This window comes from Lepidochelys kempii, chromosome 11, assembly GCF_965140265.1.
Source record: "Lepidochelys kempii isolate rLepKem1 chromosome 11, rLepKem1.hap2, whole genome shotgun sequence".
Classification (NCBI taxonomy): Eukaryota; Metazoa; Chordata; order Testudines; family Cheloniidae; genus Lepidochelys; species Lepidochelys kempii.
Genome location: NC_133266.1, coordinates 79,928,554 through 80,069,958, shown reverse-complemented (window position 1 = coordinate 80,069,958; position 141,405 = coordinate 79,928,554). Strand labels below are relative to the sequence as shown.

Here is a 141,405-nt window from a genome sequence, read left to right as displayed (position 1 = left end):
CCGACGGAGAGGGCGGCCGCACGGACTCTGGCCGTTGGGCCACACAGCCCTGGATGGAGAGGACAGCCGCACGGACTCTGGTCGTTGGGCCACACAGCCCCGACGGAGAGGACGGCCGCACGGACTCTGGTCGTTGGGCCACACAGCCCCGACGGAGAGGGCGGCCGCACGGACTCTGGTTGTTGGGCCACACAGCCCCGACGGAGAGTATGGCCGCACGGACTCTGGCCGTTGGGCCACACAGCCCCGACGGAGAGGGCGGCCGCACGGACTCTGGCCGTTGGGCCACACAGCCCTGGATGGAGAGGACAGCCGCACGGACTCTGGTCGTTGGGCCACACAGCCCCGACGGAGAGGACGGCCGCACGGACTCTGGTTGTTGGGCCACACAGCCCTGGATGGAGAGGACAGCCGCACGGACTCTGGCCATTGGACCACACAGCCCCAGATGGAGAGGGCGGCCACACGGACTCTGGTCGTTGGGCCACACAGCCCCGACGGAGCGGGCGGCCGCACGGACTCTGGTCGTTGGGCCACACAGCCCCGACGGAGCGGGCGGCCGCACGGACTCTGGTCGTTGGGCCACACAGCCCCGACGGAGCGGGCGGCCGCACGGACTCTGGTCGTTGGGCCACACAGCCCCGACGGAGCGGGCGGCCGCACGGACTCTGGGCGTTGGGCCACACAGCCCTGAGTGGGAGGGCTGCCATTTTGGCTCTGGCCATAAGGCCAAACCACCCTGAGGCTAAGGACAGTTATTTAGTTTCACCCATGGGACCTCGCCCCTTCACCCCTAAGGCATCGCCCATCTGTCACCATAAGACCCACACCATGATATAAGACTTTCGGGATCAGGATGCAAATATGAGTAGAAGCAAGGAGTAGCATGTGACCTCTCTAAGAGCTCCTGCCACTCCTCTACCAATATGGGGATGTTTTATCTCCGTCCATGTGCCTCAGGAATGGATTTGACCAATGGGGGAAAGTTCTGGGGCAGAGTGACCCATCCGGAAGTGGGTCACGTGACCCCTCCGAGAACTCTTCCCAGTTGGGGTGAGCCTCAGCCCCTTAGGACCAGCCAGAGAGGGGATTTCACCAAATCAGGTAAGTGCTGTGGTGGGGTGACCTGCCCGCAAGAGGGGCCCATCACCGCTCCATGAAATCCCCCCACTGTCCTCTACTAATCGGTCAGGGTTTCACACACCCCATAGGCCATCCCAGAAGGGTAACGTACCGATCAGAATAGGCAGTGCCCGAAGGTCTAGGCCAGAAGCCGCCGATCTCTGGAGCTCCATGTTTGCGTGGCTGGCAGCATCCTCCTGGAAGTCTCAACACAACACTGCGTGGAAGAGCCCGTCTCGTTCCAAGGATGTCTTTTGCAGAAATCGTGGCCTAGGCCTTCGGGCTAAACCTGTTCTGGATTGGTACACGTTTACCTTCTGAGATGGCCTAAGGTGGGAGAGAAACCCTCGCCAATTGGTAAAGGGCGGTGTGAGGACTTTTTAGGGACCACAGGATCCTGTTGCGGGCAGCTCACTCCACTATGGCACTTCCCCTATTTGGTCAAATCCCCTCTCGGGGTGCTCCTACAGAGCTGACGTCCACTTCAGTTGTAGAGGACAGAGGGAGGAGTTCTCAGAGGGGAGACACAACCCCCTTCTGGATGGGTCACCCTGCCCCGCAACGTCCCCTGATTGGTCAAATGCATTCTCTGGGTGTGTAAAATGGTGTTTGCCCCTGCCAAATTTTCGTAAAAGAAGGGAAGAAAGGCATGTACGTTTTGTGTTATCTATTAGGTGGCCATCTTGGACTTGGCAAAAGAATCTGGTGACCTTTTGCCATTGGCTATATTCATTTGGGTTGGGAAGCACACTCCCACGCACGGATTGAATCCGCGTAGATAGGGTCTAACATCCAGGCAGAGACGACGCAAAGAGGGATAGGGAGGGTTTTTAGTTAGGTCTACTCACCCGGTCCTGTGTCCATCATCGAAGTCTGTCCCTGACGTCCAATGACAAGAGAGCAGAAGCTGTCCATCGCTCTCCCTGCAAGAGAAGGTAGAAAGCACATCAACATTTCCTCCTGGGTGTAATTGTTTGTGAGAGTGGAGCATTTCCAGAGTTAAAGTTTTGTTACTCCACCCCTTCTCTAGCCTATCCTAGTCCTTTCCCCCATCGTAAATAAAGTCTTGTTTGTGTGGTTACCACTCTGTGGCCTTATTTTCGTGTGCTAAGGCAAGCTCTGACAGATGGGATTACAGAGGGGACTATGTGGGAAGACTTTACTGTAAGATTCCCCGCATCTTCTGAATGGGGTTTGGGTTCTGCCCTCTTTAAAGGAAGGAAAAATCCTGACAGGTGATCCTAGGGGGCTGAAACCCACCGTGATGAGTTAGTAATCTGTCCTATTCACCACTCTAGGATGGAGTCTGGGATGCAGGCTCTGGGATGGAGTTTGGGTGCTGGGTGCAGGCTCCGGGCTGGGGCACAGGGTGGGGGTGCAGGATGGGTGGAGGGGTGCAGGCTCTGGAAGGGAGTTTGGGGATGGGAGGGGCTGCGGAGGGAGGGGCTGCAGGCTGTGGAACGGAGTTTGGTTGTAGGCTCTGGGCTGGGGGAAGGGGTGGGGGTGTAGGAGGGAGTTTGGGTGCAGGAGAGGGGGTGTGGGAAGAGGGTGGGGGTGCAGGCTCTGGGCTGGGGCAGGGAGAACCGCATTTTTCAAAAGAGCATTTTTCAGTTCCCCTCATAAAAGTGCAGCAGTGCAAGCTCTTGGCCGTGAAAGTGCAACTTACAAATGTAGATTTTTTGTTTTGTTCCAGAACTGCACCCAAAAGGAAAACAGTGTCAACGTTTCGCGCTTACAAGGCCACCGGACGTTGAGAAGAGGCGTTCGCATGGCACTTTTGCAGCCAGCATTGCATGGTAGTTATGTGCCAGGCATGCTAAACATTCGTATGCCCCTGCATGCTTTTGCCACCAGTCCAGAGGACATGCTTCCATGCTGATGATACTCGTTAAAAAAAAGTAATGTGTGAATTAAATCGGTGACTCAGCTCCTTGGGGGAGAATTGTCTTCTCCTGCTCTCTTTTACCTGTACTCTGCCACAGATTTCATCTCCTAGCCATCTCGGAGGATGACCCAACACGTGGTGTTCGTTTTAAGAACACTTTCACTGCAGATCTGACAAAAGGCGAAGAAGGACCAATGTGAGATTTCTAAAGACAGCCACAGGACTTGACCCAAGTGTTAACAGCCTGAAATTGGACTCCAAAATTTGAGCGGGATGAGGTGTGGCGCGTGCTTTCTGAAGTCTGAAAAGAGCAACACGCCAATGTGGAAACGACAAGAACCCAACCATCGAACAAGAAAATGAACCTTCCGCTGGTGACATCTCAATCTGTCCTCAACATGGACGCATGACCTCTGGAACGGTGCCTGAAACGCGAAGGGACGTATGATTCTTCAGCACATCTGGGCTCTCAATATCCTGCGATGCCAGCTACAACAGTGCCCTGTGAATGCCTGGTCTCCCTTTTAGGTGACCCTGTCAACGAGAAGTGGGCAACATTAGCTCCTGCAAATGTCAACAAACCCCTGTTTGTCTGAGCGATTGGCTGAACAAGCAGTAGGACTGAGAGGGCTTGTGGGCTTTCAAGTTTTCCATCGTTTTATTTTTGAATGCAGTTATTCTACTTCTGTTACGTGTGAAAAATGCAGATTTTTCTTCCCCATAATTACAGCACTTACTCCTAGACGACATTTGCTGACTGGCTTTAGCAAGAATCATGAAAAATGGGTCTTCACACATTTAGCACTGACTGTCAGCCCCTGCCATGTCGTGATGCCGTTCAAAGCACAAGACACTGTTTTGATGAAAGTATTTTAGCGCTTGTAGGCCCGGAATGTATTCAGCTGATTTTTAGAGCCCGTTAGACTTTTGGTACGTTTTTCAAAAGCATCTGTTTAAAATAATGTAGGTCTGGGATTGGGCACCTGACCACACAGATGGGGGCCTAGGGGGCTGTTCCAAACAGGTTAAGCACCAGGGGCTAGCTCCACAAAAATACTGAGCTGGGCTTGGCTGCTACTTTCACTTTAGCTCCCTAAATCTGACACTGAGATGCCGCCAATCCTCAACCCCCCCCCAGCTACAGCCTAAATGTAAGGGGACTGTTGCCCCCTTACTAACAGTCAGTGGGGGTGTTTTGGTTGGCTCGCTCCCAGTACTAAAAGGGGAAGGGTCGATGGGAAACCAGGACCCTGAGACTGATAGTCCCCAGGAACAATGGGGAGAGGCCAACGCTCCAGGTCAGCCTGAATGACAGGGCGAGAAGGCTAATGAGGGAGTCAGGAGACCAGGGGGGTCTCGTCCTCCGTGTGAGCTGGATTTGCCTGGGTCAGACAGACAGAGTGGGGCCGAGCTAAGGAGAAAGCAGGGGCCCGAGCTGAGCTGGGGAGCGGAGCTGTGCCGATCCAGAGGGACCAGTAAAGCAGCCCAGAGAGAGCAGACCTGTCGTGGGAGCAACCAGAGCCAGAGGGGCCAGAGAAGCAGCCCAGGGAGCTGGGGGCAGAGCAGCAGCCGTGCAGAGACCGAGTGGTGGGGCTGGGGCTGGGGCTGGAGCAGTCCGGAGCTGGGTGCGGTGAGCAGCTGGGGAGAGCGAGGGGGACCCTGGGCAGCGGGCCCCGCACAGGGAGACGCCTCAGCCAAGGGGCTCTGCAGGCCAGGCTTGGATCATAACCCCGACAGGGCGGGGGCCACACTGGGAAGAAGGGTCCTGCCACTTCGAGCCTGAGAGCGTGTGGCCACCACCAGAGCGAGTGTCCGACCAGCAGCATCCCCGCAGCACGGCCAGGGCCGGAGAAGGGGCCTGGGACTCACAAGGAGCAGACTGTGAACTGCCCTGACGTTCCAGAGACCCTGTTTGTGATGTTCCCTGCCACAGAGCGGGGTGATGTGTTTCCTTTCACCTTTCCCATTTTCCCTTATTCTTTTTTAAATTAATTGTTGATTAAATAACTTGCATTTGCTTTAAATTGTATGGAATGGTCAGTGGGTCAGAGAAATGCCCAGTGCAGAGAGAGTACCCCGGAGTGGGGACACCCGAGCCCCTGTCCGAGCTGACCACCGCAGGGTTGGGGGTCGAGCCCCCTAGGAATCCTGGGTCCAGCCTTCTCGGGGTTATGAGGACTCTGCCAGACAGGAGAGTGCAAGGGGAGTCCTCCAGGGCAGGGAGGCCACTGGGTAAAGGGAGTGGGAGCGAGGACTCAGATCCTTTCGCTAGCCCACTTCACCGGGGTCGTGCAGAAGCCAGGACAGTTCCCTACAAGAGCGGGACTATTCCCCCGCTTACAGGAAGAAGGAGGTGCCTGAAAGTAGGACCCACAAAACCCAGTGTGCGAGACATCTCCACACCGACGCCAACCAACGGGAAAGGCCGATGGAGGGGTGTGTCCTGAGCCCCCCCTGCCTCTCTGGATCTCAGGTTACGAGGTCTGGCTTGGAGAGAGGTACCTCCCCCGGCTCCCGCCCGCCCAGCTTTCCCCCACCCCCTGCCCTGCCCTGCCCCGGCCATACCTGGTTCCAGCCCAGCCCTGCCGCGGGGTGGGACCAATACTGCTGCCAAGGCTGCCCAGAGGGGGGTGCGGGCTCGGGGCAACCCCCACTCCTCCCCAGACCCCGCCCCGCTCCACCCCTTCCCCCAAGACCCTGCCTCCTTCCGCCCCTGAAGCAGCAAGATTAATCCCATACGTTGCATTGATTGTGACTTATTTGCCTGATTTGAAACGAGACCAAAAGGACCTGAGTCTCCTCGCTGTCGATAGCCCCCCGCTCGGCCAACCAGCCCTGAGACTCTGAGGGGCGGGCGGCTGAGAGGTCTCACCAGAGGTCCCACAGGACGGCCAGGTCACCATCAGAGCGGATCGCTCTCAGATCCAGACCCACCTCTTTGTGAGGACCTCCCGCGATGAGAGCAACCCCCCCTTGCCCACCCTCCACAGACACCCCTCCTTGGGAGAGAGAGGGAAACAGGAGAAAAAGAAGCAAGAGAAGAGGAGAAAGGAGGGAGGAAAGAGGAAAAGGGAAACCCAAAAGGATAAACCCCGAGGTCCCCAGTGATTCCAAGCGTCAAAGCGCTCGGTAGGAAATCACATTCTGCCCCCTTCAGCCAGTGTTTTCTGTGCCGAGAATTCTGCCTGCAGCAGGTGCATCAGACCCAACAGGTTCCAAACCTCTCGCAGCCTCCGACCTTGTCCAAGGGACGTTCGTTTTCTGGCACAACCAGGGGTCGGAAAGGAGAAAACTCCACAGAGGCTCCTCCTCATGCTACGACGTGAATCCTAATTCTCTCCCCGTCCTCGAGGGGAGACCGGGAGAAGGAGACGTGCGGCAGCAAAGCCGGGGGGGTCTCAGCGACTGCCCTGGCCCTGCCCCTCGGCCCTGCCCCGCTGATGTCGGGGTCTCTCTGTGAGGTCACCCCCTCCCCACCACCTTTGCCCAATGGGCGGAGGTCCTGCAAAAGGCCTTTGTGATGTCACTGCCCCCCCACCCCTCCCCTCCCAGCTGATGTCCTGCCCCTGCCCAGCCTCTTGGAGCTTGGAGTTGTTGCCCCCGGATCTCCGCACTCAATGACTGGTGAGTCGGGGGATGGAGCCGGCTATACAATAAACCACCAGTTTTTCATAAATTAGTCGACTTAAGGCCAGAAGGGACCATTGGAGCATCTAATATGATGCCCTGCATCTCCCAGCCCTCCCGTGTGTCACAAGAGCTGCTTTTTGATGAAAGCACTTTCCCGAAAGGCATCTAGTCTTCACTGGAAGACATCAAGAGATGGAGAATCCATCACTTCTCTTGCCAGTTTGTTCCAGTGATGAGTCGCCCTCCCTCTTACAAATCTCTGCCTTGTTCTAAGGAGAATTTTTCTGATTTCTGCTTCCAGCCATTGGTTCTTGTTCTGCCTTTCTTTGCAAGACTAAAGAGCCCTTTGAATACTTGGTGTTTTCTCTCAGCGAAGGCACTTGCAGGCTGCCATCAGCTCACCTCTCCATCTTTTTAAAAACTAAACAGACTGAGTTTTTCAATGCCTTCTTATAAGTCTTCTCCATCCCTCAAATATGGCTCTTTTCTGCACCCTCTCCAGTTTTTTTAACGTTATTTTTGAAATGTGGACACCAGAATGGGATGCAGTATTCCAGTGTCAGTCTCCCCACTGCTGAATCACCTCCCTTTCCATCCTCTCTTTATCTATCCATGGATGGCATCACGGACTCACAGGACTTGTGCTCTCTCTCAGCCTCGTACAGTCCTTGGCAGGAACCCCCTTCAGTGTGACAGCCCTTCTTGGAGATCCACTCTCTCAAGGGTTAAGCCGTAGGCCCTTCCGCCTCCTGGAACACCTCTTCTCTCAGGCTTGAGCATGCCTGTCTGCCGTGGGCCCCCTCAGGGAGTCCCCTCACTCTGGACCCCTGGGGCCTCTACTCCCAGAGGGAAGAAAGCAACCCCGATCCCGAGACTGCCGTGACTCTCAGACAGCGTAAAAGAGAGGGGTTTACTGAGCATCTGAACACAGCACAGGAAACTCTCAGGGCCTCAGGCCTAACCTCCCTCTGCACAGTCCATCTAGGTCTCTCCTGCACCCGTGTGGGCTCTGGCTGTTTTCTCTCCCCAGTCCAGAAGCCCCCTCCTTCCAGCTAAGCGTCCGATATCACCTTCCCACAAGCCTGTGTCCTTTGTCTTCTGTCCCAGGTGAACAGGCTGCCTGGGTCTCCTCTATCTCAGCCTCTCCTCTCCTCCCTCTTTTCTTTCCCCCTGGCTGGAAGCAGTCACCGGGTCTTCTCTCCTCAGCCCATTGTCCTACTACTGACCCGACCTGGCTGTGACTTCCAAGCTGGGCCTCCCGCTCACCAGTCGCTGGGGTATCCGTTCTCCAGGCCTTTGCCTGAGGGCCCAACTGACAGGAGAGATCACCGCTGGTCCTCTGTAACAACAAACTACCTCTCCCACCTCGTTAAACAAACAGCACCCAGGGAAACTGAGTCCCACACACAGCATGCAAACCACTGAAAAACCAAGAAAATCCCCCCGTCATCACCGATGGCTTTGGCCCTGTTCCCCACAGCATCGCACCGGGAGCGGATGTTGAGTGGCTTGCCCGGTATGACACCTAAATCCTTGACAGAGTCACGGCTTCCCGGAGTACAGTTCCCCCTCGGAGGCCTGCCTGCTCTGTCCTGCTGCCCCCTCCCACTGCGCCAAGAGGGGACCTGGTGACTGGAGCTGCTGTGGTTGTGTGAGAGCGCCGGGCTGAGAGACCAAAGGGCACCTCTGTTCTGGAACAGAGGGGTCTGGCCGGTAGGCGCAGTCGCCCCCGGTTTGGGGCACAGAAGGGGCTGCGGCTGGCAGCAGCTTGAAGCCCGTCCCCCAGCTGCGCTAGGCACTGTTTGAATGAGTGCAACGTCCGTGTTACATACGGGCTCCTGGGGCTCGGTGGGAAGCACTGAACTGCCTCAGAGTTCTCTGTTTGCAAGGTCGGTGCCAGGAGATTAGAGAGACAAGGCAGGGAGGGGATCTCTTTCATTCTCCAACTTCTGCTGGGGAGAGACAAGCCTTCGAGCTCCGCAGATCTCGTCCTCAGGCCCTGTCTCTCTCTGTTAGCCGACGGCCAAGGATGTTTGGTGAGGTGCCAGCTATGCCCGTTTATACCATCCGTGACTTTAACTGCTAGGACGCACTGTCCCTTCGCGGCGGGCAGCCCGGGCTAGGCTGACGGATGCCCCAAGGTCCTAACCACCCGTGACTTTAACTGCTAGAGCTCAGAGCTCCTTCGCAGCGGGCAGCCAGGATTGACTGACAGGTGCCCCAAGAGTTTGCCCCGTGGAGGCGGCACAACTCAACGCTAGGCTCTTAGTACTCTCACCTAATGGCCAGGCTTTAGAGCCAAAACGGCTGAGGTTCTTTAATTGTGTTGGCTGCTTTACAGTAAACCAGAGAAAACAAGTCAGGCTTATGCATAAATGGTTACCAAATTTATTAAGCTACATTCTAATCATGTGGTTACAAAATTGCTAGTGCCTACTTATTTAAATGTAGAGATGTTACACACACAAACAAGTTACAAAACTGAAGCCACAATCCCAAAGAAAGAAAACAAAGTATAGAGCTCTATTTCAAAATATGTGTACACTAAAGATAGGAGATCAGGTGTGGGTGCTTCTTACCCTCCTTGCATCTCTCGATTCCAGCGGTGCCAAGCCAGGATCGGTCACTCAATTCCGCGGAAAGATGAATAAGGGACAAGGCGTAGGGACCCTCTTAGCTGCAGAAGCCTTGGGAGGCTGTCACTTATCTGACCAGCAGATAGATAGTGAAAAGCACTCAAAAATCAGGGTGCTGTAGGTCCCCTACTTATACCTCTGTACTCCTTTATTCTCTTTCTCCTTTCTTATGCCAAATTGAGGCTGGTCTGTCGGGGTGACGCCAGCTTTCACAAGAGTAGTTTACACTTGCAAGGGAGAGAAACAATAAGTGTCGACTACTGGACATTTCTTTTATCAGGGTAAATATTTTCCCACCTAGGATGTTGGTGTGAGTGCATCACGCTATTTAGTAGGGGCTAAGAGCCATGTCTGTCACAGGGCCTCTGCCTACTGTGAGCTTAATCCTTGTATCTGTTCCCAGAGGCACATTGTAGCAGCACACCTGTGCTTTCACAGCTTCAAAGGCTGTGCTGGAATATATGTTAAGTGCCCTGTTCCGGCTTCCTCCTGTGTTTCCAGCAATGCTGGTCGGAGCAGGGGGGGGCTGGCTGTCTGGCTACACTCTCCCCAACAGAACCGGGTCCAATAAACCATATGACCTCCCCGGCCTGGTCTCTCGGTGTTTTCTGCTCCCACGGGCGTGGCTGGGAAGGGCCACAGGGCTCAGCAGGCTCAGGGAGAAACCTCAGCCCCACTGGAGACAGGAGGGGAGCAAACCTCACAATCCGTGTGGTCCCTGCAGGTCTGTGCAACTGCCCCCCACTCACTCAGTGGCAGTCTGTGGGGGAGGTCTAGGGTGGCCAGGTGTCCCGATTTTAGAGGGACAGTCCCGATTTTTGGGTCTTTTTCTTATATAGGCTCCGATTACCTCCCACCCCCGTCCCGATTTTTCACACTTGCTGTCTGGTCACCTGAGGGAGGTCTGGCAGCCCCCTCCCCAGCCACAGTCCATGCGTGCCCAGCAGTCCCTGTGAAAGCTCACCTTTTCCGGGTGTCTGTTTCACACCCTCTGCCAGAGACGTTCCCCATTTTTTCTCCAGTTCAGCTGGCAGCAGGTCTCGTGCGAGGGGCGGGGGAGAGCTGAGATTTCAGGCTGCCGTCTTATGGCGGTATTGCTGCGATTAACTGGCTGAATGTGCTAATTCTGAGGACGAAACGGGGAAAGGGGCAGAGATCGAGAGTCAGGGAGTGAAATGGAGAAAATACAGGAAGCATTTCGAGCAAGGGCAAAGTGCAATAACCAGAATCCAGAATATTCTCTGCACCCCTTGTCTAACTCTGGGCCTGATTCTCTTCCGCATTGACGGCCCTTTCCCTGTCTACGGCCGTGTCTGGAGGGCTTTATGCCCCTGTCCAGCCCCTTCACACTGCCAGGAAGGGAGAGGTGTTATGGAATCTTAGCCCAAAGAGGAACCAGGCCCTGTGTCACCTTCATCCTGGGTTTCAGATGACCCCGAGAAGTTGGGGGGCCACCGGGGCCTAGAGCATGGCCCTGCCAGAGCGGCCCCGCCCCCGGTCATCCTCTTCCCCCGAGGCCCCGTCCCCCCACTGTTCACTCCTCTGGCCCCCGAGGTCCCCCTACCTGCCCCTCGCTCCTCTCCGCCTCTTCCCCCAGGACTCCACTCACCCCCTGCTTGCTCCTCTCTGCCCCTTTCCCCGAAGGGGGGCTACCGGGGGGCCATGGGGCCAGGCACCCGTCCCTTTTCTCTGTCTCTGGTGAGCGGGGGGCAGGGGGGTCCTTGGGGAAGGAGGTGGAGCAGGACAGGAAGAGGCACGAGAAGACGGGGCCGCGGGGGAAAAGGCCGAGGGGGGTTGGGGTGCAGGTTTTGGGGGAGGAGGCGGAGGGGGGATGGGAAGAGGCAGAGCAAGAGCAGGGCATCGGGCTAAGAGGCAGAGGGGAGCGGGGTGCAGGCGGGGCCCCCACTTCTCTGGAGCTTCGCTTCCAGCACTCGAAAGATGACCATGGGCCCACGGGCCTCCAGATGGGAGACCCGCCCCACATCCCCAGTGTTTCCGCCCCGCATGGACGGCCTTTTGGGGGAGGCTCAGGCTCCCCTGGCCTCTGATACGGGCTGCCCATGCTCAGCTCCTTCCACGCTCTGGAGAGGAGCAGCACCCAGGGGTGGGGCTGAGCCGGGGGGCGCTGGGTGAGGGGCAGAGGCCTCGGGAGCTGAGACCGCAGGGACACAGCGTGAGGCACCATCCCAGGCATCCCCATGAAAGGAGCAGAACAGGGTTTACCTGGGGTAGGGAGTGTATGGAGAGCGTCTCAGGGCCGGTGGAGATGTATTGCCCTGGTGAGCAAGTGTGGCTAAAACACAGGCCTCGCTGTGAGCAGGATTTGAACCTGCACAGGGAAACCTGAATGGATTTCGAGTCCAACGCCTTAACCGCTCGGCCCTCACAGCTGTGAGTGACGTGGCCCCCAGTGGCAGTCTCTACTGGAGCGGCTGGAAGCCGACGGGAGGGAGCTCTCCACCCTCAACGAGCAGCCGTAGCCATGTTGGCAGGAGAAGCTCTCCCAGCACCATAGCACTGTCCACACCGGCGCTTAGGTCTGTGTAACTTGTGTCACTCGGGGGGTGGCTTATTCACACCCCTGAGCCACATAAGTTCTACCGACACAAGGGGGAGTGTAGACGCAGCCTTAGCAGAGACGCGATTAAGATCCACTTCCTGGACACTACAGTGCGAATAAACGATGGTCACATAAACACCACCCTATACTGGAAACCTACTGACCGCTATTCCTACCTGCATGCCTCCAGCTTTCACCCTGACCACACCACACGATCCATCGTCCACAGCCAAGCTCTGCGATACAACCGCATTTGCTCCAACCCCTCAGACAGAGACAAACACCAACAAGATCTCTATCAAGCCTTCTTACAACTACAATACCCACCTGCGGAAGTGAAGAAACAGATTGACAGAGCCAGAAGAGCACCCAAAAGTCACCTATTACAGGACAGGCCGAACAAAGAAAATAACAGAACGCCACCAGCCGTCACCTTCAGCCCCCAACTAAAACCCCTCCAATGCATTATTAAGGATCTACAACCTATCCTGAAGGATGACCCAACACTCTCACAAATCTTGGGAGACAGGCCAGTCCTTGCCTACAGACAGCCCCCCAACCTGAAGCAAATACTCACCAACAACCACATACCACACAACAGAACCACTAACCCAGGAACCTATCCTTGCAACAAAGCCCGTTGCCAACTGTGCCCACATATCTATTCAGGGGACACCATCCCAGGGCCTAATCACATCAGCCACACTATCAGAGGCTCCTTCACCTGCACATCCACCAATGTGATATATGCCATCATGTGCCAGCAAGGCCCCTCTGCCATGTACATTGGTCAAACTGGACAGCCTCTACATAAAAGAATAAATGGACACAAATCAGATGTCAAGAATTATAACATTCATAAACCAGTCAGAGAACACTTCAATCTCTCTGGTCACGCAATCACAGACATGAAGGTCGCTATCTTAAAACAAAAAAACTTCAAATCCAGACTCCAGCGAGAAACTGCTGAATTGGAATTCATTTGCAAATTGGATACTATTAATTTAGGCTTAAATAGAGACTGGGAGTGGCTAAGTCATTATGCAAGGTAGCCTATTTCCCCTAGTTTTTTCCTATCCCCCTCCCCCCCAGATGTTCTGGTTTAACTTGGATTTAAACTTGGAGAGTGGTCAGTTTGGATGAGCTATTACCAGCAGGAGAGTGAGTTTGTGCGTGTATGGGGGTGGGAGGGATGTGAGAAAACCTGGATTTGTGCTGGAAATGGCCCACCTTGATTATCATGCACATTGTAGGGAGAGTGGTCAGTTTGGATGAGCTATTACCAGCAGGAGAGTGAGTTTGTGTGTGTGGTTTTTGGGAGGGGGGGGAGGGGGTGAGAGAACCTGGATTTGTGCTGGAAATGGCCCAACTTGATGATCACTTTAGATAAGCTATTACCAGCAGGAGGGTGGGGTGGGAAGAGGTATTGTTTCATGATCTCTGTGTATATAATGTCTTCTGCAGTTTCCACGGTATGCATCCGATGAAGTGAGCTGTAGCTCACGAAAGCTCATCCTCAAATAAATTGGTTAGTCTCTAAGGTGCCACAAGTCCTCCTTTTCTTTTTGTGAATACAGACTAACACGGCTGCTACTCTGAAAACTGGAAAAAGTGTGACCTTAAGGGGTTGCCACACTAAAGAGCTCCTCCCAGGGACTGTTCAAGAGCACCAGACCTATGGCAGGGAAACAGCCTGGAGAATGGGATTTTCAAAAGGGCTGAAGCAGGTTAGGCAAGTCCATAGGAGTTAGGTGCTTTGGAGGTTCCCACCAGACACCTAAATACCATTGAAAGTGTGGCCCAAAGTGCTTAAACACTAGGACCCTGAGGCTCAGCTGGTGTCAGTCAGGGAGGCTGAGAATCCGTGATAACGTCTCCTGTTAACCAAGAGCACCCGCCCCTGCGCTCAGATAGCCAGGGAGAGAGCAGGAGACAGCACTGGGCGCACAGATTCATGATTATGAATTATCTGCTCTCCTGAAATCTTCCCCTTTGGGCTCTGCTCTGAGCAGCCAGGGAAGCTGGGACCCCAAGGGCTCTCCCAGGATCTGGGCCCCTCTGGGCTGGGCAGTCACAGTGCTCTGAATGAAGCTCTGATCCACGAGTAATAGGGGCACACAGGAACTGATAATAACCCAACCTGCTGGGCCAAATCCCTCCCCCTGCCCTGCTCAAATACAATGAGAGAAACCCCCAGCAGCGCCCCTTACCCAGGAATCCCGTCACAGCCTCCTGGAGATTGTTCTCTCGAGGGAAATCCCGGATTCTCTTTTCCAGCTCAGGGGACTCAGGCGCCGGATGCGGAGACATGACCTTCTCATCCCTGCAGAGACATGAGCGTGTTTATTCCTCCCCCTCCTTTGCTCTAAGTTCCTGCCCCCCAGAGCCAGATGGGGAGTGGGTGGCAGCTGGGCCACAGGCAGGGCTAACGGGGCCGTGACCTCTGCTGCCCAGGGAATTTACTGCCTGCACGATCTGCCGGGGCCGGCCTGGAGACTGGGGGCCTCTCTCCATCCAGAGAGAAAACCCAGCCCAGGCAGGGCCAGCTCCCCTCACACCTGGCCCAGCCCCACGTTCCCTACAAGGGCCTGGAGGGGCTTCTCCCAGGGATGAGAGAGGGGCTCATTCTCCAGGCCCAGCTTCTTCTCAGCTTCTCCTCTCAGCCTCCAAGGGGCCTGGTCACTCCCCGTGGGGTGGGGGTTCTGGGACCGGGACACTGCCCCACGAGGGCCTGGGCTGGGACACTCAGCTCTTTCCCCACAAGCCCTTGGGCCCCCCTCACACGGGACAGGCTTTGGGCCATGACAGAGCTGGGGCCAGGTCCCAGCTGGGCCCTCGGGGTGACAGGCTCTCAGCCCCATTAATGATCCCCCAAGCCAGCCTGGTCCCAGGGAGGGTTCTCCAGCCCAGAGCTGTGGGGCACTCCCCTTCCCAGGGTGGGTCACACAGACACAGCGGCAGCAGCCCCAGGGCTATGGGGATGGAGGGGGGCTGGATCCAGAGGGTGAGACCGTCCCACGGTCGGGATGCTGGGTCTGCTTCCTGGGCTCTGAGCCCTGGTCAACACTAGGACTTTAGGTCGAATTTAGCAGCTTTAAATCGATGTAAACCTGCACCTGTCCACACGATGAAGCCCTTTATTTCGACTTAAAGGGCTCTTAAAATTGATTTCCTTACTCCACCCCTGACAAGTGGATTAGCGCTTAAATCAGCCTTGCTGGGTTGAATTTGGGGTACTGTGGACACAATTCGAGGTATTGGCCTCCGGGAGCTATCCCAGAGTGCTCCATTGTGACTGCTCTGGACAGCACTCTCAACTCAGATGCATGATTGTTTGCTGTTGCTCTGACGGAGGGAGGGGCGACTGAGGACACGGCTTACAGGGTTGGCTTCAGGGAGCTAAAATCAACAAAGGGGGTGGCTTTACATGAAGGAGTATTTCAGGCAGGACTTCACGGAGGGTTCCAATAAGAAATGGTGCACCTAAGTTTATTGTTCTTATTGGAACAAGGAGGTTAGTCTGGCCTCTGATTGATACATGGCTAGATTTACCTTGCTGCACCTTCTCTGTGAGTGACTGCAGTGTGACCTAGAGGAATGAGTCCCCTAGACGGGGTGGGGGGGGTGTTTGCAAATGAGTATAAAACAAATCTGGTTTATTTCTTGTTTTGATCCACTCCATCTATCTTTTACATCTTTGGCTGACAGCAGATGGTGCAGAAGGACTGCATGCCATCCACTTCTCATGGCTGTTTGGCAGAAGATGGTACAATAGGACTGCATGCCATCCTCATCGCTTGCCTGCCCGGCAGAAGATGATGCAATAGGACTGCTAGCAATCCGTATCGCTTGCCTGCTCACCATAAGATGGTTCTATAGGACTGACTGCAGGACTAAAGAGAATGACCGGATCAAGTCACTCCAAATTTAGTCCCTGCGCCCATGTCTGCCCAGGCGCTCCTGATCGACCTCACACAGGCCACCAGGAGCACCTCGGACATGACGATGACGGCTACCAGTCCTATTGTACCGTCCACTGCCACAAGGCAATGGGTTGCTGCTGCTGTGTAGCAATGCAGTACCACGTCTGCCAGCACCCAGGAGACATAGGGTGACGGTGAGCTGAGCGGCTCCAGGCTTGCCGTGGTATGGCGTCTGCACAGGTAACTCATGAAAAAAGGCGCAAAACCATTGTCTGCCCTTCCTTTCACGGAGGGAGGAAGGGAGGGAACAGGCTGCTCCCCCAGTGGAGTGGAGACTCTGAAGGGCTGTGCTAGAGGGAGCAGAGCCCCGTTCACACCAGATGTTCCGCAGGGACGGGACGGCCGGGTCCTCTGTGCTGAGCCCAGGGCTGGAACAGCCTTTCACCAGCCTCCCCCACCTCCCCGACAGCCCAAACTCCTGTCTCTCTGCAGCCCTGGGCCCCTGGCCCTGCAGATGCCCCGGGCCGTGCGCCCTGCACTGAGTTACCCTGTCAGCCCGAGTGACTCAGGGGCCGTCCCCTCCCTGCACTGGGCTCTGGGTGCATCCGACACTGTCTCACCTGCAGCAATTCCAGCACCGGCTGCTGACGCTTCCCCTCCAGCTCCGTGATCAGGGCGCTGAGCCGGGAAATCTCCTCACCCAGGTGGGTGGCATTGTCCTCCCTCCACCTCCCAATCTCCTCGCCCAGCTCTCCCAGCCGGGCCAGGAGGAGGCGCTCCTGTTCGGCCAGAAACTGGTGCAGCCCCTCGCACTTGGACACCACCAGCGGCCGCTCCACTTCCGTCTGCCTCTGGGGTGCACAGAGAGACGCAGGGGCAGGGCAGGGACCCGGGGAGAGCGGGTGTCTTGGGAAATGGTACAAAGCCTTGTCCGGGCTCCCCAGAGCGTTTCATTCCATCTCTTTGCCAGAGTAACCGTGGCTACACGAGAGCTTTTGCTAGTATAAAAACGTGACCCAAAATCACCAGCCCCCAGCCCGTCCCCACCACTGTCCCAGCACCAGAGTGAAGTGCAGACCAGGCCGTGGCAAATGGTGCTTCCCAAACTGCCCAATGGCATCACTGGGACGTCTGACACTCGAACCCTGGGATCAGCAAAAGTCTCCCCCTGCTCTGCCCTGACCCCTGCCACATCTGTGCCTATTCAGTGTTTTACTGGCCTCTCCCTCCGCCCCCCCTTTCCCCCTCCCAGCGCGAGAGAGACAGAGCCAGAGGCTGCTCCCAGCTACCCTGGTGTAAACCCATTGACCCCAGTGGGAACTAACAGCAGGGTCCCAGAGGAGTCTGACCTGACCCCACTGACTTCGGTGGGCTCACTCCTGATGTACACCAGGTACCTGAGAGCAGAGTCTGCCCTGCACTGGTTAAAATGGCCCTGACCTGTCTCCCTGTAGCGACCCTGGAAACCCTTTAACCTTCTGAATGACCCAGACCCCAAGCAGCGCAGAGACCCCCTGCTGCTGTTGCTGACACCCCTGTGCAAAGTGGCCGGGCAGGGCAGGGCACCTACCAGGAGCCTCTCCCTCTCCTTGTCCCAGTCGGATTTCAGGCCCAGGAGCTCTTCTGTCTCCTCCCACAGATGCTGCAGGCGGGTCAGGATTTGCTCCTGCAAACAAACAATGGCTCTGGGGGCTGGTTTGGGGTCACTGGTTTGTGTCCAGCGATAACATCATCACTGAGCAGAGTGAGGCTGTGGGAGCAGGTCCCCCTTCTCCAACCCTCTGAAAAAGTGACCTCAGCTCCAAGGTAGCTCCCCGGCAGAGCTGCTGGGCCTGGCCCGCTCCGGCCCAGCACCATCATCTCCAGGCTGTTTTCCTGCCATAGGTCTGGTGCTCTTGAACAGTCCCTGGGAGGAGCTCTTTAGTGTGGTAACCCCCTTAAGGTCACACTTTTTCCAATGAGGAAAGTCACTTGGCTTCACCGCCTCCTGACTCTGAATCTCAGAGCCTTCAACACCCCTGCTTCACATCAGCAAGTCCACCTGAGTTGGACACCCAAGGGAGACTTGCAGGCCCCCAGGGAGCCATGTACCCCCACTTCCTTACCCTGGAGTGACTCTCAACCTGCACTGTAAAAGCAGGGGGGGTTATTACAGGGGCAGTCAACAGGCAGACCGTGGGCCAAGTCTGGACCACCAGCTGCTTTCCAGCAGATCCTGAAATCTTTTTATTATTTTATTATGATCAAGATTGTTATCATTTTTTATTATTTTCTCTGAAATCTGGACCTTGACTATGCCTTGACCAAGAAATTTGGACCTTTATAAAAAATAATTGACTCTCCCTGTTTTTTGACATGTCTGGAACACAACGCAGACAGTGCTTAGTGAAGACAGAGAAGGGAAAGGTCCATCTGGGTCAGTCCCAGAGCCCTCTGTCCCCTCTGTCGTCCGAGCCCACAAGCTCCTCTCCTGCCTCCAGCTGCCCACACTTAGAACCCCAGCCTAGTCCTTTGTCCTCCAGCTGGGCACACTTGGCTGGCTTCCCATGGAGGGTGGGCCGTCCATGGTCATTTATTGTTTGGTGCCAAATGTCCAGACAATTGGAATGGCCATTGTCTTCTGGGACACTCCATGGGCATGGGGCCCCAGGCAGCCAGCTGTCCCTAATGCCTGTATCTCTGGGTCTCTACAAGTAACACCTTTCCCCCCTCCCCTCACCTACTTAACCATGGGTAAGGCTAAGATTTTGTCAGGGATATTTTTAGTAAAAGTCACGGCAGGTCACGGGCAATAAAGAAAAATTCACAGAAGCCCGTGACCTGTCCACGGGGAGTTCAGCTGCGGGGTCCCCACACCGCTCACAGTGGCTGGGCAGCTGTGGGGGCTCGCTTGGAGCTACGAGCTGAAGTCACAGAGGTCTCTGGAAGTCACGGATTCCGTGACTTCTGCAACCTCTGTGAAAAACTCATAGCCTTAACCATGTGTAACCCATGCCTGCTTGGTGTGGCACTCTGTCCCCCTTCAGCAGCACCTAGACCAACTAAAGATGTGTGAACCTCCTACAGTCTTGGACAGGAGAACAGGTCTTTTAGCTCACGCAGTAGAGGCTCGTCCATTAAGCTCCACAGGTCCCCCTCTTTGATCCCAGCTGACGACAACGGGGGTCTGTGGGTGTTAAACATGCACCACATAGGGGACACTGAGGCACACACAATATTCATCCAAACTATTATGAAAAATTCCCACTGCACAACAATCCCATTATTACGCAGCTCCCTGGCTCTAACCCAGGGCTGGTCAGACACACGGGGGGGCTCTGTAGCTGCAGAGAAGCTGCCCCTGTAACTCCAACCATGCAGATAACTGTTCCCTACCCTGTGCTCCTGGGCAGCCTCCTCCATGGGAACCACCGTGCGAGTGCGGTGCGCCCAGGATCAGTCACACACCAAGCAAAGGGGGGTTTGATCCTCCTCGCAGGAGAGTTTCAGAGCCTCCTGGTGCCTGTCACCCACTCTCTGCCCCTCGGGCTCTGGCCCCGCCTGCAGCCTCAGGCATTTCACTAGCTCCGCCAGGTTCCCCAGCTGCCCGTGGGGACGCAGGTCTCTCTGCAGGGCGCTTTCTCTGCACTGGGGGCAGGAGAAGTTTGGCTCCGGCTCCCCCCAGCACTGGCTGAGGCAGGCCCGGCAGAAGTTCTGCCCACACTCAATGGTCACCGGGTCTGTGAAATACTCCAGGCAGATGGAGCAAGTCACTTCGTCCTGCAAGCTCCCAGCTAGGTCCCCGGCAGCCATGGTCCAGCTGCACTTTCCTGAGCAGAGGAACTAGCCAGCAGCCCTTGAAATCTTTTTTTTTGAGTCGATTGCACAACCAGGAGCCAATCACCCTCACCGGCGGGAAATTTAAACAAAACCAAAACCAAAGCAGAAGCCGCGCCCCCAGAAAAGTCCCCAAACAAGCAACCAGCTACTTAAAGAAATGAAGAGGTGATTTAATTACATACACAAAGAAGCCAACGCTGCTCCCCTGTTTCTACGTCCGAGGATCACATTAGCAATGGGAATCGGTGTTCAGCTCTTTGTCCTCTGTGACACGTAAATCCTTCTCCTAGTCACTGCTTTCCAGGCTACCGTTCCCGAGGCTCTAGGTGCGGCCACCCGTCTCCATTCCCAGCTATAGGGCCTCGCTTTTGGCTGCATTTGTTTTACTAATCCCAGTTTACCAAACTCTCCAGGCTGCTCCATACAACGGCCCCATCATCAGCATTATTTACCACTCCTCCAAGCTGTGTTAGCCACAGTGATTTTATACTTCCTTCCAGATCGTTAACTAAAAAGTTGAGACGTGAGGGGGCTACAGCCAATCCCTGTGGGGCCTCATTAACAGCTCCCCCATTCAGTGATGATGCCCCATTGACAGGTACAAGGTCAGACTTGGGGTCACAGAGCAGGGGGATTATTTTACTACTGTTTTATAATGCACCTCATTTATTTATTCACAGGCTCCACCCACAGTGTCTGTCTGTCACTGTTGTATCTGGGCCCTTCTGGGACAAGTCAAGTCTCATTTACACTGGATCCACTCCAAAGTGAATCCAGGCCATCCCTCCCAGCCTGCCCACGAATGCTGTCTGTGGAGATCTATCCCAGGAAACAGCCTCACTCAGCCATGCTAGGGCTGGTGCCCTGATTTCTTGCCTTCTGTGGAAACACTCCCAATGGCCTTTCCCCTCCCCCTTCCCGCACATGCTGCCCCAGGCTGGGCAGATCCCATCTGTCTAGGGTTTGCCCCGCTTCACCTGCCACCTTTCCACTCAGGGGACTCAGGGCACTTCAGTAATTCAACAAATGCCCTTGCTTTATTAGCACTGTGTCCAGGCCCTACTCAGGTATCAGGCCCCATTGTGCCAGGTGCTGCATACATACAGAACAAACAGACAGTCTCTGTCCCAAAGAGCTGCAATCTCCCTGCTTCCCTTCTCCCTGCAGGAAACCCTCTTTGCTACATCTTGGACCCGCTCCCACTGCTCTCTGGGTGATTGGCACTTTCACTAGCTCAGGGCCTTGGAACATTTTCTACGTGTTTCTGAGCCTCCGAACCATTTAATAAAATCACATCTCTGGGTGAGTTATGGCTTTGCTCCTCCCCCACCAAATGGGAGCATCCTGAATGCAGCCAAACAGCTGTTTTGTGGTGGGCAGAAGGCCCTGGAAGGGTGGGGGAGGAGTTGGTCAGCGGGAGATGCTCTGGGGGATGGCAGAGCTTGGCTGCCGGTGGGTGCAAAGCACCCACTAATTTTTCCCCATGGGTGCTCCAGCCCCGGGACACCCATGCAGTCAGCGCCGATGATGCCCTCCCCCAAATCAAAAGTCCTCGAGATTTTGGGTGCATCTCTCCATGTTGTAAATGTTACCAGCTCCTGTGTGTGCGTGTCTCTCTGGGTGGGGGGGGTCTGTGTGTGTTGATGCTTAAGTTGATTGTGAGGTCACGGATGCCAACAGCAAAGACTGTTTGGCCTCAGCATTCTTGCCCTGCCTTCAGTCTGCCAACTGCCTTGGTTGACAACGGCTGGTGACCCAAGGAGCTGCTGAGAGACGCGGACTATCCCTCTGTCAACAACTTCTTGCATCAGCTTTTTCCACAGGTTTTCGACAAAAGATGAGTTTTTACAGAAGGTAATTCCCAGATTCTTTTCCTGCTCCTTCGATGGCACATGATGGGTTGGTGCCTCCTTCCCCTCGGGCAGGGGTGGCCGACCTGGGGCTCCGGGGCCGCATGCGGCTCGTCAGAGGTTAATACGCGGCTCCTTGCACAGCGCTGACTCCGAGGCTGGAGATACAGATGCCAACTTTCCAATACGCTGTGGGGTGCTCACTGCTCAACCCCCTGCTCTGCCCCAGGTCCTGCCACCTCTCCACCCCTTCCCCCTAGTCTCCTGCCCCTTCCCCCAAGCCTGCCATGCCCTCGCTCCTGCCCCTTCCCCACCAGAGCCTCCTGCGCACTGCAGAACAGCCGATTGCGGCGGGCGGGAGGAGTGGGGAGGGAGGGGGAGGCGCTGACAGGGGGGGCTGCCGCTGGGCGGGAGGTGCTGGGGGCTGGAGGGGGTGGTGGATGGGGGGCTGCTGGCGTGTTACTGGGGCTCTTTGGCAATGTTCATTGGTCAATTCTGGCTCTTCTCAGGCTCAGCTTGCCCCCCCCCCGGTGCAGGGACGGGTGGGGGCCAGCGTTGCAACAGTCAGGTCTCAGCGTTCCGTTTTGATTTGAATGTGGGCATCTCTCCCTTCTCCGTCTGCTTCAGCCTGTCACGGTCTTTGGAGGCAGATTTCGATGCTTTTATCTTTCAGCAGACTAGCATGGGTGAATTTCCATGGCTATAACCTAAAGGGAAGATAAAAAACTGGTGTAGAATTTAGACTGATAGCTCCATCAATAGTATTTCCCTCGGAGTTGCCCCTAATGCACTCCTTGCCTTCAAGTAGTGAATAGAAACCATCTGTCTCATGTCATGATTGTCTAATGTATGTGTATTGAGACAAGATCGGTCTCAGAATTTACATGATTGAAAGGCACATAAATGAGCTCAAATATGCTGAAGAAATAAATCTGAAGCTATTGAAAGTGACCCAGCTCCACTCCCATCCCCTGGCTGCCATCTTGGTAGTTCTCTCAGAAATAATCTCATGGAGAGAGACTTCAAAACTCTCTACAAATTCTACTATTCCCCCATTGGGCTACATAAAATAGATGTGTTAAATCCCCCCTGCAATTCCTTTCCAGAAAAGGGGTTAAATAAACTGCAGCCTAAATTTGTCATGGGTCTCGCTGTGATTTCTTTGTCATTGTTTGGGTGGCCTATTGTTCTCATTGGACGTTATAAATCGTATGGGAAATTCTTCACTTAAAGTTTATTGGTTATTTTCCCCCTGCTAATACAGTCCAGATTTTGGAATAGTTGAGAATAAGTCAACATATTTGCAGCTGCTAATCCATCCTTCCAGACCCTCAAGCCTTCTAGATGACAATCCTTTGTTCCTTTTCCTGGCTTCTCTGGGAACAGAGGTGTCTTGGTTTTCGGCTTGGCCCTGTCTGTTCCCAGAGTCCCAACATTCTGTGCGCAAAGGAGTGGGGTTAATAATGAAGCATTTTTGCAACTAGGCCCCAGCAATGAGCAAAGAAAACAGAAATTGACCTTGGCTGTTTCCATGTCTGTCCATTGGCAGAGGGGGCGTGAGCTCCATGGGGTGAGAGTCAGGCTAGGAACTGGAGCCAGTGACTGGGCTAGGACGGGATTACAGATCTGGTGCGTGGAGGTTTCTTGTTATAGAGCAAAAGGGGAGAAGCTGTGATGTGCTGTGTTCAAGAAAGACTGTGACAAAGGTGGAACGGGGATCCTGGTGCCTCTCCCCAAGGAAACCTCAAAGCATCTCCTCTTGGACAGGAGCAGCAATTTTCATCCTAGCCGTTAAAGGCAACTTGAGGTTCATAAATTCACAGTTTCAAAGGCTCTAAGGCCAGCCCTGATCATCTAGTCTGACCTCCTGCATAACACAGGCCCTGGAACTTTCCCAGAAGAATTCCTCTTTCACCATGGTCCCAAGTGTCTTCACCTGGGGCTGGGTCTAATCATGCGGGTAGAGCTCAGCGATAGAGTGTTTGACTGCACATTAAGTGGTCCTTGGTTCAAATCGAAGTGCCCCCATTGAAGCCTTTGTTAATAAGGGGCAGCAAATTTCAAAGAAACAAAGGATTCAAAAATGAACTAGATAAATTCATGGAGGATCGGTCCATCAATCGCTGTTAGCCAAGATGGGAAGGGATGGTGTCCCTAGCCTCTGTTTGCCAGAAGCCAGGAGTGAGCAACAGGAATGGATCACTTGATGATTCTCTGTTCATTCCCTCTGGGGCACCTGGCACTGGCCACTGTCGAAAGACAGGATACAGGGCTAGATGGACATTTCGTTTGACCCAGTGTGGCCAGTCTTTTGTTGCTTATATTCTTTTGTTGTATGAACCACTCCTGACTATTAGAGGAGCAGATGGCTTCAAAAGACCACTCTCTTGGATCTGGGAATCCTGGGCAGACTAATTCCCTTCCTTTAGAGTAGGACAGAAAAACCCATTTCCTCCGTCTTTCTATTCCAGGCTTCGTTCCTTTTTTCAAAGACTCACCTCTCGGGAGCACAGAGAGAGCCATGTGCACACGGTGGTCGTCCAACCGGCAGCCATGGAGGCATGCTCTGCCATCAGCCAGCAAGAACAGGCCTTGCCAGAGAAGCCCACGAGAAGCAAATGCTCGTGGAAAATCCTATCAGGCATGAAAAGACTCTGTGTCTGTAGCCAGTCTGACAACTCGATGGCAGATAGCGACGAGGAGAGAACAGTTTCCTCTCCAAGAAGGTGGACGTGCTTTTCCCTGAAGAAGGAGAAGAAGAAGAAGAAAGCAGCCAAGAACCAGGTGGCGTCAGAGGAGGAGAAGCTGCAGGAGAAGCAAGACCAAGTTGAACTGGATCTTACAGGTGAGGATACAAACCACATGGTTAGCAAGGAGCATGTGAGGAATACTCTCACCAGTCAGTCTACAAGCCTTATGGAAGCGGGGGAACGGTCCCGCTATTGTGGGGAACTTCCCTGGCTTCTGCACTTCTCCGGTGAAATGGGCTAGAGGAAGGATCTGAGTCCTCGCTCCCACTTCCTTTCCCCAGAGGCCTCCCTGCCCTGGAGGACTCCCCTTCCACTCTCCTGTCTGGCAGAGTCCTCGTAACCCCAACAAGGCTGGGCCCAGGATTCCTGGGGGGCTCGACCCCCAACCTTGCTGTGGCAACCCAGGACAGGGGCTGGGGTGTCCTGACTCCGGGGTGCTCTCCCTGCACTGGGCGCTTCCCTGACCCACTGATCATTACATACGATTTAAAGCAAATACAGTTCATTTAATCAGCAATTAATTTAAAAAAGAATAAGGAAAAATGGGAAAGATGAAAGAAAACACATCACCCCGCTCTGTGGCAGGGAACGTCACAAACCATGTCTCTGGAACGTCAGGGCCGTTCACAGTTGGTTCCTTGTAGGTCCCAGGCCCCTTCTCCGGCCCTGGCTGTGCCGCAGGGATGCTGCGGGTCGGACGCTTGCTCTGGTGGTGACCACACCCCTCCGGGCTTTGGGGAGTGGGTCCCTCCTTCCTGCCGGGTTCAGATCCCCCTCCCAGTCTGGCCTGCAAGGACCTTCGGCTGGGGGTGTCTCTCTGCGCTGGGCCCTTTGCCAGGGTCCCCCCTTGGCTGGCCCCCATTGCTCTCCGCACCCAGCTCCAGCCCCAGCCCCAGCCCCACTGTTCGAGCTCCGGCTCCACCCTGCCTCAGCACGGATGCTGCTGCTCTGCCTCCAGCCCCCGGGGCTGCTTCTCCGGCCCCGCTGGCTCTGTGGCTGCAGCCCTGCTCCCAGCCCAGGGTCTGCTCTCCCTGGGCTGTCTCTCTGCCCCGCTGGCTGGCCCGCCTCTGCTCCCCAGCTCAGCTCGGGCCCCTGCTCTCTCCTTAGCTCGGCCCCACGCTGCCTGAGCCAGGCAATTCCAGCTCACGCGGAGGACGGGGACCTTTCTGACCCCCTGACTCCGTCATTAGCCTGCCCGCCCTGTCCATCAGGCTGACCTGGAGCGTTGGCCTCGCCCCATGGCCCCTGAGGACTGTCAGTATCAGAGTCCTGGTTTCCCATCCACCCTTCCCCTTCCTTTTGGGACTGGGACCTAGCCAACCAAAAACCCCACTGAGTTTGAGTAAGGGGCCAACAGTCCCCTTACACTTCCACATCAGGGCCGTTTCATGGGACAGTGATGGGTACCTCAGACTCTGGAATCCATTTAGTACCGGATCCTCTTGGAGAGGGTGGCAGAGGTCCATCGCTGAGGTGGGGAGAGCTGACAATGTCAGGTCACCCCCTCTTGGGTTCTGGCCCTGTGGGGTGGGGAGTACTAACATTACTCCAGGCTGTAAGGGGAACAGAGAGCCTGGACGTTGTAGGAAATCATTTCTTTTCTCCTGGATCGGGTCCCTTTCACCAGGAAAATGCTCCTGAGGTCTCAGCAGGTCACAGCTGGGAACCGTACCAGAGCTGAGTCATTGCTTCTTGGGGGGTTAAATACAAAATGAGGCCTGTTGCCCGTCACTGACGGGAAAAGTGGGCAAGGGGAGAGGAAGAGTAGAAAAGAAAAGAAACCGGCCCCGAGGTAAGAGGAACCCTTGTGTGGTAAAAGCCCCCGGCTAAGAGTCAGGAGATCGGAGTTCTCTGCTCAGCTCTGCCAACAACCTTCAGTCTCAGCGGGGGCAATTCGCTTCAGGGCTCTGTGCCCAGCTTCCACCCTCTGGAAACCAGGGAGAAGACATGGAAAAGCAAAATGTTAAGAATGTTTCTTTCTGCTGCAGGGACGAAGAAGGAGCCGTCGGAGCCGAAGGAGAAGTGGGAAAAAGGGAGCCCAGAAGAGCAGGAAGAAGAGCGCGCTCCCGTCTCCTCATTAACGAGCATCTCCCCTAGGACGATGGTAATGACGCTGTGTGGCTGTGCTCATGGAAAGCACCCCTTGCTGTGTGTGTTCATATCTCCCGGAGCTGGGATCTCTGACAGGAGAACGACCTGCCCCTTGCTCAGGGGGCTGAAAAGGAACACTCTTGAAGTGTGATCAACTCCAGCCAGTCTTTACGAGTTTCTCTGGGTTGTCGAAGGAGGCCCAGTTTGACAAGGGGGTTTAGGCACCTCAAGAAGTCCAGGGGTGCTTCGTGGGATTGGCAGACGTGCCTGGCTCAGGTGCCTGATTCTGAGGCTCTTCCCATGGCCCACAGGTACGGCTGAAAGTCAGACCAGGCCCATCCCTGCCCTTCTCGGGGTGACCCGCATATCTCCTGGCTGTGGGGTTCTGGCCCATCTCGTGGCACCAGGACCACTTTGAGACAGAACCGATGAGTCTGCTCTCCAGCCTGAGCTAACAGCCACATGGGTTTTTAAGAAACGGGCTCAGCCGGAGTCTCCAGGCTCCCTCGGCGCTGGCAGCCTCCCCCAGGGACAGACTGTTCCAGGGCAGCTGCCCGAGAGAAAAACTTAGTCCCCACAGGCTTTGTCCCTGTTCATTGCAGACCCTCGGGGAGCACCCTTCCTCAGACCCGCTCCACGCCCTGCTGATGACAGCCGTGCAGGGTCTGACAACACCCACCCTGCAGACATTTAGAGCCGCAGAGGAAGAGATGAGGGCCATCGTATCTCTCCACGGAGACAAGATGGAGAGAGTAAGAGACGCCCGCAGTGGGGCAGGGGGATGCTGGGCAGAGAGGGGGACGGGAGAATCGCCTCTCCTAGGAAACCGTTCCTGGGACACACTGGCATGGTACTTTGAAGGTTGGCTCAGCCCCTTGCCATTCAGCGCTTGGCCGCGGGGATCCGCGGCATCAGGTTTTGAAGTGTTCTCTGCCCGAAGGAGCTCTGACACTTCCCTGAGGACGCCCAGCCACACTGAAGGTGTGTGACAGCCCCAGCCCTGGCAAGGCAGCACTCACCTAGTCTGCTGACGAGCCTCCACATTAGGCTCCAGGAGCAGACATGGTTTCCTCAGACATGCTGCAGGGCCTTGTTTTCCAGCTGAAGGATCAGGAAGAATTTGGCTTTGCACGTCTCTCTCTGTCTCTCCCAAGCTCTGATCCCGTTTCCCACCCCGCTAGCAGAACAGGTCACCAGAATCCTCCACCCAGGGCTGTAACTCCTGCTCCTTGTTCGAGAGAGGCAAGAGCCATGACCAATTCCTCATGGAAGAGCCCTCGGGGGGGCCTTGTCCCTTTAGGGTCTGTCTAGCCTGTGCTGCAAACTCTGCAGCAGGAGCCTGAAAGCCTCCTGGCCCTATGGACTTGGGCTCCCAGGGCTGGCACTGTGGGACCAAAACAGGAATGCAGACTCTTCTGGGCGTGGGCTGGACCTTGATCTCTGAAGCCCAGGGAGGAGGGGAGCTTCAGAGCCTGGGCTCCAGCCCAAGTCACCACGTCTACACTGCTGTTCTTGGTGCCAGAGCCTGAGCCCGAGGGTAGAGAGCCGGCTTTAAGATTTGTTACGGCAGGTTTTACAATCCCGCAGCACAGAGGTTCTCCTTAGGGCTGGGGCCTGGAGCTGGCTCGCCCCATCCAACTAGCCCGGCCTGCCATCTCTAGGATGGGCTCTGGGGTCTGGAGCAGTGGTTCTCAGCCTGCGGCCCAATCAGCACAGAGCTGCGCCCCATGGGACATCCTCAGGGCCAAACAGGTAGGATTGGATGTGGCCCACAATGGAAACTAGGTTGAGACCCCTGGTCTGGAGGAACTGATTGTGCTAGAAAGAGCAACAGGAAGCTGCAGAGACTGAGGAAAGGCTCCTGCAGGGAAGCCTTTGAGAGCAGGGCTGAGAGCACTTTGCCATGGCAGAGAAGGCCCTGGGACATCAGGGGAGTTTCGGCTGTGCCCCCTGTTAGGTTTTGGGGAAGGCTTTTGTGTGTGTTTCTGAGCTTTAAGGTGCTAAACCAGACCTCAGGAAGACTGGGGTTCCTGGACTTGTCAAAGCCTCTTTCTTCAGATTAGGGAGGAGCCAAGATGGGAAACTGAGGTCAGAGGCGGCTTGCAGGGCTGCCAGGAGGGGTTCTCTGGGAGGAGGCCACTCTTTGATTAATCCATCCCTCAACTTCCTGGCATTCTTTCAGGTTGGAGACGTCGTGGGAGGGATCTTAATCTGGCTCGACAACGTGTGTGATCCCAGAGCCAGAAAAGCAGCGCTGAGGGCCACGGCCTTGCTGGCTCGCTCCCACCCCCAGGTCGTGGTTCTGACCTGTGTGGCTCACACGCTGTCATCGCACAGGTAGGAAGCTGCTCTGTTATCACCTCAGTCTGTTATTTCTCTTCCTGCTCCCACTGACAGGCCACAGGCCGGGAAGGGTCCGTGGGGCTCACACAGTTGGAGGGAGTTTCCTGCTGTGCGGAGAGCTGTCCATGCTTACAAAGAGGAGATGGCCAGGCCCAGCCGCTGAGGAGCCAACCCCTCCTCCTGCACTCCCCGGGATGGAGACGTGCCAGTTTTCTGGAGAATTCCAGCATTGTCCTGATTTCTATGGGTCACCCACTTCCTCTCAGATCCAGTACAGGGCCAATAAATGACTTTGGGGCTCACTCAACATCCCTCGCTCATGAAGTCTGGCTGCTCCTTAGTGCATGAGAGAAGGCAGAGACGGAAATGGCCCATGAGCCCCATCTGTCTATCCTCTGCAGACCAGGGCAGGATTGTTACCTGTCGTCAGATCCCTAGTTATTCCATGGCTGAGGAATAGGTCAAAAAATACACTCATTCTTCTGGAGCTGTGCAGCAGAGGTAAATCTCTGAAGACAGAAATTTCCAGGGCTTATTGTTGCAAAAAAGACAAAAAATCATCCACACATGACCAGAGCGTAAATGCAGTGCAGCCTGCCTGAGTCTGCAGACAGCCGGCAGTAATAGCTCTGAGAGGGGTGAGTGCCTCTTTTCATCTCAATATGGTGTAAACTCTGAGTCCTGCTGGTTAGTGCTGGTCACTTTGCAGAGTCATCCATCTGAGGTGTTGAGAACACAATCCCCATGTCCCGAGGGGCCGTGAAACCCAACTTGGACCCTAGCCAGAGGTCACAACTCCGGCTTTCCTCGGCATCTTCTGCAATGCTGTTCTGCACTGCCCAGAGACAAATCTGTGTCACATGGGAGAGCAAATTGAAGAGCAGCATGAAAGAAATTGAATTTCTTGCCGAGCCTCAGCCTCAGCGTTGAATAAATACAACATTCTCTGAAGGGACTTGCCCAGCCTCAGCCTCCCCACACCAATCGGTGTTTCCACTGAGAGATGCCTTTCCTGCCTACATTGCAAGCCTCTCCCTGGGGAGGGCGAGAGGTGGCCAGGCAGGGAAGGTCTGACTTCTGTTTCGGACTCTGCAGATGTGCCCTTGAGCTGTGGAAGGCCTTGGGTGAAGAACCCCAGCTCACCAGGGAGGTGCTGCGGCAGCTGCTGGACAAGCTCCAGCAGAGACGCCGGGAGGAGAAGAGCGGCTATGTGTCCCTGGCTGTAAGTGAGATTTGAGATGTCACTTTGCGAACGCACCACCGCAGGGAGGATGGTGCATCTTTGTGTGTGTGTGTCTGTGTGTGTGTCTGTGTGTGAGCTTCGCCCCTTCTGAGCTTCAGGCCACAGCTCCACTACACAGCTCAGCTGACCTAACCTCCCTCGGCTCACAGCCGCCACAGCAAGCCCATCCCTTGGGTGGGGCTGCACTTTGCTGCTTGTGTCAGCCAGGGCCGGCTCCGGGTGCCAGCAAAGGAAGCAGGGACCTGGGGCAGCCAATAGAAAGTTGGGGCGGCACGTCCGGGTCTTTGGCGGTAATTCGGCAGCGGGTCCTTCATTCCCTCTCTTCCTCTTCAGCGCCACTTCGGGGGCAGCTCAATCGGGTTTTTCTTTTCTTTCTCTTCTCCGCTTGGGGCCGCCAAAAAGCTGGAGCCAGCCCTGGTGCCAGCAGCACACGTCCTCACCAGAAGCGCTTGTCGCGATTCCTCGGTCAGGGTGGGGCATTGCGGGAAGGCTCCTGAGGGTCAGTTGACGTAAATGACGCAGTGTCCACGCTGACACTGCATCGACCGAACTGCATTGACTTGGACTCTCTGCCCCTTGTGGACGTGGAGTTATGAACTTGGCCCCCAGGGGCAGTTCTGCCAATGGGAAGGAAATTCCATAGTTAGGGTGTTGCTGGGTAAGTGGCCTTGTGTTGACCTAACTCTGTCGTGTAGATCAGACCTTCGTGTGTCCTGGCTACCTCCAATCAAACCAAAGAGGTGTAAATAAAGTTTCCCCCAGGTAAAAGTTACAGATCTTAAGTGGTTTCTCTGCTGGTACCCTGGCTCCGTCGTCTTCTGCTTTAGATGGCCCTTTAGTGAGCAGGTGCAGTTCGGGCGTCTATTGGAAGTATCCAGGTTTCTGGCTTTGTAAACTGTGGCTAGAAACCTTCCCAGCATGGGATCTTGAGATGTCCAGTACGTTGGACTGGGCCAGAAACACTGGGCCTATGAGAACGCATCTCCTCAGGATGATTTCAGCCCGTCCAGTCACGGCTGGAAAGCCAAAGCGCAGGGTCTGCACCATTAAGAGAAATAACGGGGAATAACGTCACCCAGACTCTTCTGATCTTTCCATAGGGTTCCATCCCGCTTCCGTTCCAGCAATGGGGGAAGGTTTAGGAGCTTCCAAATGTCTCCTCCCCTCTCAGGAGCCAATCCTCTTTTGTAACATGCTGGAGAGGAAATGAGACATGACAAAAGGACAGTCGCAAATGGCAATGGGGGCAGGGGGCAGATTGGGATAGTTGAGTGAAATTCTTTCGCCCCTCCAGGCCATGAAGACCATTTACGAGGTCCTTTTCCTATGGGGATACCGAGAAGCCATCCTGGAAATGTATCCCCAGCTGCTCATCCTCTGCATCAGGCAAGTGCAGTTTGTGATGGATCTGCGCTTGCCAGGGACCTACATGGCCAGCGAGACATCCAGCCCCGAGGAGGGATCCAGCTGCCTCAGTCTCCTAAGGTAATGACTGAAAGGAAAAGGAAGAACAGATTTGTTCTGCTAAACACCTGGGGTCTGTTCATGGCCATCGGTGGTTCGGGTGCTGTCGTTGGCCCAGGCTCAGTTGGGTGCAGCTCTCTCTTGAGGGAAAAGGGTTGAGAGCCGTGTGTTCTTGTGAGTCACACTCGCTCATCTGACGCCGTCCACAGGCCAGCTGCTTTCCCCACACACTCAGGCAGCAGCCATGTTTGTGCGTCCATCCACCTGTGCCACCCGCCAAAGGGTCAGTGCTTTCATCACTGTCTGCTGAGCAAATCTGGGGGCCTCCGTCCCCGAACGCAGACAGAGCCACACCGGGAGCACATGGGGCCAGGCCCTGCAGGATCTCAGCCTCACAGGCAGGCAGGAGGAAGAGGGACCAGTTCATCTGGTTCTGTGGGCACAGTGAGGGGCTTCCATCTACACGGGAAAACCAGAGCGCCGGAAGACACCTCAGGTGGTGTAAACTGACATCGCTTTGCTCGCTTACACCAACTAAGGACCCGACCCCACATGCCAGCTTGAGTCCTGTTACCTGTCACAGTAAAGAGTCAAGTATTCAGCCATAGGGAGTGATGACACCAATCATCTTAAGAAGCTACATTGTCACTAATTGGTTAGAAACTCAATGAAACTGCAGTGTAGACAGGGCCCATTGGGCAGGGAAGCACCATGATATCACTCTGGATCTATCCTCGGGGAGGCTAGCTACTGCTGACCACGCTGTGTGTCCCAGGGCTTGTGCAGATTTTCCATGCCTGGGGCTGATCTCGTTGCCTGAGACTGGTATTTTTTTCTCTTTAGCACGTCAGTGGAGGCTGTGAAGACTCTTTTCTCCATGCCCGGCTACTGGAAGGAATTTGCCATCATCCAGTTTCAGCAGGGTTGGGACACGATAGCCTCCCGATATTACTACTCACAGGGTGTTGGCCTGATTGCAAGGTAGGAGCCCAAAGTTTCCTCCTCACTGGGTCTCTCTTGGGAATAGGATTTCCGTGTGAAATATTCCTCTGTTCCAGGCTGCCAGCTCAGCCCAGCAACTGGAGAGGAACTCTCTCTCCCCCTTGAAAATCACAAGGGACTTTCTGTTCCATGTTCCAGAGCCATGATCGAGTGTGAGAACCCTCAGCTCCCTGCAGTTTTCAGAGAGGCAATCACCATCGTCCAGAGTGAGAGGGAGGAGGAGCAGAGAACAATTGCCATGGCTTTCTGTATTGAGGTGAGATACATTAGTTGATAGGCGCAAGGGGGCTTTCTGGAGAGCAGCTCAGGCCAGTAAGCTCTGGGGCACATTGTCAGCAGCTCAGCAGCCTTACCGCCAGCTAGCTCCTCTCTGCACAAGGATGGTTGTGGGGCATGGCAAAGAGAGGGAGGGAGAAACAGGGTGAGATTGCTCCTGGCTGGATGTGCCTCGATGGGATTATGGGACAAGAGGAGAGGTTTCTCCAGTGCCCCAAGACCATGCTTCTCTCCTCACCTTTTCCTGAGGTTCTGCTTTTCTTCTGTCCCAGGGGTCTCTGCATGGCGCTCAATGAGGCCTGGAGATGCCCCTTTCCCTGGGGGTTGATTTGTGAGCTGTGCATGAGTCCAACTTTTGGGAATGAACCAACTGAAACAGCAGCAACTGGCTCCCTACGCACCAGAGACTTTGGGTGGGAGTAAGTGGCCCTTTGGTAAAGACGACTGTCCAGGGAAGAGACCCCACAGGAAGACCTCTGCTCCTCAACCTGATGTTGATTTGCCTCTTTGCAGTTTCTCCAGAGTCCTTCCATTGACACAGTGCTGACAAAATCAGAGCTCCGGGCGCAGCTCATGGAATGGACCAAGGACACAAATCCCGTCATATGTAAGCTCAGTCTGCGAGGCCTTGGCAGTATTGTGTTCCAGCCAGAAAAGGTAAGAGGCGTGGATTGCCCAGGGGACCAAGGAAGCCGATGTCTCTCAAATAGCTCGGAAACGAGAGCCAGATCCCCACATAAACCTTGTTGTTTAACACACAGCCCTCAAATGGTGGAGGTGCTTTCCTGAGCAAATCAAGGCATGACGTGCTCCCTGCTCCCATGAGCGGAGCCCTGATTGCAGATGGGATGCAATGGGGGAGGTGGGGTGAGCAACGACAAAGGTTACAGTGAGCAGCTGGCACAGAGTGACAGGAGAACGACTTTCTGCCCCGTTGGGGGGCTCTGCCATCCCTGGTTTCTCCTAGGCGGGAGTGGTGCAGCACGTGCTCCAGACTGTCACCCCGGAAAGTAATGAGTTGCCTTCTTCATTCCTGCAGGTGAGATGGTTACAGGCCCAGCTGCCAGGAACCGTTGCCAGGTTTTGTGACCGGGATGGAGGGTGTGTCAAGGAGGCCATGCACAAAGCTCAAGACATCATCTACCTCCTCAAGAGGGAGGGGCTTGGCTCCATCTCCCAGGACATTGCAGTCAGCCTTCGCCCCTTCATCGATGACGTAAGGCTTGGAACCCCAGGAGAAGCCCGTTCCCCCCCTCCACCTGTCTCTGATGCCCTTGTCTCTCTCTCCCCATCTCCTTGGCTCCCGCCCCTCAGGCCTGCCATGGAGCCTCCAAGGAGCTCCCCCGCCATGGGTGGGGAATGTACTGCTTAGCCACCTCCCTGTCAGAGCTCTTCTCGCCAAAGCTCAGTCTCAGCGCCATGCTCCCAGCCCCTGCTGCAGCCTTACCTGGGGGAGAGGGGGCCTGGCCCTGGGCAGATGCCCAGCTGTCTGGAGAACACAGGCCCCCAAAGAGGTGGAGATTCTCAGCAGGAAAGAGGTGGGTCGGGAATGCCCCGGCTCTCGGGGGCACCGAAGAGCAAAAGAAATGCTGTGTTTTGTAGCCGCGAATCCCTGCAAGGCTCCAGCAGCGGCTTCTCCCCTTCCCCAGACCAGTCTCCACCAGACTTCCCTCCCTCTCCCCAAATCTTCTCGGGTTCTGGGATTCTAGGCTCTCCAGACAGAAACTGCCTCTGGGACACCCTGGGGCTGCGCTGTCCTGCCCAGGGTCTCAGGCCCTGTACAAGATGTCTATGGCGCTGGCCTGGTGTCCGCCCTGCTCCCCCCACCCAAGTCAGTTCACACGGGGGAACCGGAGCAGCGGGCGGATTATGACTCTGTTGCGTTCTGCTCTGATACTGCCTGGCTTTAACCGGGCGTCCCCACCCCCCGTGTGTCATTGCCAGGAGAGGGGCAGTGTGCGCTCAGCTGCCATTTCACTGCTTGGCAATGTGGTGAGTAGGGTGCAGGACCCGGACAAAGCCCTCGTGCAGCAGGAAATCATCCACTGCTTGCTCCCGCTGCTGCTGCATCTTGCAGACCAGGAGGAGAGTGTGACACTGGTAAGTGCCACGGACATTATTTCCTTCAGAGCAAAGAGCCAGAATCCCCTGGGGCCCCCACTCCAGTCATCACCAGAGCCCCTTGCCCAAGCAGAGTCTTCTCCCGGCTTCACTCCCTGCTGGAGCCTCGTGCCTCATCCATCCTCACAGCACACAGCACAAGGGGTGGAGAAGGTCCAGTGTCCCCCACACTATCCCTCTCTCAGTGAGAACCCTCTTGGTCTCCCCTTCTCTTGCAGCGATGTAAACTGACGCTCTTCCGCTGCGCAGTGTTTCTCGGCTGGGCTCATTTGAAGAGGCTGTTCCGCAGCATGGCCTGGGATGGCTCCTCACAGCTCTTGAAGAGTGTCGGGAAGTGCCTGGTAGGTGAATTCCTTGTGCCTTGAGAGGGGTGAATGGGGACTTGAGAGAGACCTTTCTAACCCCACAGCCTGAGGACCCATCCGCTTCGGTCGGGTTGCAAGACTCTGTTCCAGGCTCTCTGCTGGTTCATTTCTGCAGGAGTTACAATCCGTTCACATTGTTGACAGTTTCCTCCACAACTGTCAGACCTCCAAACTTTTGTCTTTTCAAATGAAAGCGGAGGTTCTGGAGAACACAACAGTGACTTCAGAGAGGTGCTGCTCTGGTGTATGGGTTCGTATTGGCGGTTGCCATGGCCTGGCTATATGCTTTGGCCTTCCTGGACTATTCGCTGTGGGGAGAATATGCCATTTGTATATTGTGCATTTCTTCCTTCTTTCTTTCCAGATGCAGAACAACGAGAGCCACATCCCCAAATTCCTGTTCCAGGCCCTAGACTACCTGGAAAGCTCACAGACAACAATACGACACTCTGCAGCCTTGTTCATTGGTAAGCAGAGCAAATTCACTTCAGCTTTCTTAAATGTTTCCTTCAAAGCCCTTTTCTAGACAGCTGCTCTGTTCCCTCCGACAGCACCAGAATCCTAAAACGGGGGGTGTGTGTGTGTGAGAGAGAGAGAGAGAATTAACATGTATTCCAAGATGAAGGGAGCAACTTAGCTGTATCGACTGCACCAACTTCCCCTGCCCACAACAGCTCTTTGGCTGCGCCTAGGGGAGATTGAATTCACATCATGCTGGTTTGATGTGAATTCAGTCTCCTTTAGAAATCAGCTTCTCAGTAACTGCTGGGCATCTGATGCTTTATCTAATGTGCTTTGTGAACAGATGTAAGGAATGTATTTAATTTTCCGAAGGGCTGTCTTGGGGAAATGGCTGCATCTTCAGCAGTTTTCAGCGAAGGATTTGAAAAGTAATGAGATCCATTGTATTCATTGTATATCTAGGAAATACTATCCACCATTACTGTGATTTGTTGTCTGAAACAGTGAATGAAGATGGCATCTTCCGCCTGTATGAAGGTAAGGAAAGATCTCTGTGTGTTTGTGCCTCTGTGGGAAGTACAGGGGTGCAGCACAGGGCCCGAACACAGGTTTGAATGTGGACACAGGTCCCTCTCTGTCTAAGGACAGCATTTAAGGAAGAAGGATGGTCATGCGAGCGTCATCGAGCTACCACAATATGTGTATGGGAGCAGGGGAATTCCATCTCTAGCTCCTAGTCTAGACGTTGCCTTAAAGCTGTGTGGGGAAAGTGTCTTCATAAAGGTCTGAAAGTCTGTAATGGAAGGCCTGACAGTATTGAAAAGAGCCGTAGTTATTAAGGATGATGATGATGATGACAATTACCCTCATCACCTGCCCTCCCTGTAATGGAGTGATTGCAGGCCAGGGAGATTCCCTCCGAGATTGGTCATCAGCTCATAGGAAATCCCATGAGGGCACATGGGAAACACTTCTCCCTGTGACCTCTTGAGGAATGAAGGCACAGGGCCACAAAAGATTTCAGTAGACATTAGGAGCCTAAATCCCTTTGTGGATCTCGGCCTAAATGTTGGATGGTTTAATGTCGCTGCGGCTGTCACTTTCCTGTTCCATCGAAAGAACAAGTGCCCCCAACCGTCTGTGTGTAGGGGTGTGTGTACGGGTGTAGGCCGGCGGAGGGGGAAGTGACAAGATCGGGGTCTCCTCTCTGTGCAGGGCTATTTTGGGAGGAGCGGAGTTGTTGTTCTTGTGCCCTTAGACTCTTGGGGAGCTAATAGCAGGGGGCGATGGCCATCGGGAGTGGAGATTTCCTAGGCACCAGGCACATCAGCACCAGAGGCTTTTCAACCCGTTTCCTCTTGGTTTCAGCTTTTCAGGAAGTGCCTTTGAAATCTGACAGGACCACGTGGTACATCCTCAACAGACATTATAAATGGTTGCAGAAGCTTGTAAATCTCGTGTCGGGTTCTGCATTTGACTAGGGAACCGGGACCGACACAGAAGAGCTCTTTGTCCTGCTATGGTACGTACACCAGGCGCTTATCAACTTTTTGGTGTCCCTAGCCTCTGTTTGCCAGCAGCTAGGAATGGGTGACAGGGCATAGAGCACTGGATGATTCCTGTCTGTTCACTCCCTCTGGGGCACCTGGCAGTGGCCACTGTCGGAAGACAGGATACTGGGCTAGATGGACCTTTGCTCTGACCCAGTCTGGCCTTTCTCATGTTCTTATGTTTGGAACTGGGGCTGAACAACGAGGTGGATATTGGCAGATGACACAAGATTATGCAGATTAATCAGCCTAGAGGAGACTTTGAAGAAGTTCAAAGGGATCTAATCAAGCCATGTGACTGGGCAGCACAATGGCAGATGAAAACCAGCGCTGACCAGGGCAGGGCCATACACATGGAAAGCAGTGCGGTGAACGACTCCTCCATGTCGCTGGGGTCAGAAGCCAAAGCACGGCTGGCTGGGCCCAGTGGTTGGAGCAAGGGCGCTGGGGCCGCGTGCTCAGAGTGGTGGAGGTCGAGCCGAGGGGAGCCAAGGGTTGGAGCCGGAGTCAGGAGTCAAGAGCAGGATTGGAACAGGCTGGGGAGTAGGGCCAGGGCCGGATTAACAATTCCCGGCCTATGGGAGCTGCGGGGGGACGCGCGGGGGGAGGGCAGAGCCGACAGGCAAGAGCAGCCCCCAGGACAGAGGTTCCCGGTGCAGTGCTCATCGCGGCGACGTGGCTGCGGGGGGACAGGAAGAGCAGCGCGCGGAGCCGCCTCGCCCCCACCCCAGCCAGGCAGAGCCGGCCCGGCTGGAACGCAGCACACAGGGGCTTTAGGGGCTGCAGCTCAGGCCCCCCTTAGCCCTGCTCCTTTCCTGAGTGCACCATTGCCCCACTTCTGCCCCATTGCCACCCTCTGTTACAGGGCAGCACCCTGGAGCTGATCTCTGACATCTCTCTCCCTGGAATGAAGTCACTGCAGAGTCAGCACAACCCCACCTTTGGGCACCATGTAGGACATCTCACCCCACCGCACAGAGCCCGACATTCACACAGCTTCTCGCATGTGGTTCCCTCACTCATCAGTGCCAGGCGGAGAGAGGAGAAATTCTCCCAGACTCCCTTTAACCATTGCCAGCCCCCAGGGTAGCGGAGGTTGCGGGGGGTTGGGTGCTCTCTTTAAGAAATGCCAGCTCTCCGGGAAGTTGCAAATGAACATTAGCAAAGTGGGGTGGTTTTGTGCTGTGGAAAACCACCGTGCTTGAAGGTTTTGTTTTTCTAATTTGTGCTCCTGCCCTTTCTCCCTCTTCCAGACATCTAGAGGCCAACAGGAGCCAACTGAGCCCACCACTGATCCCATCTCTTGTGAGATGGCAAAGCAGCTGTTGCACGGGTAGGAGGAGACAGAAGAGGCCGAGCAGCGTGTGCCGGGGTGTACCAGCCCCACGTAACCCCACAGTCTAGGCGGAGGAAGCCAAGCCCCTCCCCAGCCCTGCCGGACACGCTACAACTGGAGCACCAGTGTGAAAGGGAGCAGCTCAGCTCACGCTAGGTAGAGCGCCGAAAATGGAGGATGCACCTTGGAGGCTCCAGTCCAGAAGCAGCTGAAGCCCCGAGGCGCCGAGACCCAGCCGCACCCCCGGGTGCCTGCAGACGTGCAAGGGAGATCGGAGTGTCTGGGAGTTTCCCACGCCGGGAGCCCAGAGACCCCCAGCCCGTGGCCTAGAGACTTCTCCTCTGAAGTAACCTGGGTGAACGAGCCATTGTCATGCTGAGTGACGTCAGCATGTTCTGGTTGGATCCCCACTGACTCAACGGCAAACACATTGGCCACGGACAAGGCCCTGGGCTAGGGCAAGGGGGAGTAAGGAGAGTCTGGGTCCCCCTGCCCTGGCTGTCATCCATCCTCGGGTGGCTGCCCACGTCCTCATTGCGCCACTAGACTGCACAGCCGTTGACTCTGGTCGTTGGGCCACACAGCCCCGACGGAGAGGATGGCCGCATGGACTCTGGTCGTTGGGCCACACAGCCCCGACGGAGAGTATGGCTGCACGGACTCTGGTCGTTGGGCCACACAGCACCGACGGAGAGGGCGGCCGCAGGGACTCTGGTCGTTGGGCCACACAGCCCCGACGGAGAGGGCGGCCGCAGGGACTCTGGCCATTGGGCCACACAGCCCCGGTCGGAGAGGGCGGCCGCACGGACTCTGGCCGTTGGGCCACACAGCCCTGGATGGAGAGGACAGCCGCACGGACTCTGGCCATTGGACCACACAGCCCCAGATGAGAGGGCGGCCGCACGGACTCTGGGCATTGGGCCACACAGCCCCGACGGAGAGGACAGCCGCACGGACTCTGGTCGTTGGGCCACACAGCCCCGACGGAGAGGGCAGCCGCACGGACTCTGGTCGTTGGGCCACACAGCCCCGACGGAGAGGGCGGCTGCACGGACTCTGGTCGTTGGGCCACACAGCCCTGGATGGAGAGGACAGCCGCACGGACTCTGGCCATTGGACCACACAGCCCCAGATGAGAGGGCGGCCGCACGGACTCTGGTCGTTGGGCCACACAGCCCCGACGGAGCGGGCGGCCGCACGGACTCTGGGCGTTGGGCCACACAGCCCTGAGTGGGAGGGCAGCCATTTTGGCTCTGGCCATAAGGCCAAACCACCCTGAGGCTAAGGACAGTTATTTAGTTTCACCCATGGGACCTCGCCCCTTCACCCCTAAGGCATCGCCCGTCTGTCACCATAAAACCCACACCATGATATAAGACTTTCGGGATCAGGATGCAAATATGAGTAGAAGCAAGGAGTAACATGTGACCTCTCTAAGAGCTCCTGCCACTCCTCTACCAATCTGGGGGTGTTTTATCTCCATCCATCTGCCTCAGGAATGGATTTGACCAATGGGGGAAAGTTCTGGAGCAGAGTGACCCATCCGGAAGTGGGTCACGTGACCCCTCCAAGAACTCCTCCCAGTTGGGGTGAGCCTCAGCCCCTTAGGACCAGCCAGAGAGGGGATTTCACCAAATTGGGTAAGTGCTGTGGTGGGGTGACCTGCCCGCAAGAGGGGCCCATCACTGCTCCATGAAATCCCCCCACCGTCCTCTACTAATCGGTCACGGTTTCACACACCCCATTGGCCATCCCAGAAGGGTAACGTACCGATCAGAATAGGCAGTGCCCGAAGGTCTAGGCCAGAAGCCGCCGATCTCTGGAGCTCCATGTTTGCGTGGCTGGCAGCATCCTCCTGGAAGTCGCAACACAACACTGCGTGGAAGAGCCCGTCTCGTTCCAAGGATGTCTTTTGCAGAAATCGTGGCCTAGGCCTGCGGGCTAAACCTGTTCTGGATTGGTACACGTTTACCTTCTGAGATGGCCTAAGGTGGGAGAGAAACCCTCGCCAATTGGTAAAGGGCGGTGTGAGGACTTTTTAGGGACCACAGGATCCTGTTGCGGGCAGCTCACTCCACTATGGCACTTCCCCTATTTGGTCAAATCCCCTCTCGGGGTGGTCCTACAGAGCTGACGTCCACTTCAGTTGTAGAGGACAGAGGGAGGAGTTCTCAGAGGGGAGATACAACCCCCTTCTGGATGGGTCACCCTGCCCCGCAATGTCCCCTGATTGGTCAAATGCATTCTCTGGGTGTGTAAAATGGTGTTTGCCCCTGCCAAATTTTCGTAAAAGAAGGGAAGAAAGGCATGTACGTTTTGTGTTATCTATAAGGTGGCCATCTTGGACTTGGCAAAAGAATCTGGTGACCTTTTGTCATTGGCTATTTTCATTTGGGTTGGGAAGCACACTCCCACGCACGGATTGAATCCGCGTAGATAGGGTCTAACATCCAGGCAGAGACGACGCAAAGAGGGATAGGGAGGGTTTTTAGTTAGGTCTACTCACCCAGTCCTGTGTCCATCATCGAAGTCTGTCCCTGACGTCCAATGTCAAGAGAGCAGAAGCTGTCCATCGCTCTCCCTGCAAGAGAAGGTCGAAAGCACATCAACATTTCCTCCTGGGTGTAATTGTTTGTGAGAGTGGAGCATTTCCAGAGTTAAAGTTTTGTTACTCCACCCCTTCTCTAGCCTATCCTTGTCCTTTCCCCCATCGTAAATAAAGTCTTGTTTGTGTGGTTACCACTCTGTGGCCTTATTTTCGTGTGCTAAGGCAAGCTCTGACAGATGGGATTACAGAGGGGACTATGTGGGAAGACTTTACTGTAAGATTCCCCGCATCTTCTGAATGGGGTTTGGGTTCTGCCCTCTTTAAAGGAAGGAAAAATCCTGACAGGTGATCCTAGGGGGCTGAAACCCACCGTGATGAGTTAGTAATCTGGCCTATTCACCACTCTAGGATGGAGTCTGGGATGCAGGCTCTGGGATGGAGTTTGGGTGCTGGGTGCAGGCTCCGGGCTGGGGCACAGGGTGGGGGTGCAGGATGGGTGGAGGGGTGCAGGCTCTGGAAGGGAGTTTGGGGATGGGAGGGGCTACGGAGGGAGGGGCTGCAGGCTGTGGAACGGAGTTTGGTTGTAGGCTCTGGGCTGGGGGAAGGGGTGGGGGTGTAGGAGGGAGTTTGGGTGCAGGAGAGGGTGTGTGGGAAGAGGGTGGGGGTGCAGGCTCTGGGCTGGGGCAGGGAGAACCGCAATTAACTCATGCAATTAACTCAAAAAAATTAATCGCAATTAAAAAAATTAAAACTGCAATTAATCATGATTCATTTTTTAATTGTGATTTTTTCAGTTATGATTGATCACACTGTTAAACATTGAATACCAATTGAAATTTAGTAAAGATTTTGGGGTGTTTTTCTACTTTTTTCAAATAAATTGATGTCCATGACAACACAGAATACAGGGCTCACGTTCTAGGATGATGGTTTACAAATATTTACACTGTCAAAGTAATAAAAGAAAGAGCATTTTTCAGTTCCCCTCATAAAAGTGCAGCAGTGCAAGCTCTTGGCCGTGAAAGTGCAACTTACAAATGTAGATTTTTTGTTTTGTTCCAGAACTGCACCCAAAAGGAAAACAGTGTCAACGTTTAGCGCCTACAAGGCCACCGGACGTTGAGAAGAGGCGTTCGCATGGCACTTTTGTAGCCAGCATTGCATGGTAGTTATGTGCCAGGCATGCTAAACATTCGTATGCCCCTGCATGCTTTTGCCACCAGTCCAGAGGACATGCTTCCATGCTGATGATACTCGTTAAAAAAAAGTAATGTGTGAATTAAATCGGTGACTCAGCTCCTTGGGGGAGAATTGTCTTCTCCTGGTCTCTTTTATCTGCACTCTGCCACAGATTTCATCTCCTAGCCATCTCGGAGGATGACCCAACACGTGGTGTTCGTTTTAAGAACACTTTCACTGCAGATCTGACAAAAGGCGAAGAAGGACCAATGTGAGATTTCTAAAGATAGCCACAGGACTTGACCCAAGAGTTAAGAGTCTGAAATTGGACTCCAAAATTTGAGCGGGATGAGGCGTGGCGCGTGGTTTCAGAAGTCTGAAAAGAGCAACACGCCAATGTGGAAACGACAAGATCCAAACCATCGAACAAGGAAATGAACCTTCCGCTGGTGACATCTCAATCTGTCCTCAACATGGACGCATGAGCTCTGGAACGGTGGTTGAAACGCGAAGGGACGTATGATTCTTCAGCACATCTGGCCTGTCAATATCCTGCGATGCCAGCTACAACAGTGCCCTGTCAATGCCTGGTCTCCCTTTTAGGTGACCCTGTCAACGAGAAGTGGGCAACATTAGCTCCTGCAAATGTCAACAAACCTGTTTGTCTGAGCGATTGGCTGAACAAGCAGTAGGACTGAGAGGGCTTGTGGCCTTTCAAGTTTTCCATCGTTTTATTTTTGAATGCAGTTATTCCACTTCTGTTACGTGTGAAAAATGCAGATTTTTCTTCCCCATAATTACAGCACTTACTCCTAGACGACATTTGCTGACTGGCTTTAGCAAGAATCATGAAAAATGGGTCTTCACACATTTAGCACTGACTGTCAGCCCCTGCCATGTCGTGATACCGTTCAAAGCACAAGACACTGTTTTGATGAAAGTATTTTAGCGCTTGTAGGCCCGGAATGCATTCAGCTGATTTTTAGAGCCCGTTAGACTTTTGGTACGTTTTTCAAAAGCATCTGTTTAAAATAATGTAGGTCTGGGATCGGGCACCTGACCACACAGATGGGGGCCTAGGGGGCTGTTCCAAACAGGTTAGGCACCAGGGGCTAGCTCCACAAAAATACTGAGCTGGGCTTGGCTGCTACTTTCACTTTAGCTCCCTAAATCTGACACTGAGATGCTGCCGATTCTCAAACCCCCACAGCTACAGCCTAAATGTAAGGGGACTGTTGCCCCCTTACTAACAGTCAGTGGGGGTGTTTTGGTTGGCTCGCTCCCAGTACTAAAAGGGGAAGAGTGGATGGGAAACCAGGACCCTGAGACTGATAGTCCCCAGGAACAATGGGGAGAGGCCAACGCTCCAGGTCAGCCTGAATGACAGGGCGAGAAGGCTAATGAGGGAGTCAGGAGGCCAGGGGGGTCCCGTCCTCCGTGTGAGCTGGATTTGCCTGGGTCAGACGGACAGAGTGGGGCCGAGCTAAGGAGAAAGCAGGGGCCCGAGCTGAGCTGGGGAGCGGAGCTGTGCCGATCCAGAGGGACCAGTAAAGCAGCCCAGAGAGAGCAGACCTGTCCTGGGAGCAACCAGAGCCAGAGGGGCCAGAGAAGCAGCCCAGGGAGCGGGGGCAGAGCAGCAGCCGTGCAGAGACCGAGTGGTGGGGCTGGGGCTGGAGCAGTCCGGAGCTGGGTGCGGTGAGCAGCTGGGGAGAGCGAGGGGGACCCTGGGCAGCGGGCCCCGCACAGGGAGACGCCTCAGCCAAGGGGCTCTGCAGGCCAGGCTTGGATCGTAACCCCGACAGGGCGGGGGCCACACTGGGAAGAAGGGTCCTGCCACTTCGAGCCTGAGAGCGTGTGGCCACCACCAGAGCGAGTGTCCGACCCGCAGCATCCCCGCAGCACGGCCAGGGCCGGAGAAGGGGCCTGGGACTCACAAGGAGCAGACTGTGAACTGCCCTGACGTTCCAGAGACCCTGTTTGTGATGTTCCCTGCCACAGAGCGGGGTGATGTGTTTCCTTTCACCTTTCCCATTTTCCCTTATTCTTTTTTAAATTAATTGTTGATTAAATAACTTGCATTTGCTTTAAATTGTAAGTAATGGTCAGTGGGTCAGGGAAGCACCCAGTGCAGAGAGAGTACCCCGGAGTGGGGACACCCTAGCCCCTGTCCTAGCTGACCGCAGTAGGGTTGGGGGTCGAGCCCCCCAAGAATCCTGGGCCCAGCCTTGTTGGGGTTACGAGGACTCTGCCAGACAGGAGAGTGGAAGGGGAGTCCTCCAGGGCAGGGAGACCTCTGGGGAAAGGGAGTGGGAGCGAGGACTCAGATCCTTTCGCTAGCCCACTTCACCGGGGTCATGCAGAAGCCAGGACAGTTCCCTACAAGAGCGGGACTATTCCCCCGCTTACAGGAAGAAGGAGGTGCCTGAAAGTAGGACCCACAAAACCCAGTGTGCGAGACATCTCCACACCGACGCCAACCAACGGGAAAGGCCGATGGAGGGGTGTGTCCTGAGCCCCCCCTGCCTCTCTGGATCTCAGGTTACGAGGTCTGGCTTGGAGAGAGGTACCTCCCCCGGCTCCCGCCCGCCCAGCTTTCCCCCACCCCCTGCCCTGCCCTGCCCTGCCCCAGCCATACCTGGTTCCAGCCCGGCCCTGCCGCGGGGTGGGACTAATACTGCTGCCAAGGCCGCCCTGAGGGGAGTGCGGGTCCGGGGCAACCCCCCCTCCGCCCTAGACCCCCCCCCGGCTCCACCCCTTACCCCAAGACCCTGCCTCCTTCCGCCCCTGAAGCAGCAAGATTAATCCCATACGTTGCATTGATTGTGACTTATTTGCCTGATTTGAAACGAGACCAAAAGGACCTGAGTCTCCTCGCTGTCGATAGCCCCCCGCTCGGCCAACCAGCCCTGAGACTCTGAGGGGCGGGCGGCTGAGAGGTCTCACCAGAGGTCCCACAGGACGGCCAGGTCACCATCAGAGCGGATCGCTCTCAGATCCAGACCCACCTCTTTGTGAGGACCTCCCGCGATGAGAGCAACCCCCCCTTGCCCACCCTCCACAGACACCCCTCCTTGGGAGAGAGAGGGAAACAGGGGAAAAAGAAGCAAGAGAAGAGGAGAAAGGAGGGAGGAAAGAGGAAAAGGGAAACCCAAAAGGATAAACCCCAAGGTCCCCAGTGACTCCAAGCGTCAAAGCGCTCGGTAGGAAATCACATTCTGCCCCCTTAAGCCAGTGTTTTCTGTGCCGAGAATCCTGCCTGCAGCAGGTGCATCAGACCCAACAGGTTCCAAACCTCTCGCAGCCTCCGACCTTGTCCAAGGGACGTTCGTTTTCTGGCACAACCAGGGGTCGGAAAGGAGAAAACTCCACAGAGGCTCCTCCTCATGCTACGACGTGAATCCTAATTCTCTCCCCGTCCTCGAGGGGAGACCGGGAGAAGGAGACGTGCGGCAGCAAAGCCGGGGGGGTCTCAGCGACTGCCCTGGCCCTGCCCCTCGGCCCTGCCCCGCTGATGTCGGGGTCTCTCTGTGAGGTCACCCCCTCCCCACCACCTTTGCCCAATGGGCTGAGGTCCTGCAAAAGGCCTTTGTGATGTCACTGCCCCCCCACCCCTCCCCTCCCAGCTGATGTCCTGCCCCTGCCCAGCCTCTTGGAGCTTGGAGTTGTTGCCCCCGGATCTCCGCACTCAATGACTGGTGAGTCGGGGGATGGAGCCGGCTATACAATAAACCACCAGTTTTTCATAAATTAGTCGACTTAAGGCCAGAAGGGACCATTGGAGCATCTAATATGATGCCCTGCATCTCCCAGCCCTCCCGTGTGTCACAAGAGCTGCTTTTTGATGAAAGCACTTTCCCGAAAGGCATCTAGTCTTCACTGGAAGACATCAAGAGATGGAGAATCCATCACTTCTCTTGCCAGTTTGTTCCAGTGATGAGTCGTCCTCCCTCTTACAAATCTCTGCCTTGTTCTAAGGAGAATTTTTCTGATTTCTGCTTCCAGCCATTGGTTCTTGTTCTGCCTTTCTTTGCAAGACTAAAGAGCCCTTTAAATACTTGGTGTTTTCTCTCAGCGAAGGTACTTGCAGGCTGCCATCAGCTCACCTCTCCATCTTTTTAAAAACTAAACAGACTGAGTTTTTCAATCCCTCCTTATAAGTCTTCTCCATCCCTCAAATATGGCTCTTTTCTGCACCCTCTCCAGTTTTTTTTAACGTTATTTTTGAAATGTGGACACCAGAACGGGATGCAGTATTCCAGTGTCAGTCTCCCCACTGCTGAATCACCTCCCTTTCCATCCTCTCTTTATCTATCCATGGATGGCGTCACAGACTCACAGGACTTGTGCTCTCTCTCAGCCTCGTACAGTCCTTGGGAGGAACCCCCTTCAGTGTGACAGCCCTTCTCGGAGACCCACTCTCTCGAGGGTTAAGCCGTAGGCCCTTCCGCCTCCTGCAACCCCTCTTCTCTGAGCCTTGAGCATGCCTGTCTGCCGTGGGCCCCCTCAGGGAGTCCCCTCACTCTGGACCCCTGGGGCCTCTACTCCCAGAGGGAAGAAAGCAACCCCGATCTCGAGACTGCCGTGACTCTCAGCCAGCGTAAAAGAGAGGGGTTTATTGAGCGTCTGAACACAGCACAGGAAACTCTCAGGGCCTCAGGCCTAATCTCCCTCTGCACAGTCCATCTAGGTCTCTCCTGCACCCGTGTGGGCTCTGGCTGTTTTCTCTCCCCAGTCCAGAAGCCCCCTCCTTCCAGCTAAGCGTCCGATATCACCTTCCCACAAGCCTGTGTCCTTTGTCTTCTGTCCCAGGTGAACAGGCTGCCTGGATCTCCTCTATCTCAGCCTCTCCTCTCCTCCCTCTTTTCTTTCCCCCTGGCTGGAAGCAGTCACCGGGCAAAGGCCAAAGGGCACCTCCGTCCTGGAACAGAGGGGTCTGGCCGGTAGGCGCAGTCGCCCCCGGTTTGGGACACAGAAGGGGCTGTGGCTGGCAGCAGCTTGAAGCCCGTCCCCCAGCTGCGCTAGGCACTGTTTCAATGAGTGCAACGTCCGTGTTACATACGGGCTCCTGGGGCTCGGTCGGAAGCACTGAACTGCCTCAGAGTTCTCTGTTTGCAAGGTCGGTGCCAGGAGATTAGAGAGACAAGGCGGGGAGGGGATCTCTTTCATTCTCCAACTTCTGCTGGGGAGAGTCAAGCCTTCGAGCTCCACAGAGCTCGTCCTCAGGCCCTGGTCTCTCTCCCCAACAGAAGCGTGTCCAATAAACCATATGACCTCCCCGGCCTGGTCTCTCGGTGTTTTCTGCTCCCACGGGCGTAGCTGGGAAGGGCCACAGGGCTCAGCAGGCTCAGGGAGAAACCTCAGCCCCACTGGAGACAGGAGGGGAGCAAACCTCACACTCTGCGTGGTCCCTGCAGGTCTGTGCAACTGCCCCCCACTCACTCAGTGGCAGTCTGTGGGGGAGGTCTAGGGTGGCCAGGTGTCCCGATTTTAGAGGGACAGTACCAATTTTTCGGTCTTTTTCTTATATAGGCTCCGATTACCTCCCACCCCCATCCCGATTTTTCACACTTGCTGTCTGGTCACCTGAGGGAGGTCTGGCAGCCCCTCCCCAGCCACAGTCCGTGCGTGCCCAGCAGTCTGTGTGTGTCTCAGCAGCCCCCTGCTCACTCCCACGTGGAGCCCAGATCGGGGTGGGCTGGGCCTCTGGTTTGTTTGATCCCTGAAGGGTTTTCTGGGCACTAACTGGGACCCCAAGTTTCTCCTACTTTGAGGAAATCCCTGTGAAAACTCACCTTTTCCGGGTGTCTGTTTCACACCCTCTGCCAGAGACGTTCCCCATTCTTTCTCCAGTTCAGCTGGCAGCAGGTCTCGTGCGAGGGGCGGGGGAGAGCTGAGATTTCAGGCTGCCGTCTTATGGCGGGATTGCTGTGATTAACTGGCTGAACGTGCTAATTCTGGGGACGAAACGGGGAAAGGGGCAGAGATCGAGAGTCAGGGAGCGAAATGGAGAAAATACAGGAAGCATTTTGAGCAAGGGCAAAGTGCAATGACCAGAATCCAGAATATTCTCTGCACCCCTTGTCTAACTCTGGGCCTGATTCTCTTCCGCATTGACGGCCCTTTCCCTGTCTCTGGCCGTGTCTGGAGGGCTTTATGCCCCTGTCCAGCCCCTTCACACTGCCAGGAAGGGAGAGGTGTTATGGAATCTTAGCCCAAAGAGGAACCAGGCCCTGTGTCACCTTCATCCTGGGTTTCAGATGACCCCGAGAAGTTGGGGGGCCACCGGGGCCTAGAGCATGGCCCTGCCACAGCGGCCCCGCCCCCGGTCATCCTCTTCCCCCGAGGCCCCGTCCCCCCACTGTTAACTCCTCTGGCCCCCGAGGTCCCCCTACCTGCCCCTCGCTCCTCTCCGCCTCTTCCCCCAGGACTCCACTCACCCCCTGCTTGCTCCTCTCTGCCCCTTTCCCCGAAGGGGGGCTACCGGGGGGCCATGGGGCCAGGCACCCGTCCCTTTTCTCTGTCTTCGGTGAGCGGGGGGCAGGGGGGTCCTTGGGGAAGGAGGTGGAGCAGGACAGGAAGAGGCACAAGAAGACGGGGCCGCGGGGGAAAAGGCCGAGGGGGGTGGGGTGCAGGTTTTGGGGGAGGAGGCGGAGGGGGATGGGAAGAGGCAGAGCAAGAGCAGGGCATCGGGCTAAGAGGCAGAGGGGAGCGGGGTGCAGGCGGGGCCCCCACTTCTCTGGAGCTTCGCTTCCAGCGCTCGAAAGTTGACCACGGGCCCACGGGCCTCCGGCGGGGAGACCCGCCCCACATCCCCAGTGTCTCCACCCCGCATGGACGGCCTTTTGGGGGAGGCTCAGCCTCCCCTGGCCTCTGATATGGGCTGCCCGTGCTCAGCTCCTTCCAGGCTCTGGAGAGGAGCAGCACCCAGGGGTGGGGCTGAGCCGGGGGGCGCTGGGTGAGGGGCAGAGGCCTCGGGAGCTGAGACCGCAGGGACACAGCGTGAGGCACCATCCCAGGCATCCCCATGAAAGGAGCAGAACAGGGTTTACCTGGGGTGGGGAGTGTATGGAGAGCGTCCCAGGGCCAGTGGAGATGTATTGCCCTGGTGAGCAAGTGTGGCTAAAACACAGGCCTCGCGGTGAGCAGGATTTGAACCTGCGCAGGGAAACCCGGTCGGATTTCGAGTCCAACGCCTTAACCGCTCGGCCCTCACAGCTGTGAGTGACGTGACCCCCTAAGGCTGAGAAACTGGTAAATAATCACAGTGCCCAGGCCTGAAGTCTTCAGAAACACAGAATTCAAACAGGAATCCTGGCTCCCAAAGCGCAGGGGGATTTGGGGTTCTCATTGCTTAGCCATGTGGTTAAACATCAAACCAACCCCCTCCTGTGGGGCCTGTAATTGTTGCTATCCCCACTGTAAAGGGAGACAGGGAGAGGTTCACTGACCTGGCCAAGGCCACGCAGGGAGTTAGAGCCCAGCTCTGCCCCTCCCTGCTTTATCCACCCCTGTCCTGACTGTCTTGCTCGATTCCCCTGTTTTTATTGTCTCTTGTCTCTCTTTATAAACAGGACTAAGCCATGACTGGACTGTCAGCAGGGAGAATGGGAGACGGCTCCCTTCACCTGGACCCTGGATTTCTCATTCCTTCAGAGAAACTTCTCAGTGGAAAAATGAATCACATTCAAATGACTACAGATTATGAACCGTTTGCTATTTTTGTTGCCTTGGAAAACTGCTCTCCCCCCCACCAACCCCCCCACCCCAGCCTCTTCCCCTAAGTCAGAAATTATGGTTTATTGGTTCACTCTGATTTGTTTCATTTTTATGTTCGCGTCTCTTGCAACTAATTGGTCAGAACCTGTCACTTTCGAAAGTCCCAGACGCGTGCCTCAGTTTCCCCACCTAGCTCCCTTCTCGGTACCTTTGATTTTCCTCACAGTCTCCTTCAGATCACTGGTTTGTTGGCACCAATAACCAGGTCTGATTTCCAGGTCAGGAGACGTGTCCTCCAGCTGCTGGAACTTTCCTTTTTCACATCAAGAAAGAAACAGGTTTTTTCCCCAAATAATCATGATTTATTTTATTTTTGTATTTTACTATGAATTTCTTGCCACTGCAAAATGCTGAATTGAGGGGCCTGGAGAATGAATCTCTGTGTAGCCAGCCACAGAATAGCTACAGCCCCAGCAATGGCTGGGCAAGCTTCCCCGAGGTGTCCCATCAATGTGCTTCAGCCCTGATTGACTGAGACCAGCTCTGGGGACAGGATGGGAGTTCAGTCCCCGTGGGCAATTCACTATTCGGCCTCCATCCTTCAGTGACCAATAGATTCCAATGTTCCTGCTGGTCTTTGTTCTGTGGACATCTGCCCACCTGCAACTGGGCCGAGATCAACTCCCCTCAAACCAGTTCATTCCTCACTGGTTTCTGAACGGTCATCACGTCCTACAGACGTTTGCTCACTCCTGCCCTGGGCAAAAGAGATCCCCAGTGCCCTGGAGGTGACAGGCCCGGACTGTGTCCCCGGAGTCCCGGGGCATCATCCCTGCCCTAAGGCTGTGGCTGCACTGGGGAGTTTACAGTGGCAGTCTCGAGTGGAGCCGCTGGAAGCCGACGGTAGGGAGCTCTCCACCCTCAACGAGCAGCCGTAGCCAGGTTGGCAGGAGAAGCTCTCCCAGCACCATAGCACTGTCCACACCGGCGCTTAGGTCCGTGTAACTTGTGTCACTCGGGGGGTGGCTTATTCACACCCCAAGCCACATACGTTCTACCGACACAAGGGGGAGTGTAGACGCAGCCTTAGCAGAGAGGTGATTAAGAAAACCGCTTTAGTTTTGTAGGAAATGCAGGAACCCCAGGTTTGTAATAAAACCAAAGGAGATTCCGACCCCACGAGTCACCTTCCCCACTTTGCAGTTGTGCCCTGGGATAGTTGTTTTGTCTCAGCCTGTGGCCAGAATAATGAGGTGTGAAGGGGAAGGAGCCAGGCACCTGTCTATGGTGCTTCTGACATCCTAGAGGGGAGAAAGGAGAAAAGACACTCAGTCCCCCATGCCACTCACACAGGGGGTGGGAACTTTGGTGGTAATTTAAAGAGAATCAAGGGGCTCAAAGAGAGACAAAGGTGTTAACGTGACCCTGTCACTGTCCAACATTACACAGGTGAAACAAGGCTTGCAGTTTGGGCTGCTGTACAGAACAAGCGTTCAGGCTGAAAAGTGACATCGTTTCTTGCAATTTCAGGAAAACCCCAAATCAAACAAACCCCCACAACAACAGGCACCTGAAAAAGTACTGCCCCTGACTTCACCTTTCCAAGGTCTTCTCAGCACTGTCTCCCGCCCCAAGGGAGAATCCTACACCTTGACAAACAAACCAAATTCAGGTTTCAGAGTAACTGCCATGTTAGTCTGTATTCGCAAAAAGAAAAGGAGTACTTGTGGCACCTTAGAGACTAACCAATTTATTTGAGCATGAGCTTTCGTGAGCTACAGCTCACTTCCTCAGATGCATGCCGTGGAAACTGCAGCAGACTTTATATACACACAGAGAATATGAAACAATACCTCCTCCCACCCCACTGTCCTGCTGGTAATAGCTTATCTAAAGTGATCATCAGGTGGGCCATTTCCAGCACAAATCCAGGTTTTCTCACCCTCCACCCCCCCACACAAATTCACTCTCCTGCTGGTGACAGCCCATCCAAAGTGACAACTCTTTACACAATGTGCATGATAATAAAGTTGGGCCATTTCCTGCACAAATCCAGGTTCTCTCACCCCCTCACCCCCCTCCCAAAAACCACACACACAAACTCACTATCCTGCTGGTAATAGCTCATCCAAAGTGACCACTCTCCCTACAATGTACATAATTAAGGTGGGCCATTTCCAGCACAAATCCAGGTTTTCTCACATCCCCCCCACCCCCATACACACACAAACTCACTCTCCTGCTGGTAATAGCTCATCCAAACTGACCACTCTCCAAGTTTAAATCCAAGTTAAACCAGAACATCTGGGGGGGGGGGGGGTAGGAAAAAACAAGAGGACACAGGCTACCTTGCATAATGACTTAGCCACTCCAAGACTCTATTTAAGCCTAAATTAATAGTATCCAATTTGCAAATGAATTCCAATTCAGCAGTTTCTCGCTGGAGTCTGGATTTGAAGTTTTTTTGTTTTAAGATAGTGACCTTCATGTCTGTGATTGCGTGACCAGAGAGATTGAAGTGTTCTCCGACTGGTTTATGAATGTTATAATTCTTGACATCTGATTTGTGTCCATTTATTCTTTTACGTAGAGACTGTCCAGTTTGACCAATGTACATGGCAGAGGGGCATTGCTGACACATGATGGCATATATCACATTGGTGGATGTGCAGGTGAACGAGCCTCTGATAGTGTGGCTGATGTTATTAGGCCCTGTGATGGTGTCCCCTGAATAGATATGTGGGCACAGTTGGCAACGGGCTTTGTTGCAAGGATAAGTTCCTGGGTTAGTGGTTCTGTTGTGTGGTATGTGGTTGTTGGTGAGTATTTGCTTCAGGTTGCGGGGCTGTCTGTAGGCAAGGACTGGCCTGTCTCCCAAGATTTGTGAGAGTGCTGGGTCATCCTTTAGGATAGGTTGTAGATCCTTAATAATGCGTTGGAGGGGTTTTAGTTGGGGGCTGAAGGTGACGGCTAGTGGCGTTCTGTTATTTTCTTTGTTAGGCCTGTCCTGTAGTAGGTAACTTCTGGGAACTCTTCTGGCTCTATCAATCTGTTTCTTTACTTCTGCAGGTGGGTATTGTAGTTGTAAGAAAGCTTGACAGAGATCTTGTAGGTGTTTGTCTCTGTCTGAGGGGTTGGAGCAAATGCGGTTGTATCGCAGAGCTTGGCTGTAGACGATGGATCGTGTGGTGTGGTCAGGGTGAAAGCTGGAGGCATGCAGGTAGGAATAGCGGTCAGTAGGTTTCCGGTATAGGGTGGTGTTTATGTGACCATTGTTTATTAGCACTGTAGTGTCCAGGAAGTGGATCTCTTGTGTGGACTGGACCAGGCTGAGGTTGGTGGTGGGATGGAAATTGTTGAAATCATGGTGGAATTCCTCAAGGGCTTCTTTTCCATGGGTCCAGATGATGAAGATGTCATCAATATAGCGCAAGTAGAGTAGGGGCGTTAGGGGACGAGAGCTGAGGAAGCGTTGTTCTAAATCAGCCATAAAAATGTTGGCATACTGTGGGGCCATGCGGGTACCCATAGCAGTGCCGCTGATCTGAAGGTATACATTGTCCCCAAATGTGAAATAGTTATGGGTAAGGACAAAGTCACAAAGTTCAGCCACCAGGTTTGCCGTGACATTATCGGGGATAGTGTTCCTGACGGCTTGTAGTCCATCTTTGTGTGGAATGTTGGTGTAGAGGGCTTCTACATCCATAGTGGCCAGGATGGTGTTTTCAGGAAGATCACCGATGGATTGAAGTTTCCTTAGGAAGTCAGTGGTGTCTCGAAGGTAGCTGGGAGTGCTGGTAGCGTAGGGCCTGAGGAGGGAGTCTACATAGCCAGACAATCCTGCTGTCAGGGTGCCAATGCCTGAGATGATGGGGCGCCCAGGATTTCCAGGTTTATGGATCTTGGGTAGTAGATAGAATATCCCAGGTCGAGGTTCCACGGTTGTATCTGTGCGGATTTGATCTTGTGCTTTTTCAGGAAGTTTCTTGAGCAAATCCTGTAGTTGCTTTTGGTAACTCTCAGTGGGATCATAGGGTAATGGCTTGTAGAAACTCGTGTTGGAGAGCTGCCGAGCAGCCTCTGTTCATATTCTGACCTATTCATGATGACAACAGCACCTCCTTTGTCAGCCTTTTTGATTATGATGTCAGAGTTGTTTCTGAGGCTGTGGATGTTGTTGTGTTCCGCATGGCTGAGGTTATGGGGCAAGTGATGCTGCTTTTCCACAATTTCAGCCCGTGCACGTCGGCGGAAGCACTCTATGTAGAAGTCCAGTCTGCTGTTTCGACCTTCAGGAGGAGTCCACCTAGAATCCCTCTTTCTGTAGTGTTGGTAGGGAGGTCTCTGTGGATTAGTATGTTGTTCAGAGGTATTTTGGAAATATTCCTTGAGTCGGAGACGTCGAAAATAGGATTCTAGGTCACCACCGAACTGTATCATGTTCGTGGGGGTGGAGGGGCAGAAGGAGAGGCCCCGAGATAGGACAGCTGCTTCTGCTGGGCTGAGAGAATAGTTGGATAGGTTAATAATATTGCTAGGTGGGTTGAGGGAACCATTGCTGTGGCCCCTTGTGGCATGTAGTAGTTTAGAAAGTTTAGTGTCCTTTTTCTTTTGTAGAGAAGCAAAGTGTGTGTTGTAAATGGCTTGTCTAGTTTTAGTAAAGTCCAGCCACGAGGAAGTTTGTGTGGAAGGTTGGTTTTTTATGAGAGTATCCATTTTTGAGAGCTCATTCTTAATCTTTCCCTGTTTTCTGTAGAGGATGTTGATCAGGTGGTTCCACAGTTTCTTTGAGAGCGTGTGGCACAAGCTGTCAGCATAGTCTGTGTGGTATGTAGATTGTAATGGATTTTTTACCTTCAGTCCTTTTGGTACGATGTCCATCTGTTTGCATTTGGAAAGGAAGATGATGTCTGTCTGTATCTGTACAAGTTTTTTCATGCAGTTGATAGATTTCCACTCCATACGGCTAAATGCAGTGCCTTGCATAATGACAGGTTTCAGAGTAACAGCCGTGTTAGTCTGTATTCGCAAAAAGAAAAGGAGTACTTGTGGCACCTTAGAGACTAACCAATTTATTTGAGCATGAGCTTTCGTGAGCTACAGCTCACTTCCTCAGATGCATGCCGTGGAAACTGCAGCAGACTTTATATACACACAGAGAATATGAAACAATACCTCCTCCCACCCCACTGTCCTGCTGGTAATAGCTTATCTAAAGTGATCAACAGGTGGGCCATTTCCAGCACAAATCCAGGTTTTCTCACCCTCCACCCCCCCACACAAATTCACTCTCCTGCTGGTGACAGCCCATCCAAAGTGACAACTCTTTACACAATGTGTATGATAATAAAGTTGGGCCATTTCCTGCACAAATCCAGGTTCTCTCACCCCCTCACCCCCCTCCCAAAAACCACACACACAAACTCACTATCCTGCTGGTAATAGCTCATCCAAAGTGACCATTCTCCCTACAATGTGCATAATTAAGGTGGGCCATTTCCAGCACAAATCCAGGTTTTCTCACATCCCCCCCACCCCCATACACACACAAACTCACTCTCCTGCTGGTAATAGCTCTCCAAGTTTAAATCCAAGTTAAACCAGAACATCTGGGGGGGGGGGGTAGGAAAAAACAAGAGGAAATAGGCTACCTTGCATAATGACTTAGCCACTCCCAGTCTCTATTTAAGCCTAAATTAATAGTATCCAATTTGCAAATGAATTCCAATTCAGCAGTTTCTCGCTGGAGTCTGGATTTGAAGTTTTTTTGTTTTAAGATAGCGACCTTCATGTCTGTGATTGCGTGACCAGAGAGATTGAAGTGTTCTCCGACTGGTTGCTGGAAATGGCCCACCTGATGATCACTTTAGATAAGCTATTACCAGCTGGACAGTGGGGTGGGAGGAGGTATTTTTTCATATTCTCTGTGTATATATAAAGTCTGCTACAGTTTCCACGGCATGCATCCGATGAAGTGAGCTGTAGCTCATGAAAGCTCATGCTCAAATAAATTGGTTAGTCTCTAAGGTGCCACAAGTAAACCAAATTCAGGCCCTAATGCAGTTCTCCCTCTGCAGGATGTTGGAGAAAACACGGGTGAAAAAAACTTCCAAGGTAAGCTGCAAACACAGCCTTGGTCGAAATTTGAAGCCGGGATCTCTTGCATGGTAAAGGAGACTCATGCCCGAGTCCAACAAATCCTTTGGGAACTCGAAGGAAGCCGCATTCCACAGGAGTTTCCAAAGACAAACCACCAGCCACACACCCAGGCAGAAGAAGCTTGGACACGGGAAGGGGCAGCAGCAAACACACCCTGGGGGAGGACTTGTCCAGGAGCTGCAGCCAGGCCTCTTGGCACCCAAAGTGAGAATCAGACCCTTACAACAACAAGCCACATTTGGCCATTGCTCAAATTGTCAGGCCTCAAAATTTTGGGCCAGAAACCAACAGCCAAATCTAGCTTTAAAACTCAACCACTTGGAAATGGCACTTCTAGCGTGGCACCAGACCGTAGGCGACCGTCTGTGTGCGTGTGGTTGGCTGCCAATAGGTAGAATCCAGGGCCTGCATCTTCGCTTCCCACAGCAGGAGATTTTGAGACCCTGACAATTAGGGGAAGAACAGGCAGGCCGTGGCTACACTTGCAGATGTACGGTGCTGTGAGTTAAACCTGCCTTCCTACAGCCAAGCAGGGGAAGCGCTGCAGCCTGTCCACACTGGCAGCTGCCAGCCATCCCAGCATTCACGTGGCTGCAACGTGCTTTTCCAACGGGGGGTGGGGGTGGAGTGTGACAGGGAGCGTAGGGGGAGAGAGAGTGGGTTTTGGGGGGCTGACAGCGTGCTGTCTTGTAAGTACAGACCTCCCTCCCTCCCTGCCCCGCCTGTCTCTCACTCACTGAAAGCAAACGGCCATTCTTTCTTTTTTTCTCATAGACGAGATAAGCAGCCGCTCACTGAAATGGACCCCAACCCCGCCTCGCCGCCACCTCGCTCTGCAAGCAAACAGGAGCGGCCGGCGCTCCAAACGGAGCCCCCCGCCTGCCTCTCACTCATTCAAAGCCAACAGGAGCTGTGTGTGTTTGTTTGATAAGCAGCCCCGAAACGGAGCTTTGAAATGGCACGGCCACATCCGGAGTTCACAACCAAACAAGAGAGGACGCGTCAGTTAAAAGGATTATGGAGAGTTTCCGGAGGTCAATCAGTGCCTAATAACCTTACTCCCCGTTTACACTGGAGCTGGAGCGTCTCAGCCGATGTGCAACAGCTGTTAATCCTCTCGGGGGGGTGGAGTACCAGGAGCGCTCCAGCCAGGGAGTCGGAGCGCTCTGCGTGCCTTGCCAGCGTGGACGGGGAGTAAGGTAGAGCGCTCTGAGAGGCTTTATTGCGGTGTAACATGCAAGTGTAGCCAAAGCCGTAGATAAAAACCCAAAGAAAGTATCAAGAGTTCTCCTTCGTGGCTGAGCTGGGTGCGCTGTCCAGGTCACCGATGGTCATTCTGGGGAGGGATGTGGGGCTGATTCAGTTTGGGGGGGTTGTTCTGGGGAAGGATGTGGGTCTCAGATATCTGGAGGATTGGCCCAGAGCCCAGTCTTTTGGGGGCACAGCTGGTGGTCCTGATGCTAGTCTGTCTGCCTCTCTTCTGGCAGAGAAGGCCAAGCCAGGCAAGTACGAATAATGATGCTGTAAATAAAATGGAATCCAGTTGTGGATGTTTTTATTTTTAAAATATTTATCACACTTTTCAATCTGCCCCAATTTCATCAGGCCCTGGTAGTTCCTATGAGAAATGTGAAGGATGAGATATTTGTAACTGTTCCCTCTTTGTGGGAGCAACAGCTGGCTGGGGTTTTGGCGGCTCAGGCTTTTGTTCCCTGGTTTTACCCACTGTGGTTTCTTTTGCATGTTTTCTTTCATAACGTATCGGATGTACCTGTGTGTAACTTTTTGCCCTAGGGCTGCCACTGCTGGGAGCCCCCTCCATTTAAACTTGTAAATATTGTAAATAAAACCGGTACAGCTGTGTGCTGTGTCAAACACAACTCCTGTGTCAATCCCCTGGCCCAAGGGGGCCCACAAATGTGTTGGGAACCAGGCCCACAAAAGGTTAATCTGGCCCTGTGTGGGGGACCCTGTGTGTGTCAGCACACTGTCTCTTTAAGCCAAGCACTCCTGAGCCTGAAGACTTGCAGCTCCCACTCCTGAGTCAAAGGCCTCAGCGCAGACAGGCTCCTGCCCCGTGCTCCCCAGCTCAGCGGAGACCCACCTGGGCACGGCCACCTCTCGTAGCGGGCGGAATCCCCCAGTGCCCGGCCAGCCGTGCATCAGCTTCCCAGCGAAAGGGAGACTTACGTGTAAACACGGGGCTTGCAGCCTCTGCAGTGCCGGCTGCCGTGGAGCTGGTGTAGAGCTTGGCCCAGGCTAGCATCAGCAGGGGAGCTGACTGTGCAGATCTCTGGGGCCGCAGGCACTGACTTATTTTTCCTGGGGATGCCACCTCCGCCACTTCCCCCAGGTCCCACCCTGGCTCCTTCCCCTCCCCATAGGTCCCTGCCTGCCCGCCCACCACTCCCCCAAGCCCCTTCCCCAGCTGCCAGACAGCTCAAACAGCTGATCAGCAGGGGCCAGCCCAAGAGCTGTGGCTGGTGGGTGCCGAGCACCCGCTATGTTTTCCTGTGGGGGCTCTGGGTCTGGAGCACCCTCTGTGTCGGCACCTGGGGCTACAAATCGGTCAGGCCCCACCTCAGTGCAAAGGGACTGAATGGAAGAAGGAGGCAATTTCCTCCAGTCTAGGCAGGTGTCTAAAGCCTCCTCTCGGCAGATCAGGTGTGTGTGTGGGGGGGAGCTTGTGTGGGACACTGTCCCAGCCACGTGCCAGTCCGCTTCCCCTAGCTGCTGCTGTTTGTGGCAAGAGTGTGCAGAAGGGGAAGTGAGAGCCCGTGAACCTGGGGAAGGAGAAGTGAGTGTTTCTGCTGTGGGGAGCCTGGCCCGCAGCCGCTGCTCTCTGCTCTGCCTTCAGAAAGGGGCAGCCAGAGAGCAGTGGCTCTCAGCCGGGTGCCCGGATCTGAAGGCAGTGCTACTAGCAGTTGGGAGGGATGGCTACGGGGGAGGGGCTAAGGCAAATTTTGGGATTGCTGTAGACCCTGCAAGTTCCCCCTAGAGCCGCCCCTACCCCTGCCCCACAGGGCCCCTCTGCTCCTCCTGCAGCTGCAGGTCTCCTTCATCCCTCTCATCCCTGATGCTGCTGAGAAGGGTGCAGAGGAGCTTCCAGGGGCTATACAGGTGATGAGCCACGGTGCTGGATAGATGGGAGTCCTCCAGGACCAGAGAGACTGGGCTAACTGCAGCGAGAGAAGCCTGTATTTTTCATGCTCACCCGACTCCCTGTTGTCTCAGCGACACAATCCGAGCCTGGGCGATCAGAGTCATCCTGGACTAGAGAGGACTGTGACCAAAAAACTGCAAAATTCCTGAAGCAAGCAGATGGGCTTCTCCGCCTTGATCGCTCCCTTGCTTTAACAGAAGAACGGCCAGAGGGGGTCAGGCCAAAGGTCCATCTAGCCCAGTGTCCGACAGGGGCCAGTGCCAAGTGCCCCGGCTTTCGATGGTTTTGCAGACCCAACAGAGTAAGGAGCACAAGTCCCACTGACTGGGAGCAAGACCTGTGCACCGAACTCTGTTTGCAGTTTTGAAAATACAACCCTAAGTATTTAACCACAGACCAAACAATGGATAATTTGGCGTGAGGACTGTGGCTATGCTTCTGATTTGCTTATGTTTATTTTATATAGGTGAAGGAAGAAGTGAGAAAGCCAGAACATTCCAATTGACTTGGGTGTCCAAATAGGGTGACCAGATGTCCCGATTTTATAGGGACAGTCCAGATATTCGGGGCTTTTTCTTATTTAGGCGCCAGTTACCCCTCACCCCATCCCGATTTTTCACACTTTCTATCTGGTCACCTTGTGTCCAAATATCTTAGGACAGGAGGCTTTGCAAATTTCAGTTTGCCACATAGACCAGAGAAGAGTGACAAACCGTCGGTGGATCACCATTAGAACATGATAGCCCCTTGTGAATTATGAAAGGAGATGAAAGTGCTTGGCAGGACTAGCTAATCTATGGAAGAGCTCATGGGATGTTCCTATGATTAAGGCTGCTTGAAAATTTTGTTGGTTTTGATGAAAAACTGCGGTTTTGATTTAAAAAAGTTTTCACAAAAAACGTCTGCCATCCGTTAATGGTTTTGATATTTTTCATGCAAAAAAAACCCAATAAAAATAAAAGCTCCAAAGCTGAACTATTTCACCAAGAAACCAAACAGATCGATTTGGGCATGCCACTACTATGTCCCATGGGAGATGTCGTGGGGTTGCTTGATGTCCCCATTTTATTGTGCAGGCTAGGTTCCCCAGATGGACTTCATCTCCCATGATGCATCATGGTTATTGGACTCCCCTAATTCAATGACTCATGCAAAGGAGAGACCGTGGTGCATTGTGGGAGAGTCCTATCAGGGAGCCCAGTCCATGGTGGATGGATGCAGGAGGAACGCAAATTACAACTCCCATGCAGTGACATTTCCCAATTGAAATACTTTGGGGTTTGGACAAAATAGTTCGGTATTCAGTTTTTCATTGAAAAGTTGAAACTTTCAGGAGGGAAGGGAAGGAGTGGGTACAGGTTCTTGAAGGAATGTATAGTGAGCTGTGTAGTTACTGGCTGTCTCACTGAAGGAAGTGCAAAGGAGTGAGTGATATGGGTGAGAAAGTTCCATCACAGGCCTTTTGATGTTGCTGTCTATGTGGTTAGTGTGCTGGATATGATGTCTGGTAACATAGAATCATAGAATATCAGGGTTGGAAGGGACCCCAGAAGGTCATCTAGTCCAACCCCCTGCTCGAAGCAGGACCAATTCCCAGTTAAATCATCCCAGCCAGGGCTTTGTCAAGCCTGACCTTAAAAACCTCTAAGGAAGGAGATTCTACCACCTCCCTAGGGAACGCATTCCAGTGTTTCACCACCCTCTTAGTGAAAAAGTTTTTCCTAATATCCAACCTAAACCTCCCCCACTGCAACTTGAGACCATTACTCCTTGTCCTGTCCTCTTCTACCACTGAGAATAGTCTAGAACCACCCTCTCTGGAACCACCTCCCAGGTTGTTGAAAGCAGCTATCAAATCCCCCCTCATTCTTCTCTTCTGCAGACTAAACAATCCCAGTTCCCTCAGCCTCTCCTCATAAGTCATGTGTTCCAGACCCCTAATCATTTTTGTTGCCCTTCGCTGGACTCTTTCCAATTTATCCACATCCTTCTTGTAGTGTGGGGCCCAAAACTGGACACAGTACTCCAGATGAGGCCTCACCAATGTCGAATAGAGGGGAACGATCACGTCCCTCGATCTGCTCGCTATGCCCCTACTTATACATCCCAAAATGCCATTGGCCTTCTTGGCAACAAGGGCACACTGCTGGCTCATATCCAGCTTCTCGTCCACTGTCACCCCCAGGTCCTTTTCTGCAGAACTGCTGCCGAGCCATTCGGTCCCTAGTCTGTAGCGGTGCATGGGATTCTTCCGTCCTAAGTGCAGGACTCTGCACTTGTCCTTGTTGAACCTCATCAGATTTCTTTTGGCCCAGTCCTCCAATTTATCTAGGTCCCTCTGTATCCTATCCCTGCCCTCCAGCGTATCTACCACTCCTTCCAGTTTAGTATCATCCGCAAATTTGCTGAGAGTGCAATCCACACCATCCTCCAGATCATTTATGAAGATGTAGAAGGAGTTGGTGCTTTTCATTAGAGCTTTGCAGGAACCAGAAATTCCCTTTGGGGGAAATTCCATTTTTATTTTTTGTTTTGAATCCAAAAGAAAAAAGAAGAAAAGAGAAACTTCCTGCAAAACCAAACAAAGGTTAATAATTTGGGATCAATTTAAATATTTCTTTTCGATACATTGTAATGTTATATTCTGATTTTGACTATTTCATTTTATAATTGATAATGCAATATACAACAAGCATTTTTATTAAACAAAGTTGCTTCAAACTGAAAAACAAAAAGGGAACAATTTAACTTCATTGAAATGCTTCACAAAAAAAGAAAATCAAAGTTGGCACATTCCCATGCAAAGTTTTGATTTAATCAAAATAACATTTTCCAACAGAAAAATTGTTCCATTAGAATTTTTTTTTTTGACCAGCTCTAATTTGTATACATGAGTGAGTAAAGGACAAGGGAAATCGCAGGGCAATGGGGTATCTACGCTATGGATTTCTGGGTTAACAAAGGGAGGAGTTAGTCTCAGTTTGGACTCATCACACTTAGTTCAAAGCTACTCTGCAATCTGCAAAAACCAAAGAATACGAGACTGTGCCCAGAAAGGAAATGCCCAATGACTAAGCCAAGTTCAGTCAGCCCATTTCTGAGAACACGGGAAGTGAAACTCAACTCCTCTCATGTCTCTTTCCTGCACTAGAAGTCATGGCTGCTGCAAATCCAGCAAAAATTCTCCAGGATGAACTGACCTGTCCCATCTGTCTGGAGTATTTTCAAGATCCAGTATCTCTAGACTGTGATCACAATTTCTGCAGAGCCTGCATCACCCAGTGCTGGGAGAGCTTGGATACAGATGTCTCCTGCCCTCAGTGCAGAGAGGCCTTTCCCCAGAGGAACCTCAGACTTAACAAGAAGCTCAGGAATGTTGCAGAAGCAGTCAGAGAATTGAGGTTGCAGTCAGTGAAGGAACCAGAAGCAGAGACATTGTGTGAGAAACACAAGGAGCCTCTGAAACTGTTCTGCAAAAAGGATAAAATCCTCATCTGTGTCGTGTGTGACAAATCCAAGGAGCACAGAGATCACTCTGTGATTCCTGCAGAGGAGGTTGCTGCTGAAGAATTCAAGGTAGGAATTTACTGACTAACCACCATTTTTATAGCTAGAGCCTTGGGAAACTCACCTGCTCTGCCCCTCCCACCACATCCCAGAGACACAAACTCCCTTTCATTGCTTCTCCCCTCTTGGGGCCAAGGAAGCAGTAGGATGCTGCTGAGGCTGTCCTCTGGGCACACATCCCCATCACGCTTTCCCTGCAGAACTGCTCACGCAGGCAGGAAGGAAGCCCCATCCTCATGAGACTTAGCAGAGGCACTGAAGTGGTGCTCCCATCCTACAGACCCTAGCAAGTCTGTTTGATAAAATCAGGGGTGGGATTGCAGGAAGCAGGGACTGGGTGGGAGGGAGCAGCATAGCAATAGGGCACTGTAGCAGGGTCACCGCCTCCAGCGTGCCCCCTCATGGCCCAGGGTGGCTCTGCAGAGGCCCTGCCTCAGTTTCCCTCTGAGGTTCCCAGAAATAATCCACAAAGGGTTGTGGTCAATAACACCCCTGCTCTCCCAGCAGGGACTCCCAGGACTTTTTGTCTGGAGTTTGGCCTTATCACCCTGAAGAAGGTCCAAGGCCTCCTCTGCCTTTTACACAGACCTCCTCCCTCTGGCCCTCCATAGGCCTCTGTTTTGGCTACCCCAGGCCTGATTGGAGCACATAACCCACCTGTGATGGGTTCAGTCACAGAGACCCCCTCGTGACGGTCACTCGATGTGCTGGGGATACCACTGAGAACAACCCCCCTGCCAGAAAAGGTACCCCTTCTCTCCTGTCTTGCTGAGTTAAGACACTCCAGTCAGCTCCAGCACAGACCAAGGGGTTCGGCCACACCCCCCTGCAGTTTACTGAGAGGGAGATTCCCTCAGCCCAGGGGCTTCTCAGTTAACAGGGACTTTCCCAGCACACAATATTCAGTCTTTCTGGGAGACTAAACCCAAAATAAATCTGTTTCACTCTGTATAATGCTTATATAGGGTAAAATCATAAATTGTTCAACCCCTATAACACTGATAGAGAGAGATGCACAGCTGTTTGCTCCCCCCAGGTATTAATCACTTACTCTGGGTTTATTAATAAACAAAAGTGATTTTATTAAGTATAAAAAGTAGGATTTAAATGGTTTCAAGTAATAACAGACAGAGCAAGGAAGGTCACAAAAGTAAAATAAAACTAATTCACAAGTCTAAGCCTAATACATTAAGAAACTGATTACAGGTAATATCTCACCCTCAAAGATGTTCCAATAAGCATACTTCACAGACCGGATTCTTTCCTAGCCTGGGCCCAATCCTTTTCAGACCAAAGCTGTAGTTTATGGCCTGGGTCCAGCAACCTTGAGCCAGCTGAAGACAAAAGGGAGGGGCTGCAGGGCCTTTTATATTCTCTTTCTTGTAGGCGGAAACTCCTTTGTTCCTTTGCAAAATCACAGCAACAGTATGGAGTTTGTAGCCACATGGGCAAGTCACATGTCCATGAAAGAGTCAGCTTTTTGCAGGCTGACACCATTGTTTACATGTTAATTTGAATGTTCCCAGGAAAGCTCAGGTGTGGACTGGCGTCTCCCAACGCCCATTGTTAGTTAAATGTTTGCTGATGGGCCACTCATATCTTATTTCCCTAAATTCAGACATAGAAAAGATACATGCAAACAAATAGGATGAATCTATTCAGTAGATCATAACCTTTGCAAAGATATGTTACATGGCATATTTAGCATAAAGCAAATTCCAGTTATGTCATATTTATATTCATCAGCATCTTTTCATAAAAATATGGAGTGCAATGTCACACCACCCACTCCTGGTCACTGGTCCTTCTTCATTGTCCCCATCTGTGTAGGAGAGCTGTCTATGTCACAGGTAGTGCTGAGACCCATCTCCCTTTCAAGGGCCAGCCACCCTGTGACCAGCATTGTCAACTGTCCACAACTCCTAGGGCCACAGGGAGAGTCCCCGTCCTGCGGATATCAGTTTGGGAATTTTGGCCATAGATTTCGGTGTGCAAGCCTTGTGCCCATACAATTTTCTGTGTTGACATTCATAACAATATTTAATAGAATGCACTGGTTTCCCGTTGCAGTAGCATCTACGAGTCCCAGTGAGGGATTAGGGGCTTCTTGTGCCAGGCACTGTACAGACAAGTTAACCAAAGGGAGCTCACAGTCTAAAACCAGGACCATGTGCAGCAGGTGGATAAAGAAACAGCCTGGAGTGGGAGTGGGGAACTCGTAGGGATGGCTGAGTATATAAGTGATCTCGATAGTCCGTTTGCTGCCTGTTTCCTCGGTGCAGCGTGTAAGTGCCCATACTTTTCAATCTAGACTGTTTTAGGTTCTGGAATGGCAGCAGGCAGGAGGAGGAGTCCATGGCCAGTCTCCCCTCTCGGCTGGGGGCTTGGCAGGGAGGTCAGAATTGGGCTGAGGGTGCTGATATCCCCTTGGCACTGGATCCCAAATGGTGGGTTGTGAAACTGCCAGAGGGTCATGGGAAGGTGGTAGATGAGTGGTGGGCTTAGTGCACAGGTGAGACCCTGGGGGGAGAGGGATTGCAGAGCTGAGCCCACCCTACACTCAACCACAGTGGTGACTCCTGTCCCACGGGGCTGTGTCCAGCTCTCCACAGAGGGAGTTATGGCCAGAAAGAACCCCATGGGCAGACTCCAGCATGAAGCTTCTTGTCCCGTCTGTCTGGAGTATTTCAGAGAACCTGTCACTCTGGAGCGGGGGCACAATTTCTGCTGAGCCTGCATCATCCAGTGCTGAGAGAAATCAGGTATAGCCATCACCTACCCTCAGTGTAGACAAACTGTGAGCAGAGAAATCCCAGGCCGAAGAGGCAGCTGGCAGCTGTCATAGAAATAACCAAACAACTGAGTTTACAGGTAATAAAGGATGCAGGAGGGGAGAGGGTGTGTGGGGAACACCAGGAGCCTCTCAAGCTGTTCTGCGAAGAGGATCAAACTCCCATTTGCCTAGCGTGTGACAGATCCCGGGCTCACCGAGATCACACAGTCGTTCCCATAGAGGAGGCTGCAGAGGAGTACAAGGTAAGGAATTGCTGTCAAGTTTAATGAGTTATAGCTTTGGGTTTAATTACCAGTTAATTTAATCACATGTTGACAGTCACAGGTATAACGGCATCATTCTGCTTTGTAAAGCCTTCATTGTACGAGAGATGCTGTAAAGGGTAAACGATGGGGCAGTGTGGCAAGCCGGGCAAGAGATGAAGACTTTACATACAGATGTTTGATGTGGGATCTTTCATCTGAAATCCCGAATCCTTTTCGAAACTGCCTCCCACTGGTGAAATAAGGCAATTTTCTTCAGAACTGAAGCTGCTAAATGAGGAGTGAGGTTTAAATCACGAGAGCTGCAGGCCAGTCTGTGTGAGAGTGCTGCCCTCAGGCTGGAGAAGGGGGAGTTACAAGCTGTGGTTATTGCTATTTGTATCATAGTATTTATTATTATTTACTTACATACAGACCTCAGACAAGATCCGACCTCTACTGTGCTGGGCCCTGCACAAAACCCAGTGAGGGACAATCCCTGGCCTGTTTATAGTCTAAGTAGATAAGACAGACAGAGGGTGGGAGGGGAATCTGAGGCACAACAAGGGGATGGGACTTGTCCAAGGTTACCGAGCAGCTCAGTGGCAGAGCTGGGAACAGACCCCAGGTCTCCCAGCGCCCAGTCCAGTACCCTAATCTCTAGGTCATGCTGCCTCCACAGCAGTGATGAAGTGTGGCCATTAGGAGGGAACAACACCTTGATAAAGGTCCTAGGCCCAGCAAGGAGATGAAGTTTCTCCTTGGGATTCTGAATTCCCACATTGCTGGTCTGCACTAGAGGAGCTCGCTGGGCTGAACACGGGGTGGCCCCTGAGCACCTTGAGCTCCTGCACAAGAGGGCTCCAGGCAGTGCCGGTCCCTGGCAGGTCTCTTTGGGATTGAACCTGATTGCAGCAAAGCTAACCCCTGGGTGGGGCTGCCCCGCGTCAGTCTGAGGGACCAACCACAGAGGCTCCATTAGTCCTCACGCTGCTCTCCCCGGTGAGAGCCAGAACCCGCTGCTGCTGGCAGCTTTGCTGGGAGCTGTGGAATAGCTGCCCAGGCGGCATTGCCACGGGAAGGGCTCAGGACAGCGCTAGGGCCAAGCCCAACCGTTCTCAACAAAAGCCAGAACGTCTAATGGGGTTTGCCCTAGTGCTACGACCAGTCCCGTCCAGCCAGTCCCATCCACGAGGCTTGAGAGCTTACAGTCAGTGGGAGTTGGGCTCCGCTGAGAATCCCAGCCCAGATTTCTCACCCGGCAGGCTTCTGGGATTGCTGTCACTTTGTCAGTTAAAACAGGTTGTTTCACACCGTGAAAGAAAATCCAAGGGTGTGACCCCAGTTTCATGTTGGTGTAAATCAGGGGAGACACGAGGTCAAATATAAAACATTCCCAGGCTCCATGAATATTAATATGACTTAAAGTCCTTGGTCTCGCTGATGTCATAACCCTGCTCGGTTGTCCTGTCATCAATACAGTCAGTTGTTTGTTTATTTGTTTGTTTTTGATAAGGGTTGAAAAGGTCCCCCCCCACTCTGATCTATCAGAATAAAAATCAAACCACCCAAAACATTTCCATTTGTTCAGGAAAAGATCCAGGCCCATTTGCAGACTCTGAGGGAGGAGAGAGAAAAGTTTCTGGGATTTAAAGTGACTGGAGAGAAGAGGAGCCAGGAGTATCTGGTAGGTGCCCGTCATTTTTCACCTGCATTTGTAATGAGCTGGATGGAGGCCGTTCAGTCCTGGGTAAAGCAGAATTCAGTTAAGTGGGGAATAATCACAAGTAAATCAAAATGAGTTGTTTTAGCAGGAACTACTACTTAGACTTACACCTTAAACTATTGTTCTTATCTACTGTGTATTAACGACGGTTAGTTTAATTAAACTCACTTTATAGGGAACAATTTACATTGATGAACTAACAGAATTTTGAATTAGAAAATCCAATGCACTAGAACATAAGCCCCAGGGACACGTGTTCACTTCTCAGTTTTCAGCCTCTCTAAGCCCAGAGTTTGGAGGAAAAGTTCTTTGTTTACTGTTTTGTGTTGCAGCCTAAATAGAAACAGGTATTCCTTGGTGCAGTGTGTTGGTTTCTTAATTGAACAATTATCCCTCTGCTCTTCTCTGGTTTACAGTCCCTTTGTGCTCATTTCCCTATTCCTGTCATTCGCCTTGTACACCTTAGGCCATGGTAAGGATTTCTTGTTTTACAGTCCTAGCTATTTTCTTATTTTCACTACAGCTCACTTCCTCCTTATTTCTTAAGTCTGTTTCTCTTTAATTACACTTTATCCTTTATTACACCATATTTCCTTCATATTTCCTTCTTACGTTACTTTTCTCATAGTTTTTCGAACAATGCTTTTTGAATAATTTCTTATATTGCAAAGGCCTTGTCCACACTACATAGCTTTCAGTGACATGGCCACGTCAACACAGCTGTGTCACTAAAAGTCGGGCAGCGTAGCCGCTGTTTGTTGGCTCTTTTGCCGACAAAATACTCCCACCCCCAATGAGCGGCGTTCGTGTTTTTGACAGGAGAGCGCTCCTGCCGACAACGTGCTGTTCACACTGGCACTTGCTGCAACAAAACGTTTGTCTTTCGGGGGGAGAGGGTTTAGCACCTCTGAAAGACAAAAGATTTAGTCATTCAATTGCCAGTGTAGACATAGCCTTAGAAACTCCAGCTATTTTTCCTCTTGTTTAACTGTACTGTTCTTCCTTTTACTTTCCCTCTTTTCCCCGCCTGCCATTGTCTTTCCTCTTACTGTCCCTTTGGTGGCTCCCCTACTGTTCCTATTACCCTCGTCTTTCCTGTTCCTCCTGAACTGGGCTTCAGCTCTGTTCCTGGCACCCCCGCGACGATGCATCTCAGCCACTGTGGTCCCTATCCACGGGCTCCCCACTTACTGCGTCCCTTCTTTTCTGGTGCCAGTCGCTGCCTGGTTCACTGCTGGCCTCTCTCTCTCTCCCAGCACTGGGAAGCCTCTCTCCAGACTCCACCAGCTGTTTTTGCTGCTCACAGCAGCACTCCAGGGGGAGTGGCCGCCTCCCCCCACCCCTGCTGTTTTTTTCCCTTTTATTTCCCCCCAAAAAACATAGGTGCTGGAACTAGGGGTTCTGGGGGTGCTGCCCCTGGGCTTGAAGGAGTGGTAACAACACAAATACATGGCTTCTGCCTTCAGCACTCCCCTATAAAGAGCATTTCAGCACCACTGCCCAAAAACTGTCCCCAGGCTTGAGCTCACCCCACCTCAGTGGTCCTGGAATACTTGGCGTTCTCGAGACTTCTCCCGGAGCAGCTGGTTTGGGCTCCCCTTAAAAAAAAAAATTTCTAAATCCCATGAGGCTGCCTCTGAGCCACAACCTGGCAGTGCTGCATCCATTGCCCAGCAGCCTCCGGTACTGGTGGGGCATTTACACCCTGACGTGAGGGGTGAGGTGTGTCTGTAGGTAAAGTCCTTTGTGGCCTTGGGGAAAGTGAGCGTTTGTCAGTTGATCCCTGATCCTGGGACACTGTGTGGGTGTGTGTACGTGTAGATGCACACACACATCCCTCTGGGGGGGGGGGGCCTGTAAAACCCTCTCCCTAGAGAAGGGTAACATCTTCCTCTTCACAGTCTATCATTTCATTTCAATCAATGAATCAATTTCCAGCTTTTGTGGCTTCAGTGAAAATCTTCCCAAGGTGAACTGAACGTATCCAGTGCAGCGCTCGATGCCTGAGTCTGTACGTTTTTATTGAATTGTTTCTTTCTTTTCTTCTCTGTCAAGGTAATTCTGTGGAGATCTGGGAACCTAACAGAACTTTCCATTGTCTGGATTTTTTTAAACGGGGGGCGGGGAATTGGGTAGAACCAAAAATGAACCTTTAAAAAATTTTGAGCAGATAAAAAAAATAATATTTTTTCTTGGACAAATGACATCTTTCACTTTGATAAACTCAAAATGTTTTGTTTCGATCTGGACCATTTTTTAAAATGATATAATTATATTAAATATAAGGAAATTTTCAAATAAATTTATTTCAAATAAAAAAAATCAAGCTATTTTCTTAAGAAATAGTTGAAATAAATGTCTTGATTTTTTCAAGATTTTTATTTATTTTTTACCAAACAGCAAATTTACATGAACTCATGAAACATTTCAGAGGTGACAAAACTGCATTTTCCCTGAAGAAAAGTTTAGTGCAAAAAAATTTCGCCTAGATCTAGTGCTGAGTCCTGAATCCCGCTGCCTTGGGGTCTCTATCTCTGAGGTCCCTGATAACACACTATCCTGACCAGGTCGCACATGGAAATATCTCCGTAAGAGAGATAGAGGCCAAATGGGAAGGTGTGAGAAAATCCTTTCCCTCGTGGGATACAGGGCATAGTCTCCCACAAGGTATAGTCAAGTGTTTGATGTCTTAGAGTTTGAAAAGAAAGTCTCCCTCCTGCACATTCAGCACTCCATGCAAGGACCCCAGGCTCCATACATGTCCCTGACCAGCCCTTTCCCTACTGCTTTACAGAAACAGACCCAGGCCGAGAGGCAGAAGATTGCATGTCAATTTCAGCAACTGCGGCAGTTCCTGGAGGAACAAGAGCGACTCCTGCTGGCCCAGCTGGACCAGTTGGACAAGGAGATTGTGAACATACAGAATGAATATTTCACTAAACTTTCTAAGAAGATTTCCCATCTCAGTGAGCTGATCAGTGAGATGGAGGAGAAGGGTCAGGAGTCAGCGAGTGAATTCCTGCAGGTGAGACCAAGTCAGAGAAACATCCCAGATCCCAAACGAAAGGACAGCTCCTGAATCCTGGACACTGGGGTCAAGCGGTCAGAGAGGACAGCATAACTCAGTGTGTGCATTGCACAAATGTGAGTTACAATTGTTCTTTCAAGAGATAGAGACACTTTTATATTAGAAATGGAAAAGCCTCATTAGCTCAGTGTATCCATGACCTTTGTCCTTTTTACCATATATCTGCAAAATCCCTTCCCTGAGATCCCAAGTGTGTGACTCAGGTAGGACTGAGATTCTCTCTCTCTCTGTCTCTCTCTGTCTTTTCTAGGACATTGGAAGCACCTTGAGCAGGTACGTGGCTCTTTCTCACTCCCACACATACTTCTTATGCTGGAAAAAAGCTTGGACACCATGTTAACACCACATCTCCCCAGGGTCACACAGCAAAATGGGTGGGGCAGGGTCACATTTTGGATACCAATCTCCAATTAACTTAAACCTGAGAGTCTCACCTTTTTATAGAAGAGTCTGGGATTATCTATTGAATTGGATGCTACATCCCTGGGGGACTTGCTGGCTCAGGATTCTGGGGACGGAATAGGAGTGCTGAGGTACTGGTTACCATAGGCACCCATGGGAAAAAATTAGCAGGTTCTCTGCACCCACTGACAACCAAGGTCCCCATGCCCCCCCTGAGTGTGCCTCGTTCATGATCCTCCCCCTCCCTCTCAGCGCTTCCCTGCCACCGGCCCGCCACCAAACAGCTGTTTGGTGGCACTTAGGATGCTCCAGGAGGGAGGGGGAGGAGCAGGGACACGGTATGCTTGGGGGAGGAGGCGGAGAAGAGGTGGGGCGGGGCGGGGACTTGGGGGAAGGGGGTGGAATGGGGGCGGGGTGGGAAAAGGCAGGGCAGGGACATGGCCAGGGTGGGGTGGGGGTCCAGCACCACCAGGCAGAGGGGAAGTCAGCACCTATGCTGGTTACAATTTAACCCAGGTCTGCTGCGATAAAGAGAGATCCCACCTGAGGACTGTTTGGAGACCAGTGTGGAATGAGCTGGGCAGGGCGGAGTTGGTGTATCAGTCTAGTTCCTAATGGACAGATTTCTACAGCACTTAGCACTGGAATCTCCTATCCATCAGAAGCATAGAGGCCAGGGAGTGAATTGGCCATGGAGACTCAATTCCCCTTTTAACAAGAAATTATAACGTATCACTAAATGAAATATAAGAATGTGAATTTTTTTCTTTCCAGGTGTGAGAAGGGGAAGCTCCAGAAGTCAGTGGAGATTTCTCCTGAACTGGAAAAGGGGCTCAGCAATTTCTCCCAGAAATATATTGCTCTTAGGGAGACTCTGAGGATGTTCAAAGGTACTAAGACAGGACGTAGGAAGGGAAAGTGGAATATGCCTCTGAGACTGGGAGGAGATGGGCTCTGGCCAATTAGATGACATATGTATTTAATAAAACGTGGAAAGTAGAGAAATTGAGCAGATGTAGCAGGGGCCCAGGCATCAGGATGTTTCAAATTAATTCATGATTTACCAAAGGTCACAACATTAAGGTCCAAATTTAGCCAAATGGCCTAAATTGTGCCCCTTGAGTTTATCTCTCCCAGTTACAGAGCTGGCAAAGCCTGTGGGGCCCAATGAATTAGGGGTGATTCTCTAGCTGGATCTCAGGACTTCCCTAGCCTGTGCCTGCACTGCCCTCTGAAGCCACTAAATAGGGGAGTCACAGATTGGCCTTCTCTATCCCTTTGCCAGTTCAGAATGAATTTGGCCCATTGAGTTGACCCTCTTCCATCTCAGATTTCCCCACTTATAAAATAATTTTATCATTATTCATATTTCAGTCTATGGAGGGGAAAGGGCCCCATTGCGCTGAGCTCTGCAGAGTGCTGAGTAAATAGACCCAAAAAGTTTACAATTCAGAGCCCTGACTGCAAATTCTTAACATCCCATGAATGTCAAAGAGACCAAAGTGTGCAAAGCTACTTTCGCCCTAAACTTTTTGCAGGATCTGGGTCTAAGTTATGGCACAATGCAACTGGTGAATGAGACAAACCAGCTGGGGTTGGGGGGTGGATGATGAGGGGAAAGGATATCTCTCCTAGAGATTGCATCTCACAGGTGGTTGTGTGGCTTAATGACAGTTGATTCCATTGCTGTGAGACGTCTGAATAAAAGAGGAAAAAGGAGGTTTCAGACTAGTTTATATTGATATTAAAGCCCTAAGTGTGTGTCTGTGCCTCAGTTTGTTTTTTGGTTGTAATTAAAACACAGTTATATTGGTTTAGAATAAGAATGTGGTTACACATACGACAGCATGAAAGCTCATCTTTCTTATCCTTTGCCCCTCCAGCCACTCTGCCATCTGAACTGGAGACAAAAAGAGAGAAATCCCTAGGGTCACGCAGATTGGGTGAGATTTCAGCTGGAGACTATCTTTAAATTATGAGAAAATTCCCACAAAAATATGTTGATAAAATCAACCAAACTGACAGTGGTCATGCCATACACAGCCCTAAAAATAAAAGCATGTAATGCTAAGGAGATCCCAAGCTGAAGTCAGACAAACAATCCTGAAGCCAATTGCCAACCTTAGTGCTGAGTTCGTGCCCATGCCAATGATCAGAAACACTCGCACTGACCAACATCCAAACACCTGAACACTGATCCTGGCATTTTCATAGGCATTCGTTGACCTTTTTAATGTTATATTCAGAGTGATGAACAGAAAAACCTCTCCCCTGAGGGCTGACACATCCCTGTCCTTTGCCCCTTCTCCAATATCCTCCCTTTCCTGTGGGCAGGGCTGGGCTCTCCCATTGGAGCTGCTCACTGCTTCCTGGATTGGGGAGGTGCTCTCCCTCTGAAGCTGCCCGCTCTCGCCTCCCCCCACACCTCCCGCCTTCTCTCTGGGCTGGGAATGGGGTTACCCCACCATCTCCTACTCTCTGGTCTGGAGCGGCTCTTCCCCAATGCTGCACCTTCCTCTCTGTTCCCCGGCCTGGGAGTGGAGGCTACATTAGGGGAAGGAGCTTCCCTCTGAGGTTTAAAGCTGCCTCCCTTGCTCCCTCCTCCGAGACCTTCCTTGCTATGTCTGTGCCAGTGGGAATGGAGCAGCCCCAGCAGAGGGAGCCGGGAGCTGAAGTCTCTGCAAACAGACGAGAAACTAAAGAAGCAGGTCCCATTAAACACAGTGAGGAACTGCAGTGAGAGATCTGCTCAGTCCCAGGTGCCCAGGACAGAGGCAGCTCCCTGGGATCCAGGCCTGTCCCAGCCAGACCAGGGCTGCTGGGGAGTGTGAAACATGGCACCACCAGCCCCCAGGACTGAGCTCTGCCCCTCACGCTCTGATTCTCTCTCTCCAGCAAATGTGACTCTGGATCCAGACACAGCTCATCCCCGACTGATCGTGTCTGAGGATCAGAAAAGTGTGAGCTATAGTTACACCCGGCAGGATCTGCCCAACAATCCTGAGAGATTTGATACTAGAGTCTGTGTGCTGGGCTGCGAGGGATTCACCTCGGGGAGACATTACTGGGGGGTGGAGGTGAAGGATGAGGGAACCTGGGCTGTGGGGGTGGCCAGAGAGTCTGTGTGGAGGAAGGGAGGGAGAACCCATAACCCTGAGGACAGGATCTGGGCTGTGGATTGGTATATGAATACGTTCTGCGCTGTCTCCTCCTCTGAGACGCCTCTGTCCCTGAGTCGTGATCTCAGGTTTATCCGGGTTTCTGTGGACTATGAACAGGGGCAAGTGATATTTGCCAATGCTGATAATGATGACCCAATCTTCACTTTCTCAACAACCTCTTTTGATGGGGAGAGAATCTATCCCTGGTTCCGGGTGGGGCAGAGATCCCAGTTCAGCCTGTGTCACTGAGACACGGTGGGAGCATATTGTACTGGGGATCCTGAAATCAGCCTCTCCAGCATCAGACACACCAGTCTCTAGTACTCTTGTATTCCTGCAGACTTTCTATCATGTCGTCTCCATGACCCCAGTAGTTCCATGGGGTCTGGACTGTCAAACCATAGAGAGCAGGGAGTGATTGAGATGGAGAAGCCAATCTCATTGCCCCAGGATTGTGCAGCCTTTTTGTCACTGTCCTCTATGGTCAAGAGGACTGTGGGGATCCTGGGTCAGACATGGGGGAAATAGCCCACTAGGAATGAAAAATTGGCTCCTCTAGATGCCGTCATCCTAATCTCTGCGACCCTGGAAGGCTTGCATCTATCTAGTCGTCTGCCTCATGTCATCTCCCATCTCGTAGCTCCTTATCTCTGCCCCCTGGAAGGGAATCTGCTCCCTCCCCACTTCGGCACCAGGGATGGGAAGGAGGAGGGGTTGAAGAGAAGCAGACTGGACTGAGGGGCAGATGTGGGGACTGCAGGGTCACAGAATTAATTAATTGGGATTTGGGGGTTGGAGAGAAGCTGGAAGCCCCGCACCAGCATGAAATGTTTTATACAAATCTGTGTCATTAGATCTATGGTTCCCCCAGCAACAGCTCCTGCAACAGGGGCTAAAGTCACTTTCCTCTATAGGAAATATAGGATGAGTTGGGAACACTGTAATTGTCACTGTGATGCTGGCAAACCAAATGCCAGCTCTTACCAAAACTTCAGGCATTAGCTAAGAACTGGCAAACTCATAGCTGGAGATCAGACCAGTTCACCTGTATGTTAGTTTTACTTAAAATAGGTATTAGTCTTGCAACAATGTGTTGAGTGTTTAGACTCCACGAAATACTTGTAAATTGCTGCATGCATTGATTTCACGTGTAATGCTGGAATTCCATGCTATAAGAAAATAGCCCGGGTCTACTCTAGGAGTTGAGGTCGAATTTAGCAGCGTTAAATCGATTTAACCGTGCACCCATCCACACGACGAAGCCCTTTTTTTTGACTTAAAGGGCTCTTAAAATCAATTTCCTTACTCCACCTCTGACAAGGGGATTAGCGCTGAAATCGGCCTTGTCGGGTCGAATTTGAGGTACTGTGGATGCAATTAGATGGTATTGGCCTCCGGGAGCTATCCCACAGTGCTCCATTGTGACCGCTCTGGACAGCACTCTCAACTCAGATGCACTGGCCAGGTAGACAGGAAAAGGCCCGCGAACTTTTGCATTTCAATTTCCTGTTTGGCCAGCGTGGCAAGCTGCAGGTGACCATGCAGAGCTCATCAGCAGAGGTGACCATGATGGAGTCCCAGAATCGCAAAAGAGCTCCAGCATGGACCGAACGGGAGATACGGGATCTGATCGCTGTATGGGGAGAGGAATCCGTGCTATCAGAACTCCGTTCCAGTTTTCGAAATGCCAAAACATTTGTCAAAATCTCCCAGAGCATAAAGGACAGAGGCCTTAACAGGGACCTGAAGCAGTGCCGCATAAAACTTAAGGAGCTGAGGCAAGCCTACCAGAAAACCAGAGAGGCAAATGGCCGCTCCAGGTCAGAGCCCCAAACATGCCACTTCTATGATGAGCTGCATGCCATTTTAGGGGGTTCAGCCACCACTACCCCAGCCATGTTGTTTGACTCCTTCAATGGAGATAGAAGCAACACAGAAGCAGATTCTGGGGACGAGGAAGATGATGATGATGATGTTGTAGATAGCTCACAGCAAGCAAGCAGAGAAACCGGTTTTCCTGACAGCCAGGAACTGTTTCTCACCCTGGACCTGGAGCCAGTACACCCCGAAACCACCCAAGGACCCGCCAGGTGGAGAAGGGACCTCTGGTGAGTGTACCTTTTTAAATAGTATATGTGGTTTAAAAGCAAGCGTGTTTAAAGATTGATTTGCCCTGGCATTTGCGGCTCTCCTGGATGTACTCCCAAAGCCTTTGCAAAAGGTTTCTGGGGAAGGCAGCCTTATTCCGTCCACCATGGTAGGACACTTTACCATACCAGGCCAGTAGCACGTACTCAGGAATCATTGCAGAACAAAGCATTGCAGTATATGTTTGCTGGCGTTCAAACAATATCTGCTCTTTATCTCTCTGTGTTATCCTCAGGAGAGAGAGATATCATTCATGGTCACCTGGTTGAAATAGGGTGCTTTTCTTAAGGGGACATTCAGAGGTGCCCGTTCCTGCTGGGCTGTTTGCCTGTGGCTGAACAGAAATGTTCCCCGCTGTTAGCCATGGGGAGGGGGGAGGGGGGAAGGGCTAGTCACGCGGTGGGGGGAGGCAAAATGCGACCTTGTAACGAAAGCACATGTGCTATGTATGTAATGTTAACAGCAAGGTTTACCGTGAAAGAGTGTACCCATTGTTCTATAAAATGTGTCTTTTTAAATACCACTGTCCCTTTTTTTTCCTCCACCAGCTGCATGTGTTTCAAGGATCACAGGATCTTCTCCTTCCCAGAGGCTAGTGAAGATTAGAAGGCGAAAAAAACCGCACTCGCGATGAAATGTTTTCTGAGCTCATGCTGTCCTCCCACACTGACAGAGCACAGATGAATGTGTGGAGGCAGACAATGTCAGAGTGCAGGAAAGCACAAAATGACCGGGAGGAGAGGTGGCAGGCTGAGGAGAGTAAGTGGCGGGCTGAAGACAGGGCTGAAGCTGAAAGGTGGCGGCAGCGTGATGAGAGGAGGCAGGATTCAATGCTGAGGCTGCTGGAGGATCAAACTTATATGCTCCAGCATATGGTTGAGCTGCAGGAAAGGCAGCTGGAGCACAGACTGCTGCTACAGTCCCTGTGTAACCAACCGCCCTCCTCCCCAAGTTCCATAGCCTCCTCACCCAGACGCCCAAGAATGCGGTGGGGGGGCCTCCGGCCACCCAGCCACTCCACCGCAGAGGATTGCCCAAGCAACAGAAGGCTGGCATTCAATAAATTTTAAAGTTTTAAACTTTTAAAGTGCTGTGTGGCCTTGTCCTTCCCTCCTCCTCCAGCACCCCTCCCAGTGCTTCCCTCCTCCACCACCTCTCCCGGGCTACCTTGGCAGTTATCAGCCTATTTGTGTGATGAATGAATAAAGAATGCATGAATGTGAAGCAACAATGACTTTATTGCATCTGCAAGCGGTGATTGAAGGGAGAAGGGGAGGGTGGCTGGCTTACAGGGAAGTAGAGTGAACCAAGGGGGGTGGGGTTCATCAAGGAGAAACAAACAGAACTGTCACACCGAAGCCTGGCCAGTCATGAAACTGGTGTTCAAAGCTTCTCTGATGCGCACCGTGCCCTCCTGTGCTCTTCTAACTGCCCTGGTATCTGGCTGCGCGTAACCAGCAGCCAGGCGATTTGCCTCAACCTCCCACCCCGCCATAAACGTCTCCCCCTTACTCTCACAGGTATTGTGGAGTGTACAGCAAGCAGTAATAACAGTGGGAATATTGGTTTCGCTGAGGTCTAACTGAGTCAGTAAACTGCGCCAGCGTGCTTTTAAACGTCCAAATGCACATTCTACCACCATGCTGCACTTGCTCAGCCTGTAGTTGAACAGCTCCTGACTACTGTCCAGGGTGCCTGTGTACGGCTTCATGAGCCGGGGCATTAAGGGGTAGGCTGGGTCCCCAAGGATAACTATGGGCATTTCAACATCCCCAACGGTTATTTTCTGGTCTGGGAATAAAGTCCCTTCCTGCAGCTTTTGAAACAGACCAGAGTTCCTGAAGGTGCGAGCGTCATGTACCTTTCCCGGCCATCCCACGTTGATGTTGGTGAAACGTCCCTTGTGATCCACCAGAGCTTGCAGCACCCTTTGAAAAGTACCCCTTGCAGTTTATGTACTCTCCGGCTTGGTGCTCCGGTGCCAAGATAGGAATATGGGTTCCGTCTATGGCCCCACCACAGTTAGGGAATCCCATTGCAGCAAAGCCATCCACTATGACCTGCACATTTCCCAGAGTCACTACCCTTGATATCAGCAGATCTTTGATTGCGTTGGCTACTTGCATCACAGCAGCCCCCACAGTAGATTTGCCCACTCCAAATTGATTCCCGACTGACCAGTAGCTCTCTGGCGTTGCAAGCTTTCACAGGGCTATCGCCACTCGCTTCTCAACTCTGAAGACTGCTCTCATCTTGGTATTCTTGCACCTCAGGGCAGGGGAAAGCAAATCACAAAGTTCCATGAAAGTGCCCTTACGCATGCGAAAGTTTCGCAGCCACTGGGAATTGTCCCAGACCTGCAACACTATGCGGTCCCACCAGTGTGCGTGTTTCCCGAGCCCAGAATCGGCGTTCCACCGCATGAACCTGCCCCATTAGCACCATGATGCCCGCATTGCCAGGGCCCATGCTTTCAGAGAGGTCTGTGTCCATGTCCTCATCACTCTTGTCATTGCGCTGACGTCGCCTACTCGCCCGGTTTTGCTTTGCCAGGTTCTGGTGCTGCATATACTGCTGGATAATGCGCGTGGTGTTTAATGTGCTCCTAATTGCCAAAGTGATCTGAGTGGGCTCCCTGCTTGCCGTGGTATGGCGTCTGCACAGAAAAAAGGCGCGGAACGATTGTCTGTCATTGCTCTGACGGAGGGAGGGGTGACTGACGACATGGCTTACAGAGTTGACTTACAGGGAATTAAAATCAACGAAGGGGGTGGCTTTACATCAAGGAGAAACAAAAACAACTGTCACACAGAATGGCCCCCTCAAGGATTGAGCTCAAAGCCCTGGGTTTAGCAGGCCAATGCTCAACCCACTGAGCTATCCCTCCACCTGGTATTTCAGGCAGGACTGAATCTCCATTAAACTTTTCAAGGTGCCCCTGACAGACCTCACCAAAACGATTGTCGGCCGTTGATTTCACAGAGCGAGGGTGGGGGGAGCAAATGAATACAAAACAAATCTGGTCTGTTTCTTGTTTTGATCCTCTCCATCTATCTTTTACATCTTTGGCTGGCGGCAGACGGTGCAGTAGGACTGCTAGCCATCCTCATCTCCTGCCTTCTTGCCAGAAGACGGTGCAATAGGACTGCCTGCAGGACTAAAGAGAATGACCTGGCCGAGTCACTCCTCTTTCAGTCCCTGTGCCCATGTCTGCCTGGGCACTCCTGACCGACCTTACCGAGGCGGCCAGGAGCACCTCGGACACGATGACGATGGTTTTCAGGCCTATTGCACCGTCTGCTGCCACAAGGCAATGGGCTGCTGCTGCTCTGTAACAATGCAGTACCGCGTCTGCCAGCACCCAGGAGACATAGGGTGACGGTGAGCTGAGCGGGCTCCAGGCTTGCCGTGGTATGGCGTCTGCACGGGTAACTCAGGAAAAAAGGCGTGAAACGATTGTCTGCCCTTGCTTTCACGGAGGGAGGGAGGGCCTGACGACACGTACCCAGAACCACCCGCGACAATGTTTTTTGCCCCATCAGGCACTGGGATCTCAACCTAGAATTCCAATGGGCAGCGGAGACTGCGGGAACTGTGGGACAGCTACCCACAGTGCAACGCTCCGGAAGTCGACGCTTGCCTCGGTACTGTGGAAGCGCTCCGCCGAGTGAATGCACTTAATGCACTTAGAGCATTTTCTGTGGGGACACACACACTCGAATATATAAAACCGATTTCTAAAAAACCGACTTCTATAAATTCAACCTAATTTCGTAGTGTAGACATACCCCTAGGTAGGTTTGGCTTTAAAATGTTTGCTCTGAACTTATGAGCCCAAACATAGGAATCACACACACACCCCACCCATCCAGAAGGACTATCAAAATCAGATGGGCCATCAAGGAATATCACAACACAAAGGGTAGGGTAATGGCCCTATTGTACCTTGAAAATGCTACCTGCCAGGCAGCTAATCCTTGGGGACTTGGAAGCTGAATGAAGGGAATAAAATAAGGTCACAGGAAATTTTTCCATCTCTTCACTGTTTGATCTCTCACAGGGCCAGAGAAACCAAGGTGAAGCCAGAGGTCCCCAGGGGCTGCCTCCTGGGTGTGCCCTGAAAGACACTTAAACTTGACAGATCCTACAGCTCTGTCACTCTTAGGATTTATATGGTGACTCATTTGTGTGTGTATGTTTGCTTGCTTTAACCTGTAAATAACTTTTTTATTTCTTTTTCATAGTTAATAAATCCTCAGATAGTTTATTACAGGATTGGCTACAGGCATTGTCTTTGGTGTAAGATCTAGGGTACCAAATAATCTGGGGTAAGTGACTGGTTTCTTGGGACTGGAAGCAACCTGAACTTGGTGTGAGTTTTGGTGTAAGTGACCATGTATCACTAAGTCCAGTTTGTCTGGGTGGCAAGATAGACTGGAGAGTCTATGGGGACTGTCTGTGGTAAACCAGGAATTCACATTTCTTACCGGCTTGGAGCAATCTAATTATAGAACACACTGCCAGTCTGGGGTATCTGCCCTGTTTCTGACAGTCTGCCCTGAGGTCGGTTGTGAACCACGCCAGACAGTGACAGTCACACACACATGGGTGATGGGTAGGGGGAGTTGTAAAATCTAAAAAATAGACCGAAAACTTTATATAATCTTTAAAAGTAAGATCATGATTTGGGGTCAACCTCTTCATTTTTCAGCATCTGACTCATGATTTTTAACTTTCGGGGTTGGCAAAACTGGAAGAGACAGGGACAGGGCTGCCTCAACCAGAGGAAATAGAAGACACAAGAAGAAAAGGTGCATGAAAGTAAAACAGAAACATACAGAGTCCTGGAGTGTGGCTTGTGACTGGGATTTGAAGAGAGTGGGAGAGAGACAGAGAAATAAACAGGGAGGGGAAACTAGTGCCAGAAAAAATGAGTAAAAATGAACAGTATGAAAGAAAAGGGAGACGAAAAGGGAACATGAGAGGCTGGATATTGGTGCTATTTTAGCCCTCTTCTTTCCATACCCTGTAAAGGCGTCTCTGAATGGTCCACAGTCCACAAGAAAGGGAGGAGATGAAGGCAGGGAGGGCAAGGGGAGGAGTGGGCAGTTTGAGGATGAGGCAGAACCATCTAATCCTCCCTATGAGCCCCCAGAACTGACCCCGGAAAGTCCATGTAGCCACAGGCTCTAGTCACTTGTTGCCAGAGCCCTCACCCAAAGGCATGGGAACAAGGGCAGTCATGGCCATGGTGAGTCCTTGCTGCTAGGGAATGGAGGCCCAGAATCAAAGTGGGATCAAATGGTCTGGGTGTGGAAGTCCCTGAACTTTTGCAGATCCTAGGGGATGCCCCCAGTCTGGGGCATGTCTCACACAGCCTTTACTGCAGGGAACCAATCCCCACCTGACCCAGTGGCAGGGAAACTCAGCAAGTGAATACTTATAAAAAGAACAGGAGGACTTGTGGCACCTTAGAGACTAACCAATTCATTTGAGCATGAGCTTTCGTGCTGGAAATGGCCCACCTTGATTATCACTACAAAAGGTTTTCTCCCCCCGACCCCGCTCTCCTGCTGGTAATAGCTCATCTTAAGTGATCACTCTCCTTACCGCCTGTATGGTAACACCCATTGTTTCATGTTCTCTGTGTATATAAATCTCCCCACTGTACTTTCCACAGTATGCATCTGATGAAGCGAGCTGTAGCTCACGAAAGCTCATGCTCAAATAAATTGGTTAGTCTCTAAGGTGCCACCAGCCCTCCTGTTCTTTTTGCGAATACGGAGTAACACGGCTGCTACTCTGAAACCCGAATACTTATAGATTCCCTCCTAAAATCTTTGCTTGGGGACTTTCCACTCAGTATTTCAAGGAATGCAGAACAACCAGAACTCTTGGTAGGGACTGGTTCAGGGAAATACTTTGATGAATTGATTTGTTCAGAATATTAGAAATGACCGGAGTCAGTCCCATAGCCGGAGCTGAAACATTACAATGGCAATAAAGAAGGAGCAGTCCCATGCTGAGAAATTTGGATCAATCTATTGTTGTAAACTGAATTAAAAGAAGCAGATAATTACAGATTTCCCTTTGAGGTCATTCAGTCCTGTCCTCATGAATAATGTGTGAAACAATTATTTCCTCACTAATGTTCTGTGGTCTGAAAGTCTGGGGCAAAGATCTCATAGGCTCATGGACTTTGAAGTCAGAGGGGACCATCGTGATCATCTAGTCTGACCTCCTGCACGTTGCAGGCCATGGAACCTCGCCGACAAGTTACAAGGGAAGTGAACTGAAATACAGTTTATATTGCTTTGAATTTCTATTTCTAATGAGATATATGTATATGTCAGACAAATTTAACATGGGAGATTTGATATCAGCGTTTCCCCCACGGAATAGATAAAGGCTCACTTAGGTGATATTCAAGCAGCCAGTACTCACCAAGTAGATGCAGAGGCGACCAGGGGAGGGGCAAGGGCCACATGCCCCTCCCCAGACGCCGTGGGGGGCACAGGAGTAGCCCCATGCCAGCAGCTCTCCAGCGCGGCTGTTCTGGTACCGCCCCAGCCCCGCCCCAAACCCTGTCTTCCGGCGGGGCTGGACAGATGCCGAGAGATGGAGCCACATCAGGGCTAGGGATGGTACCGGAACGGCTGTGCCGGAGGAGCTGCCAGTGTGAGGACGCCAGGCAGCCCCACTTTCTGCTGCTTTCACCACTGCTGTTCCTGGGAGAGCCCTGCAGCTCAACCGCAAACCGCAGTGGTGAGAGGAGCAGAACATGGGGCCGCTGATCCCAAGAGCACCCCCAGCTCTGTCCTCTGACAGGGCTGTACAGACCCCTGGGCCAGAAGTCCGCTGCGGCGAGAGCCTTGTGGCTCAGGACAGAGGCCCCCACAGGTAACATGGGATGGGTGGGAGGGACAGGGAGAGCGCGGGGGGCAGGGTGGGGAGGAGTCACGTGGGGCTTCATGTGGCAGGCTGACCTTCCCCCCCACCCGCCTTTAGCTGGTGCCACCTTTGTGTCCCTCCTGGATCCTGGAATGAAGCTTCTGAGAAGTTTTAAGATCACTTGGCTTTTTAAATTCCATCAGCTCTCCTGAGCTGGTTTGCGAAAGCAGCTGATTAATTGGATAGTTACAGTAATTCCAGTTAATTAATGTGAGAGGAGAGGTATCCTTAAAGAACCACCCACCGTTAGTTCTACTGAGCTGCAAGGGTTGGCAGCAGGAGACTCGCATTTTCAAGTGCCTCCCTTTGGCTGAAGACAACGGCAGTGTTGAGGAGATTGCTCTTTTTGGTTCCGTGGCAGTTCAGAATAAAAATCATTTCAGGTCCAACTAGTCGGTCTTTTCTGGAATTTCCAGTGAATCAAAAAAGTCAATTTTGGGGCTATTCTGGAGATTCAAGCCTGGGTGCCTCACACACCTGGTGAGTGCCATAACCACCGGGTGAAATGGGGATGGGGTGGGGGGTGGGGGGAATAGTATGAATTCCTCTGGCCTTTTTGTGACCGACCAAAACTATTTGTGTGAAATCTGCAAATAGTTTCCTGCAGCACATCGAAAACAAATTCATGATACTTACACACTTGTATGCACCACAAGCTGACAGTGCTGCCTGGGAAACAACTTTTCCTAGACTTTGTCGGACTATTGACACCTGTGTTTTCTTTCCCCGGTGGCGTGAAGGTCATGGAGCACATGACGTGGTTTTCTTTTTTTCCTTTTGTTTTGAAATTAACATAACGCGATGACAGACATGAAAGTTGCGATATTACAACAGAAAAACTTCAAAACCAGACTCCAGCGAGAGACTGCTGAATTGGAATTCATTTGCAAATTGGATACAATTAACTTAGGCTTGAATAGAGACTGGGAGTGGCTAAGTCATTCTGCAAGGTAACCTATTTCCCCTTGTTTTTTCCTACCTGTCCTCCCCCCCTCACTGTTCCTCAGACTTTCTTGTTAAACCCTGGATTTGTGCTGGAAGTGGCCCACCTTGATTATCATACACATTGTAAGGAGAGTGATCACTTTAGATAAGCTATTACCAGCAGGAGAGTGGGGTGGGGGGAGAGAAAACCTTTTGTAGTGTTAAAAACCCATTTTTTCACGGTCTGTGTGTATAAAAATATCCTCACTGCATTTTCCACTTTATGCATCCGACGAAGTGAGCTGTAACTCACGAAAGTTTATGCTCAAATAAATTGGTTAGTCTCTAAGGTGCCACAAGTACTCCTTTTCTTTTTATTTTAAAAAGTGTTTTTAATTTATCGGGGGGGGGGTCGCTCTCCAAGGCTTGCTGTGTGAAAGGGGTCACTACCACTACAAAAGTTTGAGAACCACTGGTTTACCTGACATCTGGTGGTGAGCTGTGGAAAAGGACTTCAGGGGCTGATCTCATTTGCATGGACCCACCCACCCTGCCTAGGTGCACAGCATGATGGGATTTCTGGCCTAACGGTCACTTTTGGCTGGTGTGGGATCCCCAGTCTCTTTGTTATTGAGGCAAGGGTAATAATACTGGTTGTGTGAATGAAGGACAACAGAACTGCATTTGGCATTTTCCAATTGAGGGACTCACCCTCAACTGAACAGCACTCACTAGGCATGGGACATGGGTTCCACAGCCTAGTGAGTTGAGAGAGTGTGGGGGATATTTTTCTAGCATTGTGAGTACAGGAAAATGGGGCCCTGGGGTGGTTACTAGCCATGTTGGAAAGTGTGGCCAATTTGTACCAGCAACAGGGCCCAGCTGGGTCACAGGAAGGGATGGGAATAACTGCATATATTTCCCACTGAGGGTGCCCAGCCCTGGTTTGTCTGGTCCTAGCTAATCCTCTTCAGATGCTAATCACCAGCCTTTTCCCCATGGCTGCTCCCTCCAGCTGCCTCTCTACCCCTGTTAACGCAAAGCTGCCCAGGGCTCCCTGCTGCCAATGTCAACGGCAGGGCTAGGGGGACTAGTTATGTATTCAAACTCCCCATACTTGTTTCTGGGCTATGGTGACCTCTCTGCCGCTGACCTCCCACTGGGGCTATGGGAGCTGGCAGGGGAGGGCCCAACACACACACAACTGAATCCATCCCTTTTTCAACCCAATTCTGCTCTTTGGTGGGTAAATGGGCCAGAAATTACAGCCAGAAAAACAGGAAGCACAAAATAATGTGGGTATCAACGACACCTTTATTGGGTCTATGAAATGACAGGGGTTAAGGCCATGCTCAGCAGGTGCATCTTAGCACATAGGCATGGACAGTGAGTTGTATGGGCCGGTGGTGCCCATGCTTCACCAATATTTAGAGCATGGGGCCCAGCTCCACCAAAGTTCAAGGCCGGGTCTCTCCCGCAGCCATGCCTGCTGCCACCTCTGCACGCCCCCCGGTGTGATTTTTGGGCTAAAATGGCTTCCTACCCACCCGCTCCGTGCCTGGCGGCTGCGGCCCCTAGTGGGAATGTGTGTGTTTCCGCATGAAATTTAATGTGGATAAATGTAAAGTAATGCACACTGGAAAAATAACCCTAACTATACATACAGTATGATGGGGGCTAATTTAGCTACAACAAATGAGGAAAAAGACCTTGGAGTCATCATGGACAGTTCTCCGAATACGTCCACGCAGTGTGCAGTGGCAGTTAAAAAAGCAAACGGGATGTTAGGAATCATTAAAAAAGGGATAGAGAATAAGACGGAGAATATCTTATTGCTCTTATATAAATCCATGGTACCCCCACATCTTGAATACTGTGTACAGATATGGGTCCCCTCATCTCGAAAAAGATAGACTGGCATTAGAAAAGGTTCAGAAAAGGGCAACTAAAATGATTAGGGGTTTGGAACGGGTCCCATATGAGGACAGATTAAGGAGGCTAGGACTTTTCTGCTTGGAAAAGAGGAGACTAAGGGGGGATATGATGGAGGTCTATAAAATCTTGAGTGGTGTGGAGAAAGTGAATAAGGAAACGTTATTTATTTGTTCCCATAATAGAAGAACTAGGGGCCACAAATGAAATTAATGGGCAGCAGTTTTAAAACAAATAAAAGGAAGTTCTTCTTCACTCAGCGCACAGTCAACGTGTGGAACTCCTTGCCTGAGGAGGTTGTGACGGCAAGGACTATAACAGGGTTTAAAAGAGAACTGGATACATTCATGGAGGTTAAGTCCATGAATGGCTATTAGCCAGGGTGGGTAAGGAAGGGTGTCCCTAGCCTCTCTTTGTCAGAGGAGGGAGCTGGATGGCAGGAGACAGATCACTGGATCATTCCCTGTTAGGTCCCCTCACTCCGGGGCACCCGGCACTGGCCGCTGTCGGCAGACAGGACACTGGGCTGGATGGACCTTGGGTCTGACCCTGTCTGGCCGCTCTTATGTTTTTATGCTGCCCCTGCCCTGAGCCCCTCTGCTGGCAATGGGAGCTGCGAGGCCAGGGCCTGCAGTCAGCAGCATTCAGAGACCCCCGACCCTCCCCACCAAGGAGCTGCTGCCAGAGAGGGGGTGCAGGTCACTTATGGGAGTTGCCCCAGGTAAGAGCCACACCCCCCACCCCATCTTGCACCCCGCACCCTTTCCCACACCCAAACTCCCTCCCAGAGCCCAACCCCTCACCCCCTCCTGCACCCCAATCCTCTGCCCCAGCCCAGAGCCTGCACCCCACACCCAAACTCCCTCCCAGAGCCTGCACCCCAAACCGCCTCCCGCAACCAAACTCCCTCCCAGAGCCTTAGGGGGCAGGGAACGACTTGGACCCGTTCTGGGCACCACCAAAAATTCTACAAACCTGCCACCCCTGCACACAAGGGAGCTATACTGGTATTCTCACTGTGTTACAGCAGGGCAGTACAGAGACAGGAACACAAAGGAAAAGTGAATATCTTTGATAATGTCGTATCTCCCATAGTGTGTGTGTGGCTGCTAAATCATTTGCACCCTCTGCTAAAGGCAGGGACAGTATCTTAAATCAATTGCATCACCAGGGGTGTACGATGAAGCCCTTTTAACAGCAAAATGCAAACCTGCTTCCAGTCTCCCCTGCCTGACCTCAGCATGACAGTCAGGCAGCTCTGATTCATCAGCTCCCTCCCCACAGACAGCACCAAGGATGGACTCGACTGTGTGCATAGTAGGGCTGGGAAGGTTAGTTGTATGGTCGTATGGGAAAGTGCTGAGATGAGAAACGTGGGAGGAGGCAGGGGGGAGCCGTGTAGCCTGGGTGGAATGAACATATGGGGAGAGAGGGAGAAAAGCCATCTTGGTTCCTTCCCCTGAGTGAGTCCGATTCATCCAGCCCGGGCCCCTCGCTCACGCCGCCCTGGGGCCGCGCTCTCACTCCCCTTCCCCTGGCCCAGCTTCCGAATCCTCTTCCCCAGCTCTCCCCACCCCTCCCTCCATCGCGCTGGGACCAGCTCCCTGCACATGGCTGAAGTAGGAGTAATGGTCTCAAGTTGCAGTGGGGGAGGTTTAGATTGGATATTAGGAAAAACTTTTTCACTAAGAGGGTGGTGAAACACTGGAATGTGTTACCTAGGGAGGTGGTGGAATCTCCTTCCTTAGAGGTTTTTAAGGTCAGGCTTGACAAAGCCCTGGCTGGGATGATTTAACTGGGAATTGGTCCTGCTTTGAGCAGGGGGTTGGACTAGATGACCTCCTGAGGTCCCTTCCAACCCTGATATTCTATGATTCTATGATTCTAAGTCTCACTCCTCCCCTGTGCTGCCCCCCTGTGGCTATTTCACCCAGCAGAGACTCCTCCAGGGCTGGGGTATTTCCCTGGCCTACTGGCCCCCTTACACTTACTGGGGGCCTGGGCTTGCCGTTCCTTTGGAAGTTGTATAATGCAGTTAATGGCCCCGAGGGGACCTGAGAATCCTCCAAGTCCCTTCCCACTCCTTCACCGTCACAGTCATCCTCATCAGGTAGGTGAAGTGCAAAACCCACTTTTCCTCACTTTTCACCACCTTAAACACTGTGGGGACGTAACAGAGCACAAGGTGAGACTGAAATGGGGGGGCCTCCTTGGAGCAAGAGGGAGGGAGGAGGGATCACTTGGGTGGGGGGGCCTGTCTCCCAGCAATAAACAGGTCTCCCTGAGCCCCCACCTACAGAAGCACCTCCCTCCCCATCTCCTGAGAGAGAAATCAAACCTATGTGGGAGGGGTGTAAAGTTCTGTTTCGGACACCCAGAACTGTAAACCAAAGTGTTACCCCTCTGTTTCAGAAAGAGTGAGCTTTACTGGAGATTAGACGGTGTCCGCTCCCTGCCACATCTTTCTGTTCAATTCACCAGCAAACTCCTCGAGACTCTGCCAGTCTCTACCATAGCTTGCAGGTAACAAATCAATGATCTCCACTTCCCGAGTTCCCCAGAGATATTTCTCTGCAGCATCCAGTCGCTCTCACAGGACACTGGCAAAACGTTACTAAGTTTTCTGACTCCAAAGAGACACACAGCACACCCCAGCCTGTGAGCTGAGCTGAGGACTCAATCTACACTCCAGTATAACAGCACTGATAGGTAGGAAAAATAAGACTCAGTTTATTAACAAAGAACAGCCATTTAAGTGATACTAAGCAAGAGAAGAAGAGACCAGATTGGTTCCAAACAAAACTAAACAAAGCAGACTTTCCAGTGACTACAACTCAGTTTTAGCACGTTACAATCGTTACCTAAGAAGTGGTTTCAGCGACGTCACTAGCCATCCAGGCCAGGGGACCCAGCTTCCACGGGCTCGGAGGGGGCCGTTCTCTTTCTTCCCTAACTAACAGTATGTCCTGGAAGTCGACTGCATTTTTTTCAGGAGCCAGGAAGACTTCCTGGGGGTGCGGACTCTGTCCCCGGTGTGCTCACTAAGCCCTTTCCTGCCAGCCGCATTGCTTCGTTTACCTTATCTGTAAATGTACTTTCGTTGTTCTCTGCCTGTACCCAAGCCAGTTGGACATTCCTCTGGCTAGGGCTGGCTGGCTTTATGCACTGCCTCCCAAACACATTAAGAACATATTTCCAGCACTCACGTATAACTCTTCTGTACACAACCCACACAGACATCACACAATGATTTTGGGGACCAGCATGTCACCAGTTTATATATGACACCGTCTGGATACCTATGAGGACAACCGTGGGGGGGGGGGGTAATGAGTGTGTCAGACCTGATTTGAGTTACTGTACAGTGGGTACTCTGCCAGTTGGCATTGAAGGGCTCATGGAGCACCTCAGGAATATTTTGGCCCTGGCGTTGCTATACAGCACCGTCCACTGTAACTCCCTGCTCTCTGTCCCATTTTCTCTCTCTGCCAGATGTCTCCCTGCTCCCCTGGCAGCTGCCTTTTCACCATCAGTCCCAGAAACTGTTTTCCATCCAACGCCCCACTTATCCCCCCCTCCCCCTCTATGCAGCGATCTCCTCTCCATCAAACCCCCTGTCTTGGAATCTAGTCACGGCACAGATCTGCACCGTCCTGGCTAACGCTGGGTGGGGTTTGCAATGGAACATGGTTCTGATCTATGTTCATCTTCCCCTGAGTCATACAGGGCCCTGCAGGTGCCTCCCGGGGCAGCGCAGCTCAGGCACAGATGAGACCGAGGTTAGTCCTGTCTACACTGCAGCACCCAGCCGCGCTCTGAGGGTGTTGGCAGCCACCGTGCGCTCAGTGGCTCCTGCAGGAACAAGAAACGGAGAGTGCAGACAGGGCCAATCCCTCCTCACTCATCCCTCCCTCCTCTGACTCCAGCCTTCCCCACTCCTGGATCCCTCCCTTCTGCCAACTCTTACCCTGCCCAAGATCCTCCTGCTCCTCACACTGGGGTCTTCTCCCCTTTGTCATTTCTGACATGGTTCTCTTCCTCCTTGTGGTCTCTCTCCCCTCCCCTCACCCCTCCCCTCTCATAACATCCCCCAACCCCCTCCCCAGCGTCTCTCTCATGATCTGGGCTCTTCCCTTCCTGCTGCTGCAGCCCCCTCCCCACTCCACCCCACCCTTGGCCACAGCATCCACCGCTGACATTGCACCCACACATCCCCATCTGTCCCTGCACCCCCACAGCCCAGCAGCCTGCTCCCCGCACCCCCTTCTCTGCCCCCTCCTCTCCCCCAGCTCACAGGCCTGGGACTGGGAACTGAGGGAGGGGGCAGGCAGGTGATACCCTTTGTACCATCCCCATGGGAACAGGGCTGGGGGCTGGTCAGCGCTGGGAGGGGATAGTCTCTGCCACGGGTGTCACTCTCAGGGACAAAGATTCCCTTTGGCCTGAGCTGGGACAGGACAGATTATTAGGGGAGCAGTGTTTTTACCCTCCTCTTTGTAACCAACATAAAAATAAGGATGGAGCGTCCCGGAGAAGGTGTCAGTGAAAGTGAAGAGATGGGACCTGTCAGTCACACTGTAAAAGGAGACCTCGCCTGCTTCATAGTCCAGGAAAACCCCCACCCGGCTGGGCCTGATGCCTGTGGGGAGGGGGATCTTGGGGGGGGAGGTGCAGGCCTCGTATTTCCCATCCCTCAGCCACACAGCCCAGTATCCATTCCCAGGAGTGAGTCTGACCTTCCCTGTCCTGATCACAGATTCCCTACAAACCCCCACAGTCCAATTTATTTTGTCTCCCACCTCCACCTCCCAGTAAAACCTCCCGCCTGTGAATCCATTTGTGCCCAGGACAATCGGATAAGTATTGAATCTCTCAGGATTGTCAGGTCGATCCTGTCGTCTATCATCGTATGTCACAGTTTTCTGATCCTCAGACAGGATGAGGTTGGGATGAGCCGTGTTTGGATCCAGAGTCACGTCCACTGGGGAGAGAATTAGAGCCAGTGCTGGGGGCAGGGGCTGGTCACTGGGATCAAAGGGCAATTCACCCACATGCCCATTAATCACTGTGATATGGGGTTCCTCACCCTTAAGGGGAGTCAGGAGCTCAGCTAATGCTGAGGGGACAGGGGCAGGGGGAGGGGGGTGGGGAGCAGGAGTGGAAGGGAAGGAAGGGGGAGATCTCTAGGCAGACACCAGGGAATCAGAGGGGGACGAAAGGGTGGGGGCCAGGGATGCAGCAGGCACCAGGGAGGGCACGTACCAGGGTGCAGAGGGTGAAGGGAGGAGTGGGCGCCAGGGTGATGGGGAAGGGGAGGGGTGGGCACCAAAGGGGGAGGGGAGGGGCAGGTGCCAGGGGGTCGGGTCGAGGGGAAGGACATGGGGGGAGGGGAGACAGGGACGGAGGGGAGACGGGGGGAGGGTGTGTTGAGGGGGCTGAGGGTGGGTTGCACGAGGGGAGCAGAGAGGAGGGGCAGGTGCCATGGGGCTGGGAGGAGGGAAGTAATGGGGGCAGAGGAGTGGCGGGGGGCGGAGGGGGAAGGGTGGGGGAGGGGGAAGGGCAGGCTGGGCGGTGGAGAACACCCCTGGCACAGCCGTTGCCACCAGGTGAGGGAGCCCCTCCCCCCTTCCCCTCCCTTCCGCTCCCGAGGTCCCTGCCGCCCACCACCTCCCTCCTCTCCCCCCCATGAGCCCCCCCGCCTGCCCCTCACTGCGTCCCTCCTCACCCCCCAGCCCACCGCTCGCCATCCCGAGGACGAGGTGCGGTGAGCGGTGGGCGGGGGTCTCACGGGGGCAGGGGTGAGGTGGGATGCATCGAGTGACGGCCAAGTGGGGGAGGGAGGTGGGGGAGAGGCCTGGGGCCCAGTGGGGGTGGAGTGTGGGCGGGGCAGCGGGTGGAAGAGGTGAGACGGGGGGCTAGCCTCCCCCAAGGGAAGCTTCGCCCACTGCTCATGACGGCAGGCGCCAGGGGGCAGAGGAAGGTGCTCAGGGCTGGGGCAGGAGGCAGACATTGGGGGGCAGCAAAGGAACGGGAGGGGCAGGTACTGTGGGAGCTGCTGTGGGGCTCTGAGGCCACTCAAGCCGGTTCCCCGTTGTGCTGGTTGCTACACGGGCAGAGGGGGATCTTCACCTGGATCTGAATGACTGAGGGCACAGATCCCAGGGACTGTCAACAGGACAGTTCACGGGATCCGGAGTCACCTAGGGCGGCACAAAAGGAGCTCGGGGCCTAAGTCCCTGGTTTCAGCTCCACGGTGAGGCACAAACCTCCTGCTGACCCCGTAGCTTCCAAAACTCACTCACAGTCGAAGTTTGTGCAGTAAAAGTTCCCTCCGTGCCTGTGTTTCTCCCTCCAGCCATGACCATGGCTGCCTCCCTCTAGGCGCGTGGACGCCTATTCCCCTGCCTGAGCCCCAGCGTGATCCAAAGACTGGGGGAAGATCGGGGTCCAGCCACCCCAGCCTAGTTTGGTAGGCGGGCTCAGGGGCGCTCTCTCAGACCGGGTCCCTCAGGCGAGGTCACACAGCATCTGGTTGGGGAGGGCTTCCCTCATACATTTTAACCCAGTGGCTAGAGCATTCCCCTAGGATGGGGGGACTCCCAGTCCCTGCTCTCCTCAGGCAGAGGGGGAGCTTAAACTGAAACAGGGCTCTGCCAGTCTCAGGAGAGCGCTTTGACCACTAGGCAAGGCTGAGGTGGGGGGCTCCCGCACTCTCTCCTGCTGAGGATTTTCCATGGTGGATAAATAAAGGTCCATTGGTGCAGGGACGGGACCCTGGCTTCCCCCCTCGCCGGGGGGGTGCTCTAACCCCCCAGCTGTAAAGTCAGCTGCATACTTGCTCTCTCTGACCCAATCACAGGTGCCGACTCCGTGGGTGCTCCGGGGCTAGAGCACCCTCAGAAACAAAACAGTGGGTGCCCACCAGCCATCCTCCAATCAGCTCTTTGGTGGGCCCAGCTGTTTGGCAGTGGGCAGGAGGTGCTGGTGTGGGGCAGAGCGGGGGCAGGAAGAGATGGAGCAAGGGCAGGGCCTTGGGGGAAGGGGCAGAGTGTGAGCAGGGCCTTGGAGTGGGGGTGGAGCACCCACCCAGAAAGAAGAAAGTCGGCACCTGTGCCCAATGATCTTTAATTATTCAGTCCGTCGTGGAACAGCTTCCAGAGAGAGGAGGTCTCAGAACAGACTAACTTATACCCCAGGGGTTAGGGCCCTCCCCGGAGAGCTAGAAGGCCCTTGTTCAAATCCTTCCCTGCCTTGGGCAGAAGGGGGAATTGAAGCAGGGTCTCCCAGGTGATGGCTTTAACCACGGGGCTACAAGTCATTGCCAGCTCCTCCACCCCTGGCCGGTTTGTGTGGCGTGAGGAAGGCGTCCAATTCATTCCCACAAGATCTGCCGTACGTGCTAAGCAGCCTGACTCCAAGAAAGGGGATCCCTTTGTGGATCACTGAGCAGAGAGAGGTGCCCGTCTCCACGAGAGAGGCTGGGCTTAGCACACACCACTTTCATCCGCATCTCCTATCGTCTAGCGTAGGCATCTCCTCACCTCATGTCTTGGCTTTTGTGAATCACAGTCTAAGGGCAGGTCTTCGCTTAAAATCCTGCACCGATGCAGCTGCGCCGCCGTAGCGCTTTCACGAAGATGCTCGAAACTGAGAGGAAGGAGCTTTTCCCATCAGTTTAGTTCATCCAGCCCTGCCCCGCCCCCGGCTCAGTGCATTAGGATACCCTGGCGTGCGAGGAGCCCGGGGCTCCCGGTGCTACAGTGTGCGTGCACATCCACTGGACTCTCTCATCCCTGCTGGAGCTGCCAGACTCTCCCAGCCTGCTCGAGTACACACACATGGTCAGGCTGCGAGCCAGGTGAAAACACGCACACATAGCCACAGGTGTGAGGCAGAAAAGCTGCTGTATGGGCACAATTTGTGGCAACTGGGTCAGGGGAGTGTCACAAGCTGGTTATAAAAACCTGTCTGCCCTTGCAGTGGGGACAGGGCCTGCCTCACCCCAGAGCCAGGGGGACACTGAACAGCTCTTGTCTGCTCCTGTTACACGAGAAGAACACTGTGGGTAGAGCTCGGTCTGAGCATGGAAATCCTGCCGTTGGGAAGAGAGCTGAGCCGTTCAGTGCCAGTGATGGGCAGATAAGAATGGCCATCCTGCAGAACCCAGGTATGGCCCTGGGAAGGGGACACCAGGGGATATATTTCATCACTAATCAGCCCTTTCCCAAAGGGAGTGTGTCCCTGTGCTCAGCAATAAATCTGCGTTTCGTCAGCCCCCAGTGACATTGCTATTTCCAGCCGACTGAATGTCACAGGGAAATGCTCTGTGCAGGGAAAGGAGCAGAGAGCTCCCAGGGGAAGGTGGGTCTCACCATGGATTCAATGCCAGCGGTATGTACAGTACCTGTGTAGAGCCGGGCGCTTCTCCACTCTGCAACCAAACACAGACAGAGGGGTAAGAACGCCCCTGGACACAGACACACTGAGCAGGAGACAATGTCACACAGGGGTCGTACTGGGGGGAATGGAACTTACTGAGCTCAGCCTGGAGTTTGTCTGAAAATAAAACAGAGAAATGAGTCAGTGTCACATTATCTTGCAGAAGGGAAGTGAGTGAAAAAGACCTTAAAGCAAGGAAGCCTCCTGGGAAGCAAAGGAAAAGGAAAGGAAGAAATACAGTACAGTAACCTCATCTGGCCACCTGGTCAGGAGCAAGAGGTTGTTAGAGCTAAAGAGGGATCCTTCAGCAAATGAAAAGTATTAACCCTGTGAAGCCAGTAGAAAGCCACATTAAGTACACTGGGTGAAGCGAATGATAGGAATTAGGGGGTTAAAATGGAATTAGAAGAGGGAATAGCCAAAAATATAAAACAAATAAAGGGAACAATTGAGGAGGGTAATGACAATGCCGAGAGACTGATTTCTTTGCAACAGTTTTTACCATACTGAGTGTGGTGGGAAGAGACCAGCCCTGGAGCTGCTCTTTTCAAGAAATGAACATCGGGGCTTGAGGTGTGAAGCAGAGATAATAGAACAGACTGATTATGAAAGAGCTAGACGCCACCAAGACCAGAGGAGATCCTTGCCAGGTTGCAAATGCCCAAGAGTTGTGAAATGACCTAAGAGCATTATGGCTGAGCTGTTAACAATAATATGCATCTCATTAAAATCAGCTACTCTTCTGGAGAATCGGAATGTTGTAACCAGCTTTTCAAATTTTGGTAGGACTTGTCCTGAGAATGACAGCTCAGTGAGCCTTGGGGAAGGGGTTGGAATAGGGGCAGGGAGGAGGCAGAGTTGGGGTGGGGCCTTGGGGTAAGGGGTTGGAATGGGGGGTGGGGCTAGGGTGGGAAGAGATGGGGTTGGGCGGGGTCGCATGGAAGGGGTGGAGTGGGGTCAGGGCCGGGGGTAGAGGGGGCTCGAGCACACAGGGGAAATGGGGAAGTCAGCGCCTATGGTGGTATTAGTTAAGTTTTTCCTCGGTGATGCCCTCATCAGGGACAAACATTGTCATTCATGTCCCCAGCAGTGATCCTCACACATGGTGCTTGCCGGGCCTGTGTGAGGCCCACGTTAAAGAAGCGTTGCTCAGTCATGAAATGGATTCAAGTGGCTCGAGACCTTTGCCTAAAGCAGCACCTGCTTGAACAGGCTATGTGACCTGCTTTCGTTTTGAGGTCCTTGTCTGATTGGAAGTGGCCCTTGGGCTCTGAGAGCACTGTTGCTTCGCGGTCCAGAGCAGGTGCCTCTCTCAAGAAACGGGGGAGCTGTTCCCCATTGCATACACCAAGGAAAGGATCTCATAAGACCAACTGAGACTCCAGGAGACTCACTTTGCACAGGGCTGGTGCTCGTGTGCGATATGGCATGGGTGCCTTTAACCTTTCCCTGGTACCATGCGGAGAGATGAGAGACCTGGTGTTATGGGCTCTGGTTCCGGCCCCAGGGCATCTGTGGAGTCTGGTACCAAAGAGGATGACGGTGGCACTGACTGTCTCCGTGTCCGTGGCATTCCAGGCAGCTACCGACCTCCTTTGCCTTTCACCCCAACCTCTCCTTTGGTCCAAGGCTATGCCATCTATAGCCCCATTGGCTGAACAGGCTGTTGAATCAGGGCCAGTATCGAGGTTGGTGTGGGAGATCTCAACAGCGTTCACCGTCCTTGACTTCGGCACTGTCAACCAGTCCAGTACAACTGATGACTTTGGGACTGACACTGCCTCCAGCCTTGGCATACGCAGTGCAGCTGGAGCTGCTTCCATTATCAGCACTGGTCCCTGCCTTGTTATGGGTAACAGATGAGTCAGGCCAGTTACTTGCGCCCTCTGGTCTGGCTCTGACTTTATTCCTGGAATCCCAAGGCTTCTCAGTTTCAAGGTTGGGATCTTCCTTCTCCTGGTCTCCACAGCCAAACCAGCATCGGGGACTGTTTACAGAGCATTATAGGCATCAGGGCTGGTGCTTCTCTCATGGTCGAGATGGGGGTCTCTGGCCACAATGCCTTATCCTTACCAGAGGCCTCCATGGAATCTGTGGGACCTTCCTGGGTGATGGAGGCCATACTGCTTAGCTCAAGCAAAGGTGACATTGCTGGTCAGATCAGCAGTAGGAAATATAGGCCCACCACAGGTTCCAGCACTGGTGAGCTTTACCCATGGAGTATTTCGAGGCCTATCAGGACCTCTTGTCCCCTGCTTCACTGGGGATTCAGGCAGAGTTCCTTCGATGAATGTCCATCAGTTAGCGGATGCCCTGCAGCCATCTGCTCCTGGTAGCGTAGCCCTCCCGATCAATGATGCACTACTGTAGTCTGCAAAGGTTTCTGGAGCCTGCTGACTTCCATGCTGCCCACCACACTGCATTGATTCGGCCTTAACTGGAGTATTGTGCCCAGCTCTTGGCGCCACATTTCAGGAAAGATGTGGACAAATTGGAGAGAGTTCAGAGAAGAGCAACAAGGATGATTAGGGGTCTGGAAAACATGACCTATGAGGGAAGATTGAAAGAACTGAGTTTGTTTAGTCTGGAAAAGAGAAGACTGAGAGGGGACATGATAACAGTTTTCAAATGCCTAAAAGGTTGTTACAAGCAGGAGAGAGAAAAATTGGTCTCCTTAACCTCTGATGATAGGACAAGAATCAATGGACTTAAATAGCAGCCAGGGAGGTCTAGGTTGGACATTAGGAAGAACTTCCTACCTGCCAGGGTGGCTGAGCACGGGAATAAATTGCCTCGGGAGGTTGTGGAGTCTCCATCACTGGAGATTTTTAAGAGCAGGTTAGACAAACACCTGTCAGGGATGTTCTAGATGGTGCTGGTCCTGCCATGAGTGCAGGGGACTGGACTTGATGACCTCTCGAGGTCCCCTCCAGTTCTATGATTCTATGAAAGTGCACAGAAAGGGCTTCTTCTCTCACTTGGCATAAACTCCCTCGTCATGACTGCTGTGAATGATAGAGCCCAGCAGGGCAGGTTTAGGTCCATTCTGAAGGACAAATTCTCCAAAAGGATGGATTAAATGGGCAGGAAGATTGACACTTGCTCCTCCCTGCACATGGGAATTGTATGCCAGCAGGCATTGCTGTCCAGTTATGACTTCATAAATTGGACAGTGATGCCTAAGTTTGCAAACCAGCTGCAAGTAGCCACTAGAGAGGAATTTCAGGAATCTGATTTTCGGCAAAATCTACAGGGTTCTGACCAGAGTGCGGGGTGAGGGGCTCAGCCTACGTAAGCAATGAAGTATGCAACCTTCTAGTTGAAAAAAAGCCACATAATTTTGCTCCATGATCTAAATTTTCACCGTGAGATTCTGTGCTCGGAACCTGCAGCATCGGTGCACGGAAGAGCTAAGGTGACCGTGACGGGTTGGATCACAGAAACCCCCTGGGGCTGCCAACTGATGTGCCAAGACTATGTCTGCCCCTGCTTACCCTGCCAGCTTGGGACTCCAGCACCCTGTCCTGTGGAGCCAGACACGCCAGTCTGCTCCAACACAGACCCAGGGTCTGAGCCACATGCCCCAAAGCTGCAGGCTTATCTGAAAGCAACTTAGGAAGTGTTCCTGTCTTTAACACTCAGATGCCCAACTCCCAATGGGGTCCAAACCCCAAATAAATCCAGTTTACCCTGTATAAAGCTTACACAGGGTAAACTCATAAATTGTTCGCCCTCTATAGCACGGATAGAGAGATATGCACAGCTGTTTGGCCCCCCCCAGGTATTAATAAATACTCTGGGTTAATTAATAAGTAAAAAGTGATTTTATTAAATATAGAAAGTAGGATTTAAGTGGTTCCAAGTAATAACAGACAGAAAAAAGTGAATTACCAAGCAAAATAAAATAAAACATGCAAATCTAAGCCTAGTACAGTAATAAAACTGAATACAGATAAAATCTCACCCTCCGAGATGTTTCAATAAGTTTATTTCACAGACTGGCCGCCTTCCCAGTCTGGGCACAATCCTTTCCCCTGGTTCAGCCCTTGTTCCAGCTCAGGTGGTAGCAAGGGGATTTCTCATGATGGCCGCCCCCTGTGTTCTGTTCTACCCCCTTATATGGCGTTGGCATAAGGTGGGAATCTTTTGTCTCTCTGGGTCCCCACCCCCACTTCTAAATGGAAAAGCACCAAGTTTAAGATGGAGTCCAGTACCAGGTGACATGGTCACATGTCACTGTGAGACCCCCCCCCAAGCCTTCATTGCTCCCAGCCTGGCTCACAGGAAGGCCTGCCTGCAAACAGCCACCCACCGTCAATTGTCCTGGTTGATGGGAGCCATCAAGATTCCAAACCACCATTAATGGCCCACACTTTGCATAATTACAATCGGCCCTCAGAGTTATATTTCATATTTCTAGTTTCAGATACAAGAGTGATACATTTATACAAATAGGATGACCACACTCAGTAGATTATAAGCTTTGGAATGATACCTTACAAGAGACCTTTTGCATGAGGCATATTTCAGTTACATTATATTCATACTCATTAGCATATTTTCATAAAATCATACAGCCTGCAACGTCACTGTGACTTTTAACATTCCTGGCATCCGCCGGATCCTGGGCTGCTCTGGTGCCAAAGCAGCCCCTGAGGTAAGTCAGGGCTAGTCCACATGGGTGTTGCAGTGATGTCATCTCCAGAGCACCGTCTTCTAGCATACGGTGACTTGCATGCACAACACCCTCATTTCTATCCTGGGGCTCCCTATGGTTTTTCATAGGCCAAAGCACATAAAATAAATTTCCCCTTCTGCGGGGTTCTGATATACTATAAATAAATTCATTTATTTATTTTCTCCCCTCTTGTCACTTTACCTTTCTCTCTGTGTTGCCTCCACAAGCAGTACCCGGCCAGGGCAATGAGAACCACCAGGAGAGCCAGGATCACCCCCAGAACCACTGTCCAGGCATCGACTCTTGGGAAAAAGAGCTCTGCAAGAGAAAGTGTTATTGACTTGGGAACAAATATGTACACAAGAATATTAGAACAGCCAGACTGGGTCAAACAAATGTTCCATGTAGCCCAGTATCCTGTCTTCTGACAGTGGCCAAAGCCAGATGCTGCAGAGGGAATGAACAGAACAGGGCAATAATCACGTGATCCATCCCCTGTCACCCACACCCAGCTTCTGGCAGTCAGAGGTTTAAGGACACCCAGAGCATGGGGCCACATCCCTGCCCATCTTGGCTAATAGCCATTGGTGGACCCGTCCTCCATGAACACACCTGCTTCTTTTCTGAACCCAGTTATACTTTTGGCCTTCACTAGATGGCAATGAGCTCCACAGGTTGACTGTGCGTTGTGTGAAGAAATATTTCTTTTTGTTTGCTTTAAACCTGCTGCCTATTTGTTTCATTCCTTGGTTCTTGTATTATGTGAAGGGGTAAGTAACACTTCCTTGTTCACTTTCTCCACACCCGTCACAATTTTATAGACCTCTGCCCTATCCTCCCTTAGCTGTCTCTTTCCCAAGCTGAAAAGTCCCAGTCATTTTAATTTCTCCTCACAGTGAAGCTGTTCCAGGCCCTTAAACATTTTTGTTGCCATTCTCTGCACCTTTCCATTTCTAATATAGCTTTTTTGAGATGGGGCAACCAGAACTGCCTACAGTATTCAAGATGTGGGCATACCATGGGTTTATATATATTTATTATGATATTTACTGTTTTATGATCTACCCCCTTTCTAATAGTTCCTAACATTCTGTTAGCTTTTATTAATACCACTGCACATTGAGTGGATGTTTTCAGAGAACTATCTGCAATGACTCCAAGATCTCTTTCTTGAGTAGAAACATGTAAGTAAGACCTGATCATTGTATATGTCTAGTTGGGATTATGTTTATCAATGTGCATCACTTTGCATTTATCCACATTGAATTTCATCTGCCACTTTGTTCCCCAGTTTTTTGAGATCCCTTCGTAATTCTTCATAGTCTGTTTTGGACTTAACTATCTTGAGTAATTTTGTATCATCTGCAAGTTTTACCATCTCATTGTTTACCTCTTTTTCAGACCTTTTATAAGTATGTTGAACAACACTGGTCCCAGTACAGATTCCTGAAGGACATCACGATTTACCTCTCTTCTTTCTGAAAACTGACCATCTATTCCTACACTTTGTGTCCTGTCTTTTAAGCAGGTACTGATCCATGAAAGCACCTTCCCTCTTATTCCATAACAGCTTACTCTGCTTAAGAGCCTTTGGTGAGGGGCCTTGCCAAAGGCTTTCTGAAAGTCAAGGTACCCTGCATGTACTGGATCCACATGTTTGTTGACCCCCTTCAAAAAATTCTAATAGATTAATGAAGCATGATTTCCTTTCCACGTTGACTTTTCCCCCAACAAATCATGTTCACCTATGTGTCTGGTAATTCTGTTCTTTACTATAGTATCAACCAATTTGTCTGGTACTGAAGTTAGGCTGTAACTGCCAGGCTCGGTTCTGGAGACTTTTTGTTTTTAAATAAGAATTCTCTTCATCACCCCCTTGAGAACTGTGATGTTCCAGCACAGAGAGAGAAGTCACATACAAACCTAAATACTCTTGCTTGAAGCTTGCAGCGTAACACAATGTTTTGTTTTTTAGAATCCAGAATCTTAACACCCAAGAACCCAAAACAGAGAGGGGCTGCTCCCTAAGGCAGCAGGCACAACTTCCACCTTGCAGGGCCCTAGAGCTCAGTCTCTAGCCCAAGCCCAAATGTCTACACTGCAATTTAACAGCCCCTTAGCCCAAGCTCCACAAGCCTGAATCGGCTGGCATGGGCCAGCCATGGGTTTTGAATTGCCGTGTAGACATATCCAAAGAGAACTAAGCTTATTCAGAAGTTTCCAAGAAGTGCTCAACATGTTGAAGATCCAGGCCAATAAATAGGAGACACAATGATAAATACTTTCTGCCCATGTCTGTGGCATCTCAGTCCATCCATGTGCGGCACGGACGGGCACTGACCTGCTATGGAAATCGCTGACTCTCTCTCCTGGTCGAGTCGGGGGTTCCTGACACAGCAGGACACTTTCTGGTTGGACTCTTCTGTTAGAACAATGGCAATCTCTGTTTGAAACAGGCCACCGGCCTCTTGGGATATTTTTTCAGAGGCTGATGGAAAGAGCTTCCCCTGGAGATCTCTCCACTGAGCCTCAGGCTCTGGGTACCATCCAGATGATCGACACACCACCTGGATCCCTCCATCCTGATGTCCCTCTACAGAGATGTCAGGATCGGAGCCCAAACCTACAGAAGAAATAAATAAATTTGTGATAACCCAGTAATGAGCCAAAAGCTTTATTACACTGTTATCAAAAGCCATTTCCTATCAAACTAATAATTGAATGTGAGTCCACGAGTGCAGCTGGTCACCTAATTTGGCCAGATTCCTATTTGATATAGAGTAGAATTAATGTTAATGTCAGTGCTGTTCTATGCACAAACTTTCTCCAGTTTAGTTAACCTGGTTTAGTTAATCAAGTGCAAATCCCTTAAATCAAGACTAAAACGAAATCAATATAAGCCATTTCCAAACTCGTTTCAGAGGTTCCACCTGGATGTTTCCACTAGTTCAGCAGTTCTCAAATTTTAGCAACCTAAGGACCCCCATTTTGATTTCAAATTTTCAGAAAACCCCCTTGCCCAACCCACTCAGCACCAGGCCCTGCTCTCACTCCACCCCTTCCCCCAAGACCCCATCCTCGCCCCACCTCTTCCTGCCCCTCCTCTTCCCCACCTCTTTCTATCCCCTCCCCTGAGCACACCCCGTCTCTGCTCCTTCCCCTCCCTCCCAGCCCCTGCTGCACACCGCTGAACAGCTGTTCCCCAGCACACAGGAAGCACTGGGAGGGAGGAGGCGGTGTTGAGGGAGGAAGGGGAAGGAGTTGATCAGCGGGGTCAGTGCACTCCCTGGAGTACCTGGGGGTCCACGGACCCCATTTGAAAAACTCTTCACTAGTTCATTGAAACCAGTGTATGTGTATGTGTAAACAAGCCTTAAATAATTCACTAATAAAAAACTTTATTATAGGGGAATTCAGGTTGCCTTGGCAGGGCCTTGTATCCTTCCAGAATGCTGAAATGGGTAGCAGAAAACTGATACCTCTCAGAGCCAGGAAATACACTCACCAAAACAGAAACACAAACCATGGGCGGCAGGGAAAGCTGAGCCTTCCCAAACAGCCAGGATGTGGCCCATCCACACTCCGCCCCTTCTCTCCGTCCTGCTTCTCACTCTGCAGGTGTCCGGCTCTTCCGGGGCTGCCAGCCTCCTGATGCTCTGGGGCCAGGGGGGCTGGGGCTGCTCTGCCCGGCTTCGGAGTCCTGGCACACCGGGGCCGGGAAGGCAGGGGCCTTGCTGCCCAACAGCCCAGTGCTTTGGGGCCAGGAGGGCTGCGGCCACGCTGTCTGGCCTCCCCACACTCCAGGGCCGCGTGGTGCTCCGTGGCCGGGAGGGCTGGTCCCTTCGTCCCTCCCAATGTACTGGTCAACAGCCTGGTGCTTTGGGGCCAGGAGGGCTGTGGCCACACTGCCCAGTGTAATGGCAAAAACAACAGCCAGAAAATTTTCCTACTCCAGCCCTCCCAGCCCCGGAGCACCAGGGGTAGGAAAATTTGCTGGCTGCTGTTTTTGCCATTACATTGGCACTCCAGCTTGGAAAGGCTGGAGCTGCACTGCCTGGCCTCCTGGTTCTCGGGGCCAGGGGGGAGGACGGGCGCAAACCTGGGGCAGGGACCAGTGGCTACAATGGAAGGGGGCTGGGGGCACAGGGCAGGGGCCATGCCCACAATGTGAGCTGGGCTCCATTGGACACAGAGGGGATGAGGCCTCGGGTGGAAGGGGCAGGGCTGGGTCGGGGGAGAGATGGGGGCTGTCGCAAACACTAGATAAGGTCACACTGGGGATTTTTTATTACTGATGAGCTAAACTGAAATAAAATTATCTTAATTTGAAGCAAGTGTCTTGTGAATTCAAATGGATTTCTTTATTGCGGGGTCAGTCTGTGGGCAGAGAGGCCCTTAGGTTGCTTGGAAATTGCATACAGACCATCCTAGAGAGGGAAAACAACCGCCCAGAAGAGACAAAGAAGGGATGGGTGTCTGGTACCATTTCCGCTCGGGAGTCTTCACCAGAAAAGCACAGGCTAGCAGGGGTTCTCACAATAATTTTTTTGGTGGCCTAAGTGTGTGCAGCCACTCCGGTGGCCACTCTGAAAAACCCCTCTCCGACCTGCAGCCCTTAAGCAATAGCCCACCCTGAGGAAGGTGAGTCAGGAACTCACTGGCCAGCTACAAAGTCCCAGCCTCCCCATGCCTTGGCCGGGTGGGAGCCGGGCAACTGCCCAAGGGAGTGCCTCAGTGACCGAACCCTGCTGACAAGAGCCACCTCCAGTGCCATTCACACTGGTCCCACATGTCTTGTTTGTCTTACAGAAGCAATTACAGGTCCCAGCTGAGACTGGGTCCCCAGCGGGCTGGGCATGGTGCACATATCATAGGAGACAGTCTGCGCTGAAGAGTTTACAGTCTCAACAGGCATGATGGAGAAAGGGCGAGCAAGGAAACAGAGGCACAGAGACGTGCCCAAATTCTTGCACAGCTCAGTAGCAAAGGCAAGACTGGAACCCTGTCCCCTGACACTCAGTCGACGGCTCTATCCACCAGGTAACCTTGCCTCTCACTTATTGCTGGTCTAGCATATGTGCACCTGCTTCACATTCTCCAGTGATGCTGGGTGAGCGGCCCCATAATCCTGCCAGCTCCTGAGCAGGGGCAAGGGACTGGCTTTCCCGTTGATGAACACAGACCGTGCCTCTCGCCACAGACACTTCGCGGCAGGTGTGAAGGGTTGAATAAGAACCACTGGAAGCAGCTGTGCACAGTTTAACTGATGGGCAGGGAGGCTAAACTCTTCCACTACTTTCACTTGCAAAGGTAATTTTAGAAACATTATTTGTAATCCCCTTGGGCTTAGAGAAGCCCCTTTAACACCTGCCTCAGGCAGAGGAAGGGCTGGGTGTTCCAGAGGGAGCAGGGTGGAGAGAGGGAGAGGACAGGGGTGGAGGCGCCAACTCCGTGGGTGCTGCGGGGCTGGAGCCCCCCTGGAGAAAAATTAGTGGGTGCACCCATGGGCAGCCAAGCCCCAGTGGCAGGCGGTGGGCTACAGGACCCTGAATATCAACCACGGTTACCCTGTGGGTGCCAGACAGGAGGCCAGACATTAGCGTGAGGAGGATCAGCTATTGTTTGGCCCCAGGGGTGCACAAGAGAGTTGTAATAAACACAACATATTCATATCACCCAACTTTTTAGGCGTGTTTGTGTATTTGATTAACCCTGTAAATGTAACCCATTAATGCTACCCCAGACTCCCAAGAGCCACAACACTCTTCGAGACAATCTGAGTACTTGCGTGGATTTTAGAGCCCTTAGAAAAAACAGTCAACTAGAATAAACCTTCACCAGAGCAGAGCTGCTGCCCCACTGTAATGAGATAAATCAGGTGTCATCTCACAATGAATCTTTGATCCACTCATACCCTACTGAAGACATCCAAGTATCACAACAAGTTACTGACCTGCCACCTGTAGTTCCAACAAAGCTTCTTCATAAGCCACTCTAGACTGAAAAAAACACTTGTACTGTCCATCGTCGGAGGGTTGGATATCGCGTATTCTCAGGGAAACACTCCCATCGGTGATGTGGTCTTTTAAGAGCTCAGTCCTTCCTTGATATTCTGGCATCTGCTCACCATACTGATCCTGCCCATCGTGGTACAGATGCACAACTGCAGAGTACTGGGACCTGAACCATCTCACCTCCATGCTCTGAGCATCCATCCTGGGGGAAAGGTGGCAGGGCAGGAAGGCCTCCCCACCTAAGGAAGCGGTGATTGGATGGGCAGGTCCAGTTACTGTGAACTGTGCTGAGAAAAATGCAATGAAAATAGAAATTAAATTGACAGGGGGCTGAGGGTGGCATTAATTCAGCAGTAAGACAAAATAAAAGAGCGTCCTGCATTAGAAGTGAACACCCCGTCTCCATGCAGTGCCCTAGTCATGTCTATAAGTGCAGAGAGTCACATGCTTGGGGTAGCTGCATCTTTGACTCCCTCTGGGGTCTGCTTAAGGATTGTCCCTCAGGTCTCAGGCCTCCAGCTGTCACCTCTCTCTGGGCAGGGACCCATGGCCCTCTCTCTCCACTGGGGTTTAAGGCTTGCAGCTTCATAGAATCATAGAATATCAGGATTGGAAGGGACCTCAGGAGGTCATCTAGTCCAACCCCCTGCTCAAAGCTTCCTTGCAATTCACTGTGGTTTTCCCACCAGGTCTGACCAAAGTTCAGCACCTGTGCTTTGCTTTCCATCCCAGGGCTATGAACAGTGTGTGCCAGAGGTTACCAGTAACCAAACAGGTTTTCCAAAGCAGGGAACATTTATGGACAAAAGCCCGAGAGAGAAAAGTTACCATAAACCAATCAAACATCTTACACTTATCGCAAAGGATTCTCATCTGGCACATGGGGACAGACTCTCTGTCAAACCTTTCTCTAAGGGTTTCTCTCAGTTTGTAGCCCAAGATCCCAGGCTTCTGGTTAGTTTAAATCAGCTTTTCATACCAAAAATCTTCATTCTCTTTGGTTTCTGGAACCTGCTCTGAACTAGTTTAACCGCCTGGGGTGGTACTTCTCTGGAGCTGTTATCTGTCCCACAAGAAATTACACCCCATCATTTGTATATCCTGCAGGAGATGGGGTGACCCTCCCCCACGGAGTAGATTACAATCCGGAGCCCACAAAGATACATATAGAACGGATCGATACTGTGAAGTTCCACTCGGTATGCTTTATGAAAATAGGCTTATGAATCTGAAAATGACATAGCTGGAATGTGCTTTATGCAAAAGGTCTCTTGTAACACATCATTGACAAAGTTATAATGTGCTGAATTTGATTTCCCTATTTGTATGCATGTATCGTTCTCATAGAAATATGAGGTATGAACCTGTATTGCTGGTGTAGTCATACCAGGTGAGGGCCGTCAATGGGGCATCAGGACTTGGTGACTCCCATTGACAGGACAATTGGCTGTAAAAGGCCTTGTTTACCTTAAAGCCTTCCTGTGTATGGGTCAGGCAACCTAGGAAGAATGGAGACTGGGGTCTTACACAGACATGTGACCATGTCACCTGATACTGAAATCCATCTTGAAGCGGGTACTTTTCCAGAGTGGGGGTGGGATTCCAAACAAGGGTTTCCCCGCCTTAGGGAAATTCTATATAAGGCGGGGGAAGTAAACAATGAGGGTCTTCATCTGGCTTAAGAGATGGCCTCCCCACCCCAAGAAGATACCTGAAAGCATCTGGAAACAAAAGAACTGTAACTACAGGGGTGGGAGAGAACAGGCTGGACCCAGGTCAGAAAAGGCAACTGACCTGGGAAGCATTTTACTTGAAATAACATCGAGGGTGAGAAGTTATCATCTGTAACTGATTTCTTAGTGTATTAAGCTGAGCCGTGAGTGTTTTGGTTTATCTTGCTTTATGATTTACTTTGTTCTGTCTGTTATTACTTAAAACCACTTAAATCCTACATTTTATACTTAATAAAATCGCTTGTGTTTATTAATAAACCCAGTGTAAGTAATTGTTACCTGGGGGAAAAACATAGAATCATAGAATCATAGAATATCAGGGTTGGAAGGGACCTCAGGAGGTCATCTAGTCCAACCCCCTGCTCAAAAGTAGGACCCATACCCAATTAAATCATCCCAGCCAGGGCTTTGTCAAGCCTGACCTTAAAAACTTCTAAAGAAGGAGATTCCACCACCTCCCTAGGTAACGCATTCCAGTGTTTCACCACCCTCCTAGTGAAAAAAGTTTTTCCTAATATCCAACCTAAACCTCCCCCACTGCAACTTGAGACCATTACTCCTTGTCCTGTCCTCTTCCACCACTGAGAATAGTCTAGAACCATCCTCTCTGGAACTACCTTTCAGGTAGTTGAAAGCAGCTATCAAATCCCCCCTCATTCTTCTCTTCTGCAGACTAAACAAACCCAGTTCCCTCAGCCTCTCCTCATAACTCATGTGTTCCAGACCCCTAATCATTTTTGTTGCCCTTCGCTGGACTCTCTCCAATTTATCCACATCCTTCTTGTAGTGTGGGGCCCAAAACTGGACACAGTACTCCAGATGAGGCCTCACCAATGTCGAATAGAGGGGGACGATCACGTCCCTCGATCTGCTCGCTATGCCCCTACTTATACATCCCAAAATGCCATTGGCCTTCTTGGCAACAAGGGCACACTGCTGGCTCATATCCAGCTTCTCGTCCACTGTCACCCCTAGGTCCTTTTCCGCAGAACTGCTGCTGAGCCATTCGGTCCCTAGTCTGTAGCGGTGCATTGGGTTCTTCCGTCGTAAGTGCAGGACCCTGCACTTATCCTTATTGAACCTCATCAGATTTCTTTTGGCCCAATCCTCCAATTTGTCTAGGTCCCTCTGTATCCTATCCCTGCCCTCCAGCGTATCTACCACTCCTCCCAGTTTAGTATCATCCGCAAATTTGCTGAGAGTGCAATCCACACCATCCTCCAGATCATTTATGAAGATATTGAACAAAACCGGCCCCAGGACCGACCCCTGGGGCACTCCACTTGACACCGGCTGCCAACTAGACATGGAGCCATTGATCACTACCCGTTGAGCCCGACAATCTAGCCAACTTTCTACCCACCTTATAGTGCATTCATCCAGCCCATACTTCTTTAACTTGCTGACAAGAATACTGTGGGAGACCGTGTCAAAAGCTTTGCTAAAGTCAAGATACAATACATCCACTGCTTTCCCTTCATCCACAGAACCAGTAATCTCATCATAGAAGGTGATTAGATTAGTCAGGCATGACCTTCCCTTGGTGAATCCATGCTGACTGTTCCTGATCACTTTCCTCTCATGTAAGTGCTTCAGGATTGATTCTTTGAGGACCTGCTCCATGATTTTTCTGGGGACTGAAGTGAGGCTGACTGGCCTGTAGTTCCCAGGATCCTCCTTCTTCCCTTTTTTAAAGATGGGCACTACATTAGCCTTTTTCCAGTCATCCGGGACTTCCCCCGTTCGCCACGAGTTTTCAAAGATAATGGCCAATGGCTCTGCAATCACAGCCGCCAGTTCCTTTAGCACTCTCGGATGCAACTCATCCGGCCCCATGGACTTGTGCATGTCCAGATTTTCTAAATAGTCCCTAACCACCTCTATCTCCACAGAGGGCTGGCCATCTACTCCCCATGCTGTGATGCCCAGCACAGCAGTCTGGGAGCTGACTTTGTTCGTGAAGACAGAGGCAAAAAAAGCATTGAGTACATTAGCTTTTTCCACATCCTGCGTCACTAGGTTGCCTCCCTCATTCATTAAGGGGCCCACACTTTCCTTGGCTTTCTTCTTGTTGCCAACATACCTGAAGAAACCCTTCTTGTTACTCTTAACATCTCTCGCTAGCTGCAGCTCCAGGTGCGATTTGGCCCTCCTAATTTCATTCCTACATGCCCGAGCAATATTTTTATACTCTTCCCTGGTCATATGTCCAACCTTCCACTTCTTGTAAGCTTCTTTTTTATGCTTAAGATCTGCTAGGATTTCACCGTTAAGCCAAGCTGGTTGCCTGCCATATTTACTATTATTTCGACACATCGGGATGGTTTGTCCCTGTAACCTCAACAGGGATTCCTTGAAATACAGCCAGCTCTCATGGACTCCTTTCCCCTTCATGTTAGTCCTCCAGGGGATCCTACCCATCCCAGTTGTGCACGTCTCTCTTTCAGTGATATAGAGGGCGAACATTTTATGAGTTTACCCTGTATAAGCTTTATACAGAGTAAAACGGATTTATTTGGGGTTCAGGCTCCCAGAAAGGCTGAACTCTGGGCGCTGGGAAAGTCCCTGTTAACTGAAAAGCCCCACGGCTGAGTGAATCTCAGTTTCTGTGAACTGCAGAGGGGCGTGGCCCAACCTCTGAGTCTGGGCTGGAGCTGAATTGGAGTGTCTGGCTCAGCAAGACAAGAGTGGAGGGGCACCCGTTCTGGCAGGAGGGTTGTTCTCTGTGGTACCCCAGAGCATCAAGTGACAGTCTCAAGGGGGTCTCTGTGACCGAACCCATCACAGATACTATCTATGGAAAGGGTGCAAAATAGACAGAATATTCATGATGTTAATTTGATAGTCCCCAAATATGGCATGCGGTTGCCATATCTGCCACCCAGGGTTCACAGGTGAATGTTATACACTATCCCTATCATCGCTGAATAGGGCTGAACACTTCTCACAAGCACCTTGGGTATAATGGGTAATGGGGAGGGGGGGGCTGGTTCTCTGACACACCAAGGACTTTTCATGCTGCTCCAGTGCAGTGCCCTCCCTGACTGCTGTAAGGATGGTGTAAGGGCCAGCAGGATGTGAAAAGAGATCATTGCCACTGTGCAGGTAAAGTCAGAAGTCAGATAATGAAGAGGGAGAAGGAGGCAGATAGAAAAGTGCAGGGGGCAGAGAACCAGCCATTGTGGAACTGAACAGAAAGGGGGGGTCTCTGGGCAGAGACTCAGCATCCAGAGCAACAAAGAGAGCTGGTTAAATTAGCAGAATGGAAATCACAGCAGGAGGGAATCAAAATGTCTGTGCAGCTGTGGGGACAACCCCGGGGGTGCCATGGGATACGATAAGACTTTCACTGAGGGCACAGAATGAAGAAGGTCTCACTCTCACCCCTAGACGGCTGTGCCTAGTGCAGTGTGAATGACCTGTGGGTTTATTTCATAACTGGAGAGTTGGGAAGTCATGATTTGTTTGTGGCTGAAGAGTCTGATCTGTGACTTACATGGTCCAGCGGTGTAGTGTAGCGGAATTGTGTAGTGTCCCTTTAAATAGTTTGTGAGCCCAGTAACGGCGCTCACCATGTTCTATGTTTTAGAAGCCTCCAGTCAGAGCAGCAGCGTGTGTATAGATAAACACCATCACTAGGACCCAGCTGTGCTCTGCGGTTTATGCTCGTTGTGTAAAGAGCAAAAGACCAGGGCTGGATTTAGGGGCAGGCGACCCAGCCAACCACCTGGAGTGCCAGGATTGGTGGGCGCCAGGCTCGGGGGGTGCCAGGCTTGGGGTCCTGTGTCTGTTAGTGACAAAAGGGAAAACAGAATGTTTGAAGTGAAATGTTTCAAGTATAGATGTTAGTACATTCCAGTTATTCCTACAATTAAAAATTTTCTTTGAGGAAACTTTTTTTTTTGCTTATATAGGCATGAATAGATACAGATGTACAGATCCTAGCATGCACATTTATTGTCTTATATGACAGGGATAAATCATGCATGCAAATCGTGCATCAAAGCCATGAAATGGGCTACAAATACAATAAAAGAAAAGTATTCAAAAAATTAACCAATGGAAGGGGGGGCAACAAAGAAACGCTCCTCGCCGAGGGCACCATTTGGTCTAAGGGCTGGCCCTGCAAAAAGCAGACGTGGTTTACGAGACAAGGCAGTGAAGCGAGGTGGATGGTGATGACCAGCAACAGAACATCAGCAAACCCAGCGAGAAGGCCGGAGCTCCTACCTGACACCAGACTGTGAACCTGTAGAGCGAGGCAGAGAGCGACGTAGCCGGGCAGAGCGGAGCTCACTGTGGAGCTGGGAGAGAACAAGGGAACCTTCCCCATCATCGTAGCTGGGTCTGGGGAACAGGAGAAATAACAAACCAGATGGTGAGTGAGCGGGATGCGGTGACAGCGACACAGGGCAGTGGGGAGGAGGTAACAAGCACCAGAAGGGAAGGGATTTCCCCCACAGGTCTCGCCTGCCTGGCTCTGAGCAGGGTCAGATGTCACTGGGCCAGCAGCCGGTCCATACCACACTCACACCATGGCTGCACCTGTGGAGATGTCTGGTGTAATTTAGATTGCCATAGGACATCTACACTGAACACATCACCGGCCACCGACAGTGCCAGGAGGCATGAGCTGGAGCGACATGGTGCATCAATGATGAGAGAGGGACCGAGAGACTTTGTCCATTGGACCATATGAACTGGAGCCATAAACTCACTGAACGTTAAATCTCACCAAATGAGGGTCAATCCATCCTCATCATCGCATTCACTCACTGTACTCCACACCTGAACATAGCCATTATATGAACAACATACCCTCATACCTCAATGTCTGTCCTTTGACCCGTTAACCTTTTACCCCCAATCGGGGATATTGCAGATTATGTATTCCTTAGCCACCCGATCTCAAACCGAACTTCTTCTTACACCCCTTGACAATCTGTACGTTATTCCCTGATAACCTGAAACGTCTGTGCTTAAATTCTGTACCGTTCACTTTTTTAAAAAACATCATCTTAATAAAAATTTTAAATCTGTAAACTCTCCAGGGCAAGGATGGTTCCTCACTAGTGGTGTGTCCAGGGCACAGCACAATGGGGCCCGCATCTTGGTTGGGCCATTTAGGTGTTACTGTAATATAAATAAATAAATGAGAAAGGGGGTATTAAGGAGAGCAAGTGAGTGCAAGCAATGCCTCTGAGCGTGGTAGGAATGGCCCCTTATTGCTGTAGGAGAAAGCAGCGCCATCTCCCAGCCACACCTGTCTTGGGTGAGGGCATGGGCAGTAGGTATCACAGGCCAGGGAGGCTCAGCCTCCCCAAACAGCCCAGCCTGCCCAGCCCAGCCCATGCTCTGCCCCCAGCCCCCACCTGCCTGCTTCCAGTTCCCTCTTTTCCGCTGGGACTTGGGCAGGGGCAGCCAGCATGTGGCTGGGACTTGGGGCAGCTGGGGCCGGTACAAGCACCGGCCTATGGCCAGGACTCAGGGTGGTGCTCCGGGGCTGGGGGTGGCGCTCCGGGGCTGGGGGTGGCTGGGGTGGCCTGGGACTGGGGGGCCAGTGGCTATGGTGGGGGTGCACCGGCAGGGAGGGGGGCGGGGACTTGGGCAGAATGGGAGAGGCCCAGGGCTAGGGTCCTGCAACGGGCAGGTCACGTGCTGCCCATAGGTGAGGGCTCTCTGAGGATCTCCCTAAGAGCAAATCAGCCCCCGGCCCCAGTGATTTTACATGTCAGTGACCCACCCAACATCTCCAGGGTTGGTGCAATGTCAGGGTTGAATTATGATCAAGGTCACCACATCTCTGTGGCCCCTCAGCACCGCGACATTTAAACAATTCTAAAGTGAGATTCCCAGAGGCGGTACGGTCTGTGGTCCTGTCTCTGACAGCCGGGAACACGTAGCCTGTAGGGTCCTTAGGCTTCCTAGGTGTGTCTGCAATCTGCGGGTACCGGGCGTAGGAGTGCCCAAGTGACTGCATACGCCGGGCATCACCTCTGGCTGGCTGGGGGCTCACTGGAGGGCTCGTGGGTCTCTTTTTGGAGTCTTTTTCCTACGTTCACCCTCTGGAGGGAGAAGGCTGCGGTGCTGGCAGGCATGGCCAAGGAGACTTGGGACCAGGTCAGTCGCCTCTTGGATGGCTTCCTCCGTACGGAGAAGTTTTGATTTTAGTTCCTGGTATTTTTCAGGATCTGTGTGAAGGGGTGTACTGGCCCCTCGTTAGGCCACCAGGGACAGACCAGTCGCTGCAGGCCTCAGAAGGCCACGTCCCCTCAGCCTGGCTGCACCCGCTCCCAGTGGAAGCGACAGATAAAAGGAGGCGGCCCAGCCCAGTCTGGGCCGGCGGAGGAGGAGGAAGGATGTGTGTTGCAAGCTCCTGCAGAGAGGCCGGAGGCTCCCCAAGCAGTGGGAACCTGAGACCCAGACTACACTGTGAGCAGCCAGGCAAGCGCAGAGGTTGACAGGGATGCTGAGCTGCGGCGAGCCAGGAGGTGTATGAGAAGCGCCCTGGGGTAGGAAGTGACCCAGGGAACGTAGTAGGAGCTGATGGTTCATCCCTCAACGTGGAATTCCCTGGCTTCATCGGGCCCTGGGTCGGAACCCGGTGGAGCTGGATGGGCCCGGGTGACCCTGCCACTCCCCCACTTCCCGCTAGGTTTGGCTACTGTTTGTTCTGCCCGGCCCAGAAGGTCAGGAACCCGAACTGTTACTGTCGGCCACAGGCAAGAGGCTCGGAGGCTACAGACTGCTTGTTCTACCCTGCCTGTGGGTTGATATTTGCTCAGCCCTGCCAGGGATCCCGAGACCCCACTGTTGCAATTATTTGATCCCACAGGGAGTCCAGACACGTGTGTGACGGCATGGGCGGCGGGTGAAACCTGGGCTTGGGGAAGCTAGCCCCTGGCCTGGCCCATCCCTTCTGCCTGAGGCTCTTCCCCTCCCACCAGAGCCCAGAGCCCCACCCTGCATGGCCACCACCGCCTCCCCCCACCCCCGGGCTGCCTGAGTGCCCCCAGCCCCAGAGTGCCAGGCGGGTGGCGCAGACCTGCTCCCGCAGCCCCGGAGCACCAGGCAGTTGGGGTGGGTGGCGTGGCCTCCCTACCCCAGTCCCAGAGCACGGGCAGTTGGGCAGGCAACATGGTCCCCCTCCTCCAGCCCTGGAGCACCAGGTGGGCACCTCCCCTTAGCCCCAGAGCACCCCCTCAGCCCCGGAGTGCCGGGTGGGAGGGCAGGCAGCATGCCCCCCCACCAGCACCAGAGCACAGGCCGGCCCCCACTGGCCCCAGCCTGGGTCCCTGGCCATGGGGGGGAGGAGCCCCCCACAGCACAGCACCAGGAAGCAGGAAGAGGCCTGGGGGTGGCGCGTCAGTGGGGCCATGCAAGGCTGTTTGGGGAGGCTCAGCCTTTCCCGGCCTTCGATCCCCACTACCTCTGTGTGAGGAAGTGTACGACCTCCACACTGGATCTATGAGCGTGGCCCCCTTTGACAAACAGCCCCCCCCCATCACAATCTGACGTTCAGTTGGTGAGAGAAACCATTAAAACGTGAGTCTACAATTCCCTGGTCCTCTTTGCTCCTAGACTTAGGGCTAGGTTCAGAAAGATTTAGGTGCTTTTCGTCAGTAAAACTTTCGTTGGCCCAGGGTGTGTTTTTTTCAAACTCTTGACCGACCCAAAAGTTGTACTGATAAAAGTGAAGCGTAAACACAACCCTGTAATGTAACTCACAAAAGCCAGCACGCTACGCATGGAACTGCCTACGCTAGACAATGGGAGGTGCCAGCCACAGCCAGGAACCCTCTTTGGAGATACCCGCCTCTGCTGGTTTTGCAAGAAGCCAGGGGAAGCGACACTTCCCTCGCACCTTTTTAGCCCCCTGGTTAGAGCACTCACCTGGGATGTGAGCGACCCAGGCGACAGCCCCCCTCTGCCTGAGGGTGAGAAGGGATTTGGACAGGGATCCGCTCTTTTTAGGAGCGTGCTCTGAGCACTAAGCTATGGGATACTGTGTTGCGAGGCCCCGTCAGTCTGTCCTATTGAAGCTGTTGCCCTCTGGATAAATAATTAAAGCTGAATTGGAGCAGGGGGACTGGACTCTGGTCTCCCACCTTGTGGGTGGGTACGCTAACCACCCTCCGATAGCGTCAGTCTCATGCGTGTGTTTTCTTGTGCTCTCTCCCTCTCCTTCAAAGAGTGATCTAGGCCAGAGCCTGAGAGAGGGAACATAAACTTGAGTAGGACCCGCTTGCCGGGGGGTTACAGCACTGACCAGCGTCCAGGCCTGTGTCCCCAGTGCAGCTTTACCTGGAGAGACAGGGAACGCCTCACATCAGCATAGCCCCATGGTTCGAGCACCCTCCTGAGTCACCAGCTGCCTGGGGACTCTTACCATAACCCAGTTGTGGCTCTGAGGCCCCGTCCCCGTCTGGAACCAGGTCGGGGGAAGAGCCGTGCAGACAGCTGTGGGGAGCTGCACACCCCCCACCTGCCCTGGCCCGGGGGATGGAGGGTGGGGATATGGGCTGGGGGCTGTTCTCAGGCCCGCCCAGCCTGGGCACACGGGGGGGTCTGTGGCTCCCCAGCCCTGCTCCGGCTTCCAGCTTGGCTGGGGGGCGGGGCCTTCAGGGAAAGAGGAGGGGCAGGGGCGGGGCCATGGAGGGAGCAGGAGCTCCTGGCCCCCCATTTTTGGGAAGGCTCCGCTCCCCTGTGCTGAAGGCCTTTTCTTCCCCTGGTTTGTGACTTGCTCTGGGGCTCATGCGGGAGATAGGCACCGGGCGCCTACAATATGGCAGCAGGGCACGTGCCCAGAGACAGAAACATAGTCAAAAGCTTAGGTGCTGAGTGAGTTTAGACCCCTGCATTTTCAGCTGGAATTTTGTGCGCCACTGGGGAGCCTAAAACGGGAACCTGGTGCCTAAACCCCAGACTTAGCTGCCTGGCTCCTTTTGTGCCTCGGGACCTTAGTAACGAAGGGGAGGGAAGAGAAACACACACACGCACACGCCATCATAACCTCACCTAAGGAAAATGACATAGGGTCATTACCTGCCCATCGCATCTAACATTAAAGAAAGCAGATGAGAGGAAGGGAGGCCAGCACTGTGGATCTCTGAATTTGCATGGCCACTTCCACAGCCTTGTTTATTTTCAGAGTAAGGAGGTGCCTGTTGACCCCTATGGCCTTTTGGCAGTAACACCTCATCTAGATTAAGTACTGTAAGGAAATCTCAGCCAGAGCCATTTACCTGGAGCTCCCCTACCTGCTGAATCCCGGAGAGACCTTTTCCAGCTGTTTCTGCCTCTGCAGGGCGCTCCTACCCACAGCCATTTGAGGAAGAGTTGGTCTCACAATTGTCCATTTCCCTTGCTGAGGCTGTCTCATCCATTCCATTCAGGGAGTCCTGGAGCCCAGGGGCTTGAGGCCGGATTCTTCATGCTTTATTGATTCATTTAAGGTATTTTAAACTGTCCTGCTTCCTGATGCTTCCACCTGCTGCAAAAATGAAAGTAAGAAACCGGCTGGAAAATTACAGTCATAGACTCCCTGGCACACGTTGATTGCTGCACAGAGATCAAAGTTCTCTTAAAGAGACATACACCTGCAGTAAGTACCAAGATGGCAGGTCAGGTGCCAGCAATCTCAGTGATCCATGTGAGCCAACCTGGGGTGTGTCAGCCCTGAAACCTGCTTTTCCTCCTCTCCACTGATCACTATAACAACAATAAATTCTGTTTATACCACACCTTCTGCATCAGCTTTCTGCTCCCGATCTGAGCAGCTACTCAAAGTTTGGGGCCCTGTGGGTTTTTCCAGGTGGGAGAAGAAATTGAAGGTGGAACATGATATCTTTGGGGCAATCTTGTTTATTTACAAGGAATGGACAAAATTAGGTTTCCCTGAACGTGGAAGGAACCAGCAACAGGTTTCTTGCTCACAACACCCAAAGCATTCTTCAACAAGCACCCCAAAACCGCTCTGCAGGCTTTTCCCATGGCTGTGCTGCCAGCTGTTTGGACACGCTGTGGCCTTGTCTACACGGCCACTTACAGCCCTGAGACTTTCCTCGCTCAAGGGTGTGAAACCCCCCCCCCCCTGAGCGACACAGGTTTCAGCGCTGGAAAGGGGCCGTGTAGACAGTGCACCAGTCCTGGGAGCTACGCCCCTCGTGGGGATGGCTCTTTACAGCGCTGGGAGAGCTCTTGCTCCATGGCAGCACTTTAACGTCAGCTGTGTAGACATACCCTCTGTCTGTCTGTCTGTCTGGCTTCTCCCTCACCCACCCTTACTCTAAGACAATACTTCACTCTGGAGCCCTCTGCTGACAGACTCAGAATGGCTGGTTGGCTCACACACACCTTTGTCGCAGGTGGGGCTGTTCAGCTGGAGCGTCCAGCTAGCTCAGACGAAGGGTGGAGGTTACAGCAGTTTAAATGAGCTCTAATCTGACGCTCAGCGGAAAACTAGCCTGTGACCATGTTATTACAGACTCTGTTGTAATCCGTACACACAAGGGGGCTGGATGAAGGTTTCACAGTCACTAGCAGTACTGGCATTTCCTCACTTATGACCAAGCGCTTGACTTCGCAACCTGAACATTCTTTTAACGTTGCTGTTTTGCATGTAATTTCCCAGGTTTTAAAAAATAATAAATGGGGGGAAAAATAGAAATATTTTCATCGGCACCAGACACCAGAGGAGTGTGAGCACGGGAGAGAAAGTGTCGCTGCTCTCAGGGCAAGTGCCTGGCACCCCAGGAATCCGGCATCCAGGAGGTGCAATTGTAGGTTACCTCCTGCTCAGCTCCTTCAGTCTTGGGCGACCATGCTCAGGGTTGCTCTGTGTGGATGGGGCATGTGCAGCCCCATCTCTCATAGGAGTGGTGAGAGGCTGGAACATGTTCCGTGCAGATGGGAGCTTTGGAGAATTTAGGTGCATGTGTGAAATGCAATTTTTCAGAGGCTCATAACTGGGCCAGATTGCAAAAGACACAGCCCTGACTCCAGTCTGATTCTCCTGTCAAATTTTAAATCCCAGCTTGAAAGCCTGGAGGCGCAAGGCCTTCTCAGAGAAACAGGTGCAATATTTTTTCAATCAGAGCAAGAGAAGAGAGAATCATAGAAATGCAGGGATGGAAGGGACGACAGGACGTCACCAAGTCTAGCTCCCTGCACTAAGGCAGGGCCAAGTAACCCGAGCCCATCTCACACAGGTGGCTGCTCTTAAAAACGCCCAGCGACGGAGATTCCACAGCATCTCTTGGAACCCTGTTCCCGTGCGTCACTGCGGCTGTCATGAGACACTTTATCCTAGGGCTTGGCTCCACTGACAAGTTACTGCGCTGAAAAATCACCCCCGCGTGCAGCAAGTTTCAGCGCAGGAACTTGCCGTTAGTTTTGTTCAGGTGCTGGGCGAGCTCCCTCCCCACGCTGGCGTCGCGACCGGCTGCAGGTGCACGCAAAGCCTTAATAGCGAACCCAAGTCTCCCTTGCTGCACCGTAAGCCCCCCACTTCTTGTCTCACCCTCAGCGGACACGGAGAACAACTGAGCACTGTCCTCTTCAGATCAGCCCTTAACATCTTTGAAGACTGTGATCGGGTCCCTCCTCTGTCCTTTTTCTTGAGACTAAACACACCCAGTTATTTTAACCTTTGCTCCTAGGCCAGGTTTTCTAACCCTTTTATCATGTCCCCTGTTCTCATTCTCAGACATGTCGGAGCCATTTTTGCTGAAATTTTCCAAAACTGCTCAGCCTGAGGCAGGCACCCAACATGGAAAATTTGTAGCCCTAACTGTTTAAATTGATTTAGTTGGGGCTTGGTCCTGCTCTGGGCAGGGGTGGGACTAGGTGACCTCCTGGGGTCCCTTCCAACCCGGATCTTCTATGATTGGGGATCGGTCCTGCTTTGAGCAGGGGTGGGACTAGGTGACCTCCTGGGGTCCCTTCCAACCCAGATCTTCTATGATTGGGGATCGGTCCTGCTTTGAGCAGGGGTGGGACTAGGTGACCTCCTGGGGTCCCTTCCATCCCGGATCTTCTATGATTGGGGATTGGTCCTGCTTTGAGCAGGGGTGGGACTAGGTGACCTCCTGGGGTCCCTGCCAACCCTGATCTTCTAGGATTCTACGATAAATTTGTCAAAGTTATCAGAAATTGAAAATAGGGTCTTATGGGAACTGCCAGGCCACCTTAATTACAGGTTTCAGAGCAGCAGCCGTGTTAGTCTGTATTCACAAAAAGAACAGGAGGACTTGTGGCACCTTAGAGACGAACCAATTTATTTGAGCATGAGCTTTCGTGAGCTACAGCTCACTTCATCGGATGCATCACTAGCAGCTGGGCCTGCAATACTCGTTCATTAGCGTTGATATTCAGGCTTTTCAGGTGAAAATTCTAAAGTGCTTTCACAGATGGAGGAACATTATAATCCCCACTTTTCAGATGGGGAAACCGAGGCACAGAGACAGTAATGACCTGCCCAAGCTCTTCAGTGCTCCCTGTCCTGGATTTTAGAGAAGAAAGACTAGTCTGAATCCATGGCTGTTGAAAGAATCTCCACCCCTTTTCAAGGCTCCAAGCCTGACAGGGCTGCAGGCCGGATGCTGTGTGTTTTATAGTAAATGTGAGAGCTGCCTACCTAAATAAGTGCTATGATCTCCAGGGTACTGAGCAAATACAGAGGTTCTCAAACGGGGAGGATGCACCCCTCTGGGGGGCACAGAGTGTATTCAAGATGGGCCATAAGAAACTTTAGGAGGGCCATACCAACCTACCTTCTGCGCTGCTCCTGGCGGGGGCACTGCTTTCAGACCTGGGAGTCCAGCCAGCAGCTGCCGCTCCTTGCTCTGTCTTCAGCGTTGGATGGTGGCAGATGTACGTGTGTGGCGGGAGCGGTGTGAGGGGAGGGGCATAAACGACTAAAGACACCAAGGAGAGGGAGCATGATGACATCCGTTTGAGAACCACTCGTATATGTTAAGCGTGAGACCTGCCTACCTAAATACGTGCCCGATTTTCAGGGTACTGAGCAACTACTGATCCAGCTAACTAAAATGGTAGGTACACGTGCTCAGCACCATTGAAAGCCAGACCACTTATTTAGGTACCTAAATAAGAATGTTGGCAACTCAGTTCAGACCCCAGCTTTGAAAACATGGTTTCAAATAATCCTTTGTAAATTATTGTTCCTCAAATCCTGGAACCACAAGTTTGTGTTGAAAGTCTCTGTCCCTCCCATCTCTGGAAGCAGGAGTTGTTCTAAACTTCAGACTTGGCAGCAATACATTAAAACCCCCTCTCCTTAACTAATGTTTTCCCCGCACACGGTCCCTGCAGGTCAGAACAGATGTTGAGAGTCGTGCGGAATTAACATCAACCTCTGTGTAAGGTGGCAGTAAAGAGAAACTTCCCTGCAGTCCATCTCTAAGCACGAAAACATGCTGCACAGGTGTCTAAATCTGGCACTGATGCTGCAATCCAGGCAGTCAGAAACCCATTGACCTCAGTGGAAATACACAGGTGAGCGGTAGACAACACTGATCTGATCCGTGTAACGTAATCTCTGTACACTCACGCACATCACACATCATTTGAAGGCCTGTTAGGTCTACTTCAAGATGAGCTATGAGATGGAGCTGTCCAACGTCACTGTTACCGTACAAATGGAGATAAACAATGACACCATCAACACTTTAAAATGACCACTTCGAAATATTTGCATTTTTTCTGTTAGTGTAATGACTTCATGTATTAGTTCAAGACATAAGATTGGAGTTCTTTGTGACCTTAAAGCCCCAACAACTAAAGGGTAAAACAAAATTGAATAATAAATTTGCATGGATATCACGGAAATGTAATAGCGCGGGTGACATTTCTATTCACTGTCAACATCATCTTATTCACCATTACAGGCTCTGTGGAGAGTGCGTGGGAAAACCCACTCTTCACTGCCTTAACACATACGCAGTTCCATGCAGGAAAGAGTTTTCTGACAACAATCCCACTTCTGCCCTTTGAGTCTGTGATGACAGTTTTCTCTGTTCCCATATTGCTCTGAGTTCCATTGACAGAACCAGGAGTCTGACACACAGGAAATTCCCCAGAGTCAAATGTACTGTGTACTTCTTCAGGGAGATTTAACATACCAAGGATGGTAGCCATCTGGCCTAGTTTGGCCCGTCTGCTGTAAAGAAGTATGGAAACATGGCACACTGTCCATATAAGTGGAGTTTCCAATCACCCTCTCACTCTGCACAGACATTTAACAGTAGTAGCCCCATAACTTGGAGAAAATGATCCCAAACTTGAAACTAGGAGACGGGGCATTCACCCATGTCTGAAATTCCCCCCATAGTGGTAGCCTGTGCTGAGTTACAGCGTCATCAAACTCTTTACCGACATGTAATAAGGACTCAGTGTCTTCAAACTCCAACACCTTTTGAGTGACAAGGTGGGGGAGGTAATGGAGCAACTTCTGTTCCTGAGAGAGTCAAGCTTTTGAGCTTACAGTGTCAGCCACCACTCGGGAGACAAAAGCTGGCACTACATGAGGTGTACCTCCTCCCTGCTCACACCATTTAACAAATGAAGAGAGTTTCAGAGCACTTGGCCTCAAATGCTGGAGTCAAGCCATGCACAGCATGGTTGAATTGCATACCAGCAGGCATTTGATCTGTGGTACAAGGTGCATACACATCAGAATCAACAAGAAGTCTCGCAATCCTTTGCCTCCCTCAAATTTCCTAATACATGCAACACAGGAGCACAGGGTGCGAAAACCACCCAGGTGAATCACACTGGTACCCTATTCATTTGGGAACGTTTATTTCACTTGCTGAGCAACAGCATATCGCTGCTGATCCATGGGCTGAACGGCAGGCTGCTGTCCTAGAGCTGCTGCCCTTTCCTTTCATTTCAGGATTGTAGCATAGACTGTGGCCAGGTCAGCTTGTTTGGCATCCACAGGAGGTGCTTATGCAAGTTTTGTGTAGGTGCTCTTCTATGTTGCAAACTTGTGGTTGAAACCCCTCCATAAATGGAGTCATTTGAGTGTGAACAACATCTTCCTTTGGTAGTGGTAAGACATCCGGAGATAGTCGTCTTAATAGACATCAGGAGAAATCTTGGACAGCGTTCATTTGTAGGAGACAGTTTCCTTTTCAGTCCAACCCCGACAAATTTCTTAACAAATATTTAGAATTGCCAGAGGACCAAAACCTCCATTCTCCTCCCAGCTCCAACCCAGCATGGGGACCCAGCATGTGCAGCTTTCCCTGGGGTGGCAGCATGTTTTCTTGCAGTTCCCACTCCAGCCTCCTTTGCTATTTATTTAGTAGTATTTTATGTGGCTAGGGTGCGTTAATCCCCATTGCTGATTTGGCCCCTTGGGCAGATATTGTTTCTGACTCAGGGACTCAGAACTGTTGGGCCAGAAGCAGGTGTATGTGGCTCAGCAGTTGTGCCAAGGGGTGGCAGGTATTTTCCAGGATGTACTGGATCCAATCACATATTCTTTGGGATTGTCCAGCATTCCCAGATACCAAAGCCATCAGCTCTTGCCAGACATGTTCTAAAGGCAGAATCAGAAAGTCCCAGCCCTTGAGCTGAGGATCAGGAGTTCCCTCCCCTGGTCCAGACCACATTTCCAATGCACAAGTAAAGTGACATGAATCCCTGTTCCTGAGGTGTGTGTTGGGAATGTTGGCCAGTGACGGATCTCTGAGTGGAATTCCAGAGCGGATTTCTGGGTGTAATTTCTGGTGTCGTGTTTGGTTTGGTGTGTATAATCCCTTCTCTAGACAAGCAGGGTGGGTTGTAAGGCCAGATTTTCAGAGGCATTTAGGAGCCTAAAGAGGCAGATAGGTACCTTATGGGAGTTTCAAAAGGGCTTACACTATTAGGTACCTAACTCCCACTGGTTTCAGTAGCCCTTAGGCACATAACTTGCCCAGGTGCATTTGTGAACCCCACTAGGCGTCTGTCTGCCTCTGTAGGCACTGACATATCTTTGTCACTCTGGCCCATAGTGAAATTCCATGGGCCGTACTGGTCAGGACATCTGCCTCCGTTAGACCTGGACTCCTCAGTGCTTCCTGTGCTCAGATTTGTGAGAGCACAGGCCCTTCCTTCTGGGCAGCCAGGGGCAACCAGGGACCTCACCCCTCTATGAGCACTCTATCTGTGAGCACATCCTGTTGTCAGCTACCCCGGGACCTCCTGTGCCTATGCCCATTCTCTGCTGGCATCACAGATGTAGCCCTAGGAAAAGCCAGACTGGGAAGAAAGCTGGGGCTGGAGTTCATGTTGCATTAGTTTGAGTTACTTTGTGAATAAAGCAAAGTCCCAGGCAGGGGTGAGTTTGACCCCACACAACACGTGCAGACTCTGTTTGGAGCAGGGTGCGAATGTCGCTTGTTTACTGCATCACGTCAGCAGGAGTTTATAGCTCCTTGGCCAGTTTCTAGCCCCCTGTCCAGTGAGAGAAGGAGATTGTCCATCAGTGCCCCTAAAGCAGTTGCAGTTCCATGGCCTGGCCTCAGTTCCAAGCGAGCCGTGTCTAGAGTGTGAGCTTCAGCCAGATGAGCTTGTGGTGGGCCGTTTGCTAGCTCCCCTCCTCTCAGCTCGCTCACGGATAGGAGGTCTGACAGCGGGTGATAGTTGGTTAGACCTGAAGCCTCCAGGGTGGGTTTGCTAGTGTTGGTCAGACTATTGCATGTTGGGAAGATTCCTTCTCAGACTGAGGCCAGGGCTGTGTAGGTGAGGAGTGGCTCGCCCCATTCCTGTCTCCTGTTAACAGAAGATAAAGCACGGCCGCCTGCCCCAGCAACGCTGTGAATTCTGTGACAGACATGCTGAATTCCGTGGCATCGCGATCCCGCCCAGCTGTGAGGAATGGTGATGTCCCCAGGTCTTAGTGGAATCGTCTCAGGCTGTCACATTCAGGCAGGTGTCACTGTATCAATTACACTCAGTTCATTTTTAAGGTTATCTCTGCAACCACAAGGGCTAGAAACAGGGTTTGATACTGTGCTGGGCCTCTGGGACTTACTTGCAGCCCAGAACTCACAGCTCTGGGGGACAGATGGCAAAGGTCACTTGACACCACTTCTGCACCCTTGGAATTCCAGGCCGCTCTGGGGGAGGAGGGTAGCAGAACATCCCCCCGTGTAATTTAAAGTAGCCCGGGGAGCTACCCTAAGGCACAGGAGCCCAGTGTGGGCCACCTAGGGGAGACTGGACTGTGACAATTGCCCCAGTGCTAACAATATGGACCCAAACCCTCTGCCCGCAGCACATTCCCTCCCAGCCCCATTAGCACCCAGCTGCACTCCCAGCACATCCCTTATGGTGGGGTTTCCAAGGGGCCCTGTGATGCAGAGCCTGTGGTTGTGTTGCACAGCGTCTGTATGGGCGAAATTCTTCCCCAGCCAGATACAGATTTTAACGGCCCCTGTACAGTGCCACAGTGGGCCAGACCAAGAGCTTAGATTCTGGATGCCGGTGGCATTCCCAGGGTGCCTTTCTGCAGAACGCCACTGCGAGTTTGGAATGTGAAACTATTTGATGGGTTACCAAAGAATTGTGGTGTCAGAGGCAGGACACCGAGATGGCAAGTGACCTTTGGAATGGCTTCCCTGAGTGTCGCAAAGAGGACACACCTGTTTCTCTGTTTGTGTTTCGGTCTGTTTATTTTCTGTGCACTTGCAGTCTACAGGGGGGCGTCCATGGGTAGAAAAAGTTTCTAAAAACAGAATTTCCGTGTTGTTAATTAATTGACTGCTCCAGGTATGGTAATAATGCTAAATACTTATGAGTGACGCATTTTGGAGCTGTGGAGTCTTAAAGGAAATATTTATTTTTATGAACTTTTCCTCACCTCTTTATAATTCTTCCGCAAACCACTCAGACCGGTTCTCTGGGCTGTGAGTCAGACATTGACAGTGCCTTGTTGGTTACAGTCAGGAACCTTTAAGTAGATATCTGAAGAGATCTGCAGCTTTCTGATTTATGGCCTATAGTGTAAATATGACCTGAAGTGACCTGAAATGCTCAGATTTCCCTGCTCTCCTGCACCCCCACTCACTGTAGTCTGGAGTTGGTGGAGTCTAGAGTTCTGGCAGGTCCCTCTCCAGCCCCTAAGGGAAATGTTGCCTGGTCTGCTCTGGAGGGCTCTACCACCTACCCCAGCACAGTGATTACAGCTTTTATTGATTGCTGGGTTCCATGGAGTTCCCAGAAATTATGCAGCTTCTTTAAAAGTCACTACTGTGTCATTACCCTCCTCTGCACCATCTGCTGCCTCTTGTTTGCAAAAACTGCCCATTCATCACCCTTTTTCAAAGCTCATCAAAAAAAGACTAGTGGCAGATAAAACCCTGAACATTGCATTGCATTGCATTGCATTGCATTGCATTGCATTGCATTGCATTGCATTGCATTGCAAGAATACACTCCCCCAACGCTTAAAACCTCTTCTTGCTCTTCAGATTTGTCCAGGCTGCAATACCCAACCATGCCAGTTTAATGTATTGGTCAGGGTGTCCCCTTGCCGTATGAACTGTTGGTGGAGGTCTCTTGTCCTTTCTTTACCCAACAGGGATAACAACATATTATTACCCCCAAAACTAAAACTTTACTGAATGTTTACAGAAATGTCCAAAACTGTCACAGAACTGAAATGCAAATGAGGCCTGACCCATTCAGTCATTTTCCCAGCTCACCAGCAGATGCCAGCAGAGTGCTCCTTCTCCCATGGAGCCCATCTACCCCTGGAGCTCTGAAGCAGCTCCTGATTGTAATGGTTCCTTGGTTAAAGAGCCCTTTAGGACCTGCAGTTTTCTCCCTGTAAAGGGACTTGTATACTGATTAAATCACCTCTCAATCTTCTTTTAGTAAACTAAATAGGTTGAGCTCTTTAAGTCTCTCACTGTCAGTCATTTTCTCCAGGTATTGAAACATTTCTGTGGCTCTCTTTTGCATTTTCTCCGGTTTTTAAACATCCTTTTTAAAATGGAGACACCAGGACTACATACAGGACTCCAATACTGGTCCCACCAACACCATATTCAGAGATAAAATCACCTGCCTGCCCTGCTCACTTCTCTCCTGTTTGTACAGATGAGGATCACATGAGCCCTTTTATCCACAGCATCACTCTGGGAGCTGAGTTGTTTTCACACTGTGAGCCCTAAATCCCTTTTAGAATCCAGTCACTGCTTTCCAGGATACAGCCTCTCTCTATTTTGTTGGTATGGCCCACACCCCTTGTTCCTAGGTGTGGCACTTTCCAATTGTCTGTATTAAAACACCTTTTTTGTTGGTTGGTGGCAGAGTGCCCTTCTGAGGGAGTGTGAGCCCCCTCTCCTCTATGCATGTGTCAGGATCTGGAGGCCCTTAACCCTCTGGTGCCTATGAGCTTTTCCCTCTGCCTCCCATAAGTTTACTGGGATGTGGGGGGCCCTGCACCTCTAGGTGGTGTTTGAACCCCTCTCCCTGCCACACCCCATGTAAGACAAGAAGTGAGGGGGGTAAGTCCCTCCTGTGGATGTCTGCAGCCAGGTCTATACTAGGAAGTCAAATCAGTATAACTATGTTGCTCAGGGGTATGAAAAATCCACATTCTTGAGCAATGCAGTTATACTGACCTAACTCCGTGTGTGCACAGCGTTGCAGTGATGGGAGAGCTTTTCCCACTGATATAGCTACCACCTCTCAGGCAGGCAGATTAACTATGCCAATAGGAGAAGCCTTCCCATCAGTGTAGGTAGCATCTTCAATAAGCACTCTAGCTGCACAGCTGCATCTCTGCAGCGTTTCAAGTGTAGACCTGCCATAAGCCTCTCTCCATGTTCCCTTTCATGTGAGCTATGATCTGGGGGTAAGGGTTGGGGTAGTGCCCCTCTGCAGGGATCAGAGCCCCTCACTCTGCCCACCATATGAGCCGGGTCTGGGGAATCCCTACATCTTTTGGTGTGGTGCTCAGAGGCATATTAGGAGTATGCACCAAGAACACACTGCTGAAGAGTGGGGTAAGGAGTTGAGAGCAGGAATACATATCATGGATTTTCCAACACCAGTGAGGAGCAAGATAACACCCATTGAGATGAATGGAGTAATTTACTCCTCTCAGAGCTATTGTTTCATGCTGTGTCATCTATACTGCCTATTCTTTCCATTCTCCCTTTGTCCTTCCTAAAAAGTTCCCCTTGTAGCATTAGCCTGTGCTGAGGATCTGGGTATAGCACAGAAATTGCTGATGACTGATTTAATAAATATTATAGGGCATGCCAGCTCTGCTACAGATCTTTCCGTGTAAAGGATAATTATTTTATGTGCTTTAATATATGCATGCTTGTCCAGATTGTTTTGAAATGTTCAGTGCATTATGGGAGTGTGGAATACCATTGGTAAGCCCAATGTGGGGTTATTGAGCACAGGATTCACAAAATACAGCTTCCCCCAAGAAACAGCATTTCATAAAGTTCACAGATTCTTCAAATATTTTTATGCACACCTGGCTTCTCAAATGGTAATAGGCTTAATGGGATGGGAAGGGGAGGGTAAGCTGGAAATAGTGGTGGGAGGGGCTACATGTTGCAAGGGATTGTGGGGGATAGAGAAAGAGAGACACACACCAGTCTCCTTTCACATGATTAAAGTTACTGTAACCACCATGTCCTCAAAGTATCAGGTAGGTTATTGGGATACAGACCATGTCTGACATTTCTCTCACCAGCCCTGTTAAAAACTGTGTACTACAAATATGCCCAAACATGGCCATTATCCCTATTCAATTACAACAAAGTGTATTGGGGAGGACAGGGCAGTTAGGCATCAGAAGGCAACATTGTGGCCTTGTGGAGAAAACAGTAGACTGGGACTGAGAAATTCTAGGCTTTATTCCTGGTTTTGCCACTGGCTTTCTGCAGGTGACTTTGGCCAAATCATTTTATCTCTCTGGCCTTCACTTTCCCATTTGCATAATTGGAAGGAAGATGTTTCTCTCTCAGACGTACCAATGAAAAAAGCTAAGTATACTCATCATTTCCTGGCCTTTGCACTGTACTGACGACAAGTTACCTACCTGCCCTATACTCAGACACTTCACCTGCTTCACAGAATGAACACCACTTCTACTGCATTTTTTAGCCTCTTCAGCTCTTTATACAGCTCTTCATACAGCTCTTCACTCTCATGCACATACTATCCAACACTGCATTTTCACTTACCCTCATTAAACTCATAGGCCACTCCCACCTCACTGCTGACAATCCCCATGGCAAGAAGAACCCTCTACCCCCCAGTGACACTACCAACAGAACACAGCACTGAAATGAGGTACATTGGATCTCCCAAAGTATACAGGCACCTCTTTTGTTTGATCATACACACGTGGAGGTCAGGGAGAAGGGCCCATGTGAACCCCAGAAGGCCATGGCCCCTCGTACCTCTTTATAGCACAATCACAGCTCTTCCATACAGCTCCATCTAATGTCTCCATACACTGTTTTGATTAAGGTATTTTAGTGCTTGTAGGCCCAGAATGTATTAAGCTGATTTTTAGAGCCTGTTAGACTTTTGGTACGTTTTTCAAAAGCATCTGTTTAAAATAATGTAGGTCTGGGATCAGGCACCTGACGATGCAGATGGGGGCCTAGTGGGTTGTTCAAAACAGGTTAGGCACCAGGGGCTAGCTCCACAAAAATACAGAGGTGGGCTTGGCTGCTACTTTCACTTTAGATACCTAAATCTGACACTTAGATGCCGCCAATCCTCAAACCCCCATACAGCTACGACCTAAAGCCCCTCCACACCTAAATTTCTGAGGTTGAAATCTTCCAGGGGCCTAAAAATCTGCTCCTGGGCACGCTCACACCTGCCTCAGACAAGGCACCCAGCTCCCTAGTTCTAACCGAAGCCCCAGCACGCTCCTCACACGACATGTTCCCTGGCCTGTCTCACAGGTGGGCCCAGTTCGACAGGCCATTGAGCTTTGGTTGCTGCGGGCTCAGCAGAAATTGTCTGCAGTCTGCGCACAGCAGGATTTAAATAACTCCATAGAGACGGGACAATGAGCTTCGTCCTGCAGACTCTCCGTTGGCTTGGCAGCAGCCATGACTCCTTCTGGGGAGAGGAGCTGCCTCTAGATTTCCTCCTCAGCCTCAGCCTGGAGCAAGAGTTGAACGGTCCCCTCCTGGGCACAGACTGGAGCTTGCTGACCTGGAGCGAGACCCTAGGCAGTGCTGCAGCTCCTGGAAGCTGGGGTGAAACTCACCCACTCCAGCTACAGCGTAAAAGAACTACGACCTGGATCTACAAAGGACCCTCACAGCACCAAACTTTTAGGCAGCTAAAAGTCACTAGAATCCAGAAAGCCCAAGTTAGACGCCCAGGCTCCCTGTACAATCAATGGGAAGAAGGAGGTGCCTGAAAGTACAAAACCCAGCGTGCGAGGCACCTCCACACCAACGCTAACCAACGGGAAAGGCCGATGGGAGGGGTGTGTCCTAAGACCCACCCCTCCTTGGATCTCAGGTTACGAGGTCTGGCTTGGAGAGAGGTACCTTTGTCTGCTTGGGAGCCCCTCAACTGGAGTTAGGTGCTCAGGTCATTCTGTGCAAAATAATCCAGCAGAGGAGGAAGAGGTCATGGTGCTGCTGGCTCCCTTGCGGCATTTAAAGTACTCGACCAGGATGTGGGAGTTCAGAGTTAAAATCCCCTCCACAAAGATCCCTGTAAGCTGTGCGGACGTGCAGTTCCATCTTTAGCCACCCTGGTCCTGCGCTGGGACCTGGAGCCGGCAGCAGCATTGCCATACCCTGTCCATGTACAGATTGAATTTTGTGATGTGTCCCACCTCCCCTCCATCCTGGTGCACGCAACAAAATTCACTCCGCACACGGACATCAAACATGAGAGGAAACACTGTTCCTGACTCTCAACCTCTCTGTCACATCTTGAATTTCATACACTGATGGATCAGAATAAAGTGCTCTCAGGTGAGCTACAGACCAACAGTTGTTCATAGGAATTATTCAGCAGGTATTTTACAAGACCGAGAACATGAGAGGAAATCATGACCTGCTAAGAGACAATTAACGGAGAGAAGCAGTAAAATTAATCCCATACATTGGATTGGTTGTGACTTATTTGCTTGATTTGAAAAGAGACCAAAAGGACCTGAGTCTCCTTGCTGTCGATAGCCCCCTGCTTGGCCAATCAGCATGGAGATGCTGAGGGGTGGGAGGCTGAGAGGTCTCACCAGATGTCCCACAGGACGGCCCAGGTCACCATCAGAGGGGATCACTCTCAGATCGAGACCCCCCTTTTTTGAGGACCCCCACAATGAGAGCAACCCCCCCTCCCTCGCCCACACTTCACACACACCCCTCCTTGGTAGAGGGAGGGAAGCAGGGAAAAAAGAAGCAAGAGAAGAGGAGAAAGGAAGGAGGAAAGAGGAAAAGGGAAACCAAAAAGGATAAAACCCAGTGTCCCCAGTGATTCCAAGCATCAAAGCACTAGGTAGGAAATCAAATTCTGCCCCCTTAAGCCAGTGTTTTCTATGCCGAGAATTCTGCCTGCAGCAGGTGGATCAGACCCAACAGGTTCCAAACCTCTCTGAGCCTCTTACCTTATCAAAGGAAAGTTCGTTTCCTGGCACAATCAGTGGTGGAAAAGGAGAAAACTCCACAGAGGCTCCTCCTCATGCTACGACGTGAATCCTAATTCTCTCCCCGTCCTCGAGGGGAGACCGGGAGAAGGAGACGTGCAGCAGCAAAGCCGGGGGGGTCTCAGCAACTGCCCTGGCCCTGCACCTCAGCCCTGCCCCGCTGATGTCGGGGTCTCTCTGTGAGGTCACCCCCTCCCCACCACCTTTGCCCAATGGGCTGAGGTCCTGCAAAAGGCCTTTGTGATGTCACTGCCCCCCACCCCTCCCCTCCCAGCTGATGTCCTGCCCCTGCCCAGCCTCTGTGGAGCTTGGAGTTGTTGCCCCTGGATCTCCGCACTCAATGACTGGTGAGTCGGGGGATGGAGCCGGTTATACAATAAACCACCAGTTTTTCATAAATTAGTCGACTTAAGGCCAGAAGGGACCATTGGAGCATCTAAGATGACGCCCTGCATCTCCCAGCCCTCCCGTGTGTCACAAGAGCTGCTTCTGCACTGAAGCACCTTCCCGAAAGGCATCTAGTCTTCACTGGAAGACATCAAGAGATGGAGAATCCATCACTTCTCTTGCCAGTTTGTTCCAGTGATGAGTCGCCCTCCCTTTACAAATCTCTGCCTTGTTCTAAGGAGAATTTTTCTGATTTCTGCTTCCAGCCATTGGTTCTTGTTCTGCCTTTCTTTGCAAGACTAAAGAGCCCTTTAAATACTTGGTGTTTTCTCTCAGCGAAGGCACTTGTATGCTGCCATCAGCTCACCTCTCCATCTTTTTAAAAACTAAACAGACTGAGTTTTTCAATCCCTCCTTATAAGTCTTCTCCAGCCCTGAAATATGGCTCTTTTCTGCATCCTCTCCAGTTTTTTGAAACGTTATTTTTGAAATGTGGACACCAGAACGGGATGTAGTATTCCAGTGTCAGTCTCCCCACTGCTGAATCACCTCCCTTTCCATCCTCTCTTTATCTATCCATGGATGGCGTCACAGACTCACAGGACTTGTGCTCTCTCTCAGCCTCATACAGTCCTTGGGAGGAACCCCCTTCAGTGTGACAGCCCTTCTCGGAGATCCACTCTCTCAAGGGTTAAGCCGTAGGCCCTTCCGCCTCCTGCAACCCCTCTTCTCTGAGCCTTGAGCATGCCTGTCTGCAGTGTCTACTCCCAGAGGGAAGAACGCAACCCCGATCTCGAGACTGCTGTGACTCTCAGCCAGCGTAAAAAGAGGGGTTTATTCAGCATCTGAACACAGCACAGGAAACTCTCAGGGCCTCAGGCCTAATCTCCCTCTGCACAGTCCATCTAGGTCTCTCCTGCTCCCGTGTGGGCTCTGGCTGTTTTCTCTCCCCAGTCCAGAAGCCCCCTCTTTCCAGCTAAGCGTCCGATATCACCTTCCCACAAGCCTGTGTCCTTTGTCTTCTGTCCCAGGTAAACAGGCTGCCTGGGTCTCCTCTATCTCAGCCTCTCCTCTCCTCCCTCTTTTCTTTCCCCCTGGCTGGAAGCAGTCACCGGGTCTTCTGTCCTCAGCCCATTGTCCTACTACTGGCCCGACCTGGCTGTGACTTCAAAGCTGGGCCTCCTGCTCACCAGTCGCTGGGGTATCCATTCTCCAGGCCTTTGCCTGAGGGCCCAACTGACAGGAGAGATCACCGCTGGTCCTCTGTAACAACAAACTACCTCTCCCACCAGTGCCACCTCGTTAAACAAACAGCACCCAGGGAAACTGAGTCCCACACACGGCACGCAAACCATTGAAAAACCAAGAAAATCACCCCGTCATCACCGATGGCTTTGGCCCTGTTCCCCACAGCATCGCACCGGGAGCGGATGTTGAGTGGCTTGCCCAGTATGACACCTAAATCCTTGACAGAGTCACGGCTTCCCGGAGTACAGTTCCCCCTCGGTGGCCTGCCTGCTCTGTCCTGCTGCCCCCTCCCACTGCGCCAAGAGGGGACCTGGTGACTGGAGCTGCTGTGGTTGTGTGAGAGCGCCGGGCTGAGAGACCAAAGGGCACCTCCGTTCTGGAACAGAGGGGTCTGGCCGGTAGGCGCAGTCGCCCCCGGTTTGGGGCACAGAAGGGGCTGTGGCTGGCAGCAGCTTGAAGCCCGTTCCCCAGCTGCGCTAGGCACTGTTTGAATGAGTGCAACGTCCGTGTTACATACGGGCTCCTGGGGCTCGGTCGGAAGCACTGAACTGCCTCAGAGTTCTCTGTTTGCAAGGTCGGTGCCAGGAGATTAGAGAGACAAGGCGGGGAGGGGATCTCTTTCATTCTCCAACTTCTGCTGGGGAGAGACCAGCCTTTGAGCTCCACAAAGCTTGTCCTCAGGCCCTGGTCTCTCTCCTCAACAGAAGCGGGTCCAATAAACCATATGACCTCCCCGGCCTGGTCTCTCGGCATTTTGTGCTCCCACGGGCGTGGCTGCCTCCCTCAGTGGCAGTCTGTGGGGGAGGTCTAGAGTGGCCAGGTGTCCCGATTTTAGAGGGACAGTCCCGATTTTTGGGTCTTTTTCTTATATAGGCTCCAATTACCTCCCACCCCCATCCCAATTTTTCACACTTGCTGTCTGGTCACCCGAGGGAGGTCTGGCAACCCCCTCCCCAGCCACAGTCCGTGCGTGCCCAGCAGTCTGTGTGTGTCTCAGCAGCCCCCTGCTCACTCCCACGTGGAGTCCAGATCGGGCTGAGCTGGGCCTCTGGTTTGTTTGATCCCTGAAGGGTTTTCTGGGCACTAACTGGGACCCCAAGTTTCTCCTACTTTGAGGAAATCCCTGTGAAAACTCACCTTTTCTGGGTGTCTGTTTCACACCCTCTGCCAGAGACGTTCCCCATTCTTTCTCCAGTTCAGCTGGCAGCAGGTCTCGTGCGAGGGGCGGGGGAGAGCTGAGATTTCAGGCTGCCGTCTTATGGCGGGATTGCTGCGATTAACTGGCTGAACGTGCTAATTCTGGGGACGAAACGGGGAAAGGGGCAGAGATCGAGAGTCAGGGAGTGAAATGGAGAAAATACAGGAAGCATTTCGAGCAAGGGCAAAGTGCAATAACCAGAATCCAGAATATTCTCTGCACCCCTTGTCTAACTCTGGGCCTGATTCTCTTCCGCATTGACAGCCCTTTCCCTGTCTCCGGCCGTGTCTGGAGGGCTTTATGCCCCTGTCCAGCCCCTTCACACTGCCAGGAAGGGAGAGGTGTTATGGAATCTTAGCCCAAAGAGGAACCAGGCCCTGTGTCACCTTCATCCTGGGTTTCAGATGACCCCGAGAAGTTGGGGGGCCACCGGGGCCTAGAGCATGGCCCTGCCACAGCGGCCCCGCCCCCGGTCATCCTCTTCCCCCGAGGCCCCGCCCCCCCACTGTTCACTCCTCTGGCCCCCGAGGTCCCCCTACCTGCCCCTCGCTCCTCTCCGCCTCTTCCCCCAGGACTCCACTCACCCCCTGCTTGCTCCTCTCTGCCCCTTTCCCCGAAGGGGGGCTACCGGGGGGCCATGGGGCCAGGCACCCGTCCCTTTTCTCTGTCTCTGGTGAGCGGGGGGCAGGGGGGTCCTTGGGGAAGGAGGTGGAGCAGGACAGGAAGAGGCACGAGAAGACGGGGCCGCGGGGGAAAAGGCCGAGGGGGGTTGGGGTGCAGGTTTTGGGGGAGGAGGCGGAGGGGGGATGGGAAGAGGCAGAGCAAGAGCAGGGCATCGGGCTAAGAGGCAGAGGGGAGCGGGGTGCAGGCGGGGCCCCCACTTCTCTGGAGCTTCGCTTCCAGCACTCGAAAGATGACCACGGGCCCACGGGCCTCCGGCGGGGAGACCCGCCCCACATCCCCAGCGTTTCCCCCCCGCATGGACGGCCTTTTGGGGGAGGCTCAGCCTCCCGTGGCCTTTTATACGGGCTGCCCGTGCTCAGCTCCTTCCACGCTCTGGAGAGGAGCAGCACCCAGGGGTGGGGCTGAGCCGGGGGGCGCTGGGTGAGGGGCAGAGGCCTGAGACCGCAGGGACACAGCGTGAGGCACCATCCCAGGCATCCCCATGAAAGGAGCAGAACAGGGTTTACCTGGGGTGGGGAGTGTATGGAGAGCGTCTCAGGGCCGGTGGAGATGTATTGCCCTGGTGAGCAAGTGTGGCTAAAACACAGGCCTCGCTGTGAGCAGGATTTGAACCTGCGCAGGGAAACCCGGTCGGATTTCGAGTCCAACACCTTAACCGCTCGGCCCTCACAGCTGTGAGTGACGTGACCCCCTAAGGCCCGAGAAACTGGTAAATAATCACAGTGCCCAGGCCTGAAGTCATCAGAAACACAGAATTCAAACAGGAAACCTGGTTCCCAAAGCGCAGGGGGATTTGGGGTTCTCGTTGCTTAGCCATGTGGTTAAACATCAAACCAACCCCCTCCTGTGGGGCCTGTAATTGTTTAAAGATAGGGACATGGAGAGGTTAACTGACCTGACCAAGGTCACGCAGGGGGTTAGAGTCCACTCTGAGCCCCAGTTCCCTGCTCTATCCACCAATGTACTGACTGTCTTGCTGTATTCAACAGTTTTTATTGTCTCTTTTCTCTATTTATAAACAGGACTAAGCCATGACCGGACTGTCAGATTGGAGAATGGGACACAGCTCCCTTCACCTGGACCCTGGATTTCTCATTACTTCAGAGAAACTTGTTAGTGGAAAAATGAACCATATTCAAATAACTACAGATTATGAACCGTTTGTTGTTGTTGCCTTGGAAAATCTCCCAGCCCTTTCCCCTGAGTCAGGAATTATGGTTTATTGGTTCACTCTGATTTGTTTCAGTTTTATGTTTGCATCTATTGCAACTAATGGGTCAGAGGTCACTTCCGAAAGTCCCAGACACGTGCCTCAGTTTCCCCACCTAGCTCCCTTCTCGGTACCTTTGATTTTCCTCAGAGTCTCCTTCAGAGCACTGGTTTGTTGGCACCAATAACCAGGTCTGATTTCCAGGTCAGGAGACGTGTCCTCCAGCTGCTGGAACTTTCCTTTTTCACAACAAGAAAGAAACAGGTTTTTTCCCCAAATAATCATTATCATATTTTACTATGAATTTGTTGCCACTGAAAATGCTGAATTGAGGGGTCTGGAGAATGAATCTCTGTGTATCCAGCCACAGAATAGCTACAGCCCCAGCAATGGCTGGCCAAGCTTCCCCGAGTGTCCTGTCAATGTGCTTCAGTCCTGATTGACTGAGACCAGCTCTGGGGACAGGACGGGAGTTCAGTCCCCGCGGGCAATTCACTCCTTGGCCTCCATGCTTCAGTGACCAATAGATTACAATGTTCCTGCTGGTCTTCATTCTGTGGACATCTGACCACCTGAATCTGGACCAAGATCCACTCCCTCATGACAGGTTCATTCCTTACCAGTCTCTGAATGGTCATCAGAAGAGAACCCCAGTGCCCTGGAGGTGACAGGCCTGGACTGTGTCCCCGGAGTCCCGGGGCATCGTCCCTGCCCTAAGGCTGTGGCTGCACTGGGGAGTTTACAGTGGCAGTCTCGAGTGGAGCCGCTGGAAGCCGACGGGAGGGAGTTCTCCACCCTCAACGAGCAGCCGTAGCCAGGTTGGCAGGAGAAGCTCTCCCAGCACCATAGCACTGTCCACACCGGCGCTTTGGTCCGTGTAACTTGTGTCACTCGGGGGGTGGCTTATTCACACCCCTGAGCCACATACGTTCTACCGACACAAGGGGGAGTGTAGACGCAGCCTTAGCAGAGAAGCGATTAAGAAAACCGCTTTAGTTTTGTAGGAAATGCAGGAACCCCAGGTTTGTAATAAAACCAAAGGAGATTCCGACCCCACGAGTCACCTTCCCCACTTTGCAGTTGTGCCCTGGAATAGTTGTTTTGTCTCAGCCTGTGGCCAGAATAATGAGGTGTGAGGGGGAAGGAGCCAGGCACCTGTCTATGGTGCTTCTGACATCCTAGAGGGGAGAAAGGAGAAAAGACGCTCAGTCCCCCATGCCACTCACACAGGGGGTGGGAACTTTGGTGGTAATTTAAAGAGAATCAAGGGGCTCAAAGAGAGACAAAGGTGTTAACGTGACCCTGTCACTGTCCAACATTAAACAGGTGAAACAAGGCTTGCAGTTTGGTATTTAGAAACTTCAGCCTGCTTAGTCCCAAGGCAAACACCCCTCTAAAATCCTTGTTAGTGTTTTATTAAAATACAGAGGAAAAAAGAGAAAGAGCTAAAGCAATAGAAATGTAAAATATTCAATAAGACTTTTCTTTTTACGGCGTCCCTTGTGCCCTTTCTCTTTAGCTGGGAGAGTTTTTAGCAGGAAAGTTCCTTATGTGACAGTCTCTTAGATGGTATTTAAGATGGTAAGAGCTGTCCTTCTGGGGAAATAGAAGAGGTTAGCTGAGATGGGCTGGAGCTGTCATTGTTGTGGTGTTTCTTGTAAAAGTCCAATCCCATTTCCTAGGTGGCAAGATAAGGCAAACACACACCCAAATGGGGAAAGAAAGGAACAGCAAAGATAGAAGATGCAGCTTCTGGCTCTGGTGTTGACCTCTTGCAGCTTCACTGCCAGAGAAACACAAGCCTTGCACAAGGCCTTCCAGCGACGCCGAGACCTGGGAAACTTGTTTCAGCTCAGGCTGCTTGGGGCATGGCATTTAGCTGTCGTTCTTTTCACAGGCTTACAGCAGTGTTGCAAAACATGCAGTCTTGGCCGGCTGAGTCAAATGTTGATTGAACAGAAGCAGAAGGAGAGGGATAGGAGAAAGAAAAAGCGATACGGAAGGGAAAAGAGAGGCTGGGGGTGGAGGTGTCTTACTTAGGCCTGGCTACACTAGAAAATGAGGTCGACAGAACGACATCATTCAAGGGTGAAATCCAGACCCCTGCGCAGCCTAGCGGAGCCAACAGACGTCCCTCCTCCCCCCGCGCCCCAACCCGGAGACAGTGCTCGGTCCAGGAGAGAATTCGTCCGTCCCCCAGCTCTCCGCAGCCGGCGATGGCGTTCCGTTGGCACGGGGGTGTCCCCAGGTGGTGTTTGGGATTCAGTTGGAACCAGTGGAGATGACACCGTCATCTAGCTCCCTCTCTCTGGCGTAGTCTGGTAAGAATATCTCATGGGATTACAACAAGGAAGGTTTGGAGTTTGAGATCCCGGAGCCCTTCCTTTTCTGGCTGGTACCTAGCCACACAGCCAAAGGTGGGGAATTAGCTCACATGGAAGAGCGGTTGCTTTGCCTGTGAGAGGTTGTGGGCTCAGTGGCCGTATTCCCCATGCGCTGCTGTGCATCTTTATTCTGTCTCATGTGATCAGCCCACCCGCCTCCTTTTCCTCCTGTTTTGGCCTCCCTGTCCATAGCAGTCAGGCAGAAGATCAAACGCCTTCCGTCCCAGGCCTGCAGCTAGCCAGGGGATCGAATCCACAATCTTGACCTCTTTAGCGCCAGGATCTGGCCAACTGAACGAGGCAGCCCCTGGGAAGCTCCTCAAAGCCTTCCGCCAGCGTATGGTTAAAGATGTGAAAAGCATGTGAAAGTTCATCAACTGTTGCAAGAAGTGTGAAAAATGTTTCGTGGCCATTGTGAAATCCTTTCCTTTTCTTTTATGGGGGGAGCATTAGGGCTCTCTCTCTCTCCCGCTCTCTCTGTGCACGTGTAAGCGCATTTCCCGTTTAGATGCATGAGAAAATTTGGAAGGTTAGACAGGCTTCAGGGCGGTGGCGTTAGCTCAACTGGAAAAGTGCTGGCTTTGCATGGGAGAGGTAGTGGGATTGCTCCCCATGTTCTCCAGCCGACTCTCTTGGGGTGAGGAATTGGCCCTCTTCTTGCTGAGCACCGACCACCCTTTGCCTCCTCCCCCATGCTCCTCTGCACAAAGCTGATTGGCTAGGAGGGAGTGTCACTCAAGGACATGATGACTCTGCTCTCTGGGATGCACTGAGTGAATGGGCAGACGGGTGGGAGGTGCCTGATGCCATCATAGCTGTAGGTCACGTAACCCACATGGCCTCCTGAGCTCAGCCCACGATGGAGGCATACAGACAGCTTGGAGTGAGCCAAACCAGCTAAGGGCTGTGTGCGGCCATGTATCTGTGGGTGTCTGGCCAGGCCAAGGGAGGGGTGTTAACTGGACGCTGTGCCAGGGAGTTTGTGTAGGTCCGGTTGGAGATCCTGAGCTGGGTCTGCTCCTGGATTTGTTGGGTTAGATAAAAGTGGTGTTCTCTTCTGAAGTCTGGTGCTTGTTCTAGGGGCTAACTCTTATCCCTGCAACACATTTCATGCAGGGACCGTTGGTCTTTGTGCCAAGGTGCGTGGCTGGGATCCAGGACTATAAGTATCCCCCCTCCCCCAACACTGTTGTGCTTAAGAACCCAAAGTCCACGGTTTACCTGGCTAGCGCCTCGGCCTGGGGCCAAAGGTGGGGAATTAGCTTAAGTGATAGAGGGCTCACTTTACCTGTGAGCAGTAGCGGGTTTGATGCCCACATTCTCCAAGCGCTGACTTGTTGCAACTGGAACAAAGGACAGTAACTACAGGGGTGGGAGTGATTGCTGGAACCAGGCCATAAACTACAGCTTTGGTCTGAAAAGGATTATACCAGAGATAACATCCAGAGTGAGAAGTTAGTAGCTGTAACTAGATCCTTAGTGTATTAAGTTAGCCTTGCGTATTTCGATTTATTTTACTTAGTAACTTACCTTGTTCTGTCTGTTATTACTTGAAACCATTTAAATCCTACCTTTTATACTTAATAAAATCACTTTTGTTTATTAATAAACCCAGAGTAAGTGATTAATACCTGGGGGAGAAAACAGCTGTGCATATCTCTCTATCAGTGTTATAGAGGGTGGACAATTTATGAATGGACCTTGTATAAGCTTTATAAAGAGTAAAAATGTTTTAATTGGGGTTTGGATCCCATTGGTAGCTGGGTGTCGGGGTGCTGGAGACAGGTACCCTGCTGAGCTGTTTTCAGTGAATTCTGCAGCTTTGGGGGCATGGCCCAGACCCTGGGTCTGTGTTGGGGAGGCGAGCATGTCTGGCTCAACAAAGCAGGATTCTGGGGGGGCCAGACTGGCAGGGAAAACTGGCTCAGAAGTAATTTTGGCACATCAGGTAACAGTCCCAACGGGGGCTCTGTGACCGAACCCATCACAGGGATATCCCCTTGAAATCAACCTCTCTAGTCTCACGCACCCTTGTCTTTGTGACACTGGACGTTTCCTGTCTTCCTTCAGACTTTCTGCCATGCAATCTCTATGACCCTGGAGGGCCTGATAGGTGTCTGACCTGTCGAAGTATAGGAAGCAGGGGCAGCTTCTCTACCTCCTCCGATCTCATTGACCCACGGCTTTTGCCGCCCCTATGGCACTGTCCTCTATGGCGCAGGAGGACTCTGGGAATTCTGGCTCAGACAGTGCTCCTGAGACGTGGTGGGAATAGTTCAATAGGCATGAAAAAATGGGTGTCTCTAATCACAGTCATCCTAGTCTCTGGAGAGTCTGGAGGACTCTCATCTACCTAGCCTGGGGCTCATCTTTATGACCTTGGAGGACACCTGTCTACCCAACTCCAATATCTAATCTCTGTGACACTCCCCTTCCCGCCCTGCAGCCCCAGGGATGGGAAGGAGGGGGTGTGAATAGCTCTGGAGCTGCAGGAGGAGCATAGGGGCCCTGAAGGGCACATGTGGGGGCTGCAGGATGAGAACTGTTGGAGGGTCAGGGACAGAAGTGATGTGGGGCTTGGGGCTGTAACTACTAGCGGGTCTGGGGGACAGGCAGATGTGGGGGTGGCAAGGACAGCAAATTAATTGTGATTTGGGAGGTTTGGGGAGAAGGTGAATCCTCTGCACCAGCCGGGAGCCTGGGAGATAGACACCCAGTCCCAGGGACTGGGAAGTGTGACCTCCAGGCTACTGGGGAAGGGATGCTGTGGTGAGGAGGAGGGGTGGGGAGGATGTCATTTGGATGAAGGTGAGCTGGCTGCAGGGAGGAGAGAGGCAGGTACAGAGCAGCTTTAATCAGAAGGGAGAGAAGAAATCAAAGTGGTGGGGGGGAATAAAGTAAAACAAGTGTAAATAGAGAAACCTGGGGAAAGGCATGGGGGGTAGGGAACTAATGTGAAAAGAGTGAAAGCAAAACAATCCTGAAACCAGAAAACCTCTTTGGGGCAGAGCAGAGGAAGGGAAGAGCTCGGGGAGAAAACTGGGAACCTGTGTTGGAATGATTTGTGATAGGGAATAAAAGAGATTTAGGGGCAGACAGAGAAATAAATGGATGGAAAACAAGTGCTAGCTAAAATGATGTGAAAAACCGGGTGAAATAAAATAAAAGGGAGAAGGAAAGAAAACACGAGAGGGAGATCTATAAAATCTTTCTGAATGTGTGACTGTAACTCATTAGCAGGGGTGAAAGTAAGCAGAGGGACTTACTGGTACCCCGGGTCCCCCCTGGGCAAGGTGTGAGGGGTGGCTCTGGCCACCGGAAGGGGGGGGGCCTCATGTGGAGGGGGGGCTGGGGATCAGGCTCCCCCAGGCAGCCCTTCATTGCTGCCACTGTGATTTGAAGGGCCACCCAAGGCCGCTGCCCCTTTTGGCCCCCCCATCAGGGGCCCTGCCGGACCCTACCGCAGGGCTGCCGACGCGGGGGAGCAAAAGTAGTAGCGCTTTAACGTTGGTTGGTACTGGCGGCCAGTTCTCACCAGCACGCCATAGCGGCCTGCACCAGCCACTTTCACCCCTGCTCATTAATTCCTACCCAGAGCTCATTTGCAATATTTCCACTTTAATGCCTTTCAGGA

At 52.2% G+C, this 141,405-nt stretch overlaps 2 protein-coding genes and 2 non-coding genes across 6 annotated transcripts; 1 reads left to right on the top strand and 3 right to left on the bottom strand.

Annotated features, from left to right (window-relative positions):
• Window positions 1-11,581: 11,581 nt before the first annotated feature.
• TRNAS-CGA (transfer RNA serine (anticodon CGA)) lies at window positions 11,582-11,663 on the bottom strand. The gene has a single exon. It is a non-coding gene; the product is annotated as a tRNA-Ser (tRNA).
• Window positions 11,664-62,318: 50,655 nt separating this feature from the next.
• On the top strand, window positions 62,319-75,471 carry LOC140895984 (zinc finger protein RFP-like). The gene is made up of 8 exons (XM_073307023.1): window positions 62,319-62,769; window positions 65,632-65,796; window positions 67,388-67,483; window positions 70,317-70,547; window positions 70,861-70,883; window positions 71,787-71,902; window positions 72,896-72,955; window positions 73,908-75,471. The coding sequence occupies exons 1-8, from the start codon at window positions 62,350-62,352 to the stop codon at window positions 74,420-74,422; spliced, it is 1,626 nt and encodes a 541-aa protein (XP_073163124.1). The 5' UTR covers window positions 62,319-62,349; the 3' UTR covers window positions 74,423-75,471.
• Window positions 75,472-90,354: 14,883 nt separating this feature from the next.
• Window positions 90,355-116,533, bottom strand: LOC140895986 (butyrophilin subfamily 1 member A1-like). Of its 3 annotated transcripts, none has more exons than XM_073307027.1 (8): window positions 116,238-116,533; window positions 111,223-111,339; window positions 105,199-105,546; window positions 101,587-101,868; window positions 99,447-99,563; window positions 94,664-94,684; window positions 94,533-94,559; window positions 90,355-91,109 (listed from the first exon to the last, which is right to left on the bottom strand). In XM_073307027.1, exons 2-8 carry the CDS (start codon window positions 111,326-111,328, stop codon window positions 90,547-90,549), a joined length of 1,464 nt encoding a protein of 487 aa, XP_073163128.1. In that variant the 5' UTR covers window positions 111,329-111,339; window positions 116,238-116,533; the 3' UTR covers window positions 90,355-90,546. The 3 variants fall into 3 exon arrangements, with proteins under 3 accessions (XP_073163128.1, XP_073163129.1, XP_073163130.1); XM_073307028.1 differs by having other exon boundaries at window positions 116,253-116,533; XM_073307029.1 differs by lacking the exon at window positions 116,238-116,533 and adding an exon at window positions 115,101-115,177.
• An 18,235-nt stretch (window positions 116,534-134,768) lies between these two features.
• Window positions 134,769-134,850, bottom strand: TRNAS-CGA (transfer RNA serine (anticodon CGA)). Its single transcript has one exon. It is a non-coding gene; the product is annotated as a tRNA-Ser (tRNA).
• Window positions 134,851-141,405: the final 6,555 nt, after the last annotated feature.

Excerpts from the sequence above, each read along its gene's own strand:
- LOC140895984 (XM_073307023.1), top strand. The coding sequence starts at position 62,350 with ATGGCTGCTGCAAATCCAGCAAAAATTCTCCAGGATGAACTGACCTGT. Across the intron at positions 65,797-67,387 it reads AGGCTGCAGAGGAGTACAAG|GAAAAGATCCAGGCCCATTT; the intron begins GTAAGGAATTGC and ends CCATTTGTTCAG. Across the intron at positions 67,484-70,316 it reads AGAGGAGCCAGGAGTATCTG|AAACAGACCCAGGCCGAGAG; the intron begins GTAGGTGCCCGT and ends ACTGCTTTACAG.
- LOC140895986 (XM_073307027.1), bottom strand. The coding sequence starts at position 111,328 with ATGATGGGGAAGGTTCCCTTGTTCTCTCCCAGCTCCACAGTGAGCTCC. Across the intron at positions 101,869-105,198 it reads GTTGGAACTACAGGTGGCAG|GTTTGGGCTCCGATCCTGAC; the intron begins GTCAGTAACTTG and ends TTTCTTCTGTAG. Across the intron at positions 94,685-99,446 it reads GAGGCAACACAGAGAGAAAG|ACAAACTCCAGGCTGAGCTC; the intron begins GTAAAGTGACAA and ends TTTTATTTTCAG.